Source organism: Amborella trichopoda, chromosome 4, assembly GCF_054954075.1.
Source record: "Amborella trichopoda isolate Santa Cruz 75 chromosome 4, AtrichopodaSantaCruz75HAP2 v2.0, whole genome shotgun sequence".
In the NCBI taxonomy this organism is placed as follows: domain Eukaryota; kingdom Viridiplantae; phylum Streptophyta; class Magnoliopsida; order Amborellales; family Amborellaceae; genus Amborella; species Amborella trichopoda.
Window position 1 is genome coordinate 53,598,663 of NC_142339.1, and position 126,900 is coordinate 53,725,562.

The 126,900-nt window shown below is 34.8% G+C and overlaps 4 protein-coding genes, 2 long non-coding RNA genes and 1 pseudogene across 18 annotated transcripts; 4 read left to right on the plus strand and 3 right to left on the minus strand.

The window, feature by feature from the left end:
- Positions 1-27,958: 27,958 nt before the first annotated feature.
- LOC18422451 (succinate dehydrogenase [ubiquinone] iron-sulfur subunit 3, mitochondrial) lies at positions 27,959-34,258 on the plus strand. The gene is made up of 3 exons (XM_020666162.2): positions 27,959-28,265; positions 31,054-31,292; positions 33,808-34,258. The coding sequence occupies exons 1-3, from the start codon at positions 27,987-27,989 to the stop codon at positions 34,019-34,021; spliced, it is 732 nt and encodes a 243-aa protein (XP_020521821.2). The 5' UTR covers positions 27,959-27,986; the 3' UTR covers positions 34,022-34,258.
- Positions 34,259-45,884: 11,626 nt separating this feature from the next.
- Positions 45,885-66,601, plus strand: HCC2 (Thioredoxin superfamily protein). 12 transcript variants are annotated; one of them, XR_016054808.1, is made up of 10 exons: positions 45,885-46,163; positions 58,303-58,432; positions 58,640-58,715; positions 60,218-60,412; positions 64,237-64,314; positions 64,941-65,030; positions 65,160-65,292; positions 65,502-65,606; positions 65,876-66,075; positions 66,197-66,601. XR_016054808.1 is itself a non-coding variant. In XM_088865661.1 (9 exons), exons 3-9 carry the CDS (start codon positions 58,689-58,691, stop codon positions 65,889-65,891), a joined length of 702 nt encoding a protein of 233 aa, XP_088721787.1. In that variant the 5' UTR covers positions 45,885-46,163; positions 58,303-58,432; positions 58,640-58,688; the 3' UTR covers positions 65,892-66,601. The 12 variants fall into 12 exon arrangements, 8 of the variants coding, with proteins under 8 accessions (XP_088721787.1, XP_088721788.1, XP_088721789.1 ...); XR_016054807.1 differs by having other exon boundaries at positions 65,876-66,601; XR_002280510.2 differs by lacking the exon at positions 64,237-64,314.
- On the plus strand, positions 61,464-62,405 carry LOC148782588 (uncharacterized). The gene is made up of 2 exons (XR_016054809.1): positions 61,464-62,034; positions 62,092-62,405. It is a non-coding gene; the product is annotated as an uncharacterized LOC148782588 (long non-coding RNA).
- Positions 66,602-68,331: 1,730 nt separating the features above from the next.
- On the plus strand, positions 68,332-84,167 carry LOC18422460 (inactive TPR repeat-containing thioredoxin TTL3-like; annotated as a pseudogene). The gene is made up of 8 exons (XR_016053990.1): positions 68,332-69,843; positions 70,713-70,719; positions 70,798-70,992; positions 71,225-71,396; positions 73,765-74,098; positions 76,869-77,066; positions 77,841-77,946; positions 83,114-84,167. The product of XR_016053990.1 is annotated as an inactive TPR repeat-containing thioredoxin TTL3-like (transcript).
- Positions 84,168-87,851: 3,684 nt separating this feature from the next.
- On the minus strand, positions 87,852-89,559 carry LOC110006787 (hypothetical protein). The gene has a single exon (XM_020663917.2). It carries the CDS (start codon positions 89,241-89,243, stop codon positions 88,278-88,280), a length of 966 nt encoding a protein of 321 aa, XP_020519576.1. The 5' UTR covers positions 89,244-89,559; the 3' UTR covers positions 87,852-88,277.
- Positions 89,560-96,916: 7,357 nt separating this feature from the next.
- Positions 96,917-97,661, minus strand: LOC148782589 (uncharacterized). Its single transcript, XR_016054810.1, has 2 exons — positions 97,351-97,661; positions 96,917-97,217 (listed from the first exon to the last, which is right to left on the minus strand). It is a non-coding gene; the product is annotated as an uncharacterized LOC148782589 (long non-coding RNA).
- A 17,252-nt stretch (positions 97,662-114,913) lies between these two features.
- LOC18422462 (PLAT domain-containing protein 3) lies at positions 114,914-115,908 on the minus strand. Its single transcript, XM_006826876.4, has 2 exons — positions 115,798-115,908; positions 114,914-115,535 (listed from the first exon to the last, which is right to left on the minus strand). The coding sequence occupies exons 1-2, from the start codon at positions 115,870-115,872 to the stop codon at positions 115,053-115,055; spliced, it is 558 nt and encodes a 185-aa protein (XP_006826939.1). The 5' UTR covers positions 115,873-115,908; the 3' UTR covers positions 114,914-115,052.
- Positions 115,909-126,900: the final 10,992 nt, after the last annotated feature.

Here is a 126,900-nt window from a genome sequence, read left to right on the forward strand (position 1 = left end):
TCTAGATAAGCATTTCGGGTCATGCCTAGATCAGTCTAGATCGTGATCAAGAAAAAGTATAAACAATAAATTTAATAAATAAAAATTAAAAATAGGAGTTTATAGGATGGGGATATAGAAAGGACCTAAGAATACATTGAACAAGCCTAAAAAAAGAAAGTAGAAGGAGGGTTTTAGGGAAACCAAGCCTAGACCTATACCGAGCAAAACTAGTACGGTCCTGACAAATTCCCATCAAGATTGAAAATTTCCGAGTTTTAAACACTGGTTTAAAAAAACTGGGCATAACCACACAAAATAGGGGAATGCTTTTACTTTATAGCAATATAAGCCATGGTTATATGACCTGACCGGACCAAACGAATAGGGCAATCTAGTCTAAATATTTAGTGGAAAACTAGTTAAAATTAAAGTTCGATGGGTTTTGCCCTGTCTGACTGGCAAGTTTTGACTAGTTAGACTGACAAATAAATTTGGCAACTTCTCTGGGTAGTATATTTTATATTTCAATTCATTCTTTTATTTTATTTATTCTTTAGATAATTATTTTATTTAATTTTTTGGTAATTAAGTCAAATATTTGGCGGTTGGACCAATTTTAAATATACTATACCCCTCGTTAATTTGATACTTGATCGAATCCAGATAAAATAAGTACAACTATCAATCGTTTGACACTAAAAAAAAAAGAAAAGTGAGGTAAAAAGTGGAAATGAAACGCAAACAAAATGCACATACATTTGAAAATACTAGTGCAATGCACGTGTGTCTAACGTCAAGAGTTTAAATGAAAGCCTCAAATGTAATAAAAAAACTTATTAGACTAATAGGAGAGCTAGAATCCACATTTGCTCCAATACAATACGGAAATATGTTTTACAAAGCATAAATTGATATTCATATTCTTAGCTATCAGGGCGGCCATCACATGTGATATAAATCCATCTTTGTTAGGTAATTCTCTAAAAATGCATTTTTTCTCCCTAATGACATCTTGATGATGTGATTTATCTAAGTCCTTTATATCTGACAATGCTTTTCTCTATCTAAATCCTCTCTCTATACAATATCATTTTATCTCCTTTCTCTCTAAACTTATCTCTAACCATACCCTGTGTTTTTTTTCATAATAAATTAACAGCTTTTTGTGGGCCATACATGTTATTAAAGATATATTTCTATGTATGAGTCCTAGATTCTTTAAAATGACTTCTTAGCATCTTACGTCCATGAAACAACTACCCAACAGTGTAGAGGTAATCTATTTGCTATAATTTTTATCAAAATGTGATTTTTTTATAAACTATTGTTTAAAACAATACAATATGCCATTTTTGTGGTGGCACTCTCTTGTGCTACCCGATTAACTTGTGCCAAATTAATTCTAAAAGACTATTAATACTAAGTAACTACTGCTAAGAGCAGTGCAATGCATTATTTTTAGGGCAGCTCTATGTTGAGCTACCCATGCAACTTATATGAATTTTATCTTAAAGAAGTTATTATAGATGTAGAATTTATTTCAAATAGGCACAATGTTTCATTGTAAAGTTGAAAGGGATTACATGTCTAGGATTGCGTAGATGTTGAAAAATAAAAGTTCTTTATTGTGGTCTTGCTACACTATGTTATAGGTTTATTTTTAGTTAATCTTAAAGATGTTGAATGTGTTATTTTTATAATGACACTATGTTGTACTTCACACTCAACTTATTTCAAATTTATTACATAATCCGCACATGATTTCAATATTTTTAAGAAAATCACAGGACTTTTAATAAAATACAAATTTTATATTTTAGGTTATAAAATATAACTTATGTGACTTATATTGCATCCAAACAAATGAAACTTTTCAGGTGCAACGAAATCTTATAACTTTGCTTTCCGGATAAAAGTTAAAAAAAATATATGACATTTTGAAATTATTTTTATAAAGGATTTTATAGGCTTAAAAGATTATATTGGTAGATATATGGCTGAGTTGGCAAACACGGAAAGGCTTTGTGATTAGGATGATGTTTTGTGATGTCATACCAATTTAATGCTCCCTTGAAGTGAAAAGTGGATAAGTTTGCTGTGTGTCATGGTACCAGGAGATCATATTGTGTATTTATACGTTGAGGCTAAAGAGTATCCTTTTATCTAAAATTCACCAATCTCTATTTTACGGAGGTTGATGGGTAAAAGATATATGATCAAATACCACTATAGAACACACAAACTCCCACAAAATTTAGAAATAAAAGGTTTAGATGCTTAATAACTCAAATCTATTTCTTTTAATTTGAAAATAATCATCTCATCATATTTAAAAGGGTGCATTTCGCATAAGGATGCATCCGTAGCTGTAGAGGTTAAGTGCACCTATATAATTTTAATGTAAAATGTTTTTAGGATTATCTAAAAATTTATTTTTATATTTAATTATAAAATTTAAAATTTCAAAAATAGTTAAAATCAAGTAGATCTATAAATATATGAAAATCTTGAAAATAGATGGTGTAAATAATATGTTGTAAAATGCACTATTTTTTAAACTTAAAATCTTTTTATTTTTCATGGTCATACATCTCGAGATGATCAATCAAATAGTTTTTCAATACTAAAACTACCTTTTTCGATGGATTTTTGTGGTGCATCCGTAGTTTTACATTATAAAGTTGCATCTTTATACAAACTTTTTCCTATTTAAAAAGATCCCAAATTTTAAAAAAAAAAAAACCCCTGAGGAAGACTTTTTCTTTCATGCCATTTGTATAGAGCTTAGGCTCTAGGCTCTAAACAATCAAATTAGAGCCTACTTTTAAATAGATTTGAATATTGGAAATCTTTGTGATAGACTTAAATATATTTTTTATATTTAAAGCTTTAAAAATAGTGTAGATCGGTATATTTATAAAAACTTAAAAAATCTTGAAAATTGATCGTCTAAAAATGCGTTACAAAATACACTATTTTCAAAACTTGAAATCCATTTTTTCCTCATATTCATACATCTCGATGTCGAGATGATCAATTTGAAGATATTTAAGCATCAAAACAACCTCTTCTAGTGAAATTTTTTAGGCATACTTAAATTTGATTGTTTAGAGCCTCTATATAAACTTTTCCCTTAATGTAGAGTATGTTTTGGCGGGACATAGTACACGTACTCTACAATCTCTCGTTCACTAATTAAATAAGTACTCCACAATATAAGTATGCAGTTTCTATACACCTAAGGACGTTTTGTGCGTCAAAAACGTCTGTGATGACTCTAAAATCAATTTTTAACACCGACAATAAAATTTCAAGCTCTAAAAAATGGATCTTGCTGATATATAAATAATTATTTTTGGATAAAATAAACAATCTAGGTAATTTATTACCAGTTTGAAATCTTAACTTTTTTCACAACCATAATTGTCGAGATTGATATGATCGCTTTGAAGGTTTTTCAACGTCAAAACAACAATTTTCAATGAGTTTTAAGGTGAGAATTTACTTATTTTGATAGGGCTGCTACCCTATGAAACCATTTTCTATTAAATAATAATTAACCTTTTAAAGTTAGACTCACAAACAAAATTATTCTATGCATATTATGAATATTAAAAATTAAAGCTATGTAATAAAATTTTCACTTTTTAAAAGAAAATTTAGGAATATATGCTTAAAATAGATTTAATTTATAATAGAAATAAAAATTATATTAGAGAAATTTGTGAATTATCATATGTATTTCCTTTGTGATTATAAATTCTTATATTTTCAATTAATTTAATTTATCTAGTTAAATATATTGCTCAATTAAAAAAATTTCTTTGTAATTATAATTTAAACTTACTTTAGTTTATTAATTAAATGATATATGATCTATCAAAATTATAGTCAAAATTTTATATTTTAAAATATTTCTATACCATTCAAAATTTAAGCAATAAGATTTTCATCTTTTAAAAGGAATATTAAAAATAATATGCAAAGAAAATTTTGCTTAAAATATAACTATTTTATTATAAAAGTTAAATTTATTTAGAGAAGTTTCTTTTTTCAGAGGTTCTAAATTTATAAAACAATTTATTCAAAATTACAAAAATTTATTGTCTTTGAAATAAAAGATGATCTCAAATAAAAAAGATATAAAATTAGTACTTCACAACAATTAATGTAAAAAAGTAAATGATGTTGAAAAATTAGTACTTTATTTGAATGGAGAATTTGTGAGAAGATAATATGAATTACTATATTGTATATTTACTCTCTCATGAAAAAATCTTAGTTTAAAAATATTTTTATTTAAACATTGAGATTAATTTTGAAATGTCTATAGTATTCTAAAAATAGAAATAACATTTCAATTTAAAAATACTAAATTTCAAGGTTCATATGTTAGGAAAGAGCTTAAGGAAACGTAAACATTTGGCGATGCTCAAAAGGGGGTGAAGTTCAACACAAACCTAGGTATTGAACGTGTGATCTATTTATTGATTGTGGGAAGAGCTCACCGTGTTTTATATATTAAGATTGATTTGAATAATCATGTTCATCAAATATTTTTAAAATAACGGAAACTATTTCTCCGATTTTTTGAAATCCAATAAGTACTTCAAGTTTTTCAAAAGATCTAAAAAAAATATATATTTTTTAATAGACCAATATAAATCCGCATTTTATATGTTTCCACAAAAACTTATAAATTTATTTCTTCATTAACTTAAGATTATTAATTTTTGGTTTATAGATAAGCACATTAACATGGAGAATAAATTCAGAATATTGATTTAACAAAAATTCCATAAAAAACTTCACCAATGAGTTCTCTTTAAAAAAATTGTACGGAAAAATACAAGCAATATATTCCACAATAAAAGTAATCAAAGAATCGTATATCTCAAAATAATGGGTAGAATTAGAAGAAGAGTAACCCAAAAAATATTTTTATTTATTTATGTAAACCCATAGCGTCCTTATAAAGAGCAAGTGAGAGATTCAATGATACTAACAATTTAAGTAGCCAAGAATTTAGTGCGAGATTCGAATTCGCTTAAGCATTTTGTTTGGTTTTTTTTTTTTTTTTTGTTATGTATAGAGAAGTTTGATTATTTTTTATTTTTATTTCATTAGTGTATACAACATAGCATTTGGATGGAGTTTTATATTTGAGTCTTTGTATTTTCATTTAATTAACTACAATCCTATATTGAGGGTGTTTTTTATTTTTTTTCTCTGAAAAATAATCCTACATCTTGGTTCACAATTCTCATTATTTGTTAATTAGTTCTTGTATTTAGTATTGTTGGTGTTGTTTAATTCCATGCTCCTAATAAATCTACGACATATTTTATGCAGTGACAACAAAGTAAACATTGTTCCTAGATTTATTGGAAGTGTCAACAAAAAATTGTTAAGTATTACTCTAATGACTCTAGTAAGGTTATAAAATTATTGTTTAATAGTTTAATATATCTGTACAATAGCTACAAAATCATTTTCTTATATTGTGTCATCTTTACACATCCGTTTTTTTAATTAAATTTTTTGAACCAAATATTAAATATTCATGATTTTATAACTGGCCTTTTTTTTGGTGATTCAAACTTTTTACCCAATTTTTTCCTCGGACTTTTTTTTTTTTTTTTTGTGAATTAGTGGGGAAAGGGTTCTATCTTTGGTAGAAAATGAGCTTAGGACGTAGCGTTGCAAACTGTCAAACGCTAACCAGTTAAGCCCATACTCTTTTCCTCTTAACTTTTAAAACATAACGGATTTATTGTCGATATTTTGGTCTGCCGATATTTTATTGTTCCCTGACTTGCTTGGTTTGGATTCCATCATTAGTATAGGGAGATAATTTTGTTTGGGGAGGGAGGTAATTTTGTTTGGGTATCTATTGACCTCCAAATCATTTTTTGGAATTGATCTTAGAGTCTGATACATAAAAATTGAGAAGTTCGGGGTCTCTCAAACTCTCCCAAGTAGGAATTTGATCCGCAGGACCAACTCATCAATTCCGACAAGTGTGTATCTTACATTTAGAAGAGGTGCATATTGTGTACCTGCAGGTCCAAACCAAATTGTGCATTGGACCCACAGGCCAAAACTCCTCATGAGCATTTGTTGAAGGCAAAATTATGTCCACTCTTGCTTGTTCTAGATTCCATTTTTCAGATTCCATTTTTCATCTTAGAGGGAATTGGATTAGAGTTCCTAATCATTCATTCTTTTGTTCATGGGAGTATAGAGCCCAATATACACTTGCTGCATTGGACAAAATACCTGTTCCGAATGATTGTTGGCCCAAGCCGTGCCAGGCCTATGTTGATCTGGCCAAGCCCGGCCTTTGGGCGACATTTTGTAACCCAAGCCCAAGTTTTTTAGGGCCGGGCCACCAGATCCACTGATACCCACAAATCTTATTTTTTCCCTTATTTCTATGTCTAAGTTTTTACTGCCAATGTTTTTTGAAGTCCAGACTTGAGACTTCAGAAATGCAGCGGTTGAAGCATGTGTTGGACCTCACATATAAATCACCCAAATTGAAAGCAAGAAATTCTTCTTTGTATCTCTCGATAAAAAAGAAGAGGTTTATATTATTTAGGATAGGGCGGGTAACTTCCGGACTTGTAGTTTCAAATTGTTACCTATAGTTTTGTCAGTTCCTCTTTGATTCATCTAAGAAAAATTTTATATAAATGAAAAAATAATTTGTACCCAAAAATCTTTTTTTTTTTTTAAAGAAAAATCTCAATCTGATTATTGAAAAATGGACGATTCAAATTGAATCTTAACTTACTTGGATCTGACCTTAAAATGTTTGGGAGCGTATATACGATGCTCTTGTGCTAGCAAATTATGAACTTACTCCCTTGGGCAAATGAGCTACTTAGGAGTATTTTTTTTATTTGAAATTATGGGATCTGCTTTAGAATCATTAGATATGTAATTTTAGAATAGAAAATTCTTATGAGTTCCTGAACATATAGATGAAATTATTCAAGAGCTGGATGACTTATGTTCAATCTTATGGCATGCTTATTTATAAGCAACTACAGAGTCTTCTTCTTCGTCCTCCTCTTCTTCTTCGTAGTAAAATAATCACTCCCAATTTTGAGTTTTACTACAAATCTTGACATATTTTATCTTTCCTTTTCAGGTCTTGGCTTTACTCTATAATGGGTAGGTCATTGTTCATTTTTTTTTGGGTAATTCTAGTAATTCATTGAAAAAGACAATCCCCTACTTGTTTTTCCAGATAAATTAGGGAGTTAGCTTTTTTGAAGGTATGAGTAGGTTAGCATAATTAAAAACCACAACATAATAACTAGATATGAGAGTGCTACCACCACCCCTTTCCTTAGGGTAGGTAAGTTGCTTTGCACAAGGGATGTTGGGTTTGATTTGACTTTCCTTGTGGGCTTTGCTTGTTGTAGTTTCACACCTAGTACATTGTTTCTTACTTTTTGGGTTGGTAAACGCCTAGTACTTTATCATGGCTAACCAAGGAAATGCCTTCATTTATAGGTATGTTATTTTTGCATTGGTCCTATGGTGTGACACCAAGCTTTTATATGGGAGCTCAAGGTTTCAAACCTTGAAAATTGTACCGCGTATAAACCATTTTCAACTACCAAAACAGAAGAAATGGGATGTTTTGGGCGAATAGAAGTTGTTTTCTAGCACTATTTACTTTGCACATAGTAAGTGAACTTTATGGTAGGTAACTTGTATATAGCCTAACCTCAGCTAACCCACCAAACGGGTCGCCTCTCTTATGTTAGTTTGTAGTTCATAGGTTTTGCTTTTTAACTGCTTGACCTACCTAAATGTAAAATTTAGTTTGTCAAGCGGGAAAAACAAAGATTCCTCCCAAATCAATGGCTAATAAATGAATTATTGCAAAATAAATCTTGTGAAAGGGTTGATAGCTAGTTGTTGATTCTCGTGATGTTAAGAGCCCATTAGCTCAAGGCTAGGTGGTTAGGGTGGTAGTCCACCATAATGTGATGTCTTGAGTTTCGTTTCTATCATGGGTAGTATCTTCTTCATTGAACTATTAAAAAGAAAAAGAAAAAACCAATTGTTCAAAAATGGGTCGGTTTACATAAGGTTGCAACCTTCAACAATCAAATTAAGGGGTGCTTCCAAAATTTATAGTAAATATAATTTTATTGCTAAAAATTCTTCGGATGACTTAAAAATCTATTTTTGTCTTTAATTATAAAATTTAAAATTGGTTCAAATTAAGTAATTTATAAATATATGAAAATCTTGAAAATAGATGATTAGATAATGTGTTGTAGGATACACTATTTCTAGGATTTGAAATCTTTTTTTCTTTTAATATTCATACGTATCGACATCGAGATGATAAATTAGAGGGTTTGCCAACATCAAAACAACCTTTTACGTAGGATTTTTGAAGTACACCTTAATTCATACATCTCACAAAGGCACGGAATTTTGGCTCACTGGAGCAAGTTTTTGATGAACATTTGGCCCAAATTCACCAAAAATAAATTGAATGGAACTGGAATTGAAAATTGTGTACAATGTGAGAATCTTATAGTAATAAAATTGTGAATGTTCTTCAAAAAAAAAAAAAAAAAAGTGTGCCTATTGGTTTCAAACTCATCCCTCGCATTTGAACTATTGTTTCGATAACATCAGAAAACAACACAACAAAGTTTATATAAGGGTGACGCCTTCAACAATCAAATTAAGGTGCATCTCAAAAATTCACTAGAAGAGGTTGTTTTGATGTCCAAATATTTTCAAATCGATCATCTTGACCTCAAGATGTATCGACATAAAAAAAAAAAAAAATTCGAATCTTGGAAATGGTGCATCTTATAATATGCATTTTTTGAAGTGTCAATTTTTAAGATTTTCAAGTGTTCGTAGATCTACTCAATCTACACTAATTTTGAAGCTTTAAATTTTGTAATAAAAGATAAAAATAAACTTTTAACCACGTACCCATATGAAAGAAAAGATTAAAAAAAAAAAAAAAGGTTAAACCACGGTCTATCAATTGTCAGTCTTCGGCTTCGAGCCCTAAACAAAGGTGAAACTTGTCACTTCTCCGATAAAATGAACATATACAAGTACCTCCCTATAATAGATAAAATTGGGCTATAAAATACACATAATTTAAAAATACAACATATAATATTTATAATTTGATAAGATACGCCTCTATATTAATTTTTTTTTACAAAATACACCAAAAACCTCCCCCATAATTTTTTTTTAAGAAAAGCAAAGTTCTTCCCTTTTATGTCCAATGAAGAGCCGCTCCATAGATTTCACCCTGAAAAGTTCCACAAGTTTTGTACACGGCTTAATGATTTTTCCAATACTTATCCACTGTCCAGTAATGAAGATGTGCGAGCTGTAATTTATCAAAGAAAGTGGCCCGCGCAGTGGTCCCACATTAATAAATTCTACATTCGATCCCTTGGTTAAAACAGCTATTTGGGGATTTGGCACCCCACCTATTTTTGTAACATATGAAAGAAGTACCAGTGTTAGACAAATCAAACCGGACTCGGAAACCCGGCAAGTGCCGGGGCTGAGTACTTGGTAAATCGACCGGTTCACCCGGCCTAATCTGGTACGTCCCAGTTCAAAAAGTGTAAAAAATAAATAAAAACTAAAAAAATCCAAACAATTACAATTATATTTAAAGAATAAGTAAACAAAACACATCCAAATGAAGTTGAAAAGTAGTGAAAAAATTGATTTTAAAAAATATATTTGTGCTCAAAGGTATTTTAAAAGTAATTCCAAAAAGAGGAAAAATGTAAAAATAAATATTCATCGCCAAAACACTTTCCATGTCAAAATGATAAAAAAATATTCAAAAACATATTACAAACAAATCCTTTATTTTTTAAGTATATATATATATATATATATACCCAACCGAACCACCTAAACTTCCTAAAACCGGATTGGCCAGTGCCCAGTTTCAGTTTGACTGGCCAGATCCGAGTTGAACTGAAAGAAAGACCTATATGATCTTTTATCGGGGAATAATTTTTTATTTTTTATTTATATATCACCCATTGTGTTTTGTTAAACGATCATTTACAGGTGGTCTTATTACAACAACATATACTTCAAAATAAAATCAACACAGCGATAAAACCAAGATCTTAAAACTTAATGCATTGAAATAACTATGCACTATGCTTGAGAATAAAAAATAAGATTGCAAGAGAGAACAGTGCCGGATATTACCTCAACCGGGCCAATTACACCCCATATCGAGTCACCACCATGAGATCGATGATCTTGCTTCAATCTCAAACCGGGAAAGCAAGTTTAGGCTAAGCCACACCAATAGAACATGAACCCCTTTGATCACAAACTCAAACCCTAGTTGAATTCCCTTAACAACTTAGTTTGAGAGAGATAGATTCTCTTTTTGCTAAACCCTTAGCCATATATCCATAGTTGAGAGATAGGAGAGAGAAGAACTCCATAATCTAAACCTTTAGGTTCTTTCACAATGTGTGAGAGAGAAAGAGAAACTTTTCTTAAGAGAGAGATATTCTAAGTGGGATATGAGAGAGAAATATGGAATTATATACAAGAGATAAGGTGTAGAGATTTTTGGGTAGAGACAATCCATTTTTATAGGCTTTGAACAAGATGAATGTTTCTTAAAGTTTTCCTTGGCTTACCTCTTCTTGTGAGATTGAACATGGACGGTCGATCAATAGTGACTTGTGGGGTGAGAGATCTGAGACATCCATTCCATAGATGAGCCATTAACATTATAGAATATGCATGATCTCTTATCCCCCTTTCTTAAACTATTTTCCCATCAATAAAAAAATCAGTTAAATTAATTTTATTTAAATATTGTGCATCAATAAAATAGCACATCTCTACACATATTTCTATAAAATCTATCAAAGATATATCAAGTTAATATCTACTTTCATATAAAGTCAATATATGGTCAATACATACGCAATCCATAATTTGACTCTATGTCACAATTTAAAGTTACCAAAACTTAAGGTCACATGGACCACAAAACAAAACTTTCCATAAAATAAAAAGTAGTAAGAGCTGGGGCGTGCCACCCATGGGAGGCACATGTAGGCCCCACCTTATAGAAACTTGGTGGGTCCATGTGCATAATGGGACCCCATGATTTTTTTTTTTTTTATACAGTTAAAATTAACATAATAATTTCTAGTGAATATTAAAACATTGTAAAATCAATATCTTTAATTTTATAAATCTAAAATTATAAATAAAATATCCAAAAGTTAATAAAAATTCAAATAATAATTCTAAAATAATCATTATCATAAAACAAACACAATTAAATTAATTTGATGAAAAATAGATCCATACGGTTTAGGAACTGAATCAACAATTATGAGGCATTCCACCTACAACTGTGGACTACGGACCACAATTGCTTTATCAGACCGACCCAGTGTTTCTCATGACCCACAATCTAAGCAGGGGCTCATTAGTGGGACACCAAAGTTTGACCGATGAGCCACGGGGTCGTAATCCTAGTCTGTAGATTATAGATCCTCCCCTAGAGACTAGTCTATGTCACCAAGACCTGATGCGACCACAACGCTATGGCGCATAGGAGGATATCTGGCACATGCATACGTTTTACCTTAAAAGGTGGATTTTTTGTTGTCCCGAACATTGAGGTTTTGGCCCCCGTCTCTGTAAGCCACCATCACATATAAGGGTCACACAATCCCTCGGCTCACTCATCCGGGCATGTTCTCTGACTTTATCAAGGGCTAACCCATGAACCCTCATCGATTTGCTCTTCATACCCAGGTAACATGGGTTTTTTCCAACCGACTGGCCTAGATCGTCAAGTACAATCTGATATATGTAAACATCGTTTGTATGGTATGGTCCACGAGGGACCACACTCCCACTGAGTTTATATTCCACTATATCATTTCATTTTACAAGTACTCACAATGCATTTAAAGGCCACATAAACCTAACATCTCTCACTTGGCCTTTGAAAGCCTTATATTCTCTCTTCCTAACTTTCTCTCATCCAGATCTCTCTCTCCCAATTACAATCTCTCTCTCAAGCATTTTTCACTTATTCTCTCTCCCAATTACAATCTCCCCTGGAGTTTTCTCCATCAATCATTTCACAAAAGGATTTATAAAGGCAATGCCTTTTTCTCTTTGCTGCTCGGATCATATATCAAAAGTGTTTGCAGCTTATCTTTCACATGGCATCGTGACACGTACCTTCATCACATGGGGTTGTATGCTCATGGGCTAAAAATAGTACTTCAAATAAGTTGCTCCATTTATAGCCATACAACCAGCACTACACATCTAGGTTCTATGGGTGAACAACATTATAGTCTGTTGCTACATCTAACCTATCAAATACTAGCAGGTGCTCTGTAACAATCCTAAAATTTCAAAAAAAAAAAAAAAAGAGAAAATATGCTTATAAATAGGTGATGTTTTGTTTGAGTATGATGGTCCTTGGGGACCATCACTATTTTCAAAAACTTTTACTTCGTTTAACTTTTGCTTGCCTGCTTTTGCCTCCTGCTGCTTGCAGCTGGCAACGTCCTTTAGCGGACGTGGTTTTCGTACGATAAAAGTCTGCTTTTAACGCGACACCTCAGGTATGAGGTAGAGCGTAAGAAAATAATATAATAATACGTTATAAGAATTTAAATAGGGGATGTGAGCACTCCCACCCTAAAACAAAATTTTGAGATCTCTCTCTCCGGTCGAAACACAGTGAACTTCTCTCTCGAACCGAAATTTTTTATCGAAAGCTCCCTCTCAAATAATTGTGGGTAAGTGACATCGTCTTTCTGAAAAATAGTCTATTTTTAATAAATAGTGATATTTCCGTCTAGGATCTTTATTTTATCAGTTTTGTGTGTAAGTGACCTCATTGTCTCGAAAAATAATCCATTCTTTTTAAAAATAAAATGAAATAATTATTTCTGCTTATTATCATGAATTTTAGGCGCGATAAATTTTATGCGCACGTGACCTCATTATCTTGAAAAAATAATCTTTTTAATAAAAAATTGTGATATTTTATCTATGTTAGAAATTTTGAATGCTGTAAATTAGAAAAATAAATTTATTTATTTTTCTTGTCTATTGTTAGAAATAAATGTGATATTTCTGCTTTTAGTAAAATTGTGATATTTCTTTCTACTGTTTTGAATATTTAGACATTGTAAAATTCATGTGCAAATGACTGCCTTATTATTTAAAAATTGACATTTTTGCAATTGATTATAGTATTGTTGTGAAATGTTTAATTGTGAATTGATATTCCATAAATTGTGATAATTCCGTATTCTTGAATTTTTATAAGAGTTTTTCTATAGATATTAAATTGGCAATTATGCTAGAATGCCTTTACAAACTGCTACCTTTCTAAATTTGAGCCCAAAATATTTGATTGGTTATTTTTGAAATGTTATAGAGAGTGACTGTTATTAATGGTTTAAGTGAAATTCATATTAATGGTTTCAGTGATATGTTGAGTACATGATATTGCTGCTTTCGAATGTTTAAAGAGATTTAGAAATAATTTAAGTATGCAAGTAGACTCATCCGGTTCGCCGGTGAGGTATAAGTGGACCTATCTGGGACGCCGGTAGGGTTTAAGTGGACTCATCCGGTACGCCGGTGAGGTATAAGTGGACCTGCAGGGATTAAGTGGACCTATCTGGGACGCCGATAGGGATTGAGTGGACCCATCAGGACGCTGATGGGGTATATAGGTGACCTACTTGGGACGCCAGTAGGGTATTTTGTGAAATCCTTTGAATTATGTACTGCCATTAAAAGTGTTATAAATATTTCAATTACTCGGATTATACTTAATTATGCAATTATTGAAAGTGAAACTGTTGATGCATTTCTGTTAATAGATCTCATTTTGGAAAATATTGATATCTTTCAATCATGATTATTTTTAGGATTATGATGACCACTTACTGAGTAGCCAAACTCATCAAACTATGGTAAACATTTTTCAGGATAACTACGGATTCATTTTGAGTGCTAGTCAAGATCAACCTTGGAAGATACTGTTGTTGTGCTAGCTTTCTTTATTTACTATGTAAGACCTCGCCACTGTAAATTTATCCTCTCAATAGATGTATATATGTTTTGTCCGTCACATCTCAGGAATAATAGTATTGTAAATTCTTCGGGTGTGACATGCTCCCACTGAAATATTTAGTTTATCTAGATCTCGATCTTTCTCAATCTCATCTCATTCTTCAAGTGATAGAAACATGGTTTCATATGATTGGAGTTCTTATGGAATCGTGGATCATTTGACATGCATATCGTCGCCGTATTGGCACATAAAATCCTTACTGCCTCACGATGCACGTGGTCAAAGTCAAGTCGATTAAAAAATTTCTTAATCCATATGGCCTCCTTGGCCAGCAAACAGCATGCGACATACTCTGCCTCCATAGTGGATAATTCCACTACATCCTGTTTCTTTGATTTTCAAGATTTGTACCCCTTCCAAGTATGAACACATATCCAGATGTAGATTTTGCATCATCTGGATCCGTGAGATAGGTTGCACCTATATATCTTAATACCCAAGTATCTAAAAGAAATATGGGACTGTAGCAACTCCCACTTAATTATTACATGTACAACATATACATTCTAAACATTCTTATGCATATATCATGAGGTAGCATAACAAGTCTTATGTAATATGTAATTCAATACCCGTTGGTTTTACAATATGCAAAACCTTTATGAATTACAAAGGTTACACTACACTAGGCACATGGGTAGTAAATCCATAGAAACCAAGTTATCTAATCAACACAACATATGTCAAGGAAGCCTAGCATGATGACCTTCCTTCAATATTCCATATGGTTCAAGGTCTTAAGTAATCGAGGATTAAACAACTAGAAATATAGGTCAAGGCACATGGGTATTTAAAAATTACTCAATGACAGTTTTTCTCCAATTTTTTATAAATACCCTCAAGACACAATGTTTTCTTTTTAATAAAAAATATTGACTTGGTATATATATATATATATATATATATATATATATATATATATATATATATATATATATATATATGTATTCACAAGCAATAGTTATATAATAATATAACAGTTTAAAATGATTTTCATAATACTTAGTGAACCTGGCAAGACTATGTGGTTTTCTCAAAACCATATTCATAGACTTGGGTTTTTCTCAAATCATCCAATTTTAATTTTAAAATACATGTTTAGCCTTCATAAATCATTTTACCGTATTCACTTTTAATTTTCTACTAAGTCAAGTTCATAGCCATAAAAAAAAAAATCATAAATATCATCTTATAATTTTATCCAAAATAAAGCGTACCTAAATAATATCTATTAAAGTCTTGACAAAATATTTCTTTTTTGACAAATATGGAGACTTTATCAAGAGATCGTCACCACATGCAACACATCATATTATAGACATTATTAGGAGGATGGTCACTAAGACCGCGTTCCATCGGAATATTCCCTTCGTGCTACCATATTTGAATGCGTCACACCCATTTCTCATGTTTCATCCTTAGGGCTCAAAGCCCTTGATCAAATCACGTATCCATGTGTATTATTACCTTAAGTAGTTCATACTCTAGCACAATGAGGCACTAAAACATAAGGTAATAAAAAAATTGGCTCTTTCAAATTTGTTAGCACTTATCGCTTAATGTACATACACTCCATATATATTCATAAACAATTAGCCAAAATATAACTAAAACATATAAAATAAAAAGATATTGAATCATCTTTCCCTATAAGACCTTATCATGTAATGTGTGATAGATTTTATATTTCAAAACCATGTAGTATGGTACCTAGGCTTTCTTGATTCATTGTTTTTATTTGTTTGACAAGCTTTTGTGATCTTGGAAGAGCACGCAACTAATGGAGAATATATTGGTCATCGGTTTCACATGTCATAAAGTGTCAATCTTTTCGGCACTTGGATTCTTCATTTCTCACTCCGTGTCATCCCATAATTTTAAATATCACAATTTTAATTCTCCCACTGAACTTTAGCGTCTCCATGCTACCATCAAGTTTATCTATATATCCTTTCATTTCGAAAAGACCAATATGCTTTTATAGGTATTGTATTTCTTCTTGTTTCTGTTATTCCCAATCAACCATTCTTCATATAGAGTATCTTATCTTGCCAACTCTGTATTACATCTCTTTGAAGTTGTACTATAATAAATCATACTCATAGCACACTATAAAACCTTTTAAAATGAGCCTTAAAATAAAAAAAGTCTTCATAATTAGGAATCAAAAAATGTGCCTTAACATGACACATCTTTTAATTTACTGCAACATAGAACATAAGCCTCCCACAATAAAAATATGATATCTCTCAACTTATAAAGAGTTTCTCTCTGAATCCTTTTGAGTACTAAAATAGACTCAAAAAGTATAAAATATTGCTTGGTTCCATCCCTAAATCACATCATTTTGTGAGTCTACCTTTTAGTGACTTTTACATCGTAATGCAATTTTTTCAGCAGAAAATTAAGTTGAACATCTTTTAATAAAAAAATTGTTTCTCTCAAGCCTCAGAGAATTTCTTCATGAAATTTCTTGTATTGAAAATTATACTCAAAACTAAATCATAACATCATGGTGTGAATCACAAATAATACCTTTCTTCAGAGAAATAAATAAGGTGACATACACATCAGTAAATAAATCATACTGCAGAATTTTAGGATGAACACTATCTAATAAAATTGTATTTTCTATCTATCCTCATGGAGTTTTCTTTTGAAACAAATTTTGTTTAAAAATAGATACATAATGGTAGCACATATATTTCCACAAGCCTTATATCACTTTATTAAGTAGGCTTGATAAATATGGTTATTCATGTCTCAATGAAGAACATACCAAATTGCAGAAAATTCAGGATGATCTCTTTTCAATCTAAAATTTTTGTTCCTCTCTTCCCATAGATATTTATCTCTTAAATAAATTTATTAGAAACTAGACTCATAATGGAAGTCTAAAAACTTAGTGTGAGCCATAAAACATTATGTTAGAAATAAAACCATGACTTCCAAGTCATGGAAATAGTTTTTGTTGCAGGAAATAACACTTACGCACCATTCAATAAATTGATCATATCTTTTAAATCATAAGGAATTTATTGATGAAACCTTTTTTGATTGAAAGTAGAATCGATTTTGTGAGTCACTGTAAAATTTCAACAAGAAATAAAATCATATGATTAGTGGAAAAAATCACGGAACTCAATGAACAATTCCTGAATTTTGCAGGGTCAGAATTGACACCCTTCATTGATGATTCCATAACTCTTAACTCCCTTAGTTTCTCCCAATGAAATTTTGCAAGTAGGTCCTAATCTCAAATACACACAATATCACTGATGTGTGTAATAAAAAAATACTTCATTATCTTCTTCATATCACTACTCCAAAATAGCCCAGAATACTCGTTAAGCACAATGCCTTTTCAGAATTGAAATATTTCAATAATTCTTAACCACGGGTGTATTTCTTGACTACAAATGTCATTAGCTTTCTTATATCTCATTACCAAGATTGATTTAAACTCAATAAAAAAAAAAAACAACTAATGACATCAAATATCAATAGCTCTAATACGAATGAAAGAAAGATTTATGTAACCATGTGATCTTTTACCGGGGAATAATTTTTATTTTTATTTTTTTTATATCACCCCTTTTGTTTTGGCAAAAGATCACTTATAGGTGGTCTTATTACAACAACATATACTTCAAAATAAAATCAACATGACAATAAAACCAAGATCTTAAAACTTGATGCTATTGAAATAACTACACATTATGTTTGAGAATAAAAAATACCATTGCAAGAGAAAAGAGTGCTGAAGATTACCTCAACCAGGCTTATTACACCCCACACCGAGTCGCCACCCTCCGATGGCGCGAGATCGACGATCTTGCTTCAATCTCAAACTGGAAAAGCAAATTTAAGCCAAACCACACCAATAGAACATAAACCCCTTTGATCACAAACGCAAACTCTGAAACCTTAAAACCCTTAGCCATAAATCCATAATTGAGAGATAGGTAAACCCTTAGGTTCTTTCACAATATGGGAGAGAGAGAAACTTTTCTCAAGAGAGAAATTCTAAGTGGGATATGAGAGAGAAATATGGAATTAAGTACCAGAGATAAGGTGTAGATATTTTTTGGTAGCGACAATCTCTTTTATAGGCTTTGAATAATATTAGGTTTTTTGGGGTTTTCCTTGGCTTGTCTCTTCATGTGATATTGAACATGGACCGTCAATCAAAGGTGACTTGTGGGGTGAGAGATTTGAGTCATCCATTTCTTAAATGGGCCATCAACATTATAGAAAGTGCATGAACCCTTATCCCATTTCCTAAACTATTTTTTCATCAATAAAAAAATAAGTTAAATTCATTTTAATTAAATATTATGCATTCCATAAAATAGCACATATCAGCACATATTTTTCATACAATCTATCAAAGATATATCAAGTCAATATCTACTTTCATATTAAGTCAATGTATGGTTAATACATACTCAATCAAGAATTTGACCACATGTCACAATTTAAAGTTACTAAAACTTAAGGTCACATGGACCACAAAACAAAACTTTCCATAAAATCGAAAGTAGTAAGACGTGGGGAGTGCCACCCATGGGAGGTACATGTGGGCCCCACCTTCTAGAAAGATTGGTGGGCCCATGTGCACAATGGGCCTCCATGATTAATTTTTTTTATGCATTGTAAATTAACAAAATAATTTTTAGTGAATATTAAAATATTATAAAATCAATATTTTTAATTTTATAAATCTAAAAACTATATATAAAATATTCAAATGTTCATAAAAATTCAAATAAAAATTTAAAAATAATCATTATCATAAATCAAACACAATTACATTAATTTGTTGGGAAATGGATCCATATAGTTTAGAAATTGAATCAACAATCATGCGGCATTCCACCTTCAACTGTGGACTACTACCACACTTGCTTTATCAGACCGACTAAACGTTTCCCATAACCCACAGTCCAAGCAAGGGCCCATTAATGGGTCACCAAAGTCTGGACGATGAGCCAATGGGTCGTAATCTCAGTCTGTGGATTACAGGTCCTCCCCTAGAGACGAGTTCAGGTCACCAAGACTTGATGCGACCACAACGCTATGACGCATAGGGGGATCTCTCACACATGCATACACTTCACCTTAAAAGGTGGATTTCTGGCTTTTTCAAACAATCTATCGATATGCATGCCGTGTGATGACACATGGATGAGGTTTTAGCCCCTGTCTTTGTAAACCATCATCACATACAAGGGTCACACAGTCTCTCGGCTCACTCATCTGCGCATGTTCTCCGACCTCATCAAAGGCTAATCCATAATTCTTCATGTCTAGGTAACATGAGTTTTTCTTAACCGACTCGCCTAGATCGTCAAGCATAATCTGGTATCTGCAAACATCGTTTACATGATATGGTCCACGAGGGATCACACTCCTACTGAATTCATATTCCACTATATCATTTCATTTTACAAGCACTCACAAGGCCTTTAAAGGCCACATAAACCCAACATGGACCACCTAACTTTGTGAACTTTGAGAAGTACAATATGTAATACATAAAAAGTAAACACACCAAAGCCGTCAAAATTCACATTGGATAACTATAAGTAATTGTGTGTGAGAGAGAAAGCCGCTTATTCGAAAGTCTTTGACCTTGATTGCACCTTATAATCTTCCTAAATTAATAAGTAAAGCCTCTCATCATTCTTCTGTAAATGCATGTCACCATTTTTGGTTGAACCACATTAAATCCTTGTGTTATGTAATGTGGTTGCTATTATATTTTCATTTCTTGTTGTTGTTTTAATTTTATATTATTTCCATGGCTAGTTGTTAATGTGACGTATCCTTGCTGCATTTTTACCACCAATTATCATAATAGGGCACAACTCAAGCTCGTAAATTTTTTTGGATCCCATATTTTGGGGATGTAATATTTAGAACTCAAACCAATTTTATAGCTAAAAAATTTAACTCGCACTCTCTGCGTGCCTAAATTTATTGAATTGTCCAATTGTTAGAGGAAAGATTTAGATGTTCAAGAACTCAAAATCCAAATATTTTTTTTGAAAATAACCATGTAGTACTTAGATGGATTCCAAATAATGGGATAAAAAAAATCCTCTCTAGTAGCTATGTCGCCTAAGGTTTGAGAGATATAAACAAATTCAAAGGTTTGGGGTCCTTAGAATCCCCCAACTATGTGCTTCCCCGTGGGACCAAATGAACAATCGGTCACACGAGGCCCTTCAATCCTTTTCATAAAAAGAATTGGCCATCTGTAACTTGAGAGGATTTTTTTTTTTTTGACCAATGTTCAAATTTTTATTGATAAAATAGAAAGAAATTACATCAGGAAATATAGAGAGATAACAAGCCCAACGCCCCCTTTTGCCAAAGCATCAGCGACCTCATTAGCATCTCTATAAACATGGGAGAAAGTAACAGTCAAGGGTGTTGTAACATCCATAATCTGCAACCATAAAGATCGAAGTTCCTACATAATAAACTGCTCATTTTTACACCATCTAATAACGTTTAAAGAATTGCCTTCAATTAAGCAGGTTGTCCTCAAGTTATGGTTTGTAAAATGAGCAAACCTCTAAGATCATCATTCATCTCAGCAAAATTTTTAGTAGCAACACTAATCGATCTTGCATATGATAGCACAATATTCCCATAGCAATCACGGATTACACCCCCAATATCCGTCGGACCTGGGTTACCCAGAGAGCTACCATTAAACTTAATCTTAAGGCAGCCTAAGGGTGGAGCAAACCACAAAGCCTTTGGTCGATGCCTCCTAACCCCAAGAGAAAATAAATTGGAAAAATTGATCATCACATCCACTTTTGTGATGACCCATCCCTCCTTGATCACAGAAATATAGGACCATATCGACTGCTTAATTAAAAAAATTACTTTTTAATATTTGAAGATTTTTAATATTTGTTTTTGCTCCATTCTATTTTTAAACGAAAATAGAATTTGTAAAACTTATTTCTCCCCCTCAAATCCACTGAAAATATAATTCTGACATCAGAAAACTTTACAAATCGATAATGTCTACCTCGACAATCATAGATACTGAAGAAGCAATAAATTTCAGACCATAAAAATTATCCATCTTGCAACATTTGATCTACACAGTCCATTTTCAAGTTTTCACATGCCCTTTGTTCTGCACCATTTTAAAAGCTTCAAATTCTATAATAAAGCAAAAATATACTTTGCATAGCATCACATGATTTAGTAGCACCAGATGTGATTCTTTCGACGAGGTTTTAAACTGCAGCCGTACCAAATTTCATGAAGATGCAACCTTATCAATACCTTTTCAACTTTAGAATGCAAACCTTGAACTTGGTTGGTCTGCAATTTAGTCCAATTCATTGGGATGATGGCTAGAGAGATGGACATACTGGACCGCTTACATGTTGGCTAGACGTTACTGTTTAATAAACATTAGAGCAATGATCCAATGTAATGGTTGTATCATAGTAGAATGCAATGATACTCTAGAAATCATATTTGTGGTATTTATATGACTTTAAATTTTGCACACATAGTCTCTTCATCTCAATAATCAATCCTCCCAAAAAAAAAGACTTCAATTTGAACCCCAGATATGGTCAAAATGAGTCTCCTCCAAAAACAAGTATAGACCATTCATTTTGTGAATTTCAAGATCTTAGGCTTTATAAACTCAAAATCATTTTTTTTCTTTTTTAACATTGTTCATTTAATGATAATAAAGCTGTCCAAAAAAATTGAAAATGAAAAAATCCTTCTAAGGCCTAGATCTAAGCATCTCACCAAATGAACAACCTATGTTAATTGGGTTAAAAAAATACTTTTTACGTTGTGTTTTCAATTTTTTTTTTTTTTTTGTGGTTGTTCATTAGAATGAAAAGAGTGTATATTTTAAAATTTGGATCAAACAAATAGCTATAAGATGGTTTTTTAAGGTTGTTACATCATATTACTATACAACGGTTGCATGAAATCATTGCTCTAGAAATTAACGTCCCAGTTGGTGATTACCACGTTCTTGTGTGATGTACCTTCATGTATTTCGATCCCCTTATAACTACATCTGTTTATACGTTAAAAAAAAAAATTGCATTGAGGTGGCCGTTTCTACTATTAGAACTTTTTTGTATGCCTGGGTCGACACTCCTTTACACCCTGTAGAAATAGAACGTATAGAGGCCGGATATCGGTCAAGTAGATTTGTTTGTTGATATGTTTGATATTTTAAGAGGTATCCATTATCAAAGATATTTTGAAACTAGTGAGTGTGTTTCGATAAAAATTGATTCAATTTTGTTGATTTATATATGGACTTCAATGGTATGGGAACAAATACTATTTGTTCATTCAAAGTAGGAATTGTTGATTCAAAGTAGGATGTGATTTCCAAAAAGATTTCAAATTAAATAGATCTATAAACACTTAAAATTCTTGAAAATGGACAATGCAAATAATATGTTGCAAGATGTATTATTTTTTTGACTTAATTTTTTTTTTTTTTTTTCATATCCGTACATTTTGATGTCGAGATGATCCATTATAAGGTCCTCCCACATCAACACTTTGAGATCCACTTCGTTCTACAAAGGTAGACATGTTATATGAACTTTTCCTTTGAAAGAATGGGAACAAATACTACGCAATACGATATTTATAATTGTGATTTAGCCGGATCGTCCTAGGCCATGAACATTGTGCAATATTTGTTTCCATAACCAGTCTTGCATTGGAGAAAATATTCTAAAACCCCTTACGAATTTATGAGAGCATGTCTCTAGGAAGTGGACATTAGTGTGCTCAAAAGAGGCAAAACAACGACCCATTTTCCTTTCCACCTCCATATCATGTTTAGAAGAGTTTTCAATATTTGAATAAGTGATTTAAAAAACGTTGGGTTGGCATGGAATCATCCGGTCGGACTTGGAAATTGGTCACCTTGTACCGATTCTATCAATATATATGAAATCATTTGGGTCTAGAAGAGAACCAGCTATTTGTGGGTCACCGATCTGTCTTTTTAATCACTGATTTGAATAGTTTTATCTTTACTCTATATGATTTATAAGCTCTCATGGTCTATTCTTTGCCTTGTGCGCAATCTTAAATTTTGCTTGTGCCGTTTAACATAGAGAATTTAGGGTTTTATTTTGGAACATAATCGAGAATTCCTAATAGAGTGCCTAAATCGAATTTTTGGGAACTTAGCCTTATATCATTTTACTTAGGGCATTATTTTTTCTTTTTTTTTTTTCTGAAAGATTTCTTTCAGGAAGAAATCTAACACGTTTGACGCACAGTATCCATCCAAAAATTCAAAAAGTAATTTTTCAACAAAGTTCTCGTTTATTTGTTAAATAAAGGCAAAAGTTTATATAGAGTCGAGGCTCTAAACATTCAAATTTGAGCCTACCTCAAAATTTTCATTAGAAGATGTTGTTTTGATGCCCAAATATCTTCAACTTCATCAGCTTGATATCAAGATGCATGGACATGAGAAATAAATGGATTGCAAGTTTTGAAAATAGTGTATTTTGTAACGCATTTTTTGACCGTCAATTTTCAAGATTTTCAAGATATCATAGATATGTCGATCTACACTATTCTTTAAGCTTTGAACTTCATAAATAGATATGAAAATATATTTTAAAGCTATCACAAATATTTTCAATATTGAAACCACATTTCTTGATGCTATTTGGAGGTAGGCTCTAATTTGATTGTTTAGAGCCTAGGCTCTATACAAACCGTACCCTTTGTTAAAATATAAAAGATTAAGTTCTTGGGAGAGGGAGGGGTAGGAACATAATCTTTCAGAACATTTGTGTTGATCACTATTCATTTTGTATAATATAAATACATAATATTAGTACTGTTAATATGATAATATATATATATATATATATATATATATATATATATATATATATATATATATATATATATATATATATATATATATATATATATATATATATATATATATATATATATATGTTATCAAACACAATACCCAGAACTTTCTTAACATTCCAACATGTTATCAAATACACTCAGAACTTATTTAAGCATTTCAAAACAAAACATTTAACTTTCCAGAAGATATCTTTCAGAAAAACAAACGCGCCCTTAGGGTGTCCCTAAACATTCAAGATAAGGTGTCCCTGTGATTTTTCAGTAGCAAAAATCTTTGTGATGGCCTAAAAATTTATTTTCATCTCTAATTATAAAATTTAAAGACTTCAAAATAGTGTAGATTGAGCTGATCTACAAACACTTGAAAACATTGAAAATTGCCGGTCTAGATAATGCATTACAAGATGCACTTATTTCCTCTACTTGACATCCATATTTTTCATGTCTATCTATCTTGAGGTCGAGATGATTGATTTAAAGGTTTTTTGACATCAAAACAACCTCTTCAAATGAATTTTGAGGTGCTCCTTAATTTGATTGTTTATGACCTCAACCTTATATAAACTTTATGTAGAATGGTATTTCGCAAATTGTGAAACACGGATTATATATTTCAAGAATTTTGAAGAAAGTGAAGACCATTTATCTTTTGTACATGGAGGTCACAATGATTATCACTCATTAGATGTCAAATTGGATGGCTTGGGGTAAGTCTCAAAGTCCGAGAATTTGTTTTTTGGAACTTCATATCAATTTCAATGACACTCTTACAACCACCCATTTTGACATTTAAGGGACAAGAGTGATCGTGACCTCCATATACAAAGGATAAATGGTCTCTTCGTAGACAATCTCATTTGGATAATAAATAATATTAAAAGCGAAGTAATAGACAAAGAATGTGGTACCTGAACCAGACCCCCGACCCAATACGACCCAATCAGAACCCGACCCAAATAGTATTTGGATCCAAGATTTTGACCTAGACCTAACCCCTAGGTCCAATTTTTTGACCCATATCCAGATCCGGTATTGGTCTACCCGTTGGGTCGCAGGTCCCGAGCGGTTCCAAGTCCATTGCCGCCCCTAGACATATGGGTTTGGTCCAATGAACCAAGAAAAAGTTGTCGAAATGAATCTTAGATACTGGCTATTTAACATTTCACCCATATGTTTCAATTTAACTTCAAAATGTGCATCAAAATGCACATCACTTAGAGTGGGAATAATAGAAAAAAGGTCAAATTTTAAATAGTTGAAAAGCTATTTGATTTTGATAAATTTCTCAAAAGTTTGATATAAATTATAAAAACATTCTAAGCTTTTTATATAAATTATAAAAACATTCTAAGCTTTTTATATAAATTATAAAAACATTCTAAGCTTTTTATATAAATTATAAATACATTCTAAGCTTTTTATATAAATAACCATATAATGTCTATATGTAGGTTCTTTCTAAAGATGAGTTATTTTCGAAGTATTTTGAAATCGTACTTTTTTAAAAATTTAAGAAAACGTAAAAGACATACAATTACACTATTTACTTACCCCCAAAAAAACAAAATACAATTACACTATTTATTTCTAGCATTGAAGGATGCATATAAATGTGCGATTGCGTGGCTAGAGATGTCAGCTCAAGTCCAACAAATTTTATCTGGAACTTCATTAAACAACTCAGTTCTGCCTGTTTTAAATCTAACGGCTAGGAAAGATTGTGAACTTCTTACACCATAAGTAAATGATTTGAAAATCTATTAAACTATCTATCAGAGATAAACAATTTAATAATGAGATTATATACCATTTATTTGTTTGTGGTACAAGAAGGTCGCAATTATTTGCAACCAATTGAAGTGAAATTTGATACCTTGGATTTGTCATAAAGTTTGAGAAAATTTCTTTTGAACTTTGAGTTTGGTCAAATGAATAAATGCAGTCACCCAATTTCCATCCAATGGTCAATATTAGTTGTGACCATCTTGTACGAAAGGTAAATAACTTTATTGTATACTTTTCCTTTAATAATTTACCATCTCTTATAGTTTTTAATTTTTTAAAAAACACATGATATTGAATTGGAATAGTTGTAGATGAGTATATTGAATAATTCATCTCATAAGTATTGTGATAAAGTTCTCTAGATAATTTAATGGTAATATGTCCCAACAAAACCATAAAGAGAAATACTTTTTTTTATTTAAGAAAAGTATACAAAGTTATTGTTTTTTTTAGCACAAGGAAGTTATAATCATTCTTGTTTTTTTTATTTCAAATCTGGTGGTTGTGAAAATATTATTGACTTGACTCAAAGTTCAAAACACATTTTCTTGAACTTCATGACATACTACATGCCATCCAATTTGAAATAGAATAATTTGAAATGAATGTGACCTCCTTATAAAAAAATTAAACAATCGCAGTCCCTTTTACATATCAAATTGCATAAGAGCCGGTTTAAGTTGAGGGAGACTCCTTTTCAAAGGGAATGAAGATTGAATGATAAAAATAGCGGTAGGAAGTTTCAAAAGAGAGTCTCAGAGATAAAGGTTGCAATGGACCCACACCCAAACCTAAACTCAAATCCAAGAATCGAGGAATAGACCCAATCTGTATCTAACTATGAATCCAAAAATTGGACCCAACGGAACCGACCCATTGCCACCCATTGATTTAGAGAAGGAAAGCACCACTTTTGTTTTCAACGTGGAAAAGAGGGCGGGGTGTCCAAGAAACCGACCATGAAATACAAAGAGCAGGCCACCCCAGCAACAAATACCATGGAAGTTTTCAGAGATGGAGCCAAAATTAGGTCAGAATTAGGTAAGTTCCTGTTTGACCACTTTGACTTTCCAAGGTTTCCACCCATAAATTGATGTTTGATCATTTTTAGCCCCAAAATTAATGGACCCAAATGAGTGTGCGTCAAACACGCGGCACCTAAGCTGTAGCTCCCAATTGCAACCCTACTTTTGTCTTAATTATCCAAACTACCCACAGAATTGCCATTTTACCCGTTTTCTTCTAAAGGAGCACAGGCTGCCTCTATGTTTTCAAATATTTGGGAGCAATTGCAGTTTGTTCGGTAACCCCACTTGTCCATTCAATTTCCATATTAACCCTCAACCACAAAAAGTTAAAAGAATCCCAAGTGTTATGCACATTCAGAAAGAATTAAAAGATATAAAAATCTTGAACCCTCAGAGTGCTTGGGGATTAATAATAATAATAATAATATATTAGAAATGTAAAATTATATTAAAATTTTGTTCAATTTGTTTAATTAGTCAAAATTGGTATTTTGGTTAGTTGAAACTGATCAAAAATTAGTTTTAACTAGTTTTCTCTTCAATTTAATCTGTTCAGTCTAGTCTTAATAGCTATACTATCGATCGAAAAGAGCATTAACATATTTTTTAGGTATACCCTTACTAGTTTACTAGTCATTAACTTGCATAAAATGAGCTGTTCAAAACAAAGCTAATTTTATGCTACCAAATTAACTCCAATGTAGTGAGTGATATAGTAACATTAGGAAAACTGAAAACGAGGTCACCTTTTTCTCATCGCTTTAAGTGTTTTATTGAAATTAGGAATTGAACTCAAGGTTGCGTACTGCTGAATCATTTACCGATCGTATAAAAAGCTCACAAATTTTTTTTTTCTCCTCATTAGATTTCAAATCAAGCGGCTAGGCAAAGTTACAAACAAATCATGTTGAACCTTGAGCTTTGTGAGAACCTTTGTCCAACTGTGATCTTTTTTCTGTAAGTTTCCTTTAAAATGAGGCTCTGGCCTTTCAAACGTGAGGGCATCTTAGATATTTGGCATTGAATGAGGGTCATTTACTTGCGTGTCCCCACTTGAAACTTAGAATCCCTTTCTTCACATGAAGGAAGCAGGTCCCTCTCCCTCTCCCTCTCCCTCTCAAGCCGAGGAGTTGCTCCGAAATGGATATATGAGAAGATGGCGAAATCCACTGAATTTTCAGTGCTTGAGGAACAGCAACGAGAGAGCTCAGGAAATGGCAGCTAAAAGCCAGGCCACAGTGAAAGAGAAAGTGGGAAAAAAGTTGAAGGATTTCAAGGTATTCAGGTGGAACCCAGAAAAACCGGAGAGGCCATACCTTCAGTCTTTCCATTTGGACCTCAACCAATGTGGCCCCATGGTACTGTACAGTAAACATGGGTATTTTCCTTTTTGGAGAGAGATGAAATGAATAAATTTTAGAACATTAATTCCTTGGTTTATTTGGATTGCACATGGCAACTACACTAGACCTAGTGAAACATTTCTTTGTGTGCCTATTGCTATGTGATGAGTAGGGGTGGCACTGGGTCGGTCAGGTCCTGGTTAATTTGGACCCGGATCCGACTTGGGCTCACCTACCCCATACGAGTCTAGAACCTAACAAATACATTTTAAAAATATTAAAAAAATATATACAATATGGGAATGATAAAATGGTGAACCATTGTAATATAATGAAACTGCACTTCTATAAAGTCATATATTTATTTGACCCCAAATTTAACCTACACTCTCTTCATCCTCATAATCAATGTCAAGAAAAATGGAACTTAATTTGCACCCCAAATTTGATCAAAATGAGTTTCCTCTGATAATAAATCCAAACCATAATGATGAATTTCAAGATATAGGCTTTTTACAAATTCAACATCAAATTTTCCTTTTTAAACGTTCGTAGTCTAATGATAAGAAAACCATTTAAACAATTTAGAAACAAAAAAACCCTCGTAGGGCTTAGATCTAAGCATCTCGTTGAAAATGACAGCTTATTTTAACTGGGTTAAAATAAAGGGGGTATTTTCAAATTTAGCTTTTTTGTGATAGTTCATAGGGATTAAAAGAGTGTATATTTAAAAATTCAAAGTCAAATAAATAGGTTTTTAAAAATAGTTTAGGGGAATGATTTCAACGGTTGTATAGTAGTATAATGCAACCATCTTAAAAAACCATGTTAAAGACATTTGTTTGACACAAATTTTGAAATATACACTCTTTTCATTCTGAAGAACAATCGCAAAAAAGAAAATTTTGAAAAATTCTCTAGAAAGTTTTCATTCTAGCCCAACTAATACAAGTCGTCTATTTTATTGAGATGGTTAGATATAGGCCTCAGAAGGATTTTTTTATTCCCAAAATGTTTATATAGTGTTATCATCATTAGATTAATAATAATGTTAAAAAAGAAAAAAATGATTTTAAATTTGTTACGGCCTAGATCTTCACCAAATGGATGGTCGAGATTCATTGTTGGATGGGTACTAATTTTGACCATATCTAGGGGTGCAAATTGATTTTTCTTTTTTTTATAGGATTGATTATGAGGATGAAGAGAATGTATGTGCAAAATTTAGGGTCATGCAAATACCAAAATATGGTTTTCTAGAGATGTGGTTGCATTATACTGCTATACAACTGTTGCATGAGATCATTTCCCGTTTCATTATATTAGTACAGAACTTTGCATGAAATCACTCCATATATATATATATATATATATGAATGCATCCTGTCATGGGCTAACAGCTACAATATCCCATATTGAATTTGGGTCAGATTGCTACAACCTCATTTTGTATTTGAATTTTCATTTTTTTTCTACAAATCAAATCAATTGAATTTTAATCAATCATTTTTCTTATCATAGCGCATCTAATAAAAATATAACAAAAATAATTTACAAAATACAAATTGATAAAAATACCCTCAAAAGTTTTTAGAAGTATTTTGGTCAATTTATAATTTGTCAAATATTATTTTTATATTTTTATTAGTTTCTCCTATTTTTTAATTATAAACGCTAAAAATTTCAAATGATTTGGATTTTTATAAAAATAAATAAAAATTAAAATACGAAATGAGGTCGTGACTATTGGATTGAGCCCAAATTCAATCTGGGTCATTGGCTGATATTGTAGCTGTCAGCCCGTGGGCTAACAATATATATATATATATATATATATATATATAATCATAATCTAAACTTCACAACCATTCAAATTACAAAGGTTCAAAATAGAGAGAGTTGTAAAGGGTGGATTTATTAATTTTTTGGTTTATTTTTTAAAAAAGTTACTTTTATAGGGCAATTTTGTAAATATTACTATAAGATGAATGATACTTTTGTCATCTCCTTAAGGGCTAAAGTTGAAATTTGAACTTAAGGACAAGGGCACTCTACAAACAAAATTGCAGGACACTAACTTCCAAAGTATCATTGTATTTTTGTGAAAATTTCAAATTTGCTCATACTTAATGGTAAAGTTACCTATTTAAATTTTTAATTAAAAAATAATAGTTGTTTTGATAAATACACCCATCGCAACCCCTTCTAACTTGAACCTTTGTATTTTGAGGGGTTATATATATATATATATATATATATATATATATATTCGGGTTGAGTCCGGGTCCAAGTACGTTGAATCCGGGTTGGATCGACTGGGACCTGCACCCGACTCAAATTCAACTCGTTTCTAGGGTTTTGGACCGGGAACCAGCCCATCACATCCAAAGCTTGGACCCAGACCCAGCCCTAGTTCGGGTCGACCCAACGGATTATCGGGTCGACCAGACCCAATTGCCACCCCTAGTGTTGAAGGATATTTAGCCTTCACCCTTCTTTGTGCATGTTATAATTTCCTTTGGATTTTTACAACATTCTTAATTTTATTTTTTATTTTTTACTAAAACATAGGGCACTAATATGTGACATGTGAACGTCTCAAAATTCTCTTTTTGACATATAGCAATGGGAAGGCCCTTTTTTTAGTTGGAGAATAGAATAGTATGGTAGTCTTCTATGTGCATATCTGCAATCTCCTTTCTTTACTCATATGAAAATTCAGTGTATTAATGCTAATAGTTACTGCATTATCATGCATCACATGTTCCTTTATGCTATGAAATTTGTGTGTTCTTTTTTCAAGGTTCTGGATGCCCTTCAAATGATAAAAGCAGAGGAAGACTCGACTTTATGTTTTATGAGATCCTGTGGGGAAGGAGTATGTGGCTCGTGCTCCATGAACATTGATGGGACCAACACTGTGGCATGTCTAAGGCCCATTGATGCCAATACTACTAAACCCACCATCGTAACCCCATTGCCTCACATGTTTGTTATGAAAGACCTAGTTGTTGATCTCACCAATTTCTACAACCAATACAAGTGAGTTGGAGCTGCTTCCCTTGTGTTGGTGATTGATTTCTTATCATGGGAAATGCATTGTAAAATTAGTGATACTTTGCTATATCAATAAGGATGCGGTTTATATTATTATCCCATAGATAATCTAAGGTAGACCTCCAAGATGTAGTTCTGCCCTTGGAAACCCCTATAGTGGCTTGAAAACCCCTATAGTGGCTTGAAAATCTTCCACTATGGATCATGAACCTCATCATTATCACCATATAGTTCGAACTTATGAGAAGTTTTGGCAAAGTTTAATGTTGGCTGCCTACCTATCACAATCTATCACCTTTATCTGGGCTTGCGACGAATTAAGGGAAACTTTAAGGTCCTCACCCTTCTTAGACCACTATGGATCATGAACCTTAAGTTCTAAAAACGTGCAGATTGAGTAGATCTATAAACACTTAAAGATCTTGATAATAGATTGCATGTTATAAGATTCAGCATTTTTAGGGCTTAAAATCCTTTCTTTTCATATCGATTGCATCTCAAGGTCAAGATGATCGATTGTAGGTTTTTCAACAGTAGAACAACCTTTTATGGTGGGTTTTGAGGATAGTGATTGGTAAAATCATGGTTCCTTCTGTTTCTTAGGGATAATTGGTACTTTCTAATATGTACAATTTTTCATTAGGAATTGGATAACAAAGATTAGGGGTGCTATATCTTTTCAATTTTATTGTTTTGTCATGAGAACCTGGTGAGTTAAATTTACAGTTCGTTTTGGGTACACAATGCCCTCTAGGCATGGTTTTATATATGGGTGTGCTTTTCTGGGGGCAATAGCTTTATGATATTAGGTGAAGATACACCTCATAACCATGTGGGAAATACATTTTCAGGGCTAGAAACCTTTTCGAAGACCTACTGAACCATTTCCACCCCTGAGAAAATGATGACTAAAAAATGGTGCACATGTGGCTGATCTATGAACACTTGCCCAAAAAAACCATGCCCCAAAACCATTTTAAGGACTTCTAATCCATTTTTTCTGGATCCATGACGAATTTGAGATGCGGGATTTTCCAATGTTGGAACTGCATTATGGGTGTGACCTATAAAACCAGGCAAAATACTTCCTCTTTAAATTAGTGGCACTTTCATTTTTTTGGGATGTTTAAGTAACCCTCTTAAGTAGTGGCTGTTTTACTTTCTGTTCGAGTGCATATATAGTGTGAAGCAGTGTGTAACGATGAGGGGTAACTCGGCCTGGCTCGAGTTTCCCCACGTTGGGTGTACAACTCAAGGATGTAAGAAAGCTTCAAAAGAAATCTAAAACAATTTTAAAATGCTAGATTGTTTTGTAGTCTTTTTGTTATATGATTTGGATTTATTTGGAAAATATTGATGAGTATTTTTTGCCATATCACTATTTTTATATTTTTCTATTTTTTGAAATTTTTAAATGTTCCAAAATTTATTATTTTTTTTGTACATTATTATTCTTGTTTAAACTTTTTAAAATTGTTTTAGGTTTCAATTTACTTTTATTACAAGTTTTTTATTTTTTTCACATTTTTCTAATTTTGTTTCAATTCTCTTGGGCCCAAAAGGCCCTGTGCTGGACTCGCCGACCTGGCCAAGTAAGTCGCCCTTTGGCCGAGGCAAGTCCGGGCACACTGTGTGAAGTGGTAGCCGGAAAAGCCACAGAGTCAAGAAAATCACGTCGGTAATACCTTGCCTTGTCTTGGTTACTTCAAGAAGCAATGCAACATGAGTTCTAGTGTTTTCAAAATCATAGACAACTTAGGAAGGTTGATAAATATTGGTGCAGTTCGCAATGATCTGGAAATGGGGACGAAATGGATGAAGGCTCTCACTAGGTCGTGTCAAAGATGTTAAAAGTGTAGCGAAACAAATACCATGAAGTGATTCTGGGTTCAAGTGGAGTACACTAAACATTTCATTTAGAGATTTTAATACAAACCAATGATTGTGAAATGGCCAACAGAGTTGGAATAGCCCAAGTTGGCTTGGACCTGGGTGCCCCGTCCCATATGGCTTCAAACCAGGGCAGTGTCCTGTGTAGTCCATAATCCAGTGAGTTGCCCTATTCACCATTGTGACTCAGCCAATTCCCGAGTCGAGCGATTTTTTGTTTTTCTTGTCATAAATTGTTTTCTTTTTTCACTGAGTGATTTCAAGGGCCAGAATCAGCAAAGTCACCAGGTGTTGTTGGGTGCCCTAGTCAGCACCCGGATCTTTTTTTTCAAAATATTCATACAAATGACTACTGCATATAAAAGACAATTTTCTTCTAACATATGGTGAGTATCATGCACCTTTCATCACATTCATCAACTACTAGTCTTTTTTTCTGTTTTTTTGTTAATTTAACTTGGGACTTGATGAGAGGGAGTTCTGCACATTACGTTGTGGCATCCACCACCCGATTGCCCTCCAATTAATAAGATCTGTAAATTGGAACTTTCCTCCAACATGAGGCACATAGTTGTAGAGTATGAAAAATAATAATTTATATTTGTTGCAGGTTTGTTGAGCCCTGGTTAAAAGCAAAAAAACCACCACCGGATGGGCTAGAGTACAGGCAATCTCCTGAAGAGAGAAAGAAGCTAGATGGGCTATATGAATGCATCCTTTGTGCTTGTTGTAGTGCCTCTTGCCCTGCCTATTGGTGGAACCCTGAAGAGTTCCTTGGACCTGCCACTTTATTGCAGGCCTATCGATGGATTTCGGACATGTAAATCTTCTCTGTTCTTCGTTGTTTTTTTTTCTCTGGGGGAGTTCAGTGGTAGGACTTGAACTTAAGATATAGCATTGCTTGACGTCAACTGCTCACTGCCCAAGCCCAATAGGAGCCCTCTTGATGCTGATGTTCTACTACAAAATTATTACTTCCATACAATGTTCTACAAAAAAATTATTACTTCTTGTAAGGACCCCAGTAAATTTTAGTGGGATTTATGTGTTTCTTTTTAAAATTAGAAGCTTTCTTTTATGATCAAGAACAAATTATGGGCTACTTGTAATGGTACACAGATGACCACATGCACCCATTCGCATTGACAAATTTTAAGGATGAGACACATTGTTGCTCCTCTTTTAAGCCAGTCAGCTGATCATTGCTTATCTCCACCATTTTATGATAATGGACAATATGTGGTTGTCTGTGTACATTAACTTCATACCTGCCATGCATAGGGTAAATGGAGGAGTTTCGTCTACAGCCTTTCTTGGAAAGCAGCAATATCTGTGTACATCAATAATTTTGCAAATTGTTTGCATTTGTTTTGGTTTAGCCGATCGACGATGATTATGATGTTTTCATTTGTTTGGTTCTATGAATGAGACTTAAAAATGCAAAGAGACTGATTGCTCATTACACCTAGAAATAAGCCATAAATCTTATTTTTTTATTTTTAGAAACTCTATTACATTGCTTGTGCTAAGGGAGTGAATTGTACTAACCAAGTTCACAGTACTAAGTTCATTGCGCAAATTGTGACATTCGGGATGATTACGATGAGCAGAGACTTTAAGCTTTGACAGAATCAGAGAAGAAGCTTTACAGGTGCAGGACCATCATGAATTGCACTAAAACTTGCCCCAAGAGCCTTAATCCTGCACGAGCCATCTCTATGATGAGGAAGAAACATCTCCTTTCCCTGCCCACTGAGAAACCTCATTTTAAGTGACTGTTTCTTATCATCACTGTTGCATTTGACCAAAGCTTTTGAAATGCCTTGGGAAAGAAGTTTCTTTATTGTATAGTTGTTGGACTTCTACTTTATATTATGATACTGGCATTGTGAAAGGAGACGACAGTTTGTTTTGTAATGGTGAAATGGATACATATCAAAAAAAAAAAAAAAAGGTTTTTAGAATAGGGTCTTGTAAAAATGGGATTGTATACTGAGACTATTTATCTTTATTACAAGGAGGTCACAGTCACTCGGTAGTTTGAGATAGTTACGAAGTTTGAGAAATTTGTTATTATTTTTTAATTTTGAGTCTTCTTAATGACGTTCTTACAATCATCCAATTTGAAATTCAAGGGACGAGTGATTGTGATTTATTTGTACAAAAAAATAAATGGTCTCTTTCATAGAACAAAATGTTAAAATTTCAGTAAGATTTTTTACTCTCAGAGGCATAGGATGATAAGCTCCTAAGAATAAATATTGATGAAATCAGGATCAAGGTCTCATGTGACATGGGCTCATGTGCATCATTTTGATCTGCTCATGTTAGGGCAGCTTGTGGTTGAAATTGGCCTTCTTAATGTCTCAATGTCTATGTCAAGGAGAAAAATTAAGTGCAAATTGTCATGAGTCCAAACATCTTGTGTCCAGTTCGGAGAAGGTACACACTATTTTGAGTGGAAAAGAAGTCAGAAATATTTTGTGCTCCATATTTACTCCCTTGGGTAAACCCTAAAGGTTTATTTTTGAGACCAAAACTTGTCCGCAGGGCATATATACTGTATGACAGACGTCAAAAAGTAATTTTCAAATTGCACCTTACCTGAAAAAATATGAAGTCCAAGATTGAATAGCGATCATTGGTTGTTGCGAGATTTAGGGCCCAAATTTTGGTGAACAATTTGAAAATTCAAATTGTTCTTGAAAAGTGTTCAGTTTTTGGGGAATGAAATTGAAGTATTGAAGAAATATTGTTATTCTTCAAAATAATTATATCATGATTCTCATTTCAAATTTCAGATTGACAAAAAACTCTAGCTCTTTGCTTAAGGGAGTAAGTAGACAGCCATGGGGCCATGGTACATGCATCTAAATAGTTGAGGAAGTAAAAAGCTCTTTGCTTAGGGAGTAAAAACTCCGTCACATGGGAAAGCGCTTTCGTTCTAGGAAAATGGTTTGGTAGGGCCGTAACCCTATCAAAATAAGTCAATCTAACCTCGTAACTCATCAAAAATTGCAATTCAATTGTTGAAGAACCTTATCAAAATAAGCCAATCTAACCTCGTAACTCATCAAAAATTACAATTCAATGGTTGAAGAACCTTTAAATCGATCATTTCAACTTGAACATTATGGTTGTGAAAAACAAATAGGATTTCAAGTTCTAAAAATAGTATATATTGTAACAAATCATTAAGACAATCCATTCACCCTAAAAATAAATATTAACAGATCCGTAAGATCAGTACCATTTTTTGAATTTCAAATTTTATTGTCGGTATTGAAAATTGATTTTAGAGCCATTATAAAGATTCCCAATGCCTATAGTGCTTTTCGGATGAGGATTTGAGGCGAGGCTTTGCTTTGTTTTCATAAAGCCTAGGTCCTATAGAAACTTCATCACTTGTTTTAAAGCCATTGCATATTATTAGGTTATTAACTTCAGATATAAGGATGTCACATTTACCTATACCCATCTAATGTGAAGTTTTAAAAACTTGAGAGTGTCATAGAGTTTGAAAACATCCTTTCGAACTTTGAGCTTGGTTAATGAAACAAATACAACCATCCAATTTTACATTAAATGGTCAAGATCAATTGTGACTTTTATGTATCTAGTGGCCTTATTATGTACTTTTTTCCTATTTTCAAATAGGTAGAGTGAATTCGCAACATGCCTTTGGAGACTGTAGTGCTTGATAAAGTATCCACTGCTTTTTCATGAAACAAACATGGGGAAGTGGTGGCCTAGAGGCTGGAGAGAACTTTCCTACAACACTAATCAACTCAACGGTCATCATGTTTTCATCCGGTAAACATTGCTCAATTTAAAATAGGACGCTTTTCCTTCGAAAAGTATAGAATGAGACCTTTGGTACAAGGTGGTCTTACTTAATCTTGACTATTGGATGTGAAATTGGGTAGCTGTATTTATTCCATTGATTAAGTTCAAACTTCAAAAGAATTTTTCTCGAATTTATGACACACCAAAGCTATCAAATTTCACATCATATGGTTATAAGCAGGGATTTAATAGAATTTGTGATACACCCAAACTATCAAATTTCACATCATATGGTTATCAACAGGGATTTAAAAATCAGCGAATCGACTCGGAATCGCACTAGTCAACATGGGAATCAGCTACCCCGTGCCCATTCTTCTACGACGTATCGACCCAAAATCGCCCGAGTCGACATGGGAATCGGCTACCCTATGCCGAGTCTTCTACAATATCAGAAATCCCTAGTCAACATGGGAATCAGCTACCCCGTGCCGATTCTTCTACAATATCGAAAATCATGCGAGTCTTTCTTCTACAATATCAGAATTGCCCTAGTCGACATGGGAACCGCCACCCCGTGCCAATTCTTCTACAATATCAGAAATCGGGCGAGTCTTTCTTCTACAATATCGAAAATTGGGCGAGTCTAGAAAAGAATCGACAAGTCTGCCTGAATCTCTACAGTAAACTGCAATATCAAAAATCGGGCAAATCCAGAAAAGAATCGGCGAGTCTGCTCGAGTCTCTACAATAAACCACCCGGTTCTACCAGAAAACCGGCAAAGTCTGTCGGAGTCTCAATAGTAAACCACCCGGTTCTACCAAAAAACCGGCGGATAAATCGGGCGAGTCTTTCTTCTACAATATCGGAAATTGGGCGAGTCTAAAAAAGAATCGGCGAGTCTGCCCGAGTCTCTACAGTGAACCGCAATATCGAAAATCAGGCGAGTCTTTCTTTTACAATATCGAAAATCAGGCGAATTCAGAAAAAAAATCGGCAAGTCTGCCTGAGTCTCTACAGTAAACCACCCGGTTCTACCAGAAAACTAGTAGAGTCCCTAGGAGTCTCAATAGTAAACCACCCGGTTCTACTGAAAAACCAACGGATTTGCCCGAGTCTCAATAGGAAACCGCTGAACCGCCCGAGAGTAATTGGGGATATTGTTTTTCAAAACAGGATTTAATCCTATTATTGATTGTCACCATGACTATTAAGAGGCCCCATGCCCATGCATTTGTTCTTGATAAGAGCGTCAAGTCTTTTATACCCATTAACAATTCTTGAATTTTTCGATGTGGAACAATTCACATTATCAGTTTGAAAAGGTAATATATGCTTTTATTATGAAGGTTATCACATTAAGTGGCGTTGTGGCGTGGTGGTAATTATGTCCATCTTTGATGGTAGAGGCCTCTTGTTCGAATTTTCTCGGGGCATCATTTTGTTTTAAAAAAAAAATTTAAAACGTACCATCTTCTTATTGTTCTTGTCAAAAATAAAAAAATTTTATCAAAAAATAAAATAAAATAAAAGTACCATCTTCTTATTTTTTCTTGTCAAAAACAAATTCTTTTTGTCAAAAAATAAAATAAATTCTTGTCAAAAACAATCTCTTTTTGTCAAAAAATAAAATAAAAGGTACCTAGGCAACATCATATTCTTATTTTTCTTGTCAAAAAAAAAAGAAAAGGCAATATAAAAAGTATTCTTGTCAAAAAATAAATAAAAGTTAATACAACAAGTATCATGTTTTTCAAACATGCATTTGAACTACGTTTATCGTAAGCTTACATTAGATATATAAAGGTAATACAATATAGGCTTGAAGCATGTTAGCTTTTTTTTTTTCTCTCATATATGAATGACTATTGTTAGATTTCTTTTTTTTTTACTCATATATGAATGACTATTGTTAGATTTCTTTTTTTTTTACTCATATATGATTGACTATTGTTAGATTTCTTTTTTTTTTACTCAGAAAAAATGGTCTAATTATATTTTTTATTGTGGTTTTTAACATAAATTTAGGAATATTAATTTAAAGATAGGGTTCATACAATGAGGCTATTTGGAATATCTATCTCTCTATCTACTAACAATCTCTTCCGCTAAATTTATTTTAGAAACTTAAAAAACTAGATTTTTGGAAAAAAATGGCATTATAAATTATGCAATGTACTATTTTTTCTTGCAGTTGTCAATAATATATTTAAAGTTAGATGATATTATAAGATATTTTGGATTTGTTATTATTAGTAAGGTAAAATAATTATAAAATGTAAACCAACAATTTCAATCTAAGTATATAATACTATAATTAGTTAGGTTGTAATATTTTTGGATTGTAGTTAGTTATGTTGTAATAATTTGGGTTTTTTTAGTGGATTAGGGTTTTCAGCCAATTCAAGATTTTGGTGACCATTTTTTCATCGATTTAATTCATTCTTTATTGTAGTTCATGTATGATGATATACTTCATTCATGATGATTCTATGCTTATCTTTTTGTGCGATGTAAATTTAATGGTTACCAGTAGTTCATGCAAAAAAAAAACATCTCAATATTCGCATATTAATGCAAAAAAAAATGAAAGTTATATATAGAGTACCCCCATTTTTTATTGGATTCTTAAAAAACAACACTTATAATGAATTTTAATAATTTTTTTGGATTTTGTTTATGACTAACTCAAACCGATTCGGCCGATTCCCGATCCGGATCATCAATTCACCGATTCGGATGGGTTTTTTGGGTGCCCAATCCAGGGCACCTATCCATTTTTTAAACCACTCGTTATAACTAATTGTGATCATCTTATATCAAAGGTAAATGGATTCAATTCTATTGAAATTTTTTAAATTATTTAAAAAAACAAGTGGATATGTATACCACATATAAAATTGCCTTGAGAAATGGAATTTTTTTTTACTTTCCAAAGGGATTCAATTTAAAAATGGAGGATAAGGGTCTAAAATAAAATAAATGTATATTTTGAGTTTCTAAACACTTTTCCAAATGAAAATTTTTCATCTAATTTAGAATCACGAAATGGTAATTTTGAAAAAACAAATATATATTTTGAATATAGCATTCTCCTGTCGGAACAAGGGCAAAAGAGCTATTAAGAAGGACTTTCCAAAGGGCATTCAATTTAGAAATGCCAAATAAGTGTCTAAAATAAAATAAATTTATATTTTGAGTTTCTAAACACTTTCCAAACATTGGACAATTATTCAATGGTAGGATATTGAAAGACCTATAGGATTGCATAGGAGTAAGCAATTATGTTTGGACAACTATTCAATTGTAGAATATTGAAAGGCTCTTAAGAGTGCATACGATAAAAAAAAAAATTGTAATTTTTTTAACATTACTAAAGAATTTCTATTAAAAGAAAAAAAAATTACATCATACAAACAAGAACACCTGAAGGAAGTAATCACCAAAGAAGATTGGTGTACTCCTTCTTTTGCAAGACAATCAGTTGGTGTACTCCTTCTTTTGCAAGGCAATCAGCCTCGGTATTAGATTCCCTATAACAATGGCAGACTTAAGTAGTTATAGGTTTGAGAATATTCTATATCTAATAAACATTATAGTCAACCTCCATAATATATTAGCTTCGCCTTTATTTCAAACTATAATATTTGCTAAATCCCCTACTATGATCATCTCTCCCTAAAAAAAAATTATTTTATGAAGTGTCTCTAGATTGAGGTGGTTACATTCAGATCAGGAGACCTACACATACTCTCTGCATAGGGTGCACCCAAGGGAGTGAAGGGAGGACATGCTCCCATGGGAGCATAGAATCCTTTAACAAAAGTGGTCATATATGTAGCTTACAATTGCATCACATGCAACCTAAGAAAAGGTTCTATATGTAGAAGTGGTCAAAATTGCATGAAATTCACACCCTAAGATTGAACCAACCGTCCATGCTTTGGACGGTGAGATCCATATGGTTAGTAACTCGACGCATCTATTTTCTTTTTCATTCTGAAATTGCCGAGAGTATGTATAATGTACTCCAGAGTATAATGTACTTCCTCTGGAGTACATTGTACTTAGTACTCTTGCATGTAAAAAGGCTGCTCGGGAAATCATCATATATGGTCTCTGTTCATTATTAAGATTTTTTTTCCCAAGTAAATATAGAATGAGAACTAATGCCTTCTTTCTTTGACGATGAGTTGAAAATGTTGCATCCTAAAAATATGGGCTCCTAAAATGTACTTTTAAACTAATTTCGATCTTTCTAACACTTAGATCGCAATTTTAAAAAATTGGACGGTCTCTATTCAATCTTGAGGCATTCTCTTTTTAAGCCTATACAGAATGCAATTTGGAGATTTTTTTTATTGAGTATAGCATACAGGTACATACGAAAAATATAGAGTCCTAAAAATACTCCTAAATTGGTTTTTCCCGAGAAGTAAATGAATGGTATGCTCCCTTGAGAGCATCAAATATTTTGGCAATTTATAGGAGATTAACATAGATCCATTTCTATTAACCCGCAAATATTTGACAAAAATTTACTATAAAGTCGACTTATGGTAAATCGAGTTAATGTAAAATTGTAAAAATTCAACTTTATCAGGTTAATGAATTTGTTGCAAAACTAATGAAAATTATTAACTTTCCCTAAATCTGTTTGATTTTTCTTTACCATATTCTTATTGAATTCTAGATTTTGCTATGACCAACAACCTAGTAATAGCAAACACTTATTTTAAAAAGCGAGATGAACATTTAATAATCTATAAACGTGGAACACATAAAGCTAGATAGACCTTTTTCTAGTTAAAAAGGTAGATCGACCATCATGTAAAGACTGCAAGGTTATCTCAAGAGAAAGTTTGACTACCCAACATAGGTTCGTAGTCATAGATATTTGCATAAAGACATGGAGGAGATGAAAGTACTGGGCGTCCAAGAACTAGGTGGTGGAATTTAAAAAAAAAGACGAAAATAGACTTATTTAGGGATAAATTAGTTGAGGAAAGAAAATTGAATTTTGAACATCATGTCAATGTAATATAGAATAAGATGGCTGAATGTATCTAGAAAGTGGCAAAATAAGTTTTAGGGAGGGAAAAGAAACTTCAAAAGGAAACTTGGTGGTGGAATGATGAGGTTCAGAGGGCCATTAGCGAAAAACGATCATGTTAATAAATTTGGCAGTGTAATAGAAATGATCAAAATATAGAAGAATATAAAATTGTTAAACAAATAGTAAGTAAATATAAACTTAAGACATATGATAATCTATACAATAAACTGGGAACAAGAGAATGTGAAAAATATATCTTCAAACCAACAAAAATAATAGAAAAAAATGTAGGGATCTATACTACATTAAATGCATTAAGAGTGGGGATCAAAGGGTCTTGATGAAGGATGACGAGGTCAATAAAAGGTGGATAGTCTATTTTCACAATTTATTAAATGACGAACACAATGAGAACATAATAGTAGAAGGGATTGTTGGAACAAGTGACGGTGGAGGATATAGATACATTCGTCGGATTAGGATGTCGGAAATGAAAAAAGCTTTGAAAAAGATGATTGTAGGAAAGATTTTAGGATCAGATGGTATCCCAATAAAAGTTTGGAAGTGCATAGGGGAAATTAGCATTGACTAGATGACAAAACTATTCAACAATGTGTTGAGAACAAAGGACATGCCAGACGAATGGAGGAAAAGTATTGTAGTACTTCTTTTTTTTTGGGAAAGAATTTGATTACTCCATTAATAATAAAAAGGAGCTATACATGTACATAGAGAAAAAAAGGAAAATGAGAACACTAAAACAAGTTATCCGAAATCAGAATTGTATCCATCCGCCACCGAATTCACTTCAGGGTACACATGCTGAAAAATTATCGCCATTTGGTTGGAAATATCCATAATTTCAAACAAATTGCAACTCAAGGTCCAAGGAGAACTAGATTCCTTCTTGTACCAATTGATTGTGCTTAAAGAATCACCCTAAATGATGCAAGGAACGTTCCTAAAATGATGATGCAATATATGCACTGCTTGGAGAGCAGCTTCGATCTCCTTTGAATATAGTAATTCCACATGGTCCACCATAACAAAGAAGCACTTCCCCACTCTCGAATTCTTGATCACCCCTCCAAAATCAGCTGGCCCAGGATTCTCATGTGAACTTCCATCAAAGTTTAACTTAATATACCCATTTGGAGGTGGATTCCAAACCCGAAGTGGTCTAGCTTTAATATTTTTCTGACGAAAAAGCTTTAAGAGATTTAAACTTATATCAACCTCAGTTACACCAAATCCCTCTTTTGTAATAGAAAACCATTTCCAAATAGTGTGCACAATTCTCTTCTTAACTACCCCAGATTCAGATTGTTTTCCTTCAAAGACCCTACTATTTCTCTCCCTCTAGATCTCCCACAAAATTGCCGCCCTAGCAATCAACCAAATCATTTTCCCGATACCCATGAGGCCTATGAAATGCCAAAATTTCAAAATCTGAGTATGATTCATCAGAGTCACCATTGAGATCTCAAGCATTTGAAACAGCCATCACCATATATTATGAGTGAATTGATAGTGTAAAAACAAATGATGACCAGTTTCAGCATCTTCTTTACAAAGCATATACACATTTACCACAACTCTTCCCCTTTTGACGAGATTATCAACAGTTAGAGTTTTACTTTGAAAAAGTATCCATAAGAAGCATCATACTTTCAAAGGAACCACTGATTTCTAGGTTTTATGCAAAGACTCCGGTCGCCATCTCAATCTATCATAAAATAACATGTCATATGCAGATCACACACTGAATTGTCCATCACTTTGAGCCTCCCAAATAATCTCATCCTCCATAGATTGTGAGAGACGCCTTCATTGGACAAGGGATGTGATATCTACAACCTGTTGGATCACAGTATTTGGCATTCTATTTCTAAATAACTACACATTTAACTGTACTGTCTCACCTCGCATATCCACCATTTCTACCACTGTCAACTCCTTATTGATAGACAATTCAAAAAGCTCAGCGAACTGTAGTACTTATTTATAAGAACAAAAGAGATATACATAATTGTGTGAATGATCAAGGGATCAAACTTATGGGCCATACTATGGAACTCTAGGAGATAGTGTCATTTAGCAACAATTAAAGCATGAAATGAGTGTATCTGAAAATCAATTTGGCTTTATGCCAGGAAGGTCAACAACTGAAGCTATTTTTCTGCTTAGGCATTTGATTAATAAGTTTAGGGTGAAGAGAAAATACCTCCACATGGTCCTTATTGATCTAGAGACGGGTTATGATAGAGTACCTCAATATTTGATTTAGCGGGTGTTGGAAAAGAAGTGCGTCTCTAAACACTACATCGACTTGGTGAGAGATATATACGATGGAGCGTTAACTAGTGTGCGAACAACTAGTTGAGAGACGAATGTGTTTTTAGTGACAATAGGTTTACTTCAAGGGTTAGCATTGAGCCCATACCTCTTTGTTTTAGTTATGAACGACTTAACTAGGCATTTACAATATGAGGTACCATGGTGTATGTTGTTCGCAGATGACATACTTTTGATTGAGGAGACCCGATTTGGCATCAATAAAGTTAGAATTTTGGAGGGATGCCTCAAAATCCAAAGGTTTTAAAATTAGTCGGACAAAGACAGAGTATATGGAGTACAAATTTAGTAATAATAGGAGTAGAGACGAGGAAGTAGTCAAGATTGACTGCAGGAAGTATAAAAAAGATCGTACTTTTGAGTTCTTCGGTCGATAATCTAAATAAATAGAGAGATTGAAGAAGATGTCGCATACAGAATTAGAGCTGGGTGGGCAAAATAGAGCTGTACAATTGGAATTTTATGTGCTTACCGCATATCAATGATGCTGAAAGGTAAGTTCTAAAGGACAACTGTAAGACTGGCTTTGCTCTATGGAGCTGAATGTTGGGCAGACAAAAAACAATATATCTATAGAATGAGTGTAGCATAGAAGAAGATGTTGAGATGGATGAGTGACAAGACAAGAATGGATAGAATTTGAAATGAATCTATTCAAGAGAATTTAAGGTAGCACCAATAGACGATAAAATGAGAGAGAATAGAATTAAGTGGGCTGGCCATGTGTGGTGCCGACTAAGTACAACACCGGTTATGAAGTGCGAGTTAGTTCAAGTGGAAGGACTAAAAAATACAAAGGGGTAGGCCCAAAAGGATATGATTGGAAGTAGTTCGAAAAAAATGTGGACTTATAGTTTCACTGAGGATATGATATTTAATAGAGCAGAATGAAGAACCGGGATTCATGTAGCCGATCCCAATTAATTGGAAAACGACTAAAATGATGATGATGATGATATGATGATATTGTTATCATATAATAGTAAATTTACTGATTTTGGCCTAAATCTAATATATAAAATGATTTTATCTGCGAATAGTTTTATTTGTAAATTGATTTAAATCTATGGTCAATTTATAGTAAAAGGATCTATCAAACAAGGTGCTTGCTAGCTCTAAGTTTCCATGAGTCCGAATTTTCCAGATCCCAAGAATTTTCAAGATCCCCATTATGAGGTGCCCTACATGCTCCTATGTAGAGAAGTAAACCACATCCACACATCCATATGAAAACAGAGAATTTATGAAGAGATTTATCATTCTCTAATCAATGGATGTACGGTGAGGGAGCGAGAAAGGATCCAGAACTTGACGTGGATCTAAGAATAGTTGCTTGAATGTCTCTGCATCACCGTCCATCAAACAATTGAATGGTATGACCCCATGACCATAGATTTGTATGGGTGATAACATATGGTCCTTAGGGTTTTTGCCCCTGCAAGTTTCTCTCTCTCCACAGTTCTTTTCCTGAACAGTTATTTGGTTCTCTATCCAAAACATTTCAAACTTGGAGATCAAGACTGCTTCACCTGATTCTTCTAGGAAGAGAAACCTCTCTCTCTCTCTCTCTCTCTCTCAAACTCTGTGTTATTAGAAAAACCTGCTGCCCTAAAGGAAAGCCCTCTTTCTCTCTCTAGTCTGATGTTACCAGAAGGAGGCTCCCCACCTTAGTCATGCCTTTGTCTCGTAGCCTCGTGTGCGCCTCTTCAACTGCTATTCGCCTATGTTTTCGGAGCCGATCAAGAGATGGAGTTCGAATCGTTAACATGTAATAGTTCCCTGTATTCACATCGAGCTCTTTTTATTTTTTGTTCTTTATCGTCTTTTGGCTTGAAGTTAGGTTATCATAGAGATCTTGGACCATGGATTTTCTGAACATTTTTTGTATAGATTATATGACCATAGGTTTGGATTGCTTCTTTGTGTTTCCTTTTTGAATGCAGAGACTCTGCTTAATTTGACTGGAAATACTGGCGTGCTTATTTTGTGACGAGTTAATCGAAGTATTGATAGGTTTCTGTTTTCTTCTTACATATATGCAAGACCTTGGCATATCTATATACTGTTGAGTGTTCAACATTAGCATCGGTATATATTAGTAGCTGTATACTTTGAATTTCGTTACTGTAAGCAAAATGTATTTGCAAGTTGAGTGTGTGTGAAGGGCTTCATACCTCTATTCCAATGTCATTTGTTATGAGGCTTCGTAATTTGGAAATCCATCTTTCTTCAGTGAAGCTTGAAAATATGCAAAGCTGGCAGTTTTGGTTGTTGAAAAGAAGGGTGCATAACTTTATGAAGGTGTTATGAAATGATTTCTCTATGGATTCAGACCAGTGTTCGCAAAATCGAACAGGAACGGTTAACCGGACATGGGCCTGGAAGCGGTTTAACTGGCCTAACTGGTAAACCGACCGATTCAACTGCTCTAACCGGGCAAGTCCCAGGCGGTCAAATAAGTGTTGAAAGAAAATAAAAAAATACAAAAAAATCTACTAAAATATGAAAAGCATATAAAGAATGATTAAAACAAAACACATTCAAATGAAGTGAAAATTAATAAATAAAAAAAAAGGATTTTAACCCATTTTATATTTTCCAATGGCTATTTTTTAAATTTTCTAAAAAAGATGGGAAAATATAAAAGTGGGTATTAATGAGCAAAACAATTTTTAATTTTTAATAAAGAATATTTAAAAATGAATAACAAATCAAATTCCTCATTTTTGAGAATTTATATATATATTTTTTGATTTTTTTTTAAATACCGGTTAATCACCCTAACCGTCCAAAATCGGAACCGGCCACTGGCCAGTTTTGATCTAACTGGGTGGTTAGCGGTTAGATCGGGCGATTTTGCGAACAATGATTCAGACATTAGTGATTTGAATGATTAATGGCCCCTTAATGGGAAATGTGTTAATAGCATGATACTACTTCGGTTCTAGTTGAGTGAAAACAGTAGCATTCTGCAGTTGTTTGTAACGTTAACATCATAGATCCTATATCCTTGTTATCTATCTTGTATGTACTATATAGATTCTATATCAGTATTTCATTGTCTATTCAATGGACGAGCATAATTTTGGGGGCACAATCAAGAAAAGATAAATAACCTATGATTCTCATAATCAGTGTATACTTTTTGGCCATAATATGGGGCATGAAGGTTGCAACCAAATGATTCAACTTTAGGATTTCTTTTTCCTTTGTGGTCTTTTGAGCTCTAATGACTTATTTAAACTTTAACTTTCAATGTCGTATTTCAACCTATGGAGTTCTTGCTTCTTCGATCTTGAGAGTTTGGTTGGCACGTCATGCTTCTACTTGGTATTTTTCTTGGTAAATATGACTTTGGATTGGACATATGAGCATGCCTTTTTCATATGCGTATTAATTTGCATTACTTTTCATCCTTTCATGTCATTAGGATGCACTTATCTAAGTTGCCCCTGATGCCTAGGGCCTTCCAATATCTCCTGTCTTTTTGTCTATTTGGTTGAATGTTTTAGAGTATACTCTTGCTCATATATTTTCTTTTATTATCTTCTTCCATTGGTAAGAGGGATTCATATTTCACACCCACAACAAGAGCTTCATAAAATTAAGTTGTATGTTAGGACCCCCTACATACTGATAGTTAAGGCTCATGCGTATGGTTTTTCCGTCCTGGCATAATTTATTTGCTTTAACAAGAAGTTGAGTCAATATTGGTGTTCCAATATGAGTTTCGTTTGGTTTCTGTAATGTAAGGAATACCCGATGTTGTTCTTTTTTGGCGTCATCCCAAATCTAAATTGCCCTTCTAGTCCTTGCTTTATGTTTAAGGGCTAATTTTTTTTTAAATAAATTATGATACCATAGTTATTTACAGTTGCTATACACCTATGAGTAATGCCTTGATTCTCATGTCAATCCTCCATTTTCTTTCTCTGCTTTGAAATTTCAATGCTTTCAACTACTATGAGAATCATGCTTTCCTCTTATGTGTCTCTTGCACTGTCTGCTCTTGATAATGACCTACACCTGGCTATTTCTTGAAGTTTGCAACACTGATTGACATTTCCTACACCTGGCTGTATCTTGAAGTTCTTGTCTTCTCGAAATCATTTGACATTACAAACTAATATGTGAGAGTTGGCAATATCGCTAGGTTCAGGATGATTCATTGCATGCAAATTTATAGATAGAGAACACATTAAACATCTGGTAACTTATATTATGGTTCCCTGGTCTGTGATCCTGTTTTTTCCTATTGAGTTTGCGGGTTAATGAACTGCTTAGTGCATCGGGTTTCACTCTTTGTTGACAAGTGTAACATCCTACTTACCATCTTGTGAGGCATTTGGTTGGAAAGAAGTTAGAGACTGTATTTTGAAGGCTTCGACCATCTTCAAGAGCTCCAACAGCATTGGCAGTCTCCATAATCTTGACGGGCGGTTCTGGTCCTTTAGTCTTATCCCAAATCGCAACATTTATAGTAGCTCCTCCTTCCTGCCTGTGAGCCACCAAAGTTTCAATTATGATAGTAGCTCCTCTGGTAACCCAACTTTCTCCATGTTTTGGGGGTTAGTTATGGACAATGATTTGAAATTCTGACTTTTTATTTTTGGTCGATAATGTATGAAAGCACTGCCTTGACTTGGGACTCATCGTGGTCCCATTCCTAGTTGAATGGGTGAGATTTTCTGAGTTTCTCTCAAGATACTTGATCGAGTCCTGAGATTCAATAGTCACCCTAGGCGAGTCGACTTAGGTAAGTCCTGAGTTGATTCACCATATTTTGAAACTCTGGTTGGGGATGATCATCTGGTGATCCAAGTTACCTTTGCAGGCCAAGGCTTGGGCTCTTCTCATCACTGGCATTAAGGTGATCTTCAAGTCATATTTCAAAGTCTTTAATGTAGAAGGTGATTTGCTTAATGTAATTTGATGTGCATTAAGTTACTTGGATTGTAGATATTATGGAAGTCCATGAGATGTGCCGTGCTTCTCTAGACTGTTGTTCTCGTTGTCTTTAGACAGCAAGATGGCCAATTTCCCAGCCACTCTAAAGTGAGGAGAGACTCATCTACATTTGCCCTTTCAGTGCAACTTGCAACTTGCTATATAGTACACAAACTTGAAATCAAATTAACAAATAAATGTGTGGAAATTTACTCAATTCATGTGTATGTATGTATTATATGTCCTGTATGGTTTTATAGGAGGCCTGGCAGGGTTGGCCTAAGCCTGGATTGGGCTCAAGTGCCCTGCCTTAGTCCTACTGGTGTATAGTTGGCGTGGTCCTCAGTCAAGGCACAATTTTTGTTTTTCCTTTTCTGATGGAAAAGTTTTAAAATAATGAGTTGGATGAGATTTGAGCCAGAGTAAGGACTACTAGTGCTGCATGCACACTAGCCATAAAAGCCTGAGCTCACTAGTTGTGTTCTACTTTTCACTTCTAAAATATGTAGTAGTTATAATGCTTCATATACATGTTTATTATAATGCTTCAGATACATGTTTATTATAATCTCTCTCTCTCTCTCTCTCTCTTTCACACCTCTCTCTCTTGGCCCCCTCCCCGCCCCACCCCTCCTTTGGCTTTCTTACACAATACCTAATCTCTCTCTCTCTAAGGCATGAAAACCCAAATCTTGCTCTTGTATGCATACCTAATATCTCACATAAAAGCTAATACCATTATATATATATATATATATATATATATATATATATATATATATATATAAGTTTTCATAGTGCTGCAGCCTATGTGTTGAAGTTGGGCTGCAGCTTGAAGTTGGGCTGCAGCCTCCTACACTGTTCGTCTATACGGATGGTGCAGATTTTTCACGCTACCCAATAAGAAACTTAAAGTACCGGGAGCCCCATGCCACCTGTCCTTTCTAAAACCTATTTTTCCCCTCTCTTTCTCTCTCTAACTTTTCAATGCGAGATCCCATGCCAACTGATCTTTCTAAAAACCTACTTTTCCCCTGCTTCTCTCTTTAACTTTTCAACATCAAATCTTTCCCCATTTGCATCCTCTCTCTCTCTCTAACGCTAGATCCTTGCTTACCCAAAACCATTTCGCTCCCAAATTCGCCTTCCCTCTGCATCCTACAAATGTGCTCGAGGAACCCCAAATTTTGCTCCCATCACAACAATATCTCTCTGCTAGAAAAAGAGGGTATTTTAGCGCTCGAGTAAACCTAATAAGCCATGTCGATATCCAGGAACCCGACAGCTTACACAGAGTTTGGCTTTTTGCTGATCTTTTGAGGGAAGATTGATCAAATTCTCCTTCAATTAGAATTTCTCTTCTATGTACCATTCTTCTCTTTCTAACAGCCACTTTGTCTTTCTACTAACCACCCCATATTTGAAATAATTTTTTAGTTAAGAGATCGTTTTCTCTTTCTAGCTCCCAAGCTCTAATTAACTTGGTTAATGTTCCATGATTTAGATTATAAGGGTATATGCCATATTGCCCTTGCTCAAGAGGGGCTCTGTAATCCTGGTGAGGTATGCTTTTTTTTTTTTTTTCTTTATTCATACTATTGGGCAGTGAGTAAGTGGAAGATTTCTCTAGATGACGTTCTCAAGCCTTCCATTTCCATTCAGGTCCTGCTTGAAACAAATTCGCATACATGTAATGCTAGAGCATTTGGATAGTTTGCTACACTAATGTTGGTTTTTGTAATGGGGAGCACTAAAAAAATTCAGTCGGCCATGGCTGCCAATAAAACTTGGAAAAAATCGGCATCTACAATGGCGGAGAAAACCCGGCCAAAAAACCCCAAAATCTTGGGATTTTTGCATATGTGCATAGGTTTTTAATGTTATCTTCACCTTTATGGACACAGAAAGAGTGAGTATGGAAGAGAAAGAGAGGAAGGCAGGGTTAAAAGAATGAAGTCTGATTTTGCAAGTTTGCTGTGGAAAAATGGATGAAATTAGGGGAGAGAGAGAGAGAGAGAGAGAGAGAGAGAGAGAGAGAGAGGGAGAGAGATGGAGGCTTCAAGAGAGAGAAAGGAATAACAAAAGGAGTACGAGTTCTAAAAAGAAAAATCTCATTTCAAAAGTAGAAATAACCGGGGCTTTAGGTTCAACGGTTGCTCTTGTTGACTTCAACCAAAATATTGTGTTGCTCAAATCGAATGGCATAGAGGCTGCAACCCAAGTTATTGTCATAGGGCTGCAACCCTATGAAAACATTTTCCTATATATACTTCCTATATATATATATATATATATATATATATATATATCCTATCCAAAAGACCTAGTTCTCTCTTTCTAACCCACAAACCTAGCTTCCTCCCTCTGTCTCTCTTAACCCACAAGGCTCCCTCTCTCCCTCTATAACAAAGCCAACCATACTAGTCTTTCTCTCTCTCTCTCGACACAAAGAGAAACCTACCGGTCTCTCTCTATCGCCTACCCTGGAATTCGACATAGCTCTCTCACTACATTTTTCTCTCTTGACCCACAAATCTCTCTATCTCTAGTAAGTAGTAACCTACAAACCTAGCTCTCCTTCAATCTCTCTACATACTGTCGGTCCTACTATGTTCTCTTTCTCCTCTATTCCTACACAACCAATCCTACTAGTCTCTATTTTTTTCTGTATTTCTACATGTTTCTCTCTCTCTCTCTCTCTCTCTCTCTCCCCCCCCCTCCCCCCAAGTAACCCACAAACCTGCCTCGCTCTCTCTTGCAACCCACAAGCCTAGCTCTCGCTCTTTCTCTCAACACAAGGCCAACCTTACTAGTCCTTCTCCCTGCACAGTGCCAATCAACTAGTTTCTCGCTTTCTCTCTACACACACACACAAAAACCCGTATTACTATTTTCTTTCTCAGTCCCCTCAATGTCTAATCTCTTCTCTCCAATGCCAAAATTAAAGCTCTCTCATTACAGTAGTAGAATCTACTACAAGGAATCATAGAGAGAGAGTAGCTCATGTTTTTTGGGTTTGGGTAGAAAGATCTTATTTTAGGGTATCTCTCTCGAATGCAAAGGCCTAAACTCCTCCTCACTTATCCATACACAAATACTTGGCAATGGGCTGGTCCATTGCTAGAACTATTTGTGGGAGAGAGAGAGAGAGAGAGAGAGCTAGGTATGTGGATTAGGGAGATTGAGTTCGATGTGTGTGAGATAGAGGGAACGAGAGAGAAGGGGCCCAGATTTTTAGTTTGGGATACAGTGTTACAACAACGCGAACATGGGTGTTGTGTCTAGTATGTGTCTAAAGTATCTAGTAATGGCTCAAAAACCCTGTATAGCCCTAAGCATCCATACTACCATATATATGTATATCATCATCATCATTTTAGCCTTATCCCAACTATTTGATGTTGGCTACATGGATCCTGTTCTGCCATTATGCTCTATCAAGGGCCATACTTCAGTCTGACCAAAAGACACTATATCTCTTCTCATGCTTCCATCCATGCCCTAATGGGCCTTCCCCTTGCCCTTTTAGAGCCTTCCACTTGAAACTAATCATCTTTCCTAATTGTTGCTGTTCTAGGTTGACACTGCACATGGCCATACCGCCTAAGTATAGTTTCTCTCATCTTATCGCTTATTGGAGCTTCCGCTAAGTTCCCTCTGATCAATTCCGAATACTATCCTTTATTATCTTGCCACTCATCCATCTCAACATCTTCAATCTCAGCTATACTCATTTTGTGGATATGTTATTTTTTGACTACCCAACATTCTGTCCCATAAAGCATGGATGGTCATATAACCGTTCTATAGAACTTCCCCTTCAGTTTCATTGGTATGTGACGATCACATAAGACTTTAGAAGAACATGTCCACTTTGCCTATCCCGCTCTAATTCTATGTGCAACATCATCTTCAATCTCTCCATTCTCATAAATTATCGACCTACGATATCAAAAACAATCTCTATTAGGTACTTCTTGACCATTAATGTTAACTAATTTCTCGTTTCTACTCCTATTATTATAAACTTGCATTCCATATATTCTGTCTTAGTCTAGCTAATTTTAAACCTTTTAGATTCTAGAGCATTCTTCCAAAGTTCTAACTTTGCATGGACGCCTTGTATACTCATTAATCAAAGCTATATCATCCGTGAATAATATACATCACGGTACCTCATCTTATAGATACCGGCCTAGTTAACTCGTTCAAAACCATAACAAAAAGATATGGGCTCAACACTGAGCCTTGATGTTGGCCTATTGTCAATAAAAACTTATTTTTCTCCACTAGTTGTCCTCATGATAGTTAGCGTTTCCTTGTACATATCCCTTACCATGTCAATATATCTTCTAGGGACTCCTTTCTTTTCTGACACCCACCAAATTAACTCTCTAGGTACCTTTTTGTGTACTTTATTTTAGTCAATAATGACCATGTGTAGGTCTTTTCTTTTTTCCCTAAACTTCTTAATCAATAACCTAAGTAGGAAAATAGCCTCAATAGTTAACCTCCCTAGTATAAAACTGAACTGATTTTTTAATACACTCGTTTCATGTTGTAGTAATTGTTCAATCACTCTCCTACAACTTCATAATGTGCCTCATAAGTTTTATCCTCGATAGTTCATACGACTTTGTCTCATTTGTTCTTGTAAATAGGTACCACAGTACTTTCCTCCATTCATTTGGCGTGTGTGTGTCTATATATATATATATATATTTATTTATTTATGAATATGGTTATGGTTATGTCAATACGTTTGATAATTGTGTTAGTAGAATTATTATCCTGGAATGATTGAAGATCAAATCCCACCAAGTGTAACTTACATTTTAGAGTATACGTAAATTTTCATAGTTTAAAATAATATTATATAAAAACTTAGACATTTCTTTTGACAAAGTTGTTGTCTTTATACTGGTGAAGTGCAATGGGGATCAAACCTTAAGGCTCTTTTTTCTACTAAAGAACTCTTTTTGTAATATATAATTAATTATTCACCAATCATGTACACAAAAGTGCTCACCGGCCTGTGGTAGCCCCTTACCACCCCATTTAAGCACGTCATGGATTCCAAACGTGGTCTTGATGTTTAACTTTTTAAAATGCAATTTAAAAGATATTCTAAAGAAAATGTTGCACGATTCGATATAGATCCCTCTTGAGTAAAGATATTGCACTCTACCATGTGGCTCATGAGCTATTTATTGTAATAAAAATGTTGACACGTCTATATAACGTGTTGATGCATACTGAAAATCAGTAAATTTGCCTGAATGTACGGTCAATGTGGCATGTCTTTTTCTACATGCGTCGACATGCGACACAATAGGTATTTGGGATTACTTAGGTAATGCTGCTAGAAGAGAGAGATTGGTTTTGTGCGCGCGTGTGTGTGTGTGTGTGTGTGAGAGAGAGAGAGAGAGAGAGAGAGAGAGAGAGAGAGAGGGAGGTTGGCTGTACATGTAAGAGATAGAAAGACAAAGAAGAGAGGTTAGGTTTTATATGTAAGAGTGAGCGAGATTAGGATATATTTATGATATTTTTGATAATTTTATGTACTAAATATAGAGAAAGCTTTCTATATGCCACTAGGCATAGGGACTTTATATATGTTTCTCTCTCTCAGTCGTCAGATCTGAATGAATGACTGGGATATCTTCAGTCATAGTGTCACAAGTGAGCCTTGACTGTTTAATCTAGATCTAACGGCTTATAGAATTTTTTTTTTAAATTTTTTTTCTACAAATCAGATGATTATAAAATTTGGTGAGTGTGATCATCTCAATGGGGTGCATCAAACAAATATTTCAGGGGCATTTTGATTTTATTTTTCAAGAAAATATTTTTTTAATATTTTTTGTATGTGCGAGCTTATAAGAGGATTCGATGCCCCAAATTTTACGTCAATATGATTTGTAGAATTAAAATTAAAAATAAAATAGTATTTAGGTGTGACATTGTGATTGGTGCCATCTCATCCGTCCATTTAGATCAGACAATTGGGAGAGGGGTGACATATATAGATTCTAGGGTTGGCAGTGGACCTGTCGGGTCCGGGTAGGGGTCCAAGTGTTGAACCCGCGGGTAGGATCCGGGTCCAAGCTAGCATACCCAGATACTCCTGCCATACCCGACCCGACCTGACCTTATTATGTTTAAATTAATACATTAACATTAGTTTTACTGATTTTATATGATTTAAACTTTATTACCCATCCAAATCCCCAACCCTAAACTAAATCGTTTCGATATTTCATCTTCCCCAAACCCCAAACCCCATTGCCAAGCCAACCAAACCCTAGCCTCCCTCTCTGCAACTCTCCCTCTCTCGGAGTCGCGGTCATATCCCGTGCTTTGCAACTCTCCCTTCATCATAGTATAGACCCCTTGTCTTCTCAACTCATATGGGTGTAGTTCCTGCTTTCTTGCCTTTATGATTAAATCTCGCTTGCTCCAAGCTCTAATTTTCTTTTGGGGAAATTCAACCGGTTTTTCTTCCACAATTGCTGTTATTTTTGAAGCCATTATCAACTTTAGGGTTAATCAGAGAAGTAAGCTATTAGCATCTTCTTTCGATTTTCTCGTTAAATTCTCGTTTTGTTTCCGCTTCTTCTCCATTTTCTTTGAAGTTTATAGAGTAAGACTTTGAGAGGATCCGATTTTTTTTCTTTTAGGGTTTTCCAATGGTGATTTATACTTTTGATTGATGTTAATTTTGGCCTGTTAGTGTTTATGCGTCTATGTATGAAATGAAGCCACTGGAGTTGCAATGTCTGAAAGAGATTTCTCAGATGTATGCTGAGTATTTTTGGTTACAATCTGAATTATTTCCAGTGGTATTTCATAGTTGTTCATGATAAAATTTTTAAATTGTCAATTCTTGTTGTTTATGTTTGTTAAATATTGCCCAGCAAAAAATTGTAACCCAAGGAACGTAGACGCAGAAGGTCATAGTAATCGGGGGCGGGCACAGGTACATGTACGGGTCCTGGGTCCGCATCCATATTCCGGGTACGGGTACGGGTATGGGTATATGGACCCGTTCAGGTCTGAGTCCGGGTACATATACCATATTTCGAGTCCGGGTTCAGCAGGGCCCAACCCATTCCCGACCCGTTGCCACCTCTAATAGATTCCCTATACGTAGTGGCATCTAGAAAGCTTTCCGTTATATATATATATATATATATATATATATATATATATATATATATATATATATTAAAACCATTGTATAATTGTATCATTGTATAGTGCAACCACACTTCTAGAAAACCATGTTTGTGGTATTTTTATGGCCCAAAATTTTGCACACACTCTATTCATCGCAATAATCAATCCCCAAAAAGAAAAGAGTTCAATTTGAACCCTAGATTTGGTCAAAATGAATCCCCTTCAACAACGAATCTAGACCATTCATTTGGTGAATTTCAAGATCTTAGCCTTTACAAACTTAAAATCAATTTTTTCTTTTTTTAACATTGTTCATCTAATGATAATAAAGCTATCTAATAAAACTGGAAAAAAAAAAAAAATCTTCTAAGGCCTAGATCTAAGCATCCTATCAAAATGGACGGCCTATGTTAATTGGGCTAAAAAAATACTTTCTAGGTTGTTTTTTCAATTTTTTTTTTTTGTGATTATTCATTAGAATTAAAGAGTGTATATTTTAAAGTTTGGATCAAACAAATGGCCCTAACATGGTTTTTGAAGATTATTGCAGTATATTCCTATACATCCGTTGTATGAAATCACTGCCCATATATATATTATGAACTTTAGATGTAGAATTGCCTGGAACTAGTTGTTTGGGTCTTCAATGGTTAGTGCGCATACATCTTGACACAATTACACTAGGTCTATACAACTCATGATTTAAATTAAATGTATTTCATAATGCCCTAAAGATTTGTAAATTAATGTATTTTATAAATAAATGTATTTCATAATGCGCTAAATATTTATAAATTAATGGGTCGGGCTGGGCCACATATCTTTGGCCTTTGGGCTTGGATTTCAAGCCTGGGCCTAACCTCCAAAATTGATTTTGGGGCTGGCTGGCCATGACCTGCTGGCCAGCCCATTGCGAGGCCTGAACATCATAGTGCCAAAAGTAAGAATGTGCGTGAATGTGTGCATGCATGTTTGAGTAGGTGTTTCCAATTCCATTAAGCATCATGGAATTATGAGGAGTTGGTAATCATGTCTTTCTCATGGTCTTTCTCTTTCTAACTCCTTTCTCTCTAACCTTGTCATTTCTCTCTCTAATTGCACTCTCTAACCCTTCCCTTTCTCTCTCGAACTCTACTTTGTCTAACCGTGTCCTTTCTATAAGTGTGCCCTTTCTTTCTCTAACCGTTTCTCTCTCTAACTCGTCTTTCTAATTGTGCACTTTCTCTCACTAACTGTTTGTCTCACTAGCTTCACTCTAACCATGCCCTTTTTTCTCTCTGTAACCATGCCCTTTCTCTTTAACTGTACCTCTTTTCACTCTAAATGAATAAGAGTGGGTATGGAGAGAGTAATAGAGGAGAGATAAGGGTCCCTTCAGCACAGCAATCAATGATTTTATTGGATTGTCATATCACAGATATGTCAATTCGAGCCTCTTTTTGGAATTGGCTTTTCCATGGAATGAGTGCTTTTGGGGATTTGCATATCTAGGATACAGGTGACAAAAATGATGCCAAATGTCTTTCTGGATCATATCCTGAATATGCAAATCCTAGGGTCCAAATGGGTTCTAAATGTTGTTTATTAATAGATGAGTTTAATCTGCTTTTAACTATGTACTTGCTCAGGTACCTGTTCATATTTTGGTTTATGTTTTCTTCTTGGTAAGTATTAGTACTTTATTGTTTTGCTTTATGGTAGGTTACGATATATGTGCATGTATGTAAAACTTTAAGTTTGCAACTTTATTATTTTACATAATGAACATGTCTTGATTGTAGGCATTGCTCTTTTTGGAACTTCCAGTCTTGTGGATATTCAACATCTCATAATTTCAGGAGGGAAAAGCCAAAGCAGCTAAATCCTTTACCAGATAAATCGCATTCTCGTTCATGGAGTGATTACATAGTGGTATGTTCCTTTACATTATAACACTAGAGTTATCTAAAACTTCCGCATCCAGGGCATTTTTTGTATTGCTTTTTTAATAAATGTGAAGTAAATTATTTCCTTTTTCTCAGTTGTTCGAGTGTCCTTTATTCGATGCATCCATCTCTGTAATGAAGTTTATCATGGGATTGTGGTAAGTCGGTCCATAATCGATTGCATTCCTTGCAGCCAGTGGCATTTCTAATGGTTGCTGGAGCAGGTGTAGCAATTCACTATAATGATGAGAGGAGAGCAACTCCAAAAGGTGTGTGCTCTTATGTGTTAGTTCTGGACTCTAGTGTCATATGAAAATGTTTATGCTTTGTCATTTAATCTTGGCATGGTTTGACCTACATCACTAGAATGTTTAATATTTGCATGATTATATATAACCTTTTGCAATGTAAGTTTTACACCGATCAAGGCTGAAGTTGAACAGAGTAATAAGAAAATGGGTGCCAACTACCCGAACATCGTGGAAATTCACTCTGTCCACTTCTCTAGTGGTGGGATTTGTTGTGTGATGATCATGCACAAAACATTAACCTTTTTATGTGGATACTGACACATAATTTTGCTGTCAAAGTGTCCAGCATATTTGTAGTTATTCGGATGACATGTTCTCTACTTGTTAAAATTTCAAGCTATGGATTATGGGAAAGAAAATCATGTTCCACTCACGCACCACTTGATAGTTCTGTTATGAGATATTTGTGGTGCTTTCTTCTATGTTATTGAATTTGAGGATCTGGAGTAGCATCTATATTTTGTCCATTTCACAACATGGGATGTCAATATTTTTGGAATCCAATTATCTCCATTCCTGTAAATGCATTTGTTTTTTATGGCCTCATATGTGATGTCATTTTTATATCGTTGAGAAGATTCAAGCATGTAGAAATGCTTGGGTTCTATGTATTTTGATATCTGTTACATTGTCGTGGTAGAATAATGTTTCTGTTTGTTGCCATTCAAAACATCTGAGAATTTAGGAGAACACTAGAGATATGCACTTTATCATGGAAATCACACACTACACTGACATTATGAGGCTGTCAGATTAGAACTTTTCCTTCCCTTCCATCCCCAATTCTCTTTTTCCTAATGGCCTACTGGTGTTAATTTTAAGATAACTTGCAAAGGGTGGTTGCAGCAGAGCGAGAGAGATGTGGATTCTTGATCCTTTTTCTCCGAATATTGGGCTGCAAATCAGGGTGGTCAATCTAATGCATCAGGATTTGACGGCTCTAGTCAGTCTGTCACATTCATTTCCACAAGGTCTTTCTATTTTTTAGTTTTTATTATGGAAAACCTATATATGCTATTTGTAGAACCACTTGATGAAATAGATCCGATATTAAATTTGATCTGACATTAACCTGCCTCTATGCGTTTAAATATGCACATCTATTTATTATGTATTTGCATATAACTGCATGGAAACATTTGACCCAGCTTTTGAAGAAAGATTGAAATAAAGATCACATTTTGATATGATTTTAAGTTCTATCATTGCTGCCGTATTTCTTCTTATTTTACTGATTCTAGCGAGTTCTTCAAAAGTATTTGTTGAGATGGATGGTTACTTGTTATATACTAAGTAAAGGAAAAGAACAGAATCGACATTTCCACATGCAATAATAGAAATTCCTTTGGGAGAAATATATGAGCGTTATATTCTCAAATCTTAAGGCTTCTTTGATTGTCATGGGTATATTGTCAATTAGTTCTTTGTTAATTTTGCTTTCCATCTTTTGTTATTTACAGGTGCTGGAGGTGCAGCAAAAACAATTAGCAGGCCTGCGGTCGGAGGCCCTTTTAAGCTTGTCAATACAAATAACCAAATCGTAACTGACCGTGATTTCAGAGGGAATTGGACCCTCCTATACTTTGGATACACATCATCTCCTGATGTTGATCCTATGGAAATTCAGAAGATGGTTCGGGCTATCGATGTGCTAGGTATGGACACTTTGTGTATATGTCAATGGTTTGGTTTCAAGTTCATAGTCAAATACAATGCAGTTGGATTAAACTAAAATTGGACATTAAAATCCATAAGTAACCTTCAGGGCTAGATGCTTATTTTAAAAATTTGATGGTTTTCTTAATGTTAATCTTTTCAAAAAAAAAAAAAACAATTTATCGGTCTTCTTGAGGCACTTCTGAAAATCATTTTAACAGTAAATGTTAACAGTATATAAAAAAAAGAGAATCAATTTAACCAAAACATTTGAGTTATACCCAGTGGGTAGCTATGATGATATGAACTGCAATCAAAATTTTGCTTTCTGTTGAGTTGTTGCCGCTCTAGTAGGGAAATGGATCAGACACCTATAGAATGGGAAGATCAAAGATGTACATTGGTGCCATTAACTAGAAACTTATGCCTAAGAATCATGAACACTTGTATATGAATAGTAGCAATAGAATATGATGGCATTATGATGCTGGATATTCTCTTCAAATTTATAACAATAAAATGAGTGTATAAAAATATCATTATGAGCACAATAAACAACTAGTTATAATAGCACACAATTTCCACCTGGACGAATGATGGAGGTTGAAAAGCGGGTTTTGAAATTGTAGTGATGAATTTGGATTCAGGCGCGTGGCTTGGTGATTAGTGTATTGTTCACCACCACAAAGTCCAAAGTTTGAAACCAACCCAAAAAGACAAAAGGAAAGTCAAATAGATCCTTTGAGATCATTAAGATCTTGCACTTGGATGCCAGAGCTCTTTGTAGGTGCTGTTCGTTGAGGGTCTTGCTTTCTTATTTGGATATGAATTCCAATAGATAATTGGCTAGGATCTTAGCTTATGTTACTCTCAATGCTTGCTGGTATTGAGTGATCTTTGTTGAACGTGTATACTATGTTCCCATGCACTGTTCTGAAACTCAGACACTGCAAATCGGAATTGGCCAAGCTTTGGCTGAGTAAGTTGTACAACATACATTTGAAGTTTAAATATATTAGTATCTTGGTTTTCTTTTAGATATTTGAATGGTTTAGCGGTTAGCATTAACGAATAAATTTTTACCCCGTTGGGGTTTCGAATCCCACAAGAGTTATCGGTCACACATTTTTATAGACATCGTTTTGCAATGAGTTCAGTTCCAAAAAAAAGGTTTACCTCAGGGAGGATGGCACGTGAGACCTCCTGAAAAGAGGTCCTTTTATGTAAGGCGCACTAACCAGCATGCCAACCACTTAGTTGTGATAATAATAGTATTCATATTATATATACCTATTATTTTTCTTCATTTTCTATAAAAAAAATGAGCTGGACTCGACGACTAACTCGGACTCATTTGAGTAAATCACCTCGGCCAGGTCCTGGGTATCTTGGCGGAGTCGATTTTTTGAACATTGTCGGCATGTGAGCATACTGTACACCTACTCCCATGGGTGAAAGACCTACTTGGGAGGATTTTTTTTTTTTTGAAATTTTGGATTCACCTAGATGATTATTATCAAAAAAGAAAAAGAAAAAGAAGACAATGGATTTTAAGTTCTTCAACATAGACCATTCGAAAATGGACTGTTTCTATTCAATCTTGAGAAACTTTTTGTTTGAGGTTAGTCGCTACGTCCAAGAGTTGCATCCCCAGAATTTGAGAAACTTTTTGTTTGAGGTTAGTCGCTACGTCCAAGAGTTGCATCCCCAGAATTTGGGGTCTTAAAATTACTTTTAAATTGGGTTTTACCCAAGGGAGTAAAGGGATAGTAATGCTCCTGCAGGACTACCGATATCTTTGGGCATCTCTGTTCACCGTTTCAGACTTCAGAGCACAGTTGCCTTGAAAATCTATAAGTCCGATTACCATAAAATTTTATTTTGTTTAGCAAGCAATAAGGAAAAACCAAGCAAAAGTGCAAATGCAAAGGCAACAGTAAAAAAAAAAAAATGGCTTAGGAAAAATAAAGAAAAACTGTGAATGCTAAATAGTTGGAGAGAGAAATTAAGCAAGGAGGATTCTCTAAATAAAGCGAATCCTTTTTTTTTTTTTTATTGTTGAAACTAAAAAATCAAAAGGAAAGGTAGAGTTTGATGAAAGAGTGAGGTGCAAAGAGACAGAAATAGTAAAAGAGAGAATAGCTGCACGAGTCCTCTATGGATGTGAGCGGCTGCTTACAGCCGCGCACTGTTTTAGTTGCCTAGATGCCTCAAAATTTTTTTTTTTCTGATTTACCAGAAAAAAAAAAAAAAAAGGCCCTATAACAGAGATTTAGCTTATACTTTTATTTTTTTTGGTAAGCAAAAAGATAAATTCCTAGCAACAATCTTCTATTACCGATGTACTACTTTTTTTTTTTTTGGAAAACAATGTGTCTCTGAAAAACAATTTTTGGGAAAAATGATTTTTTTTTAAATAACAAAAAGGCCGAAAAGACATTGAAATGAGTTTTTTGTTTTTTTGAACATGAAAATAACTCTTTTTTAAGTTTTTTTTTTACTACAAAACGTGTTTTTGGCGTTAAAAGTTAGCTCGACTGCTCCACTGGGGGCGCCAAACTGTTTATAGCTAAATCCAAGAGTTTCCAATGGAAAGACCCTTAGTTTCAAACTAGTTAAATTATGAATATCGGTAAAGAATGTTAGGATTAGTGAAATTACAATTTGCATAAGAGAAGCTTGATCTTGGCAGATCAGTTCCTTAAGATTGTTAGCCGCTCCAACTGATTTTCTATGTCAAAAACACTTCCAAAACTATTATAAATGAATCTAAAGATAAACTGAAAATAAAGAGAAAGAAACAGAAAGAGAAACAGAAAGAACTTACTTACCTGGGTTAGTTGGCTCAGACACGCGAAACCCGGAATCGGGGCCCTTCTCAGGACTGCTAGTTGTTTACGCCATTGCCTTCTCATTCTCCTTGAAAATTGATTGAAATATTTACTAAGAAAGATTCAATTATGATATTGGGTTTTCCGGGGTTTAATGGCCAAGATTTTTGGGCATTCTGGAATTTTATTGGGGACTATTCTAGAATTACATACCATGACTTTCAAATGGTAACTCGGGTTCAGGTGAGACTTGTACTCTTGAAAAGATCTTGATCTCCTCTTCAGTTTAGATTTAAATTTGGCCCAATTGGATACAATTTGAGTGGTATATAGGCCTAGGACTTTTTTGTGTCAATTATAGGTCTCAGGGTGTCGGATTGATGTCCGGGTTGGTTTTATATGTTTATTAGGCTCACGACTGTCTAGCATGGCCATTTGGGGTATTGGGTAAGCTGGTTTTAATTCCAAAATGTTGACTAGGGCCTACTAGGCTGTTTTGGTCCCTAGGGTGTATTAGGCTGTTTTGGTCCGTTCAAAAACAGAGGAAAAGTTGCAATTTCAAAATTGGGTGTTCACAGAGGTTTGTCGCTGGGTCTATTTTGGGTCTTAAAAATGCTTCGTAATTGGGTTTTACCCAAGGGAGTAAGGGATAGTAATGCTCCTGCGGGACTACGATATCATTGGGCATTTTTGTTCACCGTTTCAGACTTCAGACCACAGTTGCCATCAAACTCTACAACTCCCATTACCATGCGAAAGGAAAAAAAAGAAGGGTCACTATTTCAGAGCATGTGTGCCATGAAATAAGTTGTCCCTGAAAATGAAAAGTAAAAAACACGGATAACATTTAGTTCTAATTAGAAAGAGTTTCAAAAGAAAGAGTAACAACAGAAACATATGAAGGCTGAATCATTTACTATTCTCATTAGAATGGTTTTTTACTTCTGACCTAGGGCTCAATTAACTTAATGTAACTTTGTACATGCAAAAAGATTGAATTGTACTGGAGAGTAGTGTGGAAAGGACAAACAATGGAGCAATGGCTAGAGCACCGTCTACAATCCTACAAGGTAATAAGATTTGGAAAACCCAGATATTACTTTTTCTTGATGTGTAGAAGTGATAATTATAAGTCATCTCTTGTGCAATAACTATGCATGTCAACATTTTCTTGTCATGGAAAACAAGATTATGTTCAAATGGCACACATACTTCCTTTATTTTTTGACAAAAAATGGCACACGTATCTCACACAATGTGTGTCACTGAGCATTGTGATTCTTGTTGCTTATTTGTTTATATTGACAATCTTATTTTCGGAAGTTGTATTGGGGCATTCTGGGATTCATGACTCTATCCAATTAACAACTTTGGTAGAGAGATCTTGGTCACTTCTGGCACTCTCTCTGTAGAGCTTGAGATGGCGTACTTGCCACGAGATTCGTTCTTTACGAGTGGGCTCAAATTTTTTCTGTAAAAATTCAGTGATCCCATAGTAGTTTCATACTCTCCTTGAACTTAATTTCTAGTAGGGGTCTCAGAAGTTGCTCTGTTACATTTGTCTTTTTCTGTATGCTGCATATTATTACATGTAGCAATGGTGTGGTATTGTATTTCCTTAGTTGTTTACATCACTGTAACATACCATAGGTGCTTGTTAAGCTGACTGTTCACGTTTCATTTTACTTGGGGACAGAAAAAGAACATAATATGAAGGTAAATCTAGTTTTTATAACCCTCGATCCTGAGCGAGACTCCCCTTGGCATTTGCGAGCTTACCTCAAAGGTTAGTTGATCATCAGGTGTATTCTTGTTCCTATTCTTGTGCTTTTTTGTTGAAAGATTTTGTGTTCTTGGACTAAAAATGGTTCCAAATTTTTTTTATTTTGATATTAACAAAGTTTGCTAATCGCAGAGTTTGATCCCAAGATAGTAGGATTGACGGGACCCATTGATGCGATAAGGCAGGTGGCACATGAGTACCGTGTTTTTTTTAAGCGGGTGGGAGAAGATAATCAAGATTACCTTGTTGAATCTTCACACAACCTGTAAGTGCTTATTTATCTATGCATCGTGCAGCAAGTGTGTGTGTTTGTTTGTGTGCAGCAAGTGTGTATGTGTGAGAGAGAGAGAGAGAGAGAGAGAGAGAGAGAGAGCAACTTTGCTTGATCCCTAAACTAGCTTGGTGGCTACGATGATATTAGAAGAGTGGGCTTTTTTCTTTTTGCCAATGATTAATGTATAATTTCTTGGACAGGTACCTGATGGACCCAAACATGGAACCTGTGAAATTATTTGGGGTGGAATACGATGCTGAGCAGTTATGTTATGATATACTACAAGGGATCAAGAGTGTCTCCGGGTAAAGCACTTGCAATTTTGTTTAATGAACTAGGTTCATCCATTTCATTGGTCAGTGTGATGTGTTCACTATTCAGTAGATGAAAGTCAAAGATCCATATTGGGGTTATGGAAAGGCTTATTGGTGATAAAAAATTAGTAATCTCTCTCTAAACTTTGATAATATGGTTGCTTACTGTGTGGCTGATTGCACTGATAGGAAAGATTAGGGGGATGTGGATACCCTAAAATATTAGAAAAGGAGGGTTGAAATGTGGGTTTGGTGTGTAGATCATGTGCGAAATGAGGCCATGCATCGATTCGCTCTCAGAAATGGGCTCACTTTTGGTGAGAAAGTAGGGGGGTTGTGGTGATTTATTTGCATGGCCCAATGCCAAGCTTTAAAGCAGGGGCTGTGTAATCCAAGGATGCACGTAGGGTTTGCCTTGCCGCCCCAGCAAACTCCATCTCTTTGCCACCTTCGCCAATTGGTTGGTCAAAAACACTTTTGCTTTGCGCACCATCTTTCCCTCACTACAAGTACTGTATACGCCACACACACAAAGAGAGTATGCATTCAACATACTTTATGCATTCATTATGCTTTTGCAGATAGAGAAGAGAGATGGCTTCCCAGTCTTTAATGGAGACAGGAAGTTTGGAATATCAGGGATGCCTAATTTGCTTATATAAGTGTTTAAAAAAGGAATGAACCGGACGGAACCAGCTGGTTCACATTGGTAAATGATGGGACCGGTTTGGTTTTGCTGAAATATTAGGTACCTGTTAGTTCTTGTTGGGAACCGGTTGGTTCTCTTTTTCCACCTGTCTTTTTTAATATTCTCTCAATAATTCTTTTTAATTTTTTATTGGTCGATACACTCGGCCGGATTTCCATTCTGAACCTGTTTTTTGGATGGGCGATTTGGGTCGTGGATGTATTTTTAGACCTTGGTTTAGATAGTGAGGACAAATCTGCTTTTACTTTTGATAGAGAATTATCCGAATAAACCAAAATTTCCTGGACTCTTCAGCATATCTCAATATAGGAAAGGGCGGATCCATGCATCTCTTTCTCTCTCTCTCTCACTCAGTGGATAGTAGCCCATCTCTGTTTAGGTTGTTAGGAGTCGGATCATGGGCCGTTGCATCATGGAACGGATTTTCACTTGAGAAAACGACTTAGGGTTAATTTTATCATATTGAAAATTTTCATTTCAGTTCTCCTCATGGTGTTTCATTCATCAATAAATATTTGTCAGGCATTTATCAATTTTTTTATATGAAGGCACCTCTTTTGTCTTCGACTAAAAAAGCAAAAAATGTCACACGTCTCCTTTGGCTCGGCTTGCATATGCCCACGTGGATGGAATTTCCTTTGACTTTCAAAACTGAATATGAGAAAACCTTGTTATCTTGTTAAGTTGGTCTTCATCTAAATGGATCAAAACGAACGGATAATCACGGTAACTCAATAAAATATGCGACATTTAAATCTTAAAAAATTTAAGAAATTGAAGGTGGGTGTGGTTTTGCATAAGGTCGTAACCTTAATCAAAATAAGGTATATTTTTAAATTTTGTTACAATATGTAATTTTGGTTTAAAATTTTTAGAATGGCCAAAAAATATATTTTAATATCTAATTATAAAATTTTAAATTCTAAAAATATTTTAAATCAAGTACATCTATAAACACATGAAAATAGACGGTTCAAATAATATTTTACAAAATGTACTATTTTAGGTATTTCAAATCCTTTTTCTTCTATATTTGTATATCTTTATTTCAACTTAAACTCTTTTTCTCTTCTATATACGTATATCTTAATTTTGAAATAATCAATTAAATAATTTTTCTAATACCATTTAAAATGTCAACCTTCCATAATTTTTTTCGTAAAAGATCCTCTTGAGAGAGAGAGGGAGAGACGGTAGGGGACCAAGAAAGGTCATGTAGTTAGGACTTGGGACTTTGGCTCGGTTGTTTAGCGTCCAAGGGTTGACACCGATGTCTGAATACTAAGGACCACTATATTAACATCCGAGGGTTGAAATTCATCCGATATTGTAAGAAAATGACGAGTAAAGGGCAAAATTCATCGACGGGTAGGTACGGTTACCCAGTATGCACAGCATAGAGAGATGCACAAAAAACTGAATGTTTTAGAGAGAGGGAGGGATGTGGGAAGCGAGCAACGGAACCCACCAATGGGTGTCGAAAAGGGTGGAAAGGGTCGAACGACTTTAAACAAGGAGCAGCGAAACCGGGTTCCCACTCCCTTGCATTAAGAGAGAAAAATAGAGAGAGAGAAGGGGGGTTCTCTCTTTGACTCCATTTACTATCAAAACCTAGCCTAAGATTAGGGTTTGTTATTTCACCCTATGATCGACTCTTTCTCTGGACCATCTACTTATTTTTATTTAAAATTTAAATTGTCTTATAATTTTCTTTTTCATTCGTGGGACCTTAAAATTCTATTATAAAAAGACTGTATATTATGAGGCTATTTATTTTTAGTACAAAAAAATCACAATAAATTTTAGTTATTGAATATGAAATCTAATAATGAAAGTACACCATTTGAGAATCTTTATTTGGGATTTTGTGTCTAAATAATGATACATCTTTAATCACATAATTTTAAATTTGATAATATTGTGATCTCTTTTTATAAAAAATAAATTGTTTTGTTATATTCATTTTTCATTTATAAACAATAATTTCGACCTTCATATACAAAAAGATAAATGATAACAAATCCCTTATAAAAATGACAGTGGTAAAAGATAAATGATAACAAATCTCTTATAAAAATGATAGCGGTGTGCCGTTGTAAAATTTCTATAAACCAATGCGATATAAGCTTTCTTAAAATTAAAATCATATGGATGTTATTAGGATTTGAAATTTGCCACTGTGGCAAAGGAGGGGTGTTGATGGGTCATTTTAGATATATTTAGGCGCATTTTGGTCCACTATTGGAAAAACAAATCCCCAAGCGAGGAGTAAGGGTCGGGCCCGAGCCAGCTAGCGCCTGACGTGAGTCACTCTCATTCCTACGTGCCCACCTCATATGGCCCCTCCCCTCCCTAGCTAGCAGAGAGAAAGTAGGGGTTGGAGCTATGTTACATTTCCTTGGCAGGCAGTCCAGGTCCAGGAGCCCCTTAAAACTCGATCAAATTTTACTGTAACGACGTACTCACTTCTCTCTTGGAGGCGCCTTGCCACTACCACCAGAATCCTTGGCCCAATTCCCAAGCTACGTCTCAAAAAATGCTCAATACACCATCCTCTTTCTCACAATGAAGGCTCAGATGACAACGGCCAAGAGCTACGAGCATGATGCCAAGTGCCACAACTGCGGCATTCTGGTTCTCTACGGGTTTGGCCGCAGGAAGCTCTGGCCTCGACAAAGCTCGTCCACCGGCTCCAAGGACACCAGGGGTCAAATGGGAATATCGATTTCGAGACGAAGACGAAGAGGTTCGACGAGACCTCATTTCTCGGCTCTGATGATCCCCCGTCTCTCGTCGTTGCTTCAAAACCCAAGAGCTAGCTCGTGATCCAAGATATGACCCCACCTCAGAAGCCAATCAAAGCAATGGTGACCACCCGGAATCGTGTGGTTTCTGAAAATGCCCTTGGCCATAAATCATCGGATGGGAGCAGTTGCGGCTCTTCAGGCTCCTGCAACCTGGCCGCAACTCGCCCCAACAATTCCCGCCTGAAGGGTGGCTTTGCGACCACTGAAACCGACGACGGCGAGATGCCGTGCCCGATTACTACCACAACCGACAGAACAGCTCTATGCTCGTGAGAGCATCGAGCAGCAACATGATGGTCTTCAGCTACTTGGGCAACATAAGGCAAGCGCAACCCCAAAATTTTCAAGCAATCGAATACACGAAACCAAAACCACAGCACCAACAACAACAGAGACCTTCGAAATATGGCTACGGGAGCGTAGTGAGAGGGGGTGGAGCACCGCCACTTGAATTCAGCGGAAAGGGTGGAGGCGATCCTGAGGAGTTGAAGAATATGGGGAACAAGGAGTACAAGAAGGGTAGGTTTGCAGAGGCATTGGTGCTTTACGAGACGGCGATAGCGTTGGACCCCGATCGCTCATCGTATAGGAGCAACAAGGGCGCGGCGCTGATGGGGCTGGGTCGATTGCTGGAGGCCGTGGACGAGTGTCGTGAGGCCGTGAGGCTGGATCCCTCCTATGCGAGGGCCCATCATAGGCTGGCCACTCGCTAGCTCAGGTATTTTAATGTTGTTTGCTTGCTGCTTTGATTTTGATGGATAGGTGCCTCTCCTTTTGTGTTTCGTTTTGTTTAGGACTTGGCCAAAACTTCCATCTGTTTCTTTGACGGTTGGATGCTTTGGTGGGGTATTGTGGGACATTATGGATTTATGGGTAAAAGTATGGGAGACTTCATTTGTATATTTTGTTTAGAGCAAAATTCATATAAATATCAAGAGTGATGAACTATTTAAAATTTGGAAAAAGTTTATTCAAGGTCCACTTCAAAAATCCACCTAAAAAGGTTGGTTCTGACTTAAAAAAAAAAAAGAGCCTTTGAATTGATTATCTCGACCTCGAGAGATGTATGTGTAGATACGAAAGAAAAATTAATTTCAAACTATACAAATAGTGTATCTTATAACATATTATCTAAACAATTATTTTTTTAAGATTTTTAAGTATACATAGATGTTTTTAATTTGGGTTGGATCTTTAAATTTCATAATTAGATATCAAAATAGATTTTTTGCCCGAATGGCACCAGAACAACCTTTTTAGGTACACTTCTTGGGTGCACCTTACTGTACTACAAAGTTGACGCCGTTAACACCTTATACAAACCACACTTTTAAAACTTTATTCACGTAACCTTATTTTATTTTAGAATACGTATCAAAATCCACGTTCTCATGAGTTGAAAGACTTGCAAATGGGTAGAATGTTATAGTTCATCCTTGTAGGTGTTTTTGATAAATTTCTCTTGTTTATATTTAACGGGGAGATTAGAAATCAGAAAACTCGCGAATTCCAAGCTTCAGGAATTTTTAGGTGTGGAATTTGAGTAGTTCTTATATCGAATAACTATCTCACAAATTTGAGTTCCCAAGTTTACACAAATTATTTTTATTTTTATTTTTATTTTTTGGTGTACCCTTAAAAAAAAAAAGAATTATGTTACTTTTAGGCTGGAGTAGCAGAGAAGGCCATGGCTCACTATAAACAATCAGTGAGTGAAGCGAATGCAGGAGAATTAGGGCAAGCTCAGGCCTTCCAAACTCACCTATCAAAGTGCACAGAAGCCAGAAAGCTCAAAGATTGGCATACTCTGCTCAAAGAGGCCAGCTCCGCCATCGCAACCGGGGCCGATGCCGCTCCACAGGTCCATAAACAAAAATACACCTAACACAACTACTGTATGATATGATTTATAGTCCATTATATTGGTGTTTAATGTAGCCCAGCTTAATATAAACAGAGCAAAGTAGTGTCTAACTGTAGATATTACAGCGAAAATTGATGTATAGTATAGTTGATATGAAAATGCTTAATAGAACAGAGCATGGGATGCTTTGATAGTTCTTATATGATAATACTTTTTGTATGTTTATTAGGTGTTTGCTTCTCAAGCGGAGGCGTTGTTGAGGTTGCATAAGGTGCAAGAGGCTGAGGCCGCAATGAGCGGAGCGCCAGAGTTTGAGGTGGATGCGTGCACCAAGTTTTTGGGGCCGCAACCAACGCCTATGTTTTGCTTGTAAAGGCGCAGGTTGATATGGCAGCTGGAAGGTTCGTTTGGCTTCCCTCTGTTTCTTTTTTCTAAATATGGTGGAAATGACTTGAAGAATTCCTTGGGCAGTTTTTAGGATTTTGGAGCATTTAAATAAGGCTTAGGTTTTATGGAAAAAAATAAAGCCTCACTTTAAAAATTCAACAAATATTTTAGTTTTGGCTTAAGAAACTTTTGAATCTATAATCTCGACCTTGACCATTATTGTTGTGAAAAAAATTCGGATTTCAATCCTTAAAAATAGTATGGACGGACACTGTTGGCAGGTGGCCGCGCCTGCACATGTAGAAATGCAGCTTTGACAATAAATATATTTATGAAATATAATTTGATCCTAATTTTTAGAGAATACATAATTGTTAACATGGAGATCATGAATATGAAAAAATAAATATATTTTAAAAATTAAAAATAATAATTATATGTAAAAAATATTTGGACCATTAGTTGTCATTGTTTTTAAATGGATCACTTATTTGCATCTTAAAGACGAATACTTTATACCTCAGACCACATATTGTACAAATGTGGTCCATTTCGCATGAATCAATTGTTCAAATAGTATATACCGTAATGCATGATCAAGACCATCCATTCTCAAGTAGTCAGGGATCTGTAAGATTTGTACTCTTTTTTTACCTACAATTCGTATAATTGGTAATAAATTTATTTTTATTTTATTTTTCCAGAAACTACAACCATGTTTTCACCCTTGAACTACCCTTCCTTTTTTAATGACCCGCTCTCCATGCTTTCAATCAATTTCCCACTTTACCCCGAGAGGGTAAACAACTTTTACCACCCTTGTCTTTTACGATAAGACTGTGCACTGCATAATGTCTAGATGCGAGTATAGAGAACGTGAACTTCAGAAACTATTATTTAAACGGAAAAGTTCATATAAAGCTGAGGCTCTAAACAATCACATTCGAGCCTCCCTCAAAAATTTCACTAGACGAGATTATTTTGATGCTCAAAAATCTTCAAATCGATTATCTCGACATCAAGATGTATGGACGTGAGAAAAAAATTGATTTCAAGTTTTGGAAATAATGTATTTTATAATGTATTTTTGACCGTCAATTTTCAAGATTTTCCAGTTTTCATAGATCTGTTGATCTACAATATTTTTTAAGCTTTAAACTTTATAAATAAATATGAAAGTAAGATTTCCAGTGTTGGAATCACATTTCTCGATACAATTTAAAGGTAGGCTCTAATTTGATTGTTTAGAGCTCTATACAAACCACACCCTTATTGAAATGACACATCTAAAAATTATGTGCAATTTATATATGCATTTAAATATGGGATTGTATACAATAAAATCATTTACCATTGAAATAAGGAGGTTACAATTACTTAACAACTATGCGAAATTTGATAGTTTCGGAGTGTCACAAAGTTCGAAAAAATTATTTTTGACTTTAAGTTTGATCAATGAAATAAATGTAACCACTCAATTTCACATCCAATGGTCAAGATTTATTGTGATCATATTGTACCAAAGGTAAATGGTCTCATTATATACTTTCCTTTTAAATATATTGCGATTCATATGTGATATTAATTAGAGCATCGTTTCTAAGAAAAAATAATAATATTAGAGCATCATAAAATAATTATAAAAAAGCATCAGAAAAAAAGTTAAATTAATAAAAAATTGATTTTATTTATTAAAAGTTTATGGTAGTCCAAGCGAAGGTTTCATCAAGAAAAAAGCTAAAAACTGTTAGGTTGATATTAGGTCGACACACGGTCCTCTCTCTCACCCCACCACAAAAAAAAGAAGCAAACCAAGAAAAAAAAAAAAACAAGAAGAACACATGATCCTCTTATTCGTGGTCGTGTATGGTGTAATGAGTGGCAATCAAATATTGTTGTGGTGTTCAGCGAGGGGTTATGCTTCAATCAAAATCATTCCAACCTATTGGATCGGATTATAAAATTACCCAATTTTGTTTAAGCCCGTAGAATTGCTCAAAACCAATTGGTCGAACCCTTTAAAACGTTATTTAACATTAATTTTTATGCTCCAATCAAAATCATTCCAACCTATTGGATCAGATTATAAAGTCACCCAATTTTGTTTAAGCAGGTAGAATTGCTCAAAACTAATTGATCAGACCCGTATTTTTTACTTTTGGACTGTAGATGCCACAAGGAACCTTCTAGTAGTCTGACCAGTCAAACCAGCCAGTCTGGTCTTGTTTTGATTACTACTTTCTAGAGCCCTATAAAGTGGCCAATTATAGAAAGAACAATTTATTTCTACTACTATACACATAAACGTTCTGAGACCATTTTATTTTCAAATTTTGTGGGCAAAAAATATTAGACGTAAACAAAATCAAAGTAAATTTGCAGATTTGATAATGCCGTTAGTGCGGCCCAAAGAGCAGGCATATTGGATCGAAGCAACATGGGGATTGGGGCAGTGGTGAGGAAGGCAAGAGCAGTGTCTTCAGCTCGCTCCAATGGCAATGACCTCTTTAAAGCTTCTAGGTTTAGTGAAGCGTGTTTGGCCCATGGAGATGGCCTCCAAAGTGACCCACTCAATACCATCTTACTTTGCAATCGCGCTGCCTGTCGGTCGAAGATGGGACAGTGGGAAAGAGCCATCGAAGATTGCACCGCCGCCCTCAATATCCGCCCTTCATGCACCAAGGCTCGCCTCCTAAGGGCTGACGGCAATGCCAAGGTATCACCAAAAAAGCATGACCAAAAGGGTTGGCCTATAATGCAAGCAGTTAAGTTTCCTCCAGTTGCTTGGCATCAATCCAGCCATCAGATGTCATCTTTGGCTGTCTAGGATGCCATTCATCTGCTCAAAATTGTAATTCTTTGAGTGGTCACATGGCTGAGATTGATGGAAAATAACTATGAGAAACTTAAGTGCACTTTACAATTTTTCTCTAAACATAGCAACTGTTTTTGGGGAAGTTCACTAGAATCTGTGATCTTCAAAAACATGAATTTAAAAATTTCCAGCCCGACTTGGAATTGCCCGAAAGGTTGACAATTCAGGATTGAGGAACCTTGGAATTGCCTAGTTTTCCTGCTTTTTAAGTTTTTACTTGTTTGTTATCTCTAGATCCATTCAACTTGGAAATCACATGAGTTGGCTGATGGAATTGGAATTGATGTCAGGCCATCCAGGATTTGAGTTTTGGGGAAATTACTAAAAACCCCATTCACTCAACTTTCTTAACATCCTCCTCTTAATAACTTTTTAGAACATTAGAAAAACCAAAATATATCCTTTTGCACTTACCTTTAGTCAAAATGTCAAAAATTGATGATTACAGTACCCCTCGGCTTTTATACTGCTTTCTGTTGCGTAGGGAAGCTATAAACCCGATGGTTGATTTTTGACAAATAAAATACGAGACATAAAATGAAACACATACTACATTGTGAACATAAAGATTTACGTGATTCACCTAAAAGGGTTACATCTACGGGCCCGATAAATTGAAATCTATTATACCAATCAAAGTTACATCAAAGATTTTGGAACAAACATCGACAAAACCGAGTTAAGCAAACTTTTTTACACTTGCTCTCCCTAAACGGCATCACTGCCGCTAAACGGCATCACTGCCGATATCTCATCTCTATTTCGTAACTAGACCACTCTCTAAGAAGAGAACTTTGAGAGCAACTGAGACTTTCTCTCATTAAAAAAAAAACAACCCAAAATCTTTATGGGAAGCGTTTCTCTACAAGAAACAAACATCTTAATCTTTGGGAGTCTAAAAGAGGCATCATCACATTGTTTCTCTCCATAAGAAGCTCTCTTCTGTAAGAAGAAATTAAATCTTGTGCATAAGAGGCTTTGCCCCTTATCTCTAGAGGAAATTCCCATATGGGGACCCAACTAAAGTATACAAATTTTCTGCACTTTCATCATATATATATAAGATTAAGATTAAGAAACCATACTAAATAAGAAATTTCATATTGATTTTACATGTATCTCAAAAGACCAAGAGATATATCCAATAGTTCTAATCTTTTTTGGATTTCTATTTCTTTTAGGAAACTTATCAAATATCAATATCAATATCGTATAATAAGGAAATATCTCAATCCTACGTAATATGAGATTTCTTTATGTGGGTGATTTTGGATAGCACTAAATTCAACACTTTCATAATACCTGTTTGGCACAAAACACTGATGGACCGGTTTCAAGCGATGGTGCCGGACTGGCACTATGAAATGTCCAACATATTTTTTGTGTCGGTGAGACACTTTTTTTTGTGCCAAATCGGACTCATTTTTCGGTCCAATTGCTGAACCGACACTATAAAATCAATATGCTGCAACAGTCCAACACTTTTCTTGTGTCAGTTCAACACTTTTTTTTTTGCCGGACCACCATGGATTCGGTTTTTGGTTCGGTACCAAAAAAAAAGAAAAAAGGGTGTTATAAAACTGGGGCAAATTGGGGTATTTTGATCCAAAAAAGGTATTTTTTTTTAATTGGAGGAGTAGTTTCGAAAGAAAATAGTACTGAGTATTTTTAGTGTCTTGATTTCAATTGGTCACGAGGTTTACAATATACTTTCTCATCACATTAATATGCATTAGGGACCTACACCACAAAATGTAGCTCAAGAGCCAAGTTGGGCCAAGACACGGACAACACGATCGAGCCCCAGACCGACTATTTGTTCCTTGTATTTTTTTATGTTTTCATTTTTTTATATTTGGCCTTGCTCAGCCTGCTCTGATAGAGTAGGGCCGGGTTGGTCCCAGCCCAGGGCCTATTTGGCTATGTCTGGGCTTGGTTGGGCATATGCTGGCACTATGGGGATCAAGACCAGGGCTAGCCCAACCCAGGTCAGGTTTGGTTCGTTCCCAACCCTTATTTGCAACATTTGTATATATTATAAAAATACAAGATAAAATTTATCTTTTCTTTGCTCTAGACCCATACCCAACCCAACTCGGCTGTGTATCTTGATCCAATAACCTAGGCCCTTTTGATTCCGGGACTAGTTGAGACCCAGCTGGGTTGGGGCCCTGATTGGTGTTGACTTGGATCCGATTAACAACCATGACCAGAAGAATACTACTAAGCTTATTTCTTAAATAGAGCTATTTAAGGAGGATTCTACCTACTGCTTTACTCTTTTCTTTGTAAATCTGTAATAGGGCCGGCTTGAGCTTTGACATGGCCAAAGAGGTCATGGTCCAGGCCGGGCCCTGGCCCTGTCAATGCGAGGTTGAACCAAATACAATAAAAAAAAAAGCGAAAGGGTTGGGCCTCACCCCGCCAAAGCCCGGCCATTAGGCGGTGGTGGCCCTTCCTTAGGGCGACATTTTGTAGCCCAGGTCCTAAGATTTCAGGGCCCAGCTGCCAGGCCCATTGCCCGCTATAGTGAAAGAAGAAGAATATTTGGATGAATGTAGCATATATCTCGACTGCACTCACATGGTTGTCTTGTGTTATTTGGCGACAGTTGGAGAGGTGGGAAGCATCAATACAAGACTAGAGATATTAAACGTAGAATGTCCAGGAGATACGGAGGTGGAGAAAGCCTTGTTGGAGGTTAAACAACAACTCAAGAAATGCCGAGGTGAAGATGTGAAGGAGAACATCTCCAATGTTGTCCTCATCACCAATGGCGATCGCTCAAGGCAATACGTTACGGGTCCTTGTAAGCAAACAAAACTTGAAAATTAGGGTAACACAAAAGAAAAAAATTAAAAATTTTCGCAAATAGAGACATCAAATTGAATATCATTTACCTAGAAAAATCTCTCTTACCCCGAATAAAGATCACCCCAAATTGTTAGGACGAACATAGTAAGTTAAAAAATAATAGAATAGGATCCATATAATCATCCAGTAATCTCAAATAAAGGACGAACTCTAACTGAATAAGAGAAACATAGTGTGATGAACATGACAACATGGTTTGTCACCATCTAAACCATCTGATAAAATGGGTTGGACAGTGATGGAGGGGCAGTGGCACACATGGATGAATTAATGACATGTTTGGTGAGTAGCCTCTACGGTCGAATGGATAATATTACACAGATATACTATAAAAAAATGTTGTTTCGAAGTCTGTGTCATATGTCATGGGTATACAATCGCACATTTTTTTCAAATAGTTTAGGAGTTAGTTTTTTTATAGTGTCAGTAAGAATGAAAACTACAACTTGGTGATTAGGGGGTGGTGAGGGTGCTGCCACGACGACTCTAACCCTTTTCCCATCAACCAGATGGGTTGAATGCCATCGAACAGATGGGTTGAATGGTGAAAGAGGAGTGTAGGACCACCAAACACGTCACTAATTGAATTGTCATGTCTACTGACCCTTATTCACCGACCAACCCATTGATTGGATGGCTATAAGTTTCAATGTAATTTCTGTTACTACAATTTATATTTTTCCTTACTTATTCGATGTGAACTTTACAGGGATGTATGTAGTTTTGTTATGTACAAATTCAAATGAAACAACCAGCAACTCCTTCCCTTCATCAAGCAACTATGCAAGAAATACTCTTCTGTCAATTTCCTTAAGGTTTGTTATTCTATGGTTTCTGATGATCTCTCCCTCTCAATCTCTCTCGTGCATCTGTATTTGTGTGAAAGCAATGTTCAAAAAATCGAATTGGCCTTGAAAAACGTCCAAGGGCTGGGTTTGAGTAACTAGTAAATCGGCCGGTTCAACTGGCCTAATCGCGCACTGTCCAAAATGTGTCTAAAAAATAAAACAAACATGAAAAATATATTTAAAAAATGATTAAACAAAGCACATCCAAATGTAGTTGAAAAGCAGTGAAAAAAATGGATTTTAAAAAATCGATTTGTATGTATTGGCCTCCATGTACAAAAGAGATGGTCTCTTTGTAGACGATCTTTTTTTAAAAAAGTAGGCTTTCTATGTGACCACATTCACATCTACCGTCAAATATGAGTACATGGCTGAGATGGCTTGAGTCACAATATCACAAGCTAGCTCTTAACCATCAGATCTTGATCAAATAGTTCATAGTTAATTTTGAAACAAAATTTGGGGCATCTATAGATCTAACGGGGGCGCACATGATATATATATATATATATATATATATATATATATATATATATATATATATATATATATATATATATATATATTCCAGGTTTTCCGTGATTTTATGATGTGGCGCCCAAAATTTCACTCAAAAATGTTTTGTAGAAAAAAAAAAAAAAACAATATTTGGTGTGACATGGTGGTATGAACATTCATAGTAGCCGTTCGATTTAAGTCGGACGGCTAAAAAGTGGCTCACGTACAACTTATATATGTTGTTGGGGCCACGTAAAAACATTTCCCCTTAAAGAAGTAAACGGCTGCATTTGCTTCGCTAAGAAGTCAAAAGAATTAACTGCATATCTTGTTTTTAAAAAATAGATGTTACTTAAAACATAATGCCTTATTATGATGCTAATTCATGGACATTAAAATGGATGTTACTGAAAACATAATGCCGTATTATGATGCTAATTCATGGACATTTTAACCAATAATACAGTTATGCACCGCGTTGAATGATGTAAAAAGGCAATAATGATGTCCAGTCTTTTCGAAATAACAGGACACGGTTTCTGAGTCCATGTAGATTTTTGAAATAATAGAAAGACACCGTTTCTGAATCCATGTAGAAATGAGTTTGACTCTTAAAAATAATTTTTTGAAAGGATTTTGGATCCAATTTTTTTAGGACATGTAATCTTTTGAATATAATAAATAAATAAAATTTAAGAAATAAAATTAATGAGTTTATGAAAAAAATATATAGATCATTAGTTTCAATCAGCGTTTTAAAAAACGCCGAGTCGAACCGGACTCGCCCGGTTCGACTCGGAAATAGTGAAAAAGGAACCGGATCGCCCAAAAATCGGAAATCGTCCGGTTCTAGAGAGAACCGGACGATTCTGTACAGTGAATCGCCGATTCACTGTACGGAATCGGCGAGTCCGAACAGTGAATCGGCGATTCCGTACGGAATTTTATTTTATTTTTTTTTATTTTTTTTTTTATTTTTTTATTTTTGGTAATCCATGATAGATTTTTTTTGTAATCCATGATCGAATTTTTTGGTTTTTTGTAACCCATAATAGAATTTTTTGTAATCCATGATCGAAATGTTTGTTTTCTTTTCTTGTAATCCATGATCGATTTTTTTGTTTTTTTTTTTTTTTTTGTAACCCATGATAGAATTTTTTGTAATCCATGATCGAATGCTTTGTAATATATGATCGAAATGTTTGTTTTTTTTTTGTAATCCATGATTGAAATGTTTGTTTGTTTTTTTTTAATCCATGATTGAATTTTTTGTTTTTTGCTTTTTTTGTAACCCATGATAGAGTTTTTTGTAATCCATGATTGAATTTTTTGTAATCCATGATCGAACTATTTTTTTCTTTTTTTGTAATCCACGATTGAATTTTTTGTTTTTTTTGTTTGTTTTTTTTTGTAATCCATGATCGAATTTTATGTAATCCATGATCGAATTTTATGTAATCCATGATCGAAATTTATGTAATCCATGATTGAATTTTTTGAAAATTTGTAATTTTTTTTGTTTAATCCATGATCGAATTTTTTTTTGTAATCCATGATAGAATTTTTTGAAAATTTGTGATTTTTTTTTTAATCCATGATAGATTTTTTTGAAATTTTGTTTTTTTTTTTTTTTAATCCATATTATTCAAAGAGAAAACGAGAGAGATGATGATTCTGAGGCCACCCTATCCCAGCCATATTATTCACATATCGAGTCCCAACAGCAACAGTGTAGGGATGAGCACGAAATACTGTAAATTAAATGCTGAATGGCGGTTCATGCAGGGAAAGAACATATCAATATTCGCATATTCATTCAAAAACATGAAAATTCTTAATGGAGTACCCTCATTTTTTATTGAATTCCTAAAAACCAATATTTATAATGAATTTTAATAATTTTTTCGGATTTTTTTGAAGCTTTATTCTGACCGATTCACTCGATTCCGATCCGGATCGCCGATTCGTCTATCCGGATCGGTTTTTGAAAAGCCCGATCCGGGTCACCGATCCGGTTTTTAAACCATTGGTTTCAATTGTTTTTAGATAGACCACCTATTTGCATCCATCTTTAAAATGAAAAATAGACGTCTTATACCTTGGGTCCCCATATTATAGAAATACGGTCTAGCCCGCATGAAACAATTTTCCATAACAGAAACTCCAATGAAAAATAGAACTATTTTTTTGACTAAACCATTTCTTTTAAAAATAAAAAAGGAAAAGTGTTTTGTGGGTGCTCACTAGCCCGCACAATCACAGATGTCCATCTTTAAGATGAACATCCACAACTAAAGATTCCTATCCAAGAGATAGGAAAATATTCTAATAAAAATATTTTGAAATATTTTTATTTTTTATTTTTTATATTCACGATCATCATAGTGTAGATCATAGAGCACTATGAATTTGGATTCAAGATCGATACAAATATTGGGTGTTCAAAGGAGCCCGCATGAAAATAGTGTTGATTGGGGGGTGGGTAAAAACGTGATCCAATAAAAAAATAACAATAACATATAAAAAAATGTTTGGTAAGTCAGGGGATGCATGTGCCCCTGACCATCAAACACTCATTTCTATGACCATCAAACATCTAAGATGGGTGTCAAACAGGGGGATCCAACTGAAATTTAAAATGCATGGTGTAAAAATTTTAAGAAAAGGAAATAGTTTGTATGAGATTGCAATATAGAAGTAAGGAAGGAAGATGGACCTTAAATATCAGTAGGAAGGAAGATGGACCTTAAATATCAGTAAAAAAAAATTAATTAATTTTGTGAAGTCAAGAAACCTTTCATTTGATCATCTCGATCTCAAGATGTATTGATGGACATATAGATAGAAAAGAATTTGAAGTCTTAAAGAGCGTGCATCTCTATAACACGTTATCTGGACACTCTACTTCCATCTTTTTCAAGTGTTTATAGATCTCTTTGGTCTGCATTATCTTTGGAAATGTAAATTTTTAAATAGAGCTGAACATAGATTTTCAAGCCATCGTATGGTTTTCGACACTGGAACTTCGTTTTCCAGCAAAATTTAGCAGTGAGCCTCACTTGTATGGTGTAAGATAACACCTTACACACCCTTTGCTACTTTTAAATTTTTATGACTTTAAAATTTTTAAAAGTTATTTATTTATTCATACTTACGATCCTTGGTAGAGATTATCGATCACTAAAAACTTGAAGGGGATACAATGAGAATGGCTACCTTTATATATGTGAACATCCAACCCCCTTGGATGTAAAATTGGATTGTTGGGGTTTGTCACTGCTCTATACGAAGTTTGAGGAAAATGTTTTGTCACTTGTCTACATAAAGTTTGAGGAAAACAGTTTTGGACTGCGGCATGGTTTAATTTCAATGGTCTTTAAAAAATTTGTAGGAAAGGTAAACGTTTCCTTTACTTTCCCTTTATCGGTTATTTTGGCATCTTTTATGTTTGCGTGTGGTTTATATAAGGTTGCCACCTTAAACAATCCAAGTAAGGTGCACTTCCAAATTTTATTGTAAGATATAATTTTGGTGTCAAATCAAATAGAGCTTGAAACTAATTATAAAGTAGTAAACTTCATAAATGGTTCAAATCAAATAGAGCTGTAAACACATGAAAATCTTAAATGGTCCATAAACATTTTGCAAAATGCACTTGCTTTTAGGATCAGAATTTGTTTTTTATAAATCATACATATCAATGTCGTGATGATCAATGGATTTTTTTACGACATTGATCAATAGATTTTTGTAGGTGCATCTTAACTATACATTTTAAGATTTTTAAGATGGCAAACTTAAACTTTTGCCTTTATGTTTTACCCTTTTCTACTCTATGTTGTGGTTTTGGTTAATATTGGTCTCTGTTCCTAATTGAAAAACTCCTGCTGTGGATAGCGAATATAATTAGGGTACAGAAGGTGTAGAGGTAAGGTGCACCTTCAAATTTTATCATGGTATATAATTTTGATGTAAAATGTTTTTAGCATTATCTCAAAATCTATTTTTATATTTAATTATAAAATTTTAAATTTAAAAAATGGTTAAAATCAAATAGATCTATAAACATATGAAAATCTTAAAAATTGATGGTGTAGATAATATGCTGTAAAATGCACTATTTCTGAGACTTAAAATCTTTTTATTTTTCATAGTCATACATCTCGATGTCGAGATGATCAATCAAAGGGTTTTTCAACGTGAAAACTACCTTTTCCGATGGATTTTTGAGGGGCATCCATAGTTCTAGGTAGCATCCGTATATAACTTTTTCCATATAATTAATACAAACTTTTCAAGAGCTTTAAGCATTAGGATACAACTAAAATTAGGGCTGTGAAACTCCGGGCCTGCTCAGGCTTGAGGGCCTGCTCGGAACCATTTTACTAGGCCCACCTGAATTTGTGCTGATGAGGCCCGAACCCAAAAAATAGGGCCAGACCTTATGTCGATATAGGAATTTATTTTTTTGAAAAAGAAAGTTGAAGCAAAGATAGGGCCGGGCACAAGCACAAGCACAAGCACGGGCCCAGCAAGCCTGACCCTAGATACAATGGCAGGCTCTCTAAACTCCAAAAAGTTTGAAGTTTGACTAGTTTATCTGTTTATTCGAAGTTGTCTGAATTTGTGGTTTCAGGTGGACACAGAGGAAAACCCAAACCTAAGTAAATCAGAGGGAGTTTCATCCGTGCCGGCTTTCAAGATATACAGGAATGGGTCTCAAGTGAAGGATATAGCGGGATCCAATCCACAGTTGCTCGAGAGTTCCATCCAATACTATAGCAGTTGAAATGTTTCTTGGCCATAGTATCGAGAGTTCCATCAAATACTATAGCAGTTGAAGTGCTTCTTGGCCATTGTATCTCCCATCTTCCAAACACTACATACTCCAATTTTTCTTATTCATAGATGCATGCCTGCCCAATCAGGGCCATTCAACGAAACTGAGGTCGGCGATGAACAGGCCAGGCGTTTTGTGAGGAAGACACACTTAGTGATTGTGTATGCTCTCTCTCTCCCTTGCTTGCTCTCTCTCTTTCTCGTTCTTTGCGGAGACATAGACATAAGATAATAGAAGTAGCACTCGGTGTGTAGCCCGGAAAATGGAGCGAACTTAGGCCGATTGAGCTTGGACCGGTGATGAACCCAGGGTGACAAGTAAATGTGTGCATTTTGTATTGCTCTTTAACTATTGCATATATACATTCCTGTGTGTATTCGTATATATCAATACATCCAAATCAAATTGTGCCTTGCTTGTGCAATACAGTGGGTGGCCTGGTTCTGTTAGTTTCGCCAAAAGGCGTTTCAAGCATGTTATGTAATTTAAATAAAGTTTTAGTCCTACATTGGAGAGTTAGAATGAGAGTCATGCATAAACAGAAGAACACTGCTCTATGGTCCTATACACAGTTTGATATAAAGAGAAATACAATATTTTCAACATGGTATTGGAGCTATGGCCGGTAGTCCTGCAATACGACTTTTATGAAAAAAATTGTATACAATGAGACCATTTATCAAGAAGGTCTCAATTACTTGTAACCATTTGATGTGAAATGTGATAGTTTGGGTGTGTCACAAAGTTCGAAAACATTTCTTTTGGACATTCAACTTAGTCAATGGAACAAATGTAACCACTCAATTTCACATCTAATGGTCAAGATCAAATGTGATCACCTTGTGTCAAAGGTAAATGATCTCGCGGTATATTTTTTCTTTCCTAAAATCGACATCTGAATAACGGCTTGCGAAATCAGCCATACAATACCTCAGCCATGCAATACCTTTCTACCGAAACCACCCTACAAATATCATCATCCTACAAAACCACCATGTAATATTGCAAATTTGAAAATCACCCTACCAGATGTGAAACCGTCAATCTGAAACTGTCATCTCAAAACCACCCACAGAAATCCGCATTTGAAAAACAATCATTCGATACCTCTCAAAAACGAACTCTTGAAAATCTCCTTTGAATCCGATAGATCTAAAACCCTCTTGTCTTTGAAATTCGCCTCTAAAAATCACCATCGAAACCAGATCCAAAGTCCTCTCTATCGTGTTCATAAAATTTCCCACAGCCCCAAGACTTCTCCGGCAAGCCAACCACCCCCCCCCCCCCCCACCCCGTCTCCCTCCCTCCCTCCCTCCCTATTTGACGATAGAGCCATCAAGATCTATCCCTATTTGTGTTTGATACTTTTACTAGCCAAGTATTTTTGTTACTCTATGTGGATGATATGATAATATTTGGTGATGATAAGGATATCTGTAAGATTAAACAAACACTCAATCAAATATTTGAAATGAAAGACTTAGGGTTCTTGCACCATTCTTGATCTAAATGTTTCTAATTCTCCTCGCAGCTATTTGTTATCTCAACACAAGTATGCCTCAGAAATAGTCTCCCAAGCTCGCCTCATGAATGATACTAAGAGAGTTGACACTCTTACTTAATTGAATGATAAACTTCGAGAAACAAATGGTAAACTACTCTCAGTTACAACATTTTTATCGTCAAATGGTTGAAAAATTAATATATCTGACAATTTCTCACCTAGATATTACTTATGTGGTGCATTTGGTTAGTCATTTCCAAAGTTTTCGCCGATTCGTCTATTTTGATACTGTCTTACGCATCATTCGTTATATTAGAGATTCTCGACACCAAGCTTCGTTTTTCTTTTCTTCTTCCTTACTTGAGCATCGGGCATAGACTCAAGTTTTGTGACTCAAATTTTGTAAAGAAACTAAGTGTTCACAAATAGATTCTCTTTTACCTTGGAAAAGTAAGAAATAAAAACGCATTGCCCAATATACTACAGAAGCTAAATAAGGGCAATAGCATAAACTACAACATAATGTGTTTGGCTTTAATGGTTCCTTGCTGATATGGGCATTACTGTTTGTAGACACTTCATTCTTAGATGAAGGAATTCCAGGAAGTAGAAACCCTAAAAAACTTAGAGTGTAGGCCTAGACCTTTCTTGGACTACCCATAAACCAAAACCCTCGAATTTGCCCTACCAAAAACTCATTTTTGAGCCTAAAACTAGACTAAGGACCACACTATGACCATGCACCCTAAAACCATCATTTTCATATACCATAGCCCATCCTATGCACCATAGAAGTTAATCAACTCCTCCAATTTAAAACCCAACTAAACTAGTTCAATTACTTCAATCCACTAAACCATCTTAAACCTTCCTAAGATAACCTAAGCTACCTTTAAACCTTCAAATTTAGACCTAAGCTCCCTTAAAACCTTCTAAAACAAACTTAAACCTACCTAAATGGCCTAAACCCACCTTAAACTTGCCTATACTAATCTAAACATGGGCCAACACCTTTAACCCCACCAAACCTTAGTTTGACCTCACTTTTATGGCATTTAAAACTCATAATTACCACTAAAACGCACCTAAAATGGCTCCTTTACATGTTAAAACATCCCAACAGCCATAACAAGACAAGTGGCACAAAACAACAAAATTATGGGGTCCATTGCGTCTGCGTAACACTTATTTACGTAAGCGTAATACTGTGTTTCATAGTGATCTATGGCTCAGATTCAACTGCCACTTGCAGGACCTATTATCTAGGTACTAGCTTGTAAATATAAACCCTCAACTACGGTATTGGTTCTGAGACCTTAGAGAAATAGGAGAAGCCCTAACACTCCACACACTTAACCCTAGATCCTACGAAATCCTAAAGCTAGGAATCTTAATTTTCCCTCTCATAAAACCCCTAAGCTTACTTTTAACCTCTGGAATCTTATCTTAGTCAACATATACCCTGAGGCCTCTAATCAAATCATAGATTCTTGGTTACATCTACGGACTCTAGACTCTTTCTTTATAGCATAGGCCTAGTATCCAATTCAAATCTAAGTTAATATCAACTCAATCTGAACATTGTTCAATCCCAATTGGCAAACTCTAAGAGGCGAAAGAGGTTGGCACAACAATTTCGGATCTAAGAAAGACCACCGACTCCAGGTGCCGAGCTTATGGGCCTGGTTTCCTAGTAAGTTCATCTCTTTTAGCTTATCTTTGCATATTTAGTGTAGTTTAGTCCTAATTCCCTATTTTGAAACTATTTCCTACATTAATCCCATTCTTTGCTCTAGGATTTTTAAAATTTCTTCCTATTCGCGAATTTTCAGCCTCATTGTCCCATAAACCGACAATTGTAAGTGGTTAGAGAGAGAGCAATCCTTAGGCTTACCTCCCTCTCGGACTATAATTTGACGAAGCTCTAATCTCTACCACTGATCGACTCTATTTCAATTCGAAGGTGCTTGGCATCATGGCCGAAAATTCGTGCCCTGCCCTGCCTCACCATCCTCGAGTGTCTTGTGAACACTGTTATGACTTCCACACCGCTTTATTGGAACAATTAAAGCACCATCTACAATTTTAAAATCTAGAGTTCCATGTGCCAAGCATATTGAAGTTGGCTGTCACCTTGCTCAGCAAGAATTTTTGGCGGGCACAATTTCTCTTACATACATTATCTCCTTAGAGCAACTGGCTTACTTAATCACCATAGTGAACCTCAATTCTCTTGGTTTCTTTCGAAACGATTTCTGCTGAGCCATCTCAAGTTTGAGGGGGAGTGTGAAATTATAGGCACCTGTATTAATTGTTTCTACATAATATTTTTTTTCTTATTTTATATACTTATCTTCGGAAGGTTATTGATTCTATACGTTTCTCTCTGTAATAGTACATTTAGGGATCCTATACACCATTTGATACACAGAGAGAGACAATATTTTCTACCCCAAAAATTGAAATTGGGCCCGGACTTACCGGAAATAGATTTAAAGGACCCCCCAATTACCAATATGATCTGCACAACCCTGGTGATTTTTAGACCGATAATGCTAAATTTAACCAAAAAAGTCAAAAAAAAAAAAAAAAGAAAAAAAAAGAAAAAGAAAAAGGAGGATAAAAACTTGAGAATCACATGGTTTCCAAAGTGGAGTAGTTAGTTACTAGCAACAAATTCATCTAACCAAAAAGAAAATCCGAAGTTTATGTCAGTCCTTTCTCTATAGTCCTCATTTTGAATCACCGTGAAACCCATGCTTCATGCTTTCCTCTCCTCTCCTTCTTGGCTTTCAACCCATGCTTCATTGTTTCATGCCCTGTTTCCCATCTTTATTTTATGCCACCTCCCCTCCCCCCCCCCGGCTTCTCTCTCTCTAAAATCCAAGAGAATGTATTGACGTATGTCAAACCATTACACAGGTATAGAAAAGACCCCAAGCCAATAAATAAAATGAGGTTCAAGCACATAGATGCGTCGATTTCATTTTACTACAATATAGTCCACCACTGGCCATCCATATCCATAAATGCATAAATAAATCACATATTTATTGAACACATAGGACAATTTATGGACAGAAGTGAATAGATTGAAACCAAACTAATGAGAAAAAGATACACATAAATACAAACGATCTTCTTTGTCTTACTTTGAGATTGTGATACGATTGGTGCGTGCAGCAAACCAATTTTTATTCAAACCGGAACAGATCTCTGGATTCGGACTGAGAAGAAATGACCAAGGAGAGTGAGAAAGAAGTAAGAGAAAGGAAGAGGACGTCACCCAAAAAAAAAATGGTAATAAAAAATGAGAAATCTCAGTAAAAGAAGACGAAAAACCAGAGCTTTACTTTCGGAAAAGCTTCAGCCTTTTCGACCAATTGCGCTTCTCTTTTAAACTGTACACAGCCCCCAAAACCATACACAACTCCAACACTTCACCGGAAAAGTTTTCTATCTCTTCCAACTCCGGCTTCTCGACAAGTAATCCGACTTCTTCACCCACGTCTCCCTTGAAATTTCTGGCGAAACTTTGAAAAAATCAGGCGCGTAGCTCATCAAAACCATGCTTTCTCTCTCCTCCTCTTTCTCTGTCTTCAATTCAACCTTCTCCTCTTCTTCCCACCCCTTTAATGGAGCCGACCTGCACCTCATCAATAACAGGGCATTTGGAGGGGGCACGCTTGGAGCCTCCTCCTCTCTCTCCTCCCCAAATTTCCCCTTCTCCCTCTCTTCCCCAACAAATCCTCTTTCTCTCTCTAGCCCCACTTTCTCTCTCATCCCATTAAGGTGGGTTTTCTTATCTGGGTCCTCCTGCAATATCATGAACCATTTAGCAAACACAGTGCCAGCTCCTCCCCCCTCTGCTTCTCTCTCTTCCTCTTCCTCCTCTTCCTCTTCTTCATCTGATGAAGAATAGGAGGACGGAAAACCGCCGAAGCAACGAAAATCGAGCCGGAATTTTGTCAGAGCAGTCAAGAAATGTACGGCCTCCGCCAATTTGCTGCCGATCGGGCGGCCAGAATTGCGCCTGTGCTTGTTAGCATGAAGCTTCTCTATCTCTTCCATCACTGATTGCCAAGTCTTGCACGCGCGCCTGGGCTTGACCCGGACCTGACCTGCGCATGTGACCTTGGGTGAGGTGGGCTCGTGCGGCTCGATGACTGGGCTCGGGTGGGCCCGAACCTTGGCTCGGAGCATGGGGCTGCCGTGGGCACGGGTCGGTGCGGCGCGGTGGTGATGCGTGGCTCGGTCGGGTCGGCGGCCTGGGCTACATATGGGCTTGGGCATTAGTGTTAGGGGAACTCGAGAAGGGAAGCATACGAAGAGGTCGGAAGTGCTTGGTGATGAGCTCGACGATGGTTTGTGATGGTTTGTGAGCCATTTGGCTGTGGTGGAGGTGGTTTCTTCAGGTGGCATGGTGGGTATCAGGTGTGCTTTGGATTTTGACAGAGAGAGAGGTGGTGCTTTCGATTCTGTGTTGTAGAGAGAGAGAGAGATCCTGTAGGAATTAGGATCTGTTTCAATGGTGGTATTAAGCTGAGACTTGGCTGGTATGCTATATATGCAGAGAGAGGCCTTACACTATAACTGGAGCTAGAGAGAGAGAGAAAGGAAGAAGAGGTTTTCTTTCTAGTTCCCTTTTAGAGAGAGAAAGAGTGGGCTTTCTCTCGCTTTCTAGCTAGCTGCGTGTTGCTTCCTCGCCTCTCCTTTTACCACTTTTCACTTCCCATCACAAGACCACTCATTTCCTCTTCTTTATTTCTTAATTCCTCAAGAATCCTCACTGGCCAAGAAATCTTCTTTATTTCTTACCCCTTCTTCAGAACTGTCTACCTTTTATTTTTATTTTTTATTTTTTTAATGGAAAAAAAAAATATTCAAGCCTAATCAATTTTCAAAGGGTGCGGTTTCTATAACGATGCAACCTTAGACAATCTCTTGCTATAAACAATTCTTAGTATTATCTTAAAATCTATTTTCATACCTAATTAGAAAATCTTAAGTTTTAAAAATGGTTAAAATCAAGTAGACTTATAAATATATGAAAATCTTGAAAATGGATGGTCTAGATAATGTGTTGCAAGCTGTACTATTTTCGAGATTTAAAAACTTTTTTTTTATATATATTCATACATCTCAATGTCAAAATGATCGATTAGAGGGTTTATTCAACATTAAAACAATATTTCCGATGGATTTTTGAGGTGCACCTGTGATTCTACACTCTAAGGTTGTAACCTTATATAAACTTTTCCTATTTTCAAAAGGGTGTAAAGCGATAGAGATAAACTCCCAATGGTGGTGGTAATACGCCCATGTTTTAGTTACACATCGTGCTTTTCAATCCCACGACAATTTCAAACATAGTGTTTTTCCGACCAAAATTCTAGCCAAGAGTATTTCAATGACCTTAAATTTTGACAATCTACTCAACCTGAAATGAATGCAAAAGGCGAAAAAATATGTACGCACCATGGATCTGATTCTAAAGATTTAAATACTAAGATAAAAAATTAATATTTTGATGATATTACCATTCTAGTGATTCTATAGTAGGTCCTCCTAGCCTTTTATATCCAATAAATCTCTCATAAGGCATTTTGCCCAATGTACAATTTGTGAAAGGTGGAGTATATCATACACACTACTTGCATAGGCTTTAACATACATAAATGTTGTTGCATAGATAAAAAACATCTATAATTTTGAATAAATAAAATGTATTCAAGTATCAAAAAAAAATATTGAATGCATTAAGTACATATTCCATGTGTAGAAGTACCATAACAAAACCCATATATAAATGTCATTTTTTTAACATACTAGCTTTCGGAATGCAAGCAATTTGCTGGCACCTTACCAACCATCCAATTTCATATACGAACGGTTGTGCACTGTAGTTCGTCACGTTTCACTTTTCAAAATTTGGCTTTTAAGCAATGACAAGACGCATCGAGACCCTCCGTGGTGGAGATAGGACAGATCTGAGAAGTGTTAGCGAAATGTTAGAAACCCAACTGCTAAGATAGTGTACTTTTTCCTCATCTCTAAATACACTTGACTTTCCTAAAGTATTCTCTGCCCTTTTAGGTCTGGGGCCGAACAAAAGGCACGCGCAAGGCAAAGTAACTAAAAAAAAAAGGTCAATTAAGTAACTAAAAAAAAGGTGATTTTCACCTAAAGTAGCTTTACATGGGGGATTTCGACCAAGTTAGGGCTAATCTAGACATTTTAAAAAGGAAAATGGTTTGATATGCTGCCTCCTATCAAAAAAAGTAAAGCCTTAACTCATTACTCACATAAATTTGCAAATTCAAGTATTTACATGGATCATTCGACTTGAACATTAAAAAAAAAAAATAGGATTTTAAGTTTTAAAAATAGTATATATTATAAAAAATGATCTAGACCATTCATTTCACTTAAAATTAGGTGTTCATAGATATGCAATTATAAATCTGTATCATTTTTTTAGTTTTAAATTTCATCGTCGGTGTTTAAAATTGATTTTAAAACCATTGTGGAGATTTCCATTTGCAAAAATAATTTCTAGAAGAAGATTTTAAGTGAGGCTTTTTTTTTTTTTTTTTATAAAGCCTAGGCCTTATAGAAATTTTATCCTTTTAAAAATGCTATAGGGGCATAGTGGAAAAGGAGTGTTCCTCCCTTTCCCTAGTATACGTTACAATAAATCTAAGGGACCATAGCTTATTTTATAAGAGGAAAAGGTGCGAAAAGAGGGAGCATGGATTAAAGCATAGCATGATAATAATGATAGGCTTGTGCTCCAACCAATGCAATCGAGAGCCCTTGCAATAATGTCCAACCGCACTATGTTTTGCCCATTTATCATGTCAAATTAAACCTTGATCGAACTAAGTCTTGATGAAACTATCTTGGCAGTTAAAGTCTTGATCCACTATATAGAAGTTTTTTTGCTCAATTTTTTGTCTTGCATAGCTCTTATGTATGGTGTTTTGTTTCTATGTTCAAGTGGGGTTCTTCTTCCCCTTCTCAAATGAAGTTGAAAGAGCTCTAAATAACTGAAGCTTGTGTTAGGCAATCTGGTTAGGCAATGTGGAATTATGTTCAGGAGAAATATACAAAAAGACTATTTATTTTTAGTACAAGAAGTTTATAATTATTCTTGTTCGTTGGATTTTAATCCTAGTGGTTCTAAGTATGTCTAACTAGATTAAGTTAAAAAAAAAAAAAAGTTTTTCTAACTTTGTGACGCATCCTAAATTATTCAATTTGACATCTAGTGGCTAAGAGTAATTGTGACCTCTCGTAACGATAATAAACAATCTCATATTATAGAAACCTATATGTTTAAGATAGGGCCATAAATCTTATTGCACACTTTCGTTAAGTTATTCAATGTTTTTCTCTGTGATACGTTCTTTGATTTTTAACATGAATGTTCCAAATAAGCAGTTAAGCAGTAAAGTCGCATCTCAAAACCTCATAAGAAACTATAGTGATAGTTTTAAGCAGTAAAGTCGCATCTCAGAACCCCATTAGAAACTATAGTTTTGACGCTGGAAATCCATGTGATGACTTGAAAATCTATTTCTGCTGCTGCTTACAAAATTCGATTTCCTTAATAGTACGGCTGGTATAAGCCCTACGGTTCACAAAAACCAGCAAAGTGACACCTGAAAACCTTAACAGAAAATGCATTGAGAACTTATATGATGGCTTAAAACTTTATTTTGCCCCTTGTAGTAAAATTTGAAGCGCCTAAAATGGTAAATATTTTCTTTCTTTCTTTCTTTTTCGTTTTTTTTTTGGTAATTAACATGCTGCTGCCCAAATATTACAGATCTTGCGTATTGGTGAGAACAGAATAAATGTTCTAGATAATATGCTATAAGATAAACTACATTTAGGACGTAAAATCCATCTTTTCAAGCGCCAAATATAACATTTTCCAGCGACATTTTAAGGGGGGCAGCTTACGCTGACTCTTTCCTTCTAGATATAACTTTATCATGTGGCATCATTACAAATAAATATGAGTGTTGATGCATATTTGGTATGAATTACTTCAAGAGAAAATAATAATAATAATAATAATAATAAGTGGCAGTGGGCCTGAATTAATGTTTTCCATATTTAGTGGGTGAGTTGGGATTCATACAATCTTACCGTTGTGTTGTGGCCCATAGAGCAGTGTTTAGAAACTCGACTCAGCCAAGCTTCTTAGCCTGAGCTGAGTGACTCTGGCTAGTCTAAGTGGATTCGCCTGAGTCTTATATAGGGGAAAAGACTTAAAAGAATAAAAAAAATCAAAAAATTATTAAAAATATTATAATGATAGTTGTAAGAAAAAAAAAAAAGCAAGCTAAAAGCAACTTAAAAAAGTCCAAATAAACTAAAAAATATTAATATAAGAAAAGCTGATTTATATATGGGGAGATTTAAAAACAATAAAAAATAAAATATAAAACTAAGGATTATGGCAAATAAATACGCTCACCAATCATTTTTAAAAACATCTAAATCACATAAAAATTTATACATGAGATATATTTCTACAAACTTTTTGAATTTTTTTATGTTCCCCAAGTTGTACAAACTACTTGGGGCTACTTGGACTCACACAGTTCGAATAACTTGGTTGATTCCAAGTGGACTCGGCAAAGTCACGGAAGCAATGCGGACTACCAAACTGAGGCAATAAGCTGATCATGGCTTTGTATTTTCAAAGTTTTTTCAGTTTCTAGTTCTAGTTTTAAGTTAGCTTAGCTTATTTGTCATGGTCTCATGAGTTTAGACACTTAGTTCTACTTCAAACTGAAAGTTACATCAGTCAAGCAAATACCATAAAAGCCACTAGAGACTACCTAATCCATATTGACATTAATCTAATTTTAACATTCCAAAAAAAATAAAAATAAAAAGACAATGATATAATTTTGATAAGTAGTAGAATTCGAGCTAATATTAAGAGACTCCAAATTTTATATCTATTGGAGATTTTTCTATTCTTTATGAGGCCAAGAGACTCTAAAATGCTGAAATCAATCAAAATAAAGATATTTAGCTTGCTTCCTAGACATGGGGGAAGTCCTTGTCTTTGGGACCCCGTGCTTACATAACTAAAATTAGAAAATAATAAAAATTATAATAAAAAACTTTGATAGTTGTTAGTATTTCAGTTTTATTAGTGTTTAATGCAGCATGGGGCTTCCAAATAAAATAACAACAATTGTAAAGGAGTAGTACCTCATCTTGCTTGTATGTGCACCTATGGGTAGATAAGCACTAGATGGGAACTTTGTTTCCTTTATTTAGTTTTTCTATTTATGGGAAAAGTTTAGATAGAGCCTAAGCTCTAAATAATCAAATTAGAGCCTACCTCAAAAATTTCACTAGAAGAGGTTGTTTTGATGCCCAAATATCATCAAATTGATCATCTCGACATCAAGACGCATGAACATGAGAAAAAATTGGATTTCAAGTTTTGAAAATAGTGCATCTTGTAACGCATTTTTGGACTGTTAATTTTCAAATTTTCAAGTATTCATAGATCTACTCGATCTACACTATTTTTGAAGTTTCAAATTTTATAACTAAAATTAAAAATATAATTTAAGGCTATCACAAAACATTTCAATATTGAAATCATATTTCTCGATACTATTTGAAGGTGGTCTCGAATTTGATTGTTTAGAGCCTAGGCTCCATACATGCCGCACCCTTCTTTCATATTCTTTAGTTAGTTGCTTTTACTTTTGAATTTGAGTATTGTAGCTTCTGGGCAGGTATTTTGTAACTTTTCTTTTTCTTTTTCTTTTCAGTGTGAAAGACAACTAGAACCTGTGAAGGGTTCATGCTTGGTTTTTTTTTTTTTAATAAGGAAAAGTTGTAAGGTGGTGTATGTGATGGAAAGGTTCAGATTCTTTCCTTGATGAGCACATAACTGTTTTCAAATATAAGGAAACCCTAAAATACTATAAAAAGTTTTGCTCCAAAAGGCGTTTCTCTAGACGAGGAAAAAAAGTTGTTAGGCATCGCATCAACAGGCTGTGACACTTAAAAGGTGCCCAACTACCTTTTAACGGTTCAGATTGAACCCCTCTCATCTAAGGATCAAAATTGAGTTTGTCTTTTATTTTTATTAAGAATAATATTAAAATAAAAATTCGTGTTTAGCTTTATTTTTATAAGTAGAATTGAATGAAAAATAATAAAATATGTTTAATAAAAAATATTGATAAAAATAAATTTAGGGGTATTTTTATTTGAAATATTTTTTATTATTTTTATTTAGTTATATTTGCAAAATACAATTTTACAGAAAAATTCAAATGAATATCTTATGTAAATAAAAATAAAAAATAAGACATGATAGTAATTCTTGGTTGTTGGATATGACCTTGTGAAATCCCCTCAGTTGTGCACCTTTCCACAAATCAATGTGATGTAGACAATACAATTTTTTTTTTTTAAAAAAAGAAGGTTTCGTCCCTGTCACCGGTATCAATGTACCATGTATTTATTTATTATATTTTATTTTTTTTATGGTTAGGTAGTTAAGTGGTAGGAATCAAACTTAAGATGATGTCCCATACCTCTTATCCCACTCATGCATGTAGGGTAGACACTTCTATGACTACCATATATATTTGTATTTAAGGGGAAAGTGTATTATTACAATTAAGGACTATGATATCAACATAGTCCTTAGGGTCATCACCTTCCATTAGAGATGACAGACGTCGATTAGAGATAATCGAGCGAATGAATGTGATGTGAACCTTGCTATCCGATTTTGTAGGATGGTGATGATCCAAAGGCTATGGTTTTCTCAGATACCTATGAATTATGAGACACTTTCTCTGATTTAACTATCTCGAATTTTGGAATGGGGCTTAGATTTAATTGGTTAAGGCTTAGCCATTGCACTAATACCTCTCAAATTTGATTCCAACTGAATTAGATGAAGTTTAGGAGAAATTTTTTTGGTGTGTATTTTAAATTTTAATTTAGTAGTCAAATTTTCGATATATATGAGGGACATTTTTGAATTGATACTAATATATTGAAATGATATACGGGGGAGTGATTTGCTTTGCTTTTGTTAAGTGAAAAACCTTAAGAATTCAGGCACTCATATGCATGTTTATATCTTAATTTAACCCCAGAATTGTAGTAAATATAGTAAGTCCGGGAAAGGCAATATACCAGCAAACCAAAACATCAGTATTAAATCGAGAGAAGCCAAAAAAAAAAAAAAAATGACAAAAATATAGATTGTCAAAAATTAGACAAGTCAAAAAGTTGTGAATATTTTTCATTTGGCTGAGAAAACAAAGTGAGAAAAGATCCGACATTTATAAACTGCATGGAACATAACTACAATTTGAAAAGAGAGCATGGAAAGATTTAATTGTGAGGATACAATAAAGTCATTGAACACTAGTTTTAGGCCGTGAGGTTTTTAGTCTTTAGGGTCTTATTTGACAATTTTTTTGCCCACTTTTTAATTAAACATAACAAGGTATATTTCATTTGCCATCATCGCACAAAGCATACAATGATTTGTAAGGAGCACACTATACAACCACAAAATAATACTACATAAATAATCAAATTAAAAAAAATGATACAAACCACACGGTATAGTATTGCTATCAGCGAAAACAAATTCCTTATTTTTGAGATTTAACTTGAAAAAACTCAGGCCCGCTAAGGCGGCAGGCCCGAGTACTACGACCAAGTAGTCAAACATTACTCCAAATAGTCCCGAGTCGGCTAGGAACAGCAGGGGTCACGATCTTGTTCTGCCACTGAATCGGGAAGTTGGCCAATTTTAGTAAGATCACGTTTAACTATAGCAAATGAACTGCTCAATTATCCGGTTAAAGGTTTTAAAAAATTGGGCAATTTTTCCAATTCTCTTTTTTAAACAATATTCTTCTGGAGAAAACCTCAGTTTTGCTTGTTCTTTGATTTTTGCTAGATTCTTTCTCAAACAAAACTATTGTGATTGTTTTTAAGTGAACTACGAGACTCATGCATTCTCTCTCTATCTTTTTTTCCTTTTAATAAAGAATAAATCATATACCAACACTTTGGAGTCAATTACCAAATGGGCAGTCATTTGTCTGAAATTATGAGCTTCAACCCCCCTTTCATGGCATTTTTTTTCTAAATTTCCTTTCTATTCGGCAATTCAAATACCGGACAGGGGGAGGGTTACATTTTAAAGTAAAAGAGCAATCCAACGTTTCAATTGCCAGACAGTTTTCCTCATTTAAGTTTTTTAGTTGTTTGTCGTCCAATGTTTGAAATACTGAACAACTCTCTCTATATATATATTCCACCCGTTTGAACTCCATAACATCCATGGCTTCTTGGGTTCCACCAATATGCTCAATCCTGAAATCAATGAATTATAGTGAATATATCCGGTCGAATCCTTCTTGAAGCATTGAACCTATGACCTCGAGAGCATGGGCCACGTGACCAGCTCTACAAAGGCCATTTATCCATGTGTTTAAGGTGAACTTACCCTGTCGTAAATCAGAGCCCACATCTCTTTTATGAGTTTCAGAGCTTCTTCTACCCTACCCTTTTTACAAAAGCCATGAAGCATCAAATTTACAGTTACAGGGCCAATGGTGCAATCAAAATCCTTCAATGTTTTTTGAATCTCATAGCACCATCTATGTCTCCATCCTCTGTGAATCCCTGCATAATGGTCGTGAATGTTATTTCATTTGGGGTAATTACATCTCTGCCACTAAGGAACCAACAGGCTTCACCTGATGGGCCTTGCAGAGAGCCTTAATAAGAATATTGTATTGGATGTGTGCGGTCATTAAAGACCTTGTGAGTGCATATAAAATGAAATTATATAGTGAAACATGAACTCAGTGGCATGTGATCCCATGTAGACATACTAAGCAAATGATATTTGCTGATATTGGATTGTGCTTAACGTGCTAGGTTAGTCTAGTTAGGGGAAACACATGTTACCTGGACATAGAGGAACAAATGGGTAAGGATTAGATGGGTCATCTCTTGATGAGGTTATAGTATACTCGAAAGAATGAGAGAAGGGACTGTGTGGCTCTTGTGTGTGATGGAAGCCTTCAGAGACGGGCCAAAGCCTCATCATTTATACCATCACACGGCATGCACATTGATAGCCATTTTCAAGAAAGCAAACCATCTTTCAGAATGAGACGTGTGCATGTGCTATGCACCATTGAGCAATGGAAAGCATCAGATCAGGATGACGTTGGTTTCGTCTCCACGGGGACCTAAAATCCATATACTGGGACTACAACATCTTGTTCATTGGCTAGACTTTGGTGACTCACTAATGATCCTCTGCATGGATTGTGGATCATGGGCAACGCTAGGTAGGTTTGAGAAAGCATGTGTAATCTGCATTTGGAGATGAAGTGCCTAGTGTATATTTATTCCTAGACCATATGGATCTTTTTCTCATCAAAGTATTTAATTTTGCCTATTTTAATAATATATAAATTTTAAAATTGTTATTTGAATTTTTCTAAATCTATAGATATTTTGTTTATCAAATTTGGATTTATAAAAGCACAAATATTGATTTTATATTGATTTAAATATTCAAATATAGTTTTATGAATTTTTAAAAATAAGATATTATTTTAAAATTCCATGGGATGCCCAATAGGACTTGTGGGTCAACCATTGCAAATTAGATTTATGTGCCACAATGGGTGGCATGCCCCACTTAACGATACTTTCTATTTTGTGTAATCAAGCTCTAAAGCTTGAGAGAGAAGAAAGTGTTGTTTTAAAAAAGCTTAATCCTTGAGAAAATTTTGGATGAAATTTTGACATGTATGATAAGGTTTATGCATAAAATAATAAAGGATAATATTATCATATATTAACTTTTTATTTAAATTAATTGATAGGAAAATAGTTTAGGAAGTCGGGGATAATGGTTATAGCACCTTTCATAAGATGTTGATCGTCCATCTATAGAATGGACGGCTCATATCTCTCACCTAACAAATCACCCAAGTTCAATAGTGCATATTCAATTTCACATTAGTGGCAAGCCAAAAAAAACCTTAAGAAACTATAAAAAGGGGTTGTACCCTACCCAAATCTCTACACCTCACAACTTTCCATCTCTCTCATAATTACCATAGGGGGCATGCCCCACTCTAAGCAACATTTTCTCTCCTATCTTAGAAACTCTCTCTCTCTCTCTCATGAAAACCTAAAGGGGGCATGCCCCACTCTTTCATCCATGAGATCTCCCTCTCTCTGTCTCTGTCTCTCCCATATTCTAAAAGAACTTAAGGGGTTTAGGAAATTGAGAGTTGTCATCTCTCAAACTAGGTTATTAAAGGGGAGGTTCATTTAGTTGTTGAGTTTATGATCAAAGGAGTTCATGTTCCATTAGTGTGGATTGTCCAAACTTGCTTTTTCGGTTGAGAATGACGATTGACCATTAGATCCCACGCCATTAGAAACCCGATTGAGGTAATCTTCGATACCCTCTTTTGTTTCTTGCTTATTTGTTTATTGATTTCTTCATTCTCAAGCATAAGTTGTGTCTTTTCTTTGTCAATAAAAAGTGAGGTTTTGAATGGCTTCAAGTCCTTGACATCCTATTGTATTCTTTTTTTTATTTTATTTGAAGTTGTTATATTGTAAAAAGACTACTTGTGAGTGATTTAAGCTGTGAAGAAAAAAAAAAATGATTAAAAAATAAAAAATAATTATTATTATATAATCCAGCTAGATTACGAGTCTTTCTTTCACATTGAAGGTGGAAACTAATGGAAACATCAAGTTGAACCCCTATGTCACCCATCTCAAAATAGAGAGTCTCTACCAGTTTCAGCTAATTCTCATCTAACAAGAAGATTTAGCAAGAAATTGAGCATGTGTGTATCTTGTTCAAGCCCAAAATCCTCCATTTCTTCAAACAGATCAATGGCTTCGTCTACCTGATTAAATCTACAGTAATTTTCGAGGTAGAAATCAATGGCTTATTTCATCTCACTAAGGTGGGTTTGGACATGGCCGAAAGATCCTTCACTCGCAAGGCTTTTGAGAACAACTTCATAAATAGATGGTTCAGGGATGAAGCTTGGATACTTTGAAGCAAAATAGTAAGATTTGCAAAGTGGCTTCTGCATCTTTCTGGTGATTGAGAATGCCAAGAAGGTCCTCAGTTGCGAAGTCAGGAGGGATTTGGTGGATAGAAGAGGGAGAGAGAGAATTGGGTTTTGAAGAGATGGAGAGGCTCTGGCTTTGGGTCGATGCAAGACACTGTGAAAAGTTGAGAGAAAAACATTTGGGTGGGCGGTGAATTGCATAAGGTGAGCTGCAGGGGAAGAGCGAGAAATGGGTTTTTCAAATAAGGAGGAGAGCTCTTGGTTTTGGATGGACGAGAGGGAAGGTGTGCAACTGGGTTAGTTGGTTAGATAGAGAGAGGGGCGGAAGACGGAAAGAGAGAGTTTGAGTGGGAGAGAGACAGTGAGAGAGAGAATTTGATGCAGTTAGCTGTTCGATATTTGAAATATCGGACAACAAAAAGGCCTGCCCTTAAAAATAGCCATTTGTTCGGTGTTTGAATTGTTGGGCTAGACATGAGGGCAACTTATAGGACAAATTTGTCGTGGGAGGAAGTGCTCGTAATTTCGTGTAAATGACTGCTCATTTAGTAATTGACACCACCCTCCTTAAAAAAAAATGTTTGCACGTAATTTGGTCTTTAATCGAAGCCCCAATTTGAAGAAATCAAAAGTTTGAAATTGGAGAGTTTTTTTTTAAGTAAGGGTTTGATTTGATTGAGACTTTGATTTAACCTAATTTCAAAGCGTGATTAGTAGGTATGGATTTTATAGGAATAGAAAAACTTAAGCCCAGTTTTTAAGTTCACATTGGTTAAAAATAGAATTTCAGAGGTATAGATTAAAAAATTATAACATTGTTTTCTAGTTGAAAAATCATACGATTTAAAATTTTAAACTTATAAACCTAGCTTAAATATAGTAAAACTCAATCAACTGATTAACTATTGATTTTAAAATTGTAAAACTTTTTTTTTTTTTGCTACTTTTTTTCTTTTCTCTACAGGATTGAATCAAAAAGACCAATCCGCTTAGCACAATAGGGGGCCAGGTTGAGTCCCGATTATGCATTTTAAAGCACTAGATTGAACCATGGAAATGAAACATGCTGGTTTCCTATCTAATTCTATCTACATGATAATTGTTTTTCATGTAGGTGAGAAACATGGACGAAAGTAGTGAAAAAATATATGTGGACTTATGGTCTCACTGAGAGTATGGTCTTTAATAGAGCAGAATGGTGTATCAAGATTCATATAGCCAGCCCCAAATAGTTGGTATAAAGATTTAATAAAGATAATTATGATGATGTAGGAGAGAGACATCAGAGTGACTAATGAAGAATAAAGAAATATCTATTTAACAATAAAAAAGTGGCTTATGCATCGTGGGACTCATAACTACATGTGCACATTCATCTTATAGATGTGAAATTATAGTCTCTTCAAAAAAAAAAAAAAGTAAAATCGAAAGTTCAAAAATTTTCTCTAAAAAATTATTATTATTAGGTTTTAAAACTTATTTATTTTTTACACATTCCTGATTCCATATTAGAGATTCTGTAAACGTAAAAAGAGTAAGGTACAAAATCCATCCAAAAAATAATAATAAATAGGGGAGACATATCTCATGTGAGTCCTAAGACTCAAGGAAACCGTATCCTTTAACAAACGATAAACATACGCCTAACACATCAACCATAACAAATTCATCATACAAAGTCAATCGTATAGAAAGAGACCTTCGAATAAATAGTTGAATTTAATCCCACACCTTCAGTCCCTAACTCTTATGGATGTGCAACTTTAACCCCCTGTTTGAATGCAACTTACATTTTAATCAATATTCCCATTGAAAACGGTGACTTTTAAAAGGGTAATCCAATTTTATCGGAACTTTTCAAGTGCCATCACTTATAAGGGATCTAAAGTGGCATTCCTGAGGAACCATTCAACTACAAAGGATCCCTCACTTATAAAATCCAGCTCTAATAGCTGCAAACCATGCTATTTGGTGGTGGGCAAATGAGCCCTCTGACTATAAAGAGAAAAAAAAAGAAAAAAAAAGAAGAAGAAGTCATAAACACAATTGCTTGGTGTCCCAATGCAGTGGAAACCATAATAGAGATCTTATCAGGAAGATGGTTCACGGTGTTAGTTCAGATTTTCATGTGTGTATATTTGTGTTTTGACTTCAAATATGCAAAGGGAAATAAAAGAACCAGAGAAATACACAAAAAAAGAAACAAACACGTTCGATTTTATTGTAGTGGAAATGAGCACTTATGAAGGCGGTGGGTTCGTGAGTTTCTTGAGTCCGGTGTAGCCGGATCCTCTTAGGCCTCCCATCTATATGTTATTGGGAGAAGCCCACTCAAACGATAAGAGCCACCGACGAATCCAAGGGAGGATTCAACACAGCATCCTGCAGGGAATTCAACTTCGCCTTGCTAGTTTTGAGTGAAAAGAAATTGTGCAGCTCAATGTTGTTATCAAACTATTCCATCGAATGAGGTCGATCCGTTCTGAGATCTCTTTTGAGGGTTTTCGATCTTCTTCCCTTGCCTTTATTCCCTCTTTTGGTGTTGAAGGGTATAAGGGTTTGCTAGAACTAACCTATGTAATTTTGATTTTTGGGTATTTTTGGAAATTTTAGAATTTTTTAGAATTTTGGTTATTTTCTTATTTTCTAATTGTATTTTAGGAATTTGAAAACTTGGGAGAGAGTAATTTGTGTAGAGAAGTTTGATTCTCACTTTAGGTTAGAAGGGTATGGGCTTTCTCTTACTAAGGGAGGCTCCTAATCAAAGTTTCCAACCCTTTGTTGAAGAGGGTTTATATAGAATTCATAAGAAACATGGGTGGAAAATCAATAATGGATCTCAAAAGTGGGTAGATAATCAAAAGTTGGCTTAGTCTAGGAAAAATGACCATTTTATGCAATAAAACCTTGAGAAATGTCATAAATATGCCTTTGGACAGCTTCTCTCTCATGCCACCATCTAATTCCCACTCGTTTGAATTTCATGAAGAAAGCTCTTTTGAATTTCATCAAAAAAAACTTCATGGTCATCTGTGATAAATTTGGAATAAAAACTTTAAAGATTGAAAGAGTTGTGATCATTTTATGGGTTTGACATCAAACTTACTATTTCAAATTCATTCAAATTCAAAGTTAGAAGACCCATTCAAAATTGGACGATTTCAAATTCAAATTCAAAATGAGTTTGAGAGTTATTTGTATCTATGTCTATCTTGTACATCTATAAGTGGGATGTTTTGTCCATAATGAATATAAACCTTTCACATTTTAACATGTCATGGGAGCAAATTCGGTTTGCTAAACAATTCCAAGTTCCCGTTTGCTAATTCCGTTGATAGCATTTCTAAGGGGTTTCGCAAACATTTTGCAGTTAGCAAACAATTCCAACTCACCATTTGCTCAACAGGTGCAAGATCCAATGCACGTTGGAATTGCTCAGAATGCTACAAGGAATTGCAATTCAAGTCTCCCATTAGCACAGTTGCTTGGCACGGAATTGCAAAATGGTTTTATAAGTTTCCATTTGCAAAGCTTTTGACGCTCACGTTTATCCCACTTGGTCTGTCTTTTTGTTGCTTATCTCTTGGTATATTGGACTAGAGAGAGCCACTAGGTCTCTCATTTTGTTCCTTGTCTCTTGGGGTATTGGACTAGAGAGAGAGAAAGGGATTTTGTCGCTTATCTCTTTGGGTATTGGGCTAGAGAGAGAAAGGGCAGCAGATTCAAACCCAAATTTTAGTAGTGGAAACGTAGGCTCGAACTTCTCTCATGGCGTCTGACAACCCCAGTAATAATCAACAACACAACGACTCTACCTCTAGCTTGATACTTGACAGGATTGGAAGAAGTTTTGCCATCGATTATTCCTCACCATATAACCTACATTTTTCGGATAATCCAAGTATGATTTTAGTCTCTCAACGACTTACTGGTGACAAATATCCCACTTGGAAGCGTACCACTGCTGCGGCACTTGCAGCCAAGAATTATGTTTCGCTGATGGAAATTTGGAGAAACCAAATTTTCCACCTTCCACAGTTATGGCTTGAGAACGTTGTCGCAACATGATGATTTCATGGCTGCTCAATAGTATTTCTATTGATATTCTGCTCATGATGTGTAATTAGACCTTGAAGATAAGTTCTCTCAAGGAAAAGGTCCGAGAATCTATGAATTGAAAAGGTATCGAGCCACATTTCGACGAGAACAATTGTCAGTCTGCGCTTACTACACGTCCTTAAAGACATTATGGAATGAGTTGGCTTATTATACAAAGATGTCATCTTGTTCATGTGGAGCAAGCAAAGAATTGCAAGCCCATCAATAATTTGAACGTGTATATCAGTTTCTCATAAGGTTAAATGAGACTTTTGGAACTCTAAAAACCCAGATTCTGACCATAGAACCTATGCCAAATATTAATAAGGTTCATTCTTTGGTCCAACAACAAGAAAGGAAAAGAAATCTCCAAGTTACTAGTGCTTGTACAGGAGAAGTTACTACTCTAGCAGCTTCGTGTGCTCGTCCACCTCAAAACCCACAAATATCTGGTCGTGGAAAACAAAAATCTACATGTGCTCACTGGGGTGGAATAGGGCATGACCGCAGTAAATGTTTTGAATTGCAAGGGTACCCAGCATGGCATCCATTGCATGGGTACCCAGCATGGCATCCAAAATCTCATATGGCCGTTGCTTCACGTGATGGAATCTCCAAAGCAGTTGTTGTTATACTGATTTTGCTCCTTCTTCTTCTAGTGGGGCTGTAACTCCATTTTCACAGCTCACCACCTGTCAATATCAGCAACTTTTGTCACTCTTGAACACTGATGGACAACCCTCTACATCAAACTTTGCAAGTACACAGCAATGTAACTCTTCAGTCCACTCTCCACCTTTTTGGTCATTGATTCAGGTGCTTCCAACCACTTTACACCCAACTTATCCTTGCTTTCTCATGCTATTGAAAGTTCAAATGCTTAACATGTATGTCTTCCAAATGGCACTTGCATACCTATTACTCATACTGGAGAGTCCATTCTTGTTTCCACTATTACATTAGATGGTGTTCTTTATGTACCATCTTTCAATTTTAATTTTCATCAGTAAGTTAACTGATTCATTGAACTGTGCTACCATTTTTTTTTCCAACATTTTGTGTCTTTCAGGACCTGAAAACGAAGAAGCTAATTGGATTGGGTGAGATGAGAGATGGGTTGTATTACTATGTTCAGCCACCGAGAAATAAACAAATTGCTCTTCTTACACATCGTGGTTCAAACTCTGAACTTTGGCACTGAAGACTTGAACATCCATCCCGACATAGTTTGGCCAATTTACCTTCATCTCATTTATATATTTTCCATGATCTTTTGCACCTTGTGATGTTTGCATTTGGCTAAACAAACATGTTTCCCATTTACTTCTAGTTTGAATATATGTTGATCTCCTTTTGGACTTATTCATTGTGATATTTGGGGAGGTTATCCAACTCCTTCTCATTTAGGAGCTCATTATTTTCTTACCATTGTGGATGAATTCTCTAGATGTACTTGGATATACTTAATGAAATTCAAATTTGAAACATATCCAATTATGAGAAACTTTCTTGCCATGGTAAGAACTCAGTTCCATTGTCATGTCAAACAAGTTAGAACCGACAATGGCATTGAATTCCTATCTAATTCCATGCAAACTATTTTTCATGAGCAAGGCATATTGCACCAACGAACTTGTGTGCACACCCCAAAACAAAATGGTATTGCGGAACGTAAGCACCGCCACCTTTTGGAGGGTAGCACGTGCCTTGCGTTTCCAAGCTAATTTACTAATTGATTTTTGGGAATAATGTGTTATAACATCTGCATACTTAATAAACCAAATACCTACTCGTGTTTTTTCTGAAAAAACTCTGCATGAAATGCTCCTTCGACGCAAGCAAAAATATGACCATCTTCGCATTTTCAGATGTATATGCTATACCTATAACAATAACATTCAAAGACACAAATTTGACCCTCGAGCAAAACGTTGTATTTTTGTTGGTGACCCACTTGGACAACGAGGTTACCAAGTGTAAGATCTTAGTTCTAAGAAAAATTTTACTAGCAAGGATGTGATATTCTATGAAAATATTGTCTATTTTCAAACCACTTTACCATCTACCACCACCCCTCCCTCCTTTATCCTTGAAACTCAATATAAAGAAATTATTGATGATCTTGTTCTACCTAGACACCACCCATCTCCATCAACACAAACCACACTCCCTGGAGACTCTAATCCATTTCCCTTTGATGACCAACAACCAACCGATAATGGTGTTCCCTTACCTACCCCCTCACTATCATCCCCCAATAGGTTGCTACTTTCCATACGACGCTCCCAACAAACCTCTCACAAACCACCATATCTTAATGACTGTATCTGTAGTTTAGCTCGGAACAACGTGCCTACTTTCTCATCTCACACATCCAAAAAGTCTTCTTCAAGGCTTGCTGCCACATGTAAACCCTATCTTATTGCCCCCTACCTTTCCAATGATGTTTATTCTGCTCCTCATCAAGCTTTTTTTACTACTATCTCTTCTCATAATGAACATTCTACTTTTAAACAGGCCATCCAACATCCTCATTGGAGAGATGCCATGGCCACAAAACTTCAAGCTCTTGAAGAAAACAACACCTGGACCCTACAACGCTTACCTCCTGGAAAGCACCCCATTGGCTACAAATGGGTTTATAAGATTAAGTATCGTGTTGATGGATGCATAGAAAGATACAAGGCACGTTTGGTTGCCAAAGGGTATACCCAAACTGCATGACTCAATTATCACGAGATTTTTGCACCCATTGCCAAGCTAGTTACCGTATGATGTTTACTTGCCATTGCCTCTGCAAAGAATTGGCATTTACACCAATTGGATGTCCTACATTGAGACTTACATGAGGAAGTCTACATGACTCCTCCTCCAGGTTATACGTGAAAAGGGGGAAAACCTTATTTTTCGACTTCACAAATCTTTATATGGCCTCAAATAGGCCTTTCGTCAACGGTTTGACAAGTTCTCTACTGCTCTCAAGGCAACCGCTTTCAAGCAATCCATTGTTGATTATTTTTTATTTACACACTCTAATGGTCACCATTTTACCACAGTCCTTGTTTATGTGGATGATGTCATTGTTACTGGAAATGACACCCACTCAATTAATTGTTTTAAAGCCAATCTAGATACGAAATTTCACATCAAGGATTTGGGGCAGATCAAATATTTTCTTGGTATCGAGGTTGCCTGCTCAACAAAGGGCATTTTTCTTAGCCAACAAAAATATATCTTGGACATTTTGAAAGAAATTGGTTTTCTTGGATCCAAACCTGTCCAATTCCCAATGGAGCAAAATCTTCGGTTAAAGGTGGATGATGGAGTTGTTTTAGACAACCCTGGTTTTTATAGACGTTTTGTGGGAAGACTCATTTATTTGACGATTATATGCCCTGATATCACTTACTCAGTGCATGTGCTTAGCCAATTCATGCAGACACCTTGCAAGTCTCATCTTGATGCTGCTCAACGAGTTCTACAATATTTGAAGGCCGCTCTAGGGCATGGCATTCTACTTCCATCTACAAGTGACTTAACGATCACGGCCTACTCTAACTTAGATTGGGCAAGTTGTCCCATGACTCGCCCTTCTACTACTAGGTATATTACTCTTTTAGGCGCAAGTCCAATCTCTTAGCGCACTAAAAAGCAAAATACCATGGCATGCTTTTCGGCCGAGGCTGAGTATCAGCCCAAGAAACCTCTTCTTGCGAATCGACATGGCTTAAGTTTCTCTTTATTGATCTTGCAGTTTCTCACTCTCAGCCTATGCATCCCCATTGTGATAACCAAGCTGCTCTCTACATTGTGGCCAATTCTGTCTTCCATGAACGTACCAAATACATAGAATTGGACTACCATCTTATTCGGGAAAAGATACAATCCGGCCTCATCTCCACTTCTTATGTGCCATCACGATTTCAACTTGTAGATATCTTTACTAAGCCCTTTGGATATGCGCAGTTCCACTGGTTGAAAATATCTTCTATCTTGTCCAAGCTAGGCGTTAGGTATGTTCACGCACCAGCTTGAGGGGGAGTATTGACGATTTCAAATTTATTCAAATTCAAAGTTAGAAGACCCAGTCAAAATGAGACGATTTCGAGTTCAAATTCAAAATTAGAAGACCCATTTAAAATGGGATCATGTTATTGTTATAACTATTTGTTGTTATCTCATCCCTTCAATCATGGGTTTGAGAGTTATTTGTATCTATCTTCTATCTTGTACATCTATAAGTATAAGTGGGACGTTTTGTCCATAATGAACATAAGCCTTTCACATTTTAACAATCATTCTTAAGATATTTGAGAAGTAATTTGGAACAAAACCTCGCTGAATTGATGGAGTTAAGGGGAGAATGAATTGCACACATTTTAAGAGGAGCATGACTTGCTGCTCTTCCATATTTGGGCGTCCACTCGCCCATAGCAAACATGGTACCCCAAATTGTTGGGACTTGAGTTTGCCACTCCCACAAAGTTCCACCAATTTAACCTACCCTTACATTCGAATTGGAAAAGCCCTTGAAATGGTTTCTCCTCGAAAAATACCAAAAAAATAAAAATAGAAGGGTGTAGTTTGCATAAGGTTGCAACATTAAACAATCAAATTGAGGCGCATCTCTAAATTTGGTCATAAATATAATTTTGGTGTAAAAACTTCTTAAGTTGCCTTGAGAATATGTTTTCATTTCTAATTATAAAATCTTAAACTCCAAAAATGATTCAAATCACATAGATTTATAAATACTTAACAATCTTGAAAATGGACAATCTAAATAATGCGTTGTAAGATACATTTTTTAAGACTTTTCTTTTCGTATTCATACATCTCGATATCAAGATGATCAATTAGAGGGTTTTCCACCATCAAAACAATATTTTATGATGGATATTTGAGGTGCACCTTAATTCTACCTTTTAAGATTCCATAGATATATTTAATGTCTCGCTATGTATAGTTCCATTTTGAAATTCGAAAACTCTCTAGTGACGTCCAGGATTCCAAACATTATCCCGAAACTATAAAAATGCATCATGATTACTCAAAAGTTCCGACGATAAGAGGATCACTATTTCACTCTTAAAAAAGAAGTAAAAGCCATAAAAGCCAACCATAACAAGACTAGCCTAGTCATGCTTAAACAGGGCAAAGCTACCTCTTTTATCCTATTCTTGAAGGGAGTCTATTCTCATACACCTCAGGATCTCAAGCTCAACAGGTCCATTACACACATCAAATTTATACATACTCATTTGGGTTGATCGGTTGACATATTTTTCCATTATTATGATGAAAAAGGCATTCTTAGCAAAGGTTAGTCAACCTTAAAAAATTCATTTCTGTTTAAACACCACTGGTCACTCATTGATTTGAAAGATGCCGAGCTAACTCAATATTGCCCACTTGGATCGGGATCAAGAGTCAAACTATTCCGGTTCGAGAAGATCAAAATATCTCTAATTCTTAAGACATCTAGCTTTTTTAATTTTTTTAATTAAATATAGCCCAACTCTATCAAGAATAGCTCGAGTTGGACCTAGCAAATCAGACCTATTTGAGTCGAAGCCAATTATGATATTTGAAACACTGCTCCCTCCAAATGAAAACCAGGCTTTACAACTCACCAAAAAACAAAACCAGGTTTTAGACGCTGCTCATACCATTTATTTTCTCCCTCAGGTAAAACCTAAGCCAGGAGTAATTTTTGAACCCCCAATTTTTCTCGGGTAAAACTAAAGCTAGAAGTAATTTTTGGACCCCAAATTTTCGGATGTAATCTTTGAACGTAGTGGCCGTCTTCAAAAATTTTAAAATCCGGTCCCAAAATTGAACAGGGGCCTTCCAATTTTTGGAGGGCAAAATCTAAATGTTGTAGAGCTCAAAATCCAACTTTATTTTTTAAAACTAATCATTCAATGATTTTTAGATGGATCCTAAAATTTCAAATCAAAGAAATCCTGCAAGAGACTATTTTGCGGAAGAGAGGCGATGCATAATATGCTCCAATGTGCATATGCATACGTGCTTGACGATGTCATTCCAAACCTAACAAAAAATTTCTTCAAATCTCCATCTCCCTTTCTTGTCCACTCCCAAATGGAAGATATCTAATGATCATCTTCATTGATAGTTTAGCTACCCAGGTTCTTCTTGAGTGGTCTAATGTGCCTGTCCCATTAGTATTTAGACCAGTATTAACGATTGAACGAACCAGACCTAGAAACCAGCCAAGGGCTGTGTCCAAGTAACTTAGAAAACGGCTGTTCACCAGGCCTAATCAGGTAGGTCTCGAGCAGGCTAAAAAGTGTTAAAAAAAATTAAAAAAAATCTTTAAAAAATACGAAAAGTATACTTAAAACATAATTAAACGAAACACGGGGTAAATTATGGATACCCCGAAAAGACATTTGTAAACATTCTACCCCCAATACTTTTAGTATCACTTCCATGACCTAATTACTGTTTTTTTTTTTTTTTACTCTCCCTGTCAAAAAATTAATGCTTTTAAGACTAAACTACCATTCAATTCCTTTACCCTACTCATTAAATCTCTCTTTCTCTCTCTACCCTCTTTACCCAAGAGGAAAGGCAATAGAGAGAGGGCTGGTGGAGAGATTTAATAGGTAAAATAAAACAAGAGAAAAGTAGTTTAGTCTTTGAAACAATGATTTTTTTCATGACGAGGTTAAAAACAAGAAAAAATAGTAACCGGATTATTCGTGTGATACTAAAAGTATTGGAAGTAAAATCCTTGCAAAGTTCATTTTGAGAGGGAATCCATAATTTTTTTTTAAAACATTACATTTGTGCCCAAATGTACTTTTAAAAGGGTGTGGTTTTTATAAGGCCGAGGCTCTAGACAATCAAAGTAGAGCGCACCTTTGAATAATGTTGAAATATGTTATTTTAACATTAGAAATTTTTATGATGGCCTAAATATTTATTTTTATCTTTAATAATAAAATTTAAAATTAAAAAATAGTGTAGATTAAGCAGATCTATGAACACTTGAAAATATTGAAAATTGACGGTCTAGATAACACTTTACAAGATACATACTTTTTTTTATCATGTCTATACATATTGAGGTTGAGATGAGGGTTTTTCAACATCAAAACAATTTTTTTTAATAATTTTTTGAGGTGCACTCTAATTTGATTATTTAGAGCCTTGCACTTATATAAACTTTTTTGTTAAAATAATTCACAAAAGAAGAAAATAATTCACAAAAAAAGTATTCATGGCCACAACACATTTCTATCTTTTCAAAAATTAAAAAATATTAAAAAACACATTACAAATAAATCTCTAATTTTTTGAGATTTTATATATGTCATTTTTTAATTTATTTTTTTTAATACCCCTTAACTGGCTCAGCCAATGGCGACTTTCGATTTAATCAGCCGGTTCAAAGTTAGACCGGCCGGTTTGTCGAGAGCCACCCTAATATTCATGCTCCATAAGTCGGACCATTGAATGGGCCAATAGGCGTAATGTTATTGTTTTGAGGCAATGTCTTTTAGCGTGATAGTCTTAAGACTCTAGACTATTTCTTTCTCCTAGAATACCAAAACTGAGGTGAAATCCAAAATGGAGCTCAAATGAGCCTTAAGCACCCTCTAAATGCGTGGTCCCTTTCAAAATTTCTAACTATTATGAGAATGGCTTGCGTAAATCAACTTTCATGAATCTCAACCATTTGGGATTCTGATCATTTCATACACGTATTGAATCAAACAAATAATTTAAAGATAAACATATAAATAGGCCTCGCATGAGTAAGGGTGACAACGGGTACAGCCGTACCCGTACCCCTACCCAGGATACCCTACATGGAGTTCCTAGAGTATAAGATCTATAAATGGTCAAGGAACATAAGGTTAGTTCAATTATAAGGTTTAATTATATATAATATGTACGAATCTGGGTACCCACCGGGTCGGGTATAACCATATCTGTACCCAAACTGGTACCCAAACTGGGACTGATCGGGTACCATTCATTGCATTCGGACCCTACCCACTTCTAAACCCTGACCCATATGTAGAATACCAACCGGTCCGGGTCCATTGTCAACCCTAAGCATGAGCAACACCAAAAAGCTGAACATTAGAAAGAAAGTCTACAATGGGAGCAAAAAAAATGGGCCCAAATCAAAATCCAATGAAAGGTTGGACCTGGAACCTCCATTCTTGTGGATGTCAAAATAGGGGAAATTTGAGTTCGATCTTGGACCACATAAATCCCCATGTGTATTGCGCGGGGAAGCAGATGCATAATTTGGTCACGGGGGACGACCATATAGGGGACCTCCAACAAAGACACTGAGAAACTGCGTCCACACACGCTCATTCTCTTGAACCCATTATTCTACTCGACTCGTGGCATCACAGTAGCGATTTGGGTGGACACATAAACGAAAAGGAAAGACGTTAATTATTATCAAATGACTCTGACTCTGACGCTGACTCTTCCGGGCTCACGTGTACGATTTCCTAACATACAGCTGGCAAAATAAGTGCGCCGAAGATTTATGATCGGCACGTAAAATGAATAGAAGTAATGAACAAAAAGACAATGATGTAAGTTCAAGTTAAAAGTTTATCCCCTATTCAACCAACAAATACTACCAAGTAAGCACAAAAACAGTTTGTACACCTTTTTCCTGTACGGGTCAGGTGCACCTAAAAAAATCCAGTGAATGTTGTTTTTATATTGAAAAATCTTTAAATCGATCACCTCAATCTCGCGATTCTAATTCTAGGCATAAAAAAAATTAGTCCTAAAAATAGTTCATCTTCAAATACATTATATATGAACCATCTATTTTCGAGTGTTTCTAAGTCTACTTGATCAGGACCATTTTTGGTACTTTAAACTTCAAAAATTGGGCCAGTATAGATTTTCATATTACCGCAAGGCTTTAAGACACTGAAACTGCATTTTTGGCATAGTTTTGTGGTACATTTTACTTCACTAGTATAATGTTAACGCCTTATATAAACCCCGCTCTTGTAATCTAAATTAGATAGTTTAAGATGTATCACAAAATTTAAGATCCAGTTTCTATGCGGCCAACCGCATATATAGATATGCAGGCTTCTTAATAAATCTATTTTTGAGATGGATTTAGGACTTTATTTTTAAAAACATGTAATCTCCACCATGGAGATCATGAATATGAAAAATTAAATAAAATTTTAAAACTATAAATAAGAAAACATTTGGACTTTTAGTTTCCATTATTTTTAGATAGAACACACATCCATCTTTAAGATGAATGCTTTACATTTTTTGAATCGCAAATGTAGAAATGCGGTCCAGCATGAAATAATTTTCCCAAAATTTGAAATATCTTTTAAAATTTTTTTAGTTAATGATACTATTACTCCTACTTAATTTCAAATTCAACATACAATAATGTTTGAGATTTTCTTGTATAAGAAATAAATAATCTATTTATACCTAGGATTATATGCAATGAGACTATTTATTTTTTATACAAAAAGCTCACCATCTTATGTGAAATCTAATAGTTTGATCATGTCACAAAGTTTGAGAAATTTATTTTTAAAATTTGAGCTTGGTCAATAGATTAAATGCATGCATCTAATTTCCCATCCAACGGTCACGATTAATTGTGACCACCTTGTACCAAATATAAATAGTCCCATTGTATATTTTTCTTTTACATATTTTTTAAAATTAAATTGCTGCAAAAAGTATTGAATAAAATATAAATAAAATAAAAAATTATATATTATAATACTATTTATCATTGTTATAAAAATATTACAATCACTTATACTATTAGATGTCAAATCAAATAACTTGGAATATTGTCACGAAGATAAAAAAAAAAAAATTTCTTTAAATTTTAAATCTAATCAATAATACACTTACAACCACAAAATCTAAAATGTGATGGATATTATTGAGTTTAAGCTCCATGTACCATAAGTAAATAATCTAATTGTATATTTTCCTATAAAATAAATATTTCAATAATTTCCATTTAAAGCACCGTGAAACGCAAGTGAGTGCCATAAGCTAGTTACCATTTGTGATTTCCAATTTTTTTGGGTCGAGAACTACATCATTACCATGTATTTTTTTATTTTTTTTATTTTTTTTCGAATATCCAATTTTCCTCGACTCAACTAATTTGGTAACGTTGAATTTCTCTCGACTAAATTTCGAAACTCCAACCTATCCAAATTAATATTGCCACTTGCCACGCTTTAAACTTTAAAGAATGGTAGGTCTTCTATTATAAATAATTTTCCCATAAATTGAAATGGCATCAAATAATTAAATCCGATCTTTAAAACATGGGAAAAGTTTATATTAAGCCGAGGCTCTAAACAATCCAATTAAAGCCCACCTCAAAAATTTAATAGAACAGGTTGTTTTGATGCTCAAATATATCCAAATTGATCATCTCGACATCAATATGCATCTCGACATCAATACGCATGGACACGAAAAATAATGAATTTCAATTATTTGAGCATCAAAAAAATTTCTTCTAATAAAATTTTTGAGGTAGACTCAAATTTGATTGTTTTGAGCAATGGCTCTATATAAACCTTTCCCATTGATATAGCTGCAGCGCTATCAAACAATTTAAAAAAAAATGATTTGAGCCCCAACAAAAAGGTGTCAAACGACACGATCCGGTCACAGGGTATGTCAACCAATTAAAATACCGCAAAGAAGGGAGACAAAAAAAGTGTTTAACAAATCGAACTCGGAATCGAACTCAGCTATTACTAAGCGAGTCATTTCTCCGATTCAAATAAAATCGGCTGAAATTACCAATAGACTGGCAGAGGCCCATTTATTTGTCAAATATAGGTAGGAAAATATATTTAAACAAGAACTCAGAAACATCTCGAGTTTTCCACTCATGATAAAAGCGACCACTGTACGAATTGACTCGACAAAGTGACTAAACGAGTTATTATATACCGGTACCTCACACCACAGAGCGAATCGACCCCTCTGAACTGGCACTCGAAAAGCGACGTGCGCTATTTGCCTTTGCACCTCGAATGGTGTAGTCGCAAGAATCCCTGATCGCAGTGAGTTCGTAGGGATAAGCATCGCGAGCGAGCCACTGGTCCACGGTGAAGAGTTGCTGGGCACAGCCCATGTGCACGCCGGTGATGGTGACCTCGACGTAATTGCAGAACCATCCGTGGTGAGAGCCAGAGCCATCGGATGTAAGGTTCATACCACAGGGCGTGGCCGAAAGACATGCGCCACGACCGGAAAAAATGTCGAGATTGCCTCTCTCAAAGTAGTTGTGGCCGGATTCCATGAGCCCACCCCATGACTCTAGGTTCGGAATGGATACGGTTCCGCCCGATGTGTCGCTGAGCTCAAGGCTTATGATGGAGTCGGTGCCGCCCTTTAAGATCGTGCTCGTTCTCACGTAGACCGTATACACACAATCATCCTGCAAAAAAAAAAAAAAAAAGGAGAGTTATATGAGAGTTGGGGCTTTTTTTTTCAAGGCAGATTTGTTTTCTTTTTTTACTGGTTTTGATGGTAAGGAGTTATTTGGTTTGGGGTTTTTCTTCTGATGCATAATTAGGGTTTTCTCAGATCACAAATGAAAGAGAGAATGTGGATTGAAGAAAGTTAGAAATGAAGCATATTTATATAAAAAGGAGTGGATCTATCAATTGCTTAGCCATTGAGGGTGTTGATGTACTTACAGAGGAGACTGTGAGAGCAAAGGAGGAGAAGGCGAGGAGAGCGAATAGAAGACGAAGATTGTTGACTTTCGCCATTTTTGACTGATGTGAGAGACAGAGCGAGAGAACACTAGTTGAGAAGACGAACAGGGCGCATTACTTTATACAGCGAGGACATAGGGAAAATTAAGAGTAAATTAAGTACGTACAAAAAATAATTACCCGACATGATTAATTGTAGGCGGAATTTCTAAAGAAAGTCGGTGGACCTGCATTTTTTTTTTTATGTTTTTCAAAATTACGATACGGTCCGAGAGTCATCAATTATGTTAATTTTTTAAAATTTTTTCATTACAAGGGAAGTACCCCATGCTTTAGGAGCACTATTCAGACGATCCGAGGTTAGAATCCTCGGATTGCGCTACGGGCATACCAAAACCCTAATAGAGCGGTATGAGGTCCTCATCCTCGTACCATTATTTAAAAAAATAATAATAATAATAATAAAATAATAATAATATAAAGTACAGTCCGAGGATGAGAACCTTGAATCAGTGCCTCCAAAATCGAATCGAAGCAGTTAATTGGATATGGGTTCGAAAGGGGTTTAACCGATCTAACTGGTAAACCGATCGATTCAACTGTTCTAACCGGACAAATTCTGGGCCGTCAAAAAATTGTTGAAAAAATAAAAAAGATATCCAAAAAAAAGGGTGTGGTTTCTATAACGTTGCAACCTTAAACAATCCAATTAGAGCGCACCTTAAATTTTTATCATAACATGTAATTTTGTTGTAAAAAAATCTTAGTATTATTTTAAAATCTATTTTCATACCTAATTAAAAAATTTTAAATTTCAAAAAAGGTTAAAATCAGGTAGATCTATAAATATACGAAAATCTAAAAAATGGATGGTCTAGATAATGTGTTGCAAAATGCACTATTTCTGAGATTCAAACACTTTTTTTTTTTTCATATTCATAGATCTCGATGTCGAGATGAATGATTGGAGGACTTTTTCAACATTAAAACAACATTTTCGATGAATTTTTGAGGTGCATGTGTGATTCTACATTTTAAGGTTACAACCTTATATAAACTTTTCCCAAAAAAAAAAATTAAAACCAAATACATTCAAATGAAGTTGAAAATTAATGAAAAAAAAATAGATTTTAGTGAATCGTTTTTTAATTAAAGTGAGTATTAATGAAAAAAACAAATTTTAATATTTACCATAATATAAAAAATATTTAAAAATGTATTACAAATCAAATTCTTTATTTTTAAGAATTTATATACATTATTTTGAAAAACAAAATTTAATATCATCGATCTAACAAAATCAATATGGAGACCGAGAATCCACCCAAACGGTTCGGGTTTTGAAACACTGATGTATTCAGAATGAGCCATTGATGCACAATGAAGAGGAGGCGAGTTAATACGGATATCTGATGAGGTCAGAGGAGTTGAGGGATTTTAAGCATTTGTACAAGGGTAGTTAGGGAATATTCGCATTGATCCCACGCAGGAGTAGGCCATATTCGCATTGGTTTTGTATTCAAGATTTCCTTCCTTCCTTCCTTCATTAGGGTTTTCTTCCCCATTCATGAAGCTTGGGCAATTCCATTACGGAAAAACTTTGTATAACGTGTCACGACAAGTACGATACACTAAAAAATTCCACTGGAGAAGGGTTCCTCTTTTTTTGTTTTTTTTTTTTTTTTTTAATGTTCGTAAAATCGTATCTCTTCTAATTCGTTATTTGAACGGTCTATTTTCAATTTTTTTTCAAAATTTTTAAGTGTGTATAGATATGTTTAATCGTCATCATTTCAAGAACTTTTAAATTTCATAATTGAGGATAGCAATAAATTTTCATGTGACTATATAGCGCCCAAATTGCAATAGTTATTTCAATAGTATAAGGTTGACCCCTTATACAAACCTCACCCTTATATTATTCATTTTAGAATGAGGTTTGTATGAGTTGCACACTACTATACAAGTAAGTTGCATATCTAAATTTTGCTGGGAGATGTGGTTCCCTTATTGTAAATTTTAAGATGGTTTGAAAGCCTATATTTATTCTAATTGTGAAATTTTAAAATTTAAAAAATGGTACAGATCGAGCAGATCTATAAATATTTAAAAATCTTTAAAATTGACGATCCAAATTATTATTTATAAAAAAAAATATTTTTAGAACTTGAAATTATGTTTTTTTAATATCTATATATCTCGAAGTCATGATGATCAATTGGTTTCAACTTCAAAATACTCTTTTCTACTTAATTTTCAGGTGCAACTTACTTCTATAGTACAAGATTGCAACATCATATAAACTTTTTACTTCATTTTATTTGAATGGAGGTGTTTTTTTTAAATTTATAGATGCTTTTTATATAAGGGTGCGGTTTGTATAGAGCCTAGGATCTAAACAATCAAAATAAATCGCACATTCAAATAGCGTCGAGACATGTGGTTTCAACAGTGTAAATCTTTGTGATAGCCTTAAAATATCTTCAGAAATAGTATAGATCCAGCAGATATATAAAAACTTGAAAATCTTAAAAATTGACAGTCCAAAAATGTATTACAAATTTTCAAAACTAAAAATCCATTTTTTTTCTCATATCTATGCATCTTGATGTCGTGATGAACAATTTGAGGATATTTGGGCATCAAAACAACCTCTTATAGTGAAATTTTTGAGGTGGGCTCTAATTTGATTGTTTAGAACCTCGGCTCTATATAAGCTATTTCCTGTATTTAAATGTTTTTTGAAACTATTATTTGTACTTTTCCTTATCTAACCGTTGATATCTCGGACAAACAATAGCTATAAAAAATTATATATCTTATTCATCAATCATCCATGTGGCATATACATAGGAAGAATATCGTCAACAAGTAAATAAATATGAGGGACAGTCCTACTAATATGCACGCACATGAATTAGTGGAGCGCCTCTAAAACTTTTAATAGTATTGTTTAAAAACAATATCTTAATTGGAGGAAAATTTGTAAAATCATATTTCTTAAGAGACGTGTTTATGTCATTTTACATAGGAAAAATATCTTCTTATCCCTTAATTTTAACTATCATATCTCATGAGACTCAAGAATTGAAAATATTACTCGTAAGCAAATGATCTCTATCTTTTCTATCTTACAACTCTCGGGATCCCTTTGATTATAAATTTTTTATCCAAACAAACACTAAAATGACACTCTATTTAAACTCTCTCTCTCTAAAACTCCATCTCTCTCTCTCTTCGCTTCTCAGTGAGTTTACCAGTCAAGAGGTTTAGCTAGATGTAATAATCTTAAAATTTGAAAAAAAAAAAAAAAAAAAAAAAAAAAAAAAAAAAAAAAAAAAAAACAAAGAAAGAGGAAGGAAAAAAAGAAACTTTTAATAAGTGATGGTCCATATGAGCAATATGGTCCTTATGGACCATCACTACTTTTAAAAGCTTTTACCTCCATTTGGTTTAAGCTTTGTTGCATTGCCACATCCTTTAGTGGACGTGGTTTTCATTTGTTAAAGGTAGACATTTACACTACACCTCATACATGAGGTGGAGGCGTTTTAAAAGATTTAAATAGGGTGAAGTGTAAGGCATCGCCTTACAGAACTCCACTTTCACTCTCCCTCTACAAACACAGTGAGCTCCTCTCTCTAGCCGAATTATTATCGGAAGCGCCCTCTCAAATATTTTCGGTAAGTGACTTCATTATCTTGAAAAATAATCTGTTCTTTATAAAAATGAAATGAAATAATTACTTCTGTTTATTATCATGAATTTTAGGCGCAATAAATTTTATGCGCAAACCCTCATTATTTTGAAAAAATAAACTTTTAGTAAAATTGGGAAATTTTATTTACTGTTAGAAATTTTAAATATTGTAAATCATTAGAAGAAAAAAAAAGTGTTCTCCCTTATTGTCCTTATATACGTATGAGTTCTGAGCATAACAGGAAAGCACACTTTGATGTTTCTCTTGGAGCAGTCCTTCTCCGACCATCCCTTTTTAACAGCCTAGTAATGAGGTCTTCCTTCGCTTATATAATTTTTACTTCTGCCATGTAATCGGCAATTTCAAAGGGCTTAACCATCCGACAAGGGTTAGTTCCTCCAAAGAAAATAAAAAGGCGAGAGCAGCAACCGTACAAAGTAAAGCTTAGGGACTCTAAACCTTGAATCTCTTAGACCATTTTGAAGGTCTAGACCTATATATGGTTCCGATGAATCAAATCTGATGAGCAACTGTAAGTGACCTCATTGTCTCGAAAAAATAATCCTTTTAATAAAATTGTGATATATCTATGTTAGAAATTTTAAATGCTCTAAATTCTTAGAAATAAATTTATTTTTCTTGTCAATTGTTAGAAAATTTTAGATACTGTAAAATTATTAGAAATAAATGTGATATTTTTGCTTTTAGTAAAATTGTGAGATTTCTTTCTATTGTTTTTGAATATTTAGACATTGCAAAATTCATGTGCAAATGACTGCCTTATTATTTGAAAACTGATATTTTTGCATTTGATTATAGCGTTGTCTGTGCAATGTTTATTTGCGAATTGACATCCCATAAATTGTGATAATTTTGTATTCTTGGATTTCTATAAGAGTTTTTCAATACGTACTAGATTGGCAATTATGCTAGAATGTCTTTACGAACTGCTACCTTTCTGAATTTGAGCCCAAAATATTTGACTGGTTATTTTTGAAATGTTATTGAAAGTGACTGTTATTAATGGTTTCAGTGAAATTCATATTAATAATTTCAGTGAAACGTTGAGTACATAATATTGCTGCTTTTGAATGTTTAAAAAGATTTAGAAATACTTTAAGTATGCAAGTGGACTCATCCGGTTCGACGGTGAGGTATAAGTGCACCCATCCGGTACGTCGATAGGGACTCATCCGGTACACCGGTGAGGCATAAGTGGACCTAGAGGGATTAAGTGGACCTATCTGGGACGCCGATAGGGAATAAGTGGACCCATCAGGACGCTGATGAGGTATATACGTGACCTACTTGGGACGCCAGTAGGGTATTTTGTGAAATCCTTTGAATTATGCACTGCCGTTAAAATATTATACGTATTTCAATTATTCGAATTATACTTAATTATGCATTTTTGAAAGTGAAACTGTCGATGCATTTATGTTAATAGATCTCCTTTTTTTAAATATTGATATCTTTCAACCATGATTATTTTTAGAATTATGATGATCACTTACTAAGTAGCAAAACTCATCAAACTATGGTAAACATTTTTTTCGGGATAACTGCGGTTTCATTTTGAGTGCTCGTCAGGATCAACTTTGGAAGATATTGTAGTTGTGCTTAAACTTTCTTTTGTTACTTTGTAAGAATTCGCCATTTGTAAATTTGTCTTGTCAAGAGATATATATATGTTGAGACCTTTATGTTATTATTAGATTAAACAGAGTTCATATAATAATCCTAAAATTTCAAAAATAAAATAAAATAAAATGGGGTTTGATTTTGATTCAATGCATGGTAAATATCTAAAATTGCTTCGTTTTGACTGTCACCGCTCAGGAATATCAGTATTGTAAATTCTTGGGGTGTGACAATTATGGTATCCGAGCAATAGGTTTAAGATTCTTACGAAATTTTAAAAGAATGTACTTAAAATCACATTTATTGTGTGTACAGACCGAGACAAAGTCAAGATCCAGAATAGCTGAAGCTAATATGGAAGGAATTCACAAAGCTTTGGAAAACATAGTTGCTCTAATACAACATCAGATGGAAAACAACAATCTACCCAGGCAGTCAGTTACAGGTAATGGTGGGAGTACTATCAAACAATTTAAGAAATTGTACCCACCTTCTTTTAAGGGTGTTGTAAATCCACTGGACGCCTAGGGATGGATTATGCAATTGGATAAAACATTCGAGGTAATGGAATGTCTTGATGATAGGAAGGTGGCTTTGGCAGTTTTTATGTTAGACGGTACAACACAACATTGGTGGCGAATGGCAAAAGGAGTATTGGTCAAAGAAAATAAACCCTTGATTTGGGAAGTTTTTTTAGAAGCATTTAATGAAAAGTATTTCCCAGATTTTATTCGAGACTACAAAGAAATGGAATTTCTAGAATTAATCCAAAGAAACTGGACAGTAGCACAGTACGAGGCCAAGTTTACTGAATTGGCCAGGTTTGCACCACATATGATTAACAATGAGGCAAGAAAGGTGAAATTTTTTGAAAGGGGTCTCAGACCAGCTATTAGAAGCAGAATATCAGTCTTAAAATTGAGAACTTATGCTGAAATAGTGGATCGAATCCAAATTGTCCAAAAAGATTGTGAAGATTGCCAAAAGATAAAAAATCAGAAAAGTCAGGTTAGACCCACACTATCTAATCGACAACAGTTTGAAAGGGCAAACAAGAAGCCAAGGGCCTTGCCACTTCAAAGCCCAATAGAATCATGTAAAAAATATGGGAAAAAGCATGGATCGAGCCCTTGTTATTAGAATACTGGAGCCTGTTTTAAATGTGGAAAATTGGGGCACCAGATAAGAGAATGTCCTAGCTTACAGATACAACAGCTTTCAAAGCAATGAGAGATAGCTCAAAAACCTCAGATGAAGAGAATAGTATTTGCGATCACCCAGCAAGACGTTCAGGCCTCAAAATTAGTGATCAAAAGTACTCTTATTATCTTCCAAAAAGTAGCTCATGTTTTGATTGATCTTGGATCTACTCATTCATCTGTGTCACCACACTTTGCATGCCACTTAAAGGTAGAACCAGAACAATTAGAATACATTCTAAAGGTTGCCACACCGATGGGAAATTCAATTGACACCAATATAGTGTACAAATCCTGTGTAATAAAGATAGAAGAAACGGAACTGTTGGTTGATTTCATACTCTTAGAAATTCAAGATTGTGATATAATCTTAGGAATGGATTGACTTTCTGCATACCATGCAGTATTGATTATTACAAGCAAATGGTTACCTTTAGTGTTTCAAATCAACTAGTATTTTACTTCAATGGTATCAAAGAAGACTCCCCATCGTATTTAATCTCCTGTATTCGAGCTAATCGCCTCATTCGAAAAGGGTGTCAAGGCTTTCCTGCCTTTATCAAAGAAGATAGGAAGGAAGAGATAAATTTGGATACCACTTCGGTTATCCGAGAATTTCCCGACGTTTTCCCTAAAGAATTGTCAGGATTACCTCCTGACAGTGAAATTGAATTCTCCATTAAAGGGGTAGCCCCAATTTCTAAGGCACCTTACAGAATGGCACCTGCAGAACTTAAGGAACTTAAACAACAATTGGAAGAATTATTAGATAAAGGTTTTATCAAGCCCAGTGTGTCACATTGGCATGCTCCGGTATTGTTTGTTAAAAAGAAAGATGGGACCGTGAAATTGTGTATCGATTATAGACAGTTGAACCAAGTGACAGTGAAAAATAAGTATCTATTACCTAGAATTGATGATTTATTTGATCAATTACAAGGATCACAAGTGTTTTAAAAAATTGATCTTAGATCTGGATTCCATCAGCTTGAGATTAAAAGTGAAGATATTCCCAAGACAGCTTTCAGAACAAGGTATGGCTATTATGAATTTTTAGTCATGTCTTTTGGATTAACCAATGCACCGGCTGTATTTATGGATTTTATGAATCAGGTCTTTGAGCCCTTTTTGGAAAAATTGATCGTGGTATTCATCGATGATATTTTAATTTATTCCAATAATCAAAAGGAACGTGCGCAACATGTAATAATGATGTTGCAAATATTAAGAGAAAAGAAATTGTATGCCAAACTTTGTAAATGCGAATTTTGGCTTGAACAAGTGACATTTTTAGGACATGTCATATCAAATGAAGGTCTATCAGTTGATCCCTCAAAGGTTGAAGCCATTGTTAATTGGAAACAACCAAGTAATGTGACTGAAGTTCGAAGCTTTTTGGGATTGGCAGGATATTACAGAAAATTTGTAGAAGGATTTTCTCGAATGGCAACCCCATTGACTCGATTGACATAGAAAAACGTCAAAGTTAAGTGGACAAGTGAATGTGAGGAGAGTTTTCAAGAACTAAAAGTTTGATTAACTTCAACACATACTTTAACTATTCCTGAGGGGAGTGGGGGATTTGTGATTTATAGTGATGCTTCACATAAAGGCTTGGGCTGTGTATTAATGAAATATGGAAAAGTAGTGGCATATGCATCCAGACATTTGAAAGAAAATGAGAAAAAATATCTGATTCATGACTTAAAGGTGGCTGCAATAGTATTCGCTTTGAAAATGTGGAGCCATTATCTATATGGTGAGCAATTCAAAATATACACGGATAATAAGAACTTGAAATACTTCTTCTCTCAGAAGGATTTAAATATACGGCAGATAAGATGGATGGATTTATTAAAAGATTATGATTGTACAATTCATTATTATTCAAGAAAAGCTAACGTTGTGGTCGACGCTCTAAGTAGAAAATCTACGGGAGTCTTAGCTCATCTAAAGATCCAAGAAATGAGATTGTCAGAGGAAAGAGTGGATTGACATCCGGCTCAGTCCATTAATGGTGTGGTAAGTATGATTGCTAACATTAAGGCAGAACCCCAATTAATCCAACAGATTCGATCGGCACAAAGGAAAGACCCTCATCTTATAACAATTGTAGAAGAGGTGAAGCAGGGAAAGAGATATGAATTCTCTATATGTAGCGAGGATTTGCTACGATTCAAAGGTCGGGTTTGTGTCCCGAATGATGAGAGTGTGAAGAAAGCAATCTTGAAAGAAGCACATCACTCTCGTTATACGATTCATCCCGGAATTATTAAAATGTATAAAGACCTGAAAAAAAACCTTTTGGTGGAATAATATGAAAAAAGAGGTAGCACTATTTGTGTCTATGTGCCTAGCATGCCAGCAAGTAAAAGCTGAGCATCAAAGGCCTGCTGGGTTGTTGCAGCCTTTACCCGTGCCAGAGTGGAAGTGGGAGCACATCTCTAGGGATTTTGTCTCTGGCTTGCCTAGAACAAATTTAGGACACGATAGCATTTGGGTCATTGTAGACCGGCTGAACAAAGCTGCCCACTTTCTGCCGATTCGCACGACTTACACTTTGGATCGACTGGCCCAGTTGTATATTAAGGAAATAGTGCGGTTGCATGGAGTTACGGTCAGTATTGTATCAGACAGGGATACTCGGTTTACTTTTAAATTTTGGGTTAGGCTACAGTCAGCCATGGGACGAGACTCACTTTTAGTACTGCCTTTCACCCCCAAATTAATGGACAAATGGAAAAGACCATCCAAACCTTGGAAGATATGCTGATGGCCTATGTCATTGACTTTACAGGAAGTTGAGATGACCATTTACCCCTGATTGAGTTTACTTATAATAATAGCTTCCAAGCTAGTATTCAGATAGCACCATATGAAGCCCTATATGGAAGGAAATGCAGGTCACCCATCTGTTGGAACGAGGTTGGTGAAAGAAAGCTTTTGAGGCCAAAAATTGTCCAGGTAACCACAAATAAGATAGCATTAATTCGAGAAAGGCTCAGGATAGCTTAGAGTCGGCAAAAGAATTATGCCGATAACCTACAGAGAGATCTTGAATTTGAGGAAGGTGATCGAGTTTTCATAAAGATCTCACCAATAAAAGGCATTATGAGATTCGACAAGAAAGAAAAGTTGAGCCCACGTTACATCGAACCATTTGAAGTCCTTGAAGGAATCGGAGGTGTCGCTTATAGACTTGCCTTACCACTCAAATTGGCAAATGTCCCTAATGTCTTCCATGTATCATAACTACGAATATATTAGCTCGACCCATCCTATATCTTAAAATATGAACCTTTACCGATTAGGAAGGACCTATCCTTCATTAACTAGTCAATTTTGATACTGGATAGAAGGGTACAAGTATTGCACAAAAATAGATTCCTTTGGTCCGTATATTATGGCAGTACCATTCAAAAGAGGAGTCGACTTGGGAACGAGAAGACGAAATTAGAGAAAAATATCCCTATCTTTTTCAGTATTCAGGTACACAAATTTAGAGGACTAAATTTCTTTAAAGGGGGGAAAAATGTAATAATCCTAAAATTTCAAAAAAATAAAATAAATAAAAATAAAAAAAAATAACAAAAAAACTTTTAATAAGTGATGGTCCATATGAGCATGATGGTCCTTAGGGATCATCACTACTTTCAAAAGCTTTTACCTTCATTTGGTTTAAGCTTTGTTGCATTGCCACGTCCTTTAGTGCACAAGGTTTTCATGTGTTAAAGGCCGACATTTACTCTACACCTCAAACATGAGGTGGAGGCGTTTTAAAAGATTTAAGTAGGGTGAAGGGTAAGGTGTCGCCTTACAGAACTCCACTCTCGCTCTCCCTCTTACAAACACAGTGAGCTCATCTCCCTAGCTGAATTTTTATCGGAAGCTCCCTCTCAAATATTTTAGGCAAATGACTTCATTATCTGGAAAAATAATCTGTTCTTTATAAAAATGAAATGAAATAATTACTTCTGCTTATTATCATGAATTTTAGGCGCGATAAAATTTATGCGTAAGCGACCTCATTATTTTGAAAAAATAAACTTTTAGTAAAATTGTGAAAATTTATTTACTGTTAGGAATTTTAAATATTGTAAATCATTAGAAAAAAAAAAAAAGTGTTCTTCCTTATATTCCTTATGTACGTATGAGTTCTGAGGATAACAGGAAAGCACGCTTTGATGTTTCTCTTGAAGTAGTCCTTCTCCAACCATCCCTTTTTAACAGCCTAGTAATGAGGTCTTCCTCCGCTTATGTAATTTTTACTTCTGCCATGTAGTCAGCAATTTCAAGGGGCTTGACCATCCGACAAGAGTTAGTTCCTCCAAAGAAATTAAAAAGGCGAGAGCAGTAACCGTACAAAGTAAAACTTAGGGACTCTAAACCTTGAATCTCTTAGACCATTTTGATGGTCCAGACCTATATGTGGTTCCGATGAATCAAATCTGATGAGCAACTGTAAATAACCCCATTGTCTCGAAAAATAGTCTTTTTAATAAAATTGTGATGTTTTATCTATGTTAGAAATTTTAAATGCTC

What these genes read in the sequence shown, in the direction of transcription:
- LOC18422451 (XM_020666162.2), top strand. Translation starts at nt 27,987, where the DNA reads ATGAAGGAAGCAGGTCCCTCTCCCTCTCCCTCTCCCTCTCAAGCCGAG. An exon ending in TCAACCAATGTGGCCCCATG is followed by an intron (nt 28,266 to 31,053) that starts GTACTGTACAGT and finishes TCTTTTTTCAAG; the next exon opens with GTTCTGGATGCCCTTCAAAT. An exon ending in AATTTCTACAACCAATACAA is followed by an intron (nt 31,293 to 33,807) that starts GTGAGTTGGAGC and finishes TATTTGTTGCAG; the next exon opens with GTTTGTTGAGCCCTGGTTAA.
- HCC2 (XM_011623029.3), top strand. Translation starts at nt 46,069, where the DNA reads ATGCCTTTGTCTCGTAGCCTCGTGTGCGCCTCTTCAACTGCTATTCGC. An exon ending in CATGGAGTGATTACATAGTG is followed by an intron (nt 58,433 to 58,639) that starts GTATGTTCCTTT and finishes CATTCCTTGCAG; the next exon opens with CCAGTGGCATTTCTAATGGT. An exon ending in TCGGGCTATCGATGTGCTAG is followed by an intron (nt 60,413 to 64,940) that starts GTATGGACACTT and finishes ACTTGGGGACAG; the next exon opens with AAAAAGAACATAATATGAAG.
- LOC110006787 (XM_020663917.2), bottom strand. Translation starts at nt 89,243, where the DNA reads ATGCCACCTGAAGAAACCACCTCCACCACAGCCAAATGGCTCACAAAC.
- LOC18422462 (XM_006826876.4), bottom strand. Translation starts at nt 115,872, where the DNA reads ATGGCGAAAGTCAACAATCTTCGTCTTCTATTCGCTCTCCTCGCCTTC. An exon ending in TTGCTCTCACAGTCTCCTCT is followed by an intron (nt 115,536 to 115,797) that starts GTAAGTACATCA and finishes TTTTTTTTGCAG; the next exon opens with GATGATTGTGTGTATACGGT.